Source organism: Aegilops tauschii, chromosome 4, assembly GCF_002575655.3.
Source record: "Aegilops tauschii subsp. strangulata cultivar AL8/78 chromosome 4, Aet v6.0, whole genome shotgun sequence".
In the NCBI taxonomy this organism is placed as follows: domain Eukaryota; kingdom Viridiplantae; phylum Streptophyta; class Magnoliopsida; order Poales; family Poaceae; genus Aegilops; species Aegilops tauschii.
In genome coordinates, this window is record NC_053038.3 from 330,985,380 (window position 1) to 331,129,558 (window position 144,179).

Consider the following 144,179-nt stretch of genomic DNA (forward strand, 5'->3'; position numbering starts at 1 on the left):
ATCTAGATCCACATTCCCACCAATCACTTTCTCCTCTATGTGAGGGGAAACCTTTGGATCTAGATCTTGGAGTTCTTTGTGTTCTCTTCTTCGTTCTTCCTCTCATTTTCCTCCCTAGCATTAGTTGCTTCGGTGGGATTTGGGAGAGAAGGACTTGGGCACTCCGTGTGCCCTTGCCATTGCATTTGGTGCATCGGTTTGAGTTCTCCACGGTGGTACGTGTAAGTTACAAGTTGAGAAGCTTATTACTCTTGGGTGCTTGGTACCCTTGAGCTTGCTCCTCTTGGGTGCTTGGGCGCCCTAGACGGTTGGTGCTGTTCGGAGCTCAATCATTGTGGTGTAAAGCTCCAGGCAAGCGTCGGGGTCTCCAATTAGGTTGTGGATATCGCCCCGAGCAATTTGACGGGTACCGGTGACCGCCCCCAAGGGTTGCCAAAGTGTACGGGTTCGGTGACCGCCCCCAAGGGTTGCCATTTGTACGGGTTCGGTGACCGCCCTCAAGGGTGCCTTAGTGGAATCACGACATCTTGCATTGTGCGAGGGCATGAGGAGATTACGGTGGCCCCAGTGGCTTCCTGGGGAGCATTGTGCCTCCACACCCCTACAAACGGATATTAGCATCCGCAAGGGTGTGAACTTTGGGATACATCGTCGTCTCCGCGTGCCTCGGTTATCTCTTACCCGAGCCCTTTACTTATGCACTTTACTTTGTGATAGCCATATTGTTTCTTGTCATATATCTTGCTATCACTTAGTTGTTTATCTTGCTTAGCATAAGTTGTTGGTGCACATAGGTGAGCCTAGTTGTTGTAGGTTTTGTGCTTGTCAAATTAACCGCTAGGTTTATTCCGCATTTGTTCAAGCCTAAACCGTAATTATTTTAAAGCGCCTATTCACCCCCCTCTAGGCGACATCCACGATCTTTCAATCTCTGCACCTATTGTTCAACCACCTGATTGGAATCTACCCTTTGAAATTATGTGTGATGCTAGTGATTATGTTGTTTGTGCTGTTCTAGGACAATGAGTTGATAAGAAATTCAACGTCATCGATTATGCTAGTAAAACTCTGGATAGTGCTGTAACATCCCAATTTTCAATTTGGATGTTAATCATTAGGTCGTCATATGCGACCATGATTTGTGCATTTTGAATTTGATTTATTTGGACATTTTGATCCTAGAGACCTTAAGCAACTAAAGGACCATATGAGAGAGTTGGAGGTTTTCACAAAAAACCATTTTTGAATTTTCAAAATTGGCAAATTGGATCAAAGTGTTTTATTCAAAAGTATTTGTTCCAATTATTTCAATTATGAGAGAAGATAATTTGACTTCTTCAAAAACAGCCGAGAAATACTGGAAATTTAATTTTGAATAAAAATATATTTTATTTGATTTTTATTTGCAATTTTATTCGCTAGATTTTTTTTAAATTACGGAAAAATATGCATTTTTTAAAATTGCATTTAGCCCAGAAAAAATGTTCACTTTGTCCTAAATATTAGGAGAGGACGGTGAAAATTATTTCAGGAAGTTTAGGATTTTTATTTGGATTTTTCTTTGCGGCGAAATTATTTAAAAAATCTTCCCGACCAAACTGGGCCGAAGGCCCAGCCGGCCCAGCACCTCGGCCGCGACCGACTCCGGCCGGGAGTCCGGCCGCCGCACGCCCCGCCGCCGCGGAGTCCGGCTCTAACCCGCGCCAACCCGCCTGGCCCCCTGCCCAAGCCACCGCCCGACCCCTCCTTTAAAAGGTGAGGCCCCAGCCCCCTCTCCTCCCATCGAGCCGCGCCGCCCGCCGCCTTAGCTGCCGCCGACACCGAGCTGCCCGCGCCGCCGCCGCTCGCCGCCTCACCGAGTCGCTGCCACACCACCCCGATCCACCGGAGCCGCCGCTGCCGATCCGATCCGCTGCCGGTTTTCTCGCGAACCGGTATAACCGCCGGAAACCCACCCCGTTTTTTTTCAGTTTCGATTTTTCCTTTGGATCGATTTATTTTATTAGGTTAGTTTAATTGGCGAACGTTCGTTCATTTAGATCTGTTAGTGAACGTTTTCGTTCGTTAGTTTCTGTTAGCGAACGTTCGTTCGTTAGATTTTTCTTTTTCAGTTTATTTTCGGCCAGGGACCTATCCGTAATTATTTTCATCGTAGCTTAGTCCCTGATCTTTAACCCCTGACTACTTTTTGCTCGTTTGTACAAATCCAACGAAACCAATGCCAAACTCTTCGTCTTGATCCCCTCTGTTCAGATAATCAACTTGAACATGTTTTTGAAACTTTAAAATTTGGTTTCAAACAGATTTGAATTTGAACTTCTTTTGACCGTAGATTGAGTTTCGTAACTCTGATTTGATCGATTTTTTTTGCAAATCGAAGTTCTTCACTTGATCTTTCTGTTTAGATCCTTATTTTGGTTTGACCTTTGCATCTTATGCTTGAGTTCTTATGTATGCTATTGTTTGTTTATGATAGAGTTTCCGGAGTGGGAAGCGTGCTACTATGAATCTCTAGTGTTTTCCGATCGTCAGCAAGGCAAGTAACACTTTGATCATATCCCTTTATTACCTAGTTTTTATGCATTAGTTTCAACCCTCAAACGTTGCATGTGTAGGATTGGTAACATGTGGGTGTGGTTAAGTAGTTGATGAGGTAGGAACCTATTGTCCTTTATCAACCTTGGGAATATACGTTATGCTCACACTACTTTGCTATGCCCGTAGACGTGGATTGGTATGTGAGATTCATGAAAGATGTGAGAGTTATATTAACTAACGGAAAATTAAGGTGGCTACTTTAATACACATCTGGGTGGATTGGTTGTGGGCACCTGGGGAATCCAGTGTTGTCCTAGGAGATCCCGGGGTACCCGTGTGATCATCCTATGGAATGCCACCCAGGCTCAAAGGGATCATAAGATTATTCATACTAGAAACTTCCGTGTGTAGCCACAAGCCATTACGGGCTCGGGCATAGTTGAGTAAGTTGTGGGAAACCTTTCCATGATGGGCTAGCAGATGTAGGGGATTGTAGGTGTACCGGCCTACCTATCGGTTAAGGGGACCTCTTCGGAAAGATTGTGTCTCGATCATCCATTTCTCGAACATAGTGCAGTGCGAGAAATACAACGGAGGAGATCGAGTCTTGTGGGGTAAAGTACGCAAACCTCTGCAGAGTGTATAAACTAATCATGGTTAGCCGTGTCCCCGATTATGGACATCTTGAGTATCTGGTACTTGAATTATTGTTTGATCTCATCACTTACTTAATAAATTTGTTTGGTTATTAATACTATTTTGGGATTGAGTTGGGGGTACCTTCTCATTAATGTCATAAACTTGGTAGTTAAATAAAATATATTCATTTGTTGTAGGAAAAAAATGGCTTTAAGCAAATGTTAACCTTAGAGCCTCCACCAGCCATATATGCATGTAGTGATAGTTAGTGTTTCATTATTACTCTATAGTGTTATCTTGCCAGCATATTCCATATGCTAACCTACATGGATGCAACGTATCATGTTGCAAAAATTTCAGACGAAGAGTAAGGTGCGCTAGGTCGTTGTCATGCACTCAGTTTTGCTGTGGAGTTGGATGGACTCATTTATCTTCGATGCTTCCCCAGTTATCTTATTTAGATGGCCTTCAGAAATATTATTGTAATAAGTAATCTTTTTGACACACTCGATGTAATAAGTGTGTGATTGAACTCTGTTTTAAATCCTTGAGTACTGTGTGTCAGCAATACCGATCCAGGGATGACACTTAAGCACAGAGACTACGGTCCATTTGGATCGGGTCGCTACAAGATGGTATCAGAGCACACGTTGACTGTAGGATGCGACCACTAGGAAAAGCCACATGATACTTTTCTCTACTCATTTCTAACTCTTCTCCATTTCTACTCTATAGATGGCGGACCCAAGGAACAAGTTCACACAACCGGATGATGACACCCCTTTTGGACGACACTTGAAGGAGGTCACTAGGTACCTGAATATCGGCATACCAAGGTTCACCTGAACCTTCACCGCCACTTTAACAGAAGAGGAGCACTGGACAATTCAAGTTCGTGTTCCAGGAAGGACTTTTGCACCAATTGCCGAGCCCATCGAGTTTTCCTTTGATGCACCAACCTGGAGTTTATGAAAGAGCATGGCCACCCACATCGCCATTGGACGCATAGGAGAGGTGTACAACAAGGATCTTAAGGATACCATCTACCAGATATGTGGGTGCCGAGATGAGCAATGGGAGATGATTCGCACCAGGAAGGATAAATCTATTGCAGCTTACATACAGGAGTTGAACCAGCACATTTGTTGTTATGAGAACCAGATGTGCGCTAACATGATAGACACGAAGAAGGTGATGACCTGGAATATGGAGCTGGAAAGAGGAACTCAAGGCTACACGTGATGGATATGAAGAGGAAATTGCTGTACTATTGGAGCAGAATGAAGACTTGAAGAGGAAGCCAGGAATATTCATGTGGGAGCCCGAACCTGGAGCGGACATTCGTTCTGAAGACTACATCATACTAGACGACACAGACTCCGACCCCGGCAGCGATGATGATTATGAAGACGAAGCTGGAGCAAATATTATGGAGTCTTCCACCGATCAAAATTTCTAGTCGACCACCATATTACCATTAGAGTTCTTCCATGTATATAGTAACCGTTCGCGAGATTTTGTAATAGTAGCTTAGATCGATTGTATGAATCTTGTTTGAAATTGAGTGGTGTGGAATGAATATGTTTGTTTCATGTGCATATGGGTAGTGAACTATCTCTGTCACTACAAAAAAAAGACACATCCGTGACATTTTGGGCCGAACGAAATTTTTTCTGTCATACATATGACACTTCTATGACGATAACTGTGACAAAACCCGGTATCATCATAGATGTGGTGGGCTCCTACTTCTATGATAAAAAATCATGACAGAAAATGGGCTTTTCGTCCTGGGCGGGCCGGAGACGCAGCTGCATGACATTCTTTGGGCCGTCCATGACGGAAAAAAACCGTGGTAGAAGCGAGGGCGAGGAAAATTCCGGGGAGTTCCCGGTTACGGTGGGAGGTCGGGGGCCGAGCGATGCGCGTTTCTCTCGTACACGTACGCGCGTGTGTGCGAGGCGTTGGCTCTAACTGAACCTGAGCGAGGCGTTGGGCTCTAACTGAACCCGAGCGATTGCACTGCAGGCTACGCGTTACTGAACCCGAGCGATCGATCGATGGCTGTTAACTGAACCCGATCGAGCGATTCCTTCGCTACTGCTGCTAACTGAAGCCGATCGATTGGATGAACAGTGAGCGTTGCGCGGGGGGGGGGGGGGGTCGATGAACAGTGAGCAGTGGCGTTGCCTCTGGATGAACAGGACCCCGTGGTGTGGAGGGCTAGATGAACAGTAGACGGTGGAGGGGTGCCCGTGGAGGGGTGGTTGAACAGGACCCCGTGGTGTGGAGGGCTAGATGAACAGTAGACGGTGGAGGGGTGCCCATGGAGGGGTGGTTGAATAGTAGCCGGTGGAGTAGCGCGCGGTGGAGGCTGGATGAACAGGAGCCCGTGGAGGCTGGAGGAGGTCGACGGTAGCCCGTGGAGGCTGGAGGAGGTCGATGGTGGAGATGAACAGTATCCCGTGGAGTCCAGTTTTGCGGTACGCCACACCCCTCCCGATGAACAGGACCCCCGTTTCGACCGTAGGAGGTCCGTTTCGTCCGTTTTGTGGTACGCCACACCCCTCCCGATCAACAGGACCCCCGTTTCGACCGTAGGAGGTCCGTTTCGTCCATTTTGCGGTACGCCACACCCCGACCAACAGGACCCCCGTTTCGACCGTAGGAGGTATGTTTCCTCCGTTTTGCGGTACGCCACACCCCTCCTGATCAACAGGACCCCCGTTTCGACCGTAGGAGGTCCGCTTCCTCCGTTTTGCGGTACGCCAGACCCCTCCCGATGAACAGGATCCCGTTTCGAACATGGCCGGTCGAACACAAGGCCGTTTCCTCCGTTCTGCGGTACGCCAGGCCTCGTTTCCATCGGCTGTTCCGTCCAAGCCCTCCCAATGAACACGATTACGCATTCCGTTCCGACCCAGCCGGTTGGCTCCCCATGAACACGACGACGACGCTGTTTCTCCGTTCCGACCCAGCCATGTACATGAGCCCTGGCCGTACGTATGCGCGAGTAGGCGTTCGAGACCCCGCCCGTATGTATGTACGTGGCCGTGTTTACTTTCTTGCACCCTGGCCACTGTACATACGTGTACATGCTACGTGCGCGCCTCTGCTACGACACGTACGCGCCTCTACTACGACACGTGCGCGCCTCTACATCGACCAGTATATATGTACGTACACGTTCGCGTCCAGAATGACAACGCTACGTATGCTTCGACTAGGTGGGTCCCGACTGTCAGGCACTTCCTTGCGTGCGAAGATGTAGCTGGTGGGTCCCAGCAGTCAAGGGGGCGAATCGTTTTGTTTTTTTTTTGCCCGGACGCACTTCCTTGCGTGCGAAGATGTAGCTGGTGGGTCCCAGCAGTCAGGGGGGTGAATCATTTTTTTTTTGCCCGGACGCACTTCCTTGCGTGCGAAGGTGTAGCTGGTGGGTCCCAGCAGTCAGGGGGAAAACGTTTTTCTCGCGAAATACGGTGGCCCGTCCGGTGGGTCCCTGCTGTCAGGTGGAGGAATCATTATTTTCCGCGTAATAAGGAGGCACTTCCTTGCTGCCGCCGTGGACCCAGCTGTCAGCCTCTCCACGCACAGTCCACGTCCGATGGAAGTCGTTCCTTGACCACGTTGACCACGCCGCGCCGAGAGCACCAGGGCGGTGGACGACGGCGAGTCCTAGGAAGGGGACGACGCGGAGCCGGTGAAGACACGGCAGTGGATGCCCAAGCGGAGAGGAGTATGAGGGTTCACTCGTTCGGCATACATGCATGTGTGTGTTAGAAGCAAATGAGGCACGAGGAGAAGGATAGAGAGAGAGGGATGCATGTAGGAGGTGGTACGAGAGGCATACTATATCGAGGGGGAGGAGTGTGCAAGTACGAGAACGATGAAAAGAGTGGTGGGAGTGAGGCATGGATGGTGACAAGAGAAGAGGGGAAGCTTGTGTTTGTGCTAGGCACACCTGGCTAGAGAGGCATGTCGATCGATGTGTGCCGTGAAGAAGGAGCTGGGGGCCTACACACACCATGGGTGAACGACCTAAAGTGGAAAGACGAATTTGCGCGATGGACCTAGAGAATGCTGAGGGAGGGTGAGAGGGATGCGGGCGTGTGCATGCACAAGAGAAAGTTAGCGCTAGCTACAAAGATAAGAGGGTTGTGTGGGTGTAAAAGACGAATAGATCATATATACTTCATTATAAAAAGCAAATTCGGATATTTGAAGAATTTATCATAGTGTTTCAAACCGACGCATGTGTGAATATATATAACGGTGATACACATGGTGTGGTTATGAACATGTTATACTATATTTAATATATTTTATCTCTACTCTTATAAAAAACGGAGTTGTTGATGATGGTGTGCCTGCCATCCTACATTATAGGCCATCCGATTTATATCTGGCGGATAGCAAGGAAACTATGATGGTTGAAGCTGGCAACAATCATGATTGTAGATTCTTATTGAAATAGAGAAACGAATTCAAATTTATTTCGAATTGCAGCGGTAGTATAGACATTTGGAATGCACTAAAATGTTGGTATGAGTAGGTTACATGCATTATACAGCAAGCGAAAAAATTTAATCGGACATAACATGGATTCATACTCCCTCCTTCCATCTATATAGGGCGTAATGAGATTTTTAAGACCACCTTTGACTATTGACAAGATTAATAGTACATGACATGCACAATGTGAAAATTATATCATTGAAAGAACCTTTCACAGACGAATTTATCGGTGTGCTTTGTGTAAGTTGCATGTCATATATCATTGCTCTAATATGTGGTCAAAGTTAGCATCGAAAAACGCATTAGGCCCTATATAGATGGAACGAGGGAGTAGCTTTGAATAGCATTTGTATAGTAAAATGGGGCAAGACTCTCTCTTTGTGTGGTGTGAATAGTTTTATTTTTTTCTTTTTGGTTGAGGGAAGTGCGAATTGATTTGGTACGTACAAGTACAATATTACTACACGTTAGGCTTGTCCCTAAAATTCAACCCGCTTCTTGTTATATCCCGAAAATTCAGATATCGTGCTCCCAAAACTGGCGCCTTCACAACCCGTGCCTTGCTATCCCGAAATTACAACGCGCGCGAAAACTCCCTCCAGCTGCCAAATCCCGACACACGAAATCCCCCTTCTAACCCTGAGCCGAAGGGCCGCTAGTTCAAATCAGTGGGGGGTACTTTTGTAACACACCCTACCTTTTGGACGAGCGCGTCCCTAAGTCATGCTTCACCCCCTCCCATCGCCCCCTTTCGCCATTCGAAATCCCAGGCCGCCATAACCTCTCCGCTCCAGCCGCGAAACCCCACCCTCCTCCGTCCGCCACGTCACCGCTGCCCAGCCGGAGCCTCTTCCCCGATGACGTCGTCCACCGCAACAGCTCGACCTCCCTCCTCCACCTCCCCGGATGAGGATCCGTCGTCCATCTCGCCGTCCCGCCGGTTCAGCCGCCCCGTCCTCCACCTCCAAGGAGCTGCTCCGACGATCGCCTCGTCTATCGCGGCTGCTCCATCCCCACAGCGCCGCCTTAACCTGTTCCACCGGAACCGCAGCATCCTCACTGACTCCTCGGACGAAGCCGAGGCCTACTCGGCGCCACCAAAGAGGTTGTACACTCATCGCATCGCACCTTCTCCTTAACTCGACCTCCCGGCGCCGACGGTGCTCCATCCCGCACCCCCATGGAGCGGCTACCTTGAAGCCGGTGCCGCGGGCGACATCTCCACGGCGGCTTTCCCCCAGTGGGAAGCCCCTTCGGCGGCGGCGGCCATACGAGCCGGATCTGCTGCTGTTGCTCCGGCTCTCTCTCGCTCGCTCGCGCTGCTGCTGCTGCTCCGGCTCTCGCTCGATCGTTGGCTCGCCCAGCTGCTGCTGCTGCTCTCATCCTCGCTCGTGCTGCTGCTCTGCTCCGATTAAGCCACACTTCAGTCGACTGAATCGACTTTTGGGTCAGTCGATTTTCAGGGGTTGGGGGGCTCGCCGGAGTTAAGGAAGAACCACCCGCAGCGGGGACGGGGGCTCACCAGAGAGGTACCCCACTATCTATCTTAGGGTTCAGGGTGGGGGTGGGGGCCTAGAGGGCTGGCCGGGGCGAGTTGTTTCGGGGCGGCGAGGCGGCGCTGGGGCCGGCGGTTCGGCCGGTGGTGGCTGGCGGCTCAGGGGGGTGCATGTTGAAGATAAACTGCAGGCCTTCCCTAAACTACATGTCAAGTGTCTCTCTGCTACCATTGCGTTCAGTTTCGACAGTAGCATTCAGATTCCACAGTAAATTTCAGTTTTGACAGTTAAGTTCAGAGTCAACAGTTTTTACCTCATCTGTTGTAGTCAGGTGGTTTTTGGTGATGTTAATTTTACATCCATTTTACATCATCTATTGGAGATGCTATTAGAATCCCACTTGAGATTGACGATGTCTGTCTTGTGCTGCTTCAGCCTTGATGTCTTACGGCTCACCAGAGCTGCTCCAACGACAAAATGATCCATCACAACAGAGCAGTGCCCTAGACGCCGTCTACAGATTCCTCAGATCTTCCTCCACACCTCCGACAGCCACCTCTGCCTCAACTGATTCAGCGACCAACCCAATGATGCTGAGGTTGACACGGCTACAGCAAAGAGGTTGTACACTTGTTGCATCACTTATTACTATACATTCACGTCGATCCATTAGGGCTATTTTGGTTCAACGGAAAAATGTCGATCCACTGGTTGTTACCATCACTCTAAATTTCTGCATGCTCTCCTTACATAATCTCACCATATTTTTTCGTATGCATGTCAGATATTGTACACAGTCATGCTGAACATGTAGAGAAAAAGAGAAGAGTTTTGCGCGGCAATACAATGTCATGCAGACATCACTCCATGGTGGGTTCAATGGCAAACCCTCCCACCCCTCTCCAGATTGTAATCCAGAGGAAGATACCTATTCTGAGGCGGATTCAGACGCCGCTGACCACTCCTATTTACCCCCCAAGGTGTTTGCACTACCTTGGCATGATGATGTTAGTCATATCATGCATATGTTGCCTTGCAGTGCCTACTTTTGACATCATATATGTCATCTGCTTAGTTTAGACATGTTCTGTAATGCCACCTGTTTAGTTTCTATATCATATATGGGAATTATGCAGTCTCATGTCTTTTAACCAGCCATAATATATGTGAAATGTGCAATGCCATCCTGTTTAACCAGGCATCATATATTTGAATGATATCTTGCCCATCCTTTTCTTCATTACATTTCCATTTGTCGACAATGTTTGTACATTAAACTACTCTTCCTGTGAATCAGCCATTTGGGTGGGAGATGGAAAAATCTGGAGTGAAAACAAGGCCTTCAGAGCAGACAGTGCTACCTGTCGAAGCAGATCTCTTGTTGGGTCCCGATAGCTCCTCAAAGATGGATTCAGGGACAGATGACCAGTCCTATTCCCCCACTGAGGTGTATGCTCTAACTTGGCACGGTTATACTGCTCATATCATGCATACGGTGTCTTGCATTGCATAGTTTAGACATCATATACACAATATTCAACACCATGTTCTTAGTTCAGACATCATATCGAATGCCCTCTGTTTAGCATATAAATCACATATGTGAATTAAATGATGCGATCCTGATTACTTAGATATGTCATGCGATCCTGTTTAGTTATTCATCATATCTTTGAATTATGTTATGCTATGCCATCCAGTTTAGATAGACATCATATATGTGAAATTATGTCATGCTATCCGTTTTAGTTAAACAATATACATGTCAACTATTTCATGCCCTCTTTTTTCCACACTATCTATTGCATCTGTCTCTCATACAATGTCTGTACATTCAACTATGTTTCCTGTTTATCAGCCATTTGAATTGGAGCGGGTGATGCCAGTATGTAGCGGACTAAAAACACGGTCTTCAAATAAAACAGTGCTACCTCTTGGTGGAGATAGCACCCCGGTTGTACATGCACAAGAACCAGCCCTACCACACATAACCCAAACTCTCGCAGATTGTACCCCTACTGCGATGGACAGAGAACCAGCTTCACCCAATCTAACCCCAACCCCAGCCGATAGTAACCCAGTTCCTGTTGACACAACACCATCTCCACCACAGAGCTCCCAAACAAGAGCAGTTAGTAAGGCAGCTCCAGTGCCCAAAGGGCCAGTACTATCACGGAGAACCCCAACTCCACTAGTTAGTACGCCTATTCCTGTGGAGGAAGCACAACCAGCTAGTCGTAGTTTAGCATCTATCGCATTTGATGTTGTTAAATCGTATGTGCGTATCTTCCCATCTTGGAAATATTATATTGAAGATGAAGGAAAATGCCAGTTGCAGGTGTTTGTCCAGGTGTTATGTGTAAGTAATGTTATTCATGGAAATTACTTTGCTTCGTCCCATACATCCTACCTCCATGATGGTTATAATACAGCAAATTTTCCCATTTTTCTCTATAGAGTAGGACCGATTTGGAAACTCAGGATGAGGTAACCTGTGCTAATACCTCCGCTATCTTCAAGAATGCTTGGTGGCAGTATCGGAATTACCTGAAGAAAACGTACTTCACCGGCAAAGAAACTCATCAAATTCCCTTACGTTCTCCTGAGACACAATTACTGGACGATGACTGGGAACGCCTTGTTCTGTACTGGTCCCGAACCAAGAATCTGGTAAGGTCTATGAGCTCATTTTCTATTTTGAAGTATTATATTCTTGCGTTTTACTGTACTCTGTTCATGTAGAACAAGTGCCTAAACCTGAAGAACAACTGTTCTAATTTAAGATTCCATTGCTATCATAGTTCAAAAAAGTGCTAGGCGTTAATTGTGCGTTTTGCCACCTCCTTGCGCTTTACTGACCAAAGCGCATGCTTATGCGCAGTTATGCACAGATTATGCGTAGTTATCCGCAATGCGTTTTGCCAACGCCTAGAGCCTAGGCGCGCTTAAGCGCTCGCTTAGGCGCGCCTTTTTTAACTATGATTGCTTTGCTCTTGTATCACTGTATTTTCTCTACAAACTTATTTTTAAATTGAAGGATCCAATCGAAACTCCAATGGCACAGCAGGTATGTTCACGCATGTTTCTTTAACAGGTTTGCTCTTATCAATAGCTCTGTTGATTTCAATTTCAATTGTGTATACAGTTGACGTTCATATCATGCACATTACTATCATCACAACAGAGCCAATAGTGTTGTTGTACATGTAGACCCGTGGTACCCATCTAAAATCTTGTTGTGCCGTGTAGTTTCCCACGATTTGTATTCTTTCACTGCTGCTTTGTCTTGAACTGATATGATTTGAACCGTGTCTCTATTTTGATTTGGCAAGACAATGCAGTGACCATAGGACATAGATATATGTTTGTTTGATGCTTTTATTATGTACTAGTACTTGGCAATAGAAGACTTGGTAGTTTAATCCTGTCCACCTTACTAATGAACTGGTTCAACGAAATGAGTTTCATATACTAGTACATGCTAAACTTGTTATGTGTCTGCTTGTCTCTTCTTTTAGAATGCTGACAGAATATTGGGGAAGAGTGCCTTATTAAGAAATGGTAAAGGAAGTAACGCAGATAAGGTTCAGGATAGTGACACATCCTTGTTGGTCTCCAACAAAGCTGATAAAACAGCTAAGGAAGACTATCTTGAAGACAGCGAGACAACCCCAAAGTCCTGTCTTGGTTTAGTGTTCGAGTTACTGGCCACTATCGCTTGCACAAGCTATTCAAACTCACTGTCTGAATCAGTTCAATTTCTTGAGTCTCAACTACAAGCTGAAAGACATCGATCAGCTGTGCTGCGACAAGAAGCGGAAGGACTGCGAAAGTCCCTGGAGCATTCAGATGCATACTTTTTGGTGCAACAGCAAGCGTTGGAGGATTTTAGCGCCAAACAGGACAAAGCTAATCAGCTTGCTAAGCTTATTGCGAGCATGGTGGATACCCAGGATAACGTTTCCTGAGCTCTTCTGAAGTTGTTTCAGTTATGCTCTTGTTTTGCTGCCGGGTTTATTTGCACTGGTGGCCAATTTTGACGGCCAGTGTATGTAATGTGCTGCTTTGTTCCCTATATTTGCACTGGTGGCGAACTTTGATGCCTAGTGGATGTAATATGTGTAATAGCGGTAATAGGCTAGCGTTAATTGCTTGCTTATTTATTTCCTTATTGTCTTGTTTAGTTGTTTGCTTGTAGTCGCTGCAGTTCTTTTTCTGTTTTTTTCTAGTGGCCACAATAGCCTATTTTTGGTAACTAGGCCAAAATAATCATGGCAACACATGGACTGTTGTAACCATGGGCCTCCTGGAGGCCGTATGATCCATGGGCCTTCGTCCGGCCGTAGGATCCATCGGCCTTCTATACGGGCCTTAGGGTCCATGGGCCTTCTACGGGCCGTACGATCCATGGGCCTTCTACGGGCCGTACTATCCATGGGCCTCATACGGGCCGTAGGATCCATGGGCCTTCTACGGGGTGTATCATCATTTCACCAATCATGGGCCGTACTATTCGTGGACCATAACGGGCCATTAATAGGCCGTATTTGATAACTCTATGAAAACAGCCCAACGGGTTTTTTTGACATGAAAACGGCCCAACGTATTAACGGTCCGCAAACGGGCCGACTGTAACGACGGGCTGAATTTGGCCCACAAGCAGAAAATGACAGTAACGGGCCGTATGTAACCGAATGCTGCAAATGAGCCCAAGAATCAATGGGCCTTGAGAAGGCCGAAAGATAACTTGGGCTGGAAACGGCCCAATGGAATAATGGGCCGTTAATGGGTATAAAGTGATACACTGTTCATTACGGGCCAGTTTCACCACGGGCCGTTAATGGGCCAAGAGTTACAAAGGTCTATGGGCCGAAAGAAGTCATGGGCCACACATGGGCCGGAAGTTAAAACGGGCTGAATCATATTGGACGGCCCAGATGACGCTACTGGGCCTAATTCGGATAGGGCGTAACGGGCCCTGGGTTAGCGGGCTGTAAATGGGCTATATGCGAACAGTCGGTTAACAGGCTTTCCGTGGGCCAACCCGCCACCTTTTGACCAAGTCAAACGGGCCGGCCTTTTCACAGGAATGGGCCTCTGTTGGGCTGTGCCACGTGTCGCCGTATCATAGGCGCCTTCGGTCCAATGAGCGGATGACATCTGTCCCAACGGTGAGCCGACACGTGTTTCCTCCAGCCAATGATGATTTTACACGTGGAAAATCCCCATTGGTCGGGGCTGTTAACGGGTTATCGGATCCAAAACCCGACCCGATAGCTTAACGACGTTCCGTTACGGTGGATGCCACGTGTCGGTCACCCTTGACGAAAGCACTTCTGTGACGCGCGATTTATCGTCATGGAAGTGGACACTTCCGTGATGATAATTTTGGCAATGTCGTGGAACACTTCTACGACAGCACAGGTATGACTATCTTGATTCTGTCATAAATTTGTCATGGATGTACATGCATGACAGAAAACGCGACCTACTGTGACAAACACGTATCATCACGGAAGTGTATTTTTTTGTAGTGTTTAGACCTTACTCTATTCTGTTCTGACCCCTCGAAACCTATCAGATGCCTCCGAGACGTGACCCCGGATTCGTCTTCCCACCGGAGCTCACTTAGTTGATCCAACAACAGAATGCCTTGATCCAGTTGCTTGTCCAGAACCAAGGCAACAACAACAACCCACCACCACCCCCAGTTGACAACTTCGCCCGCTTTCTAAGGTTGAATCCTCCGGTGTTCTCTAGCAGCACCGAGCCGATTGTTGTTGATGACTGGCTCCGCAAGATTGGAAGGAAGCTGACCACCGCAGGTTGCACAGATGCTAAGAAGGTGCGCTTTGCCGCACATCAACTGGATGGACCCGCAGCCTCATGGTGGGAGAACTACACTGTCACTTTCCCCGTGGCCAATGTCACCTGGGATCAGTTTCAGCAAGCTTTCCGCACTGCACATGTCTCAGCTAGAGCCATGAGCATGAAGAAGCGTGAGTTCCGCAACTTACGCCAGGGAAATTGTAATGTGGCGCAGTACGTGGAGGAGTTCAGCGAGTTAGCACGCTATGCCCTAGATGATGTCGCCATAGATGCTGCGAAGCAGCAGAAGTTTCTTGAGGGACTGAATGGTGAGCTGAGTATGCAGTTGATGGTCACAACACTCACCAACTACCAGGAGCTGGTAGACAGGGCCCTCATGATTGAAGGCAAGCAGCAACAGATAGAGAGCCGCAAGCGGAAGTATGGACAGGGGAAGTACAACTCTGGAGCTCAGCAGAAGCCTCGGTATTCCCTGCACTCGCGAGGGCACACTCATCATACCCATGGAGGACATATCCATGGAGGACATTCTCATCCTGGAGGAAGTGGACACAACCACAGTGGGCCTAAGAATGGAAATGGGAATGGAAGTAACAACAGTCAGAGCCGTTCCAACCCAGCAACCCCCGCCAAGAAGGATCTGAGTCACGTTACCTGTTTCAAGTGCGGGAAGACTGGACACTACGCCAATGATTGTTCTGAGACAAAGAGTGGTAATGGCAATGGAAGCACTGGAAAGAAACCAAACCCTTTCACCAGAGGTCAGGTGAATCACGTCAACGTGGAGGAAGTTGAATTGCAGCCTGACGCAGTTATTGGTAACTTTTTGATTAAGTCATTTATAGCTATTGTCCTTTTTGAAACTGGTGCATCACATTCATACATATCAAGGGGATTCGTGGATAAGTTTAAGTTGCCCACCGTAGCCCTTAAGACACCTATGTTAGTAAGCTCACCAGGAGCGGAATATATGGCTAGCCGAGGATGTTTTCAGTTGCCATTGACCATAGGTAGGCATGTTTTCCCCTCAGACCTCTTTATTTTGGAATCACAAGGATGGGATGTGATACTAGGCATGGATTGGCTATCGAAGTATGGAGGAAACATCGATTGCTCTAGTAAGTCAATTCTTCTCACCACCCAGAAGGGAAAAGGATCAAGTATGTGTCTAGGCATGCGCCAAGGAGGACCCAAGTAAACTCACTCTCGGGAGTAGTTCAAGAGGAAGTGCCAGTTGTGAAGGATTATCCCGATGTATTCCCGGAGGAATTACCAGGCATGCCACCAGATCGAGATATAGAGTTTTTGATCGAGTTGTTGCCAGGCACCGGACCCATATCGAAGAGACCGTATCGGATGCCCGCAAATGGTCTGGAGGAAATTAAGAAGCAGATTAAGGAGTTATTGGAGAAAGGTTATATTTGACCAAGTTCATCACCGTTGGGAGCCCCAGTGCTCTTAGTTGAGAAGAAGGATGGATCCTTGAGAATGGTTGTTGATTATCGTGCATTGAATGAGGTAACAATCAAGAACAAATATCCTCTACCGATGATCAACGATTTGTTTGACCAGCTGCAGGGAGCTAAAGTATTCTCCAAGATCGATCTTCGATCAGGATATCACCAGCTGAAGATCTGAGAATAGGATATACCCAAGACAGCTTTTACCACAAGGTATGGGCTATATGAGTACACGGTCATGTCTTTTGGTTTGACTAACACCCCTGCCTACTTTATGAGTATGATGAATAAGGTGTTCATGGAATTCTTGGATAAGTTTGTTGTGGTGTTCATTGATGATATATTGGTGTACTCGAAGAATGAAGAGGAACACAAGGAACATTTGCGCTTGGTTCTCGAGAAGCTCAGGGAACATCAGCTATATGCCAAGTTCAGCAAATGTGAGTTTTGGTTGAAGAAAGTCGGATTTCTCGGACATGTTATATCTAGAGAAGGTATAGCAGTAGACCCTTCAAAGGTTCAGTCTGTCACTGAGTGGTTGGCACCCACTTCAGTTGGAGAGATACGCAGTTTCCTTGGACTCGCAAGATATTATCGGAGATTCATTGAGAATTTTTCCAAGATCGCGAAGCCCATGACGGAGTTATTGAAGAAGGACACCAAGTTTAAATGGACCGAGGAGTGTGAGGCCAGTTTTCAGGAGTTGAAGAAACGTTTAGTTACAGCCCCAGTGCTAATTCTTCCGGATATATGCAAGGATTTCCAAGTATATTGCGACGCTTCTCGCCAGGGACTTGGAGGCATACTTATGCAAGACGGAAGAGTTGTTTCATATGCCTCACGTGAGATTCGACCTCATGAGTTGAATTATGCCACACATGACTTGGAGTTAGCAGCCGTAGTGCATGCGGTCAAGACCTGGAGATATTTTCTCATTGGAAACCGTTGTGATGTATACACAGGTCATAAGAGTTTAAAGTACATTTTCACGCAGAAGGAGTTGAATCTCAGGCAGAGGAGATGGTTGGAGCTCATAAAGGATTATGACATGAAGCTGCATTATCATCCAGGAAAGGCCAATGACGCTTTGAGCCGCAAAAGTTATGTCAATACTCTCGTAACCGGAGGATTACCTCAGGGGTTAGCCGACGATCTCAGAGAACTTCGCTTGGAGATAGTTCTGAGAGGTTTCGTTGCAGCGTTGGAAGTTCAGTCCACGTTGTTGGGAAAGATTCAAGAAGCTCAGAAGACTGATAAGGAGATTTCGAAGAGAAAGGAGAAGATGAGTAAAGGAAAGGCCAAAGGATTTCATGAGGATGAACACAAAACTTTATGGTTTGAGGATCGTATTTATGTGCCCAATGACCCAGAGATCAGGAAGTTAATTCTTCGGGAAGCTCATGATTCGCCATACTCGATTCACCCAGGAAACACCAAGATGTATTTGGATTTGAAGGAACATTTCTGGTGGACAGGTATGAAGAAGGATATTGCCGAGTATGTAGCAGTATGTGAAGTATGTCAGAGAGTTAAGGTAGAGCATCAGAAACCAGACGGATTACTTCAGCCTTTGCCGATACCTGAATGGAAGTGGGATAAGCTTGGCATGGATTTCATCACCGCATTACCCAAGACATGATCAGGCTATGACTCCATCTAGGTAGTAGTTGATCGCTTGACCAAAGTCGCTCACTTTATCCGCGTGAAGACCACCTATACGAGCGCGAAGTTGGCCAATATATATATGACCAGGATCGTATGTCTGCATGGAGCATTTCATCCGGGAAAAGCCACCTCTTTCACCACAAACAATGTCTTCCGAGGACCACCGTATCAGATAGAGGAACACAGTTTACCTCGAAGTTTTGGAATCAGTTACACCAGACTTTGGGTACCAGGCTAGAGTTTAGTACAGTCTTTCATCCGCAGACAGATGGACAGACCGAGAGAGTCAATCAGATTCTGGAGGGCATGTTGAGAGCTTGTGCGCTAGATTATGGATCTAGTTGGGATGATATTTTTCCTTACACTGAATTCTCGTACAACAACAACTACCAAGCTAGTTTGAAGATGGCCCCTTTCGAAGCTTTGTATGGAAGGAGGTGCAGGACACCATTGATGTGGGATGAAGTTGATTCGCGATAGACTGAAGGTACCTCAGTCCAGGCAGAAGAGCTATGCCGACACTAAACGCAAGGAGGTAGCCTATGAAGTCGAATACAGAGCATATCTCCGTGTGTCACCACTTCGAGGAGTTAAATGATTTGGAGTCAAAGGAAAGTTAGCACCAAGATTTGTAGGACCATACCGAGTTTTGGAACGTATGGGAGAAGTTGCCTATAAGTTGGAGTTACCCGAAGGTTTGTCTGGAGTTCATGATGTGTTTCAAGTTTCCCAATTGAAGAAGTGCCATGCAGAGAAGGCCAATATTCCTATGAGAGATACAGTGCCCCTGGAAGCCATTCAGTTGGAGAGTAACCTGACCTATGAGGAGAAACCGTCAAGATTCTCGAGTTTGCCAATCGAGTTACACGCAGCAAGGACATCAAGTTTTGTAAAGTTCAGTGGAGCCACTATACCAAGGAGGAAGCCACCTGGGAGCGAGAAGAAGACCTCCAGAAAGACCACCCACACCTTTTTGCTAGCCAACCCAAATCTCCAGGGCGAGATTCATCCTAAAGGGGGTAGGTTTGTAACATCCCAATTTTCAATTTGGATGTTAATCATTAGGTCATCATATGCAACCATGATTTGCGCATTTTGAATTTGATTTATTTGGACATTTTGATCCTAGAGACCTTAAGCAACTCAAGGACCATATGAGAGAGTTGGAGGTTTTCACAAAAAACCATTTTTGAATTTTCAAAATTGGCAAATTGGATCAAAGTGTTTTATTCAAAATTATTTTTCCAATTATTTCAATTATGAGAGAAGATAATATGACTTCTTCAAAAAGAGCTGAGAAATACTGGAAATTTAATTTTGAATAAAATATATTTTATTTTATTTTTATTTGCAATTTTATTCGGTGGAATTTTATTCAATTAGGGAAAATATGCATTTTTTAAAATTGCATTTAGCATAGAAAAAATGTTCACTTTGTCCTAAATATTAGGAGAGGACGGTGAAAATTATTTCCGGAATTTTATGATTTTTATTTGGATTTTTCTTTGCAGCAAAATTATATATAAAAAAAGAATCTTGCGGATCGAACTGGGCCGAAGGCCCAGCCGGCCCAGCGCCTCGCCCGCGACCGACTCCGGCCGCCGCACGCCCCGTCGCCGCGGAGGCAGGCTCGGACCCACGCCACCGCCGCCTGGCCCCTGCCCAAGCCACCGCCCGACACCACCTTAAAGGCGAGGCCCAGACCCCCTCTCCTCCCATCGAGCCACGCCGCCCGCCGCCTTAGCCGCCGCCGACGCCGAGCCGCCGCCGCTGCACGCTGCCCGCGCCGCTCCGCCGCCGCTGCCTGCGCCGCCGACGCCGCCTCGCCGAGCCGCTGCCGCACCACCCCGATCCACCGGAGCCGCCGCCGCCGATCAGATCCGCCGCCGGTTTTCTCGCAAACCGGTATAACCGCCAAAAACCCACCCCGATTTTTTTTCCAGTTTCGGTTTTTCCTTTATATCGATTTATTTTATTAGGTTAGTTTAATTAGCGAACAATCGTTCGTTTAGATCTATTAGTGAATGTTTTCGTTCGTTAGTTTCTGTTAGCGAACGTTCGTTCGTTAGATTTGTCTTTTTCAGTTTATTTTCGGCCAGGGACCTATCCGAAATTATTTTCATCGCAAATTAGTCCCTGATCTTTAAACCCTCACTACTTTTTGCTCGTTTGTCCAAATCCAACGAAACCAACACCAAATTCTTCGTCTTGATCCCCTCTATTCAGATAATCGACTTGAACATGTTTTTGAAACTTTAAAATTTGGTTTCAAACATATTTAAATTTGAACTTCTTTTGACCGTAGTTTGAGTTTTGTAACTCCATTTGATCGATTTTTTTTGCAAATCGAAGTTCTTCACTTGATCTTTCTGTTTAGATCTTTTATTTTGGTTTTACCTTTGCATCTTATGCTTGAGTGCTTATGTATGCTATTGTTTGTTTATGATAGAGTTTCCGGAGTGCGAAGTGTGATACTACAAATCTCTAGGGTTTTCCGATCGTCAGCAAGGCAAGTAACACTTTGATCATGTCCCTTTATTACCCATTTTTTATGCATTAGTTTCAACCCTCAAACATTGCATGAGTAGGACTGGTAACATGTGGGTGTGGTTAAGTAGCTGATGAGGTAGGAACCTATTGTCCTTTATCAACCCTGGGAATATACGTTATGCTCATACTGCTTTGCTATGCTCGTAGACGTGGATTGGTATGTGAGATTCATGAAAGATGTGAGAGTTATATTAACTAGGGGAAACTTAAGGTGGCTACTTTAATACACATCTGGGTGGATTTGTTGTGGGCACCTGGGGAATCCAGTATTGTCCTAGGAGATCCCGGGTGTGATCATCCTATGGAATGCCACCCAGGCTCAAAGGGGTCATAAGATTATTCATGCTAGAAACTTCCGTGTGCAGCCACAAGCCATTATGGGCTCTGGCATAGTTGAGTAAGTTGTGGGAAACCTTTCCATGATGGGCTAGCAGATGTAGTGGATTGTAGGTGTACCGACCTATCTATCGGTTAAGGGGACCTCTTCGGAAAGATTGTGTCTCGATCATCCGTTCTCAAACATCGTGCAAAGCGAGAAATACAATGGAGGAGATCGAGTCTTGTGGGGAAAAGTGCGCAAACATCTGCAGAGTGTATAAACTAATCATGGTTAGCCGTGTACCATGTTATGGACATCTTGAGTATCTGGTACTTGAATTATTGTTTGATCTCATCACTTACTTAATAAATTTGTTGGGTTATTAATACTATTTTGGGATTGAGTTGGGGGTACCTTCTCAATAATGTCATAAACTTGGTAGTTAAATAAAATCTATTCCTTTGTTGTAGGAAAAAATTGGCTTTATGCAAATGTTAACCTTAGAGCCTCCACCAGCCATATATGCATGTAGTGCTAGTTATTGTTTCATCATTGCTCTATAGTGTTATCTTGCCACCATATTCCATGTGCTGACCTACACGGCTGCAACGTATCGTGTTGCCGAATTTTCAGACGAAGAGTAAGGTGCGCTAGGACGTTGTCATGCACTCAGTTTTGCCGTGGAGTTGAATGGACTCATTTATCTGTGATGCTTCCATAGTTATCTTATTTAGATGGCCTTCAGCCATATTATTGTAATAAGTACTCTTTTTGAGACACCCGATGTAATAAGTGTGTGATTGAACTCTGTTATAAATCCTCGAGTACTATGTGTGTCAGCAATACTGATCCAGGGATGCCACTTAAGCACAGAGACTACGGTCCATTTGGATCGGGTTGCTACAAGAGCTCAAAGAAATTATGCTACCACTGAAAAGGAATTCTTAGTAGTTGTGTTTGCTTGTGATAAATTCAGATCATACATTATTGATTCCAAAGTGATTGTTCACACCAATCATGCTGCTATTAAATACCTTATGGAAAAGAAAGATGCTAAACCAAGACTCATTACGTGGGTTCTTTTGCTACAAGAATTTGATCTACATATCATCGATAGGAAAGGAGCTGAGAACACAGTAGCTAACAACTTATCTAGGTTAGAAAATACTCTAGATGACCCATTACCTATTGATGATAGTTTTCCTGATGAACAACTAGCTGTCATAAATGCTTCTCATAGTGCTCCTTGGTATGTAGACTGTGCTAATTATATTGTTGCTAAATTATACCACCTAGTTTCACATACCAACAAAAGAAAAGTTTTTTCTTTGATTTATGACATTACTTTTGGGATGACCCACACCTTTTTAAAGAAGGAGTAGATGGTATTATTAGACGTTGTATACCTGAGCATGAACAGGAACAGATCCTACAAAAGTGTCACTCTGAGGCTTACGGAGTACACCATGCGAGAGGCAGAACTGCACATAAGGTATTACAATCTGGTTTTTATTGACCTACTCTTTTTAAAGATGCACCTAAGTTTGGCCTATCTTGTGTTGAGTGTCAGAGAATTGGTAACATTAGTAGAAGTCAGGAAATTACTATGGATTGTTCACTCGCTATTTGATTGCTTGTATCTGCGTTGGTATATATTTCCCCGAAGAGGAGAGGATGATGCAGCACAACAACGGTACGTATTCCCTTAGGTATGAAACCAAGGTTATCAATCTAGTAGGAGAACCAAGCAACACTATGTAAACGGTACCTGCACACAAATAACAAATACTTGCAACCCAACATGTAAGAGGGGTTGTCAATCCCTCCTCGGTATTGAGATAGGTTAAATTCTATGATATCGGATAAATAAATCTAGTGAAAACACAAAATAAATAAATAAAAAGTGCAACAAGGTATTTTTGGGTTCTTGGAATAATAGATCTAAAAACAATATGATAGAAAATACACCCAGGGCCCATAGATTTCACTAGAGGCTTCTGTTGAGAAAATAGCATACAGTAGGTAAACAAATTACTGTTGGGCAATTGATAGAAGAGCAAATAATTATGACGATATCCAAAGCAATGATCATGTATATAGGCATCACGTCCAAGATTAGCAGACCGACTCTTGCCTACATCTACTACTATTACTCCACGCATCGACCGCTATCCAGCATGTATCTAGTGTATTAAGTTCATGGAGAAACGGAGGTATGCAATAAGAACGATGACATGATGTAGACAAGATCTATTCATGTAGGAATATACCCCATCTGTTTATGCTTAATAGCAACGATACATGCGTCCCTCGCTACCCCTTCTATCACTAGGTGAGGACACCGCAAGATCGAACCCATCACAAAGCACCTCTTCCCATTGCAAGAAAAATCAATCTAGATGTCCTAAGTAAACCAAAGTTTCGGAGAAGGAATACGAGGCTATAATAATCATGCATATAAGAGATCAAAGAAGACTCAAATAATATTCATGGATAGAACTGATCTTAAAATCGCAATTCATATGATCGCGACAAACACACTGTTAAAAGTCATTACATCAAATAGACCTCCAAGAACATCGAGGAGAACATTGTATTGAGAATGAAATAGTGATAAGAAGCCATCTAGCTACTGCCTATGGACCTGTAGGTCTGTGGTAAACTACTCACGCATCATTGGACGAGCACCAATGAGGATGATGAACCCCTCCGTGATCGTGTTCCCCTCCAGCAAGGTGCCAGAAAAGGGCTCTAGATTGGATCTCGTGGTTCTGGAATATTTGCAAATTTATAGAGCTGAGAGGCGGTGGAAAGGATCTCCGAGGGCCCCACCATCCACCAGGGCGTGTCAGGGGCCTCTAGCGCGCCCAGTTGGGTGGTGGACCCCACAGAACTCCCCTCTGGCACTTCCTTGGCACCCAAGTTGTCTTCTGGGCAGAAAAAATATCCAAAAAGTTTTGCTGCGTTTGGACTCCATTTAATATGGATATTCTATGAAGTAAGAAACAAGCAAAAAACAGCAACTAGCACTGGCCACTATGTTAATAGGTTAGTCCCAAAAATTATATAAAATAAATGTAAAACATCCAAGAATGATAATATAACAACATGGAACAATCAAAAATTATAGATACGTTGGAGACGTATCAGCATCACCAAGCTTAATTCCTGCTCGTCCTCGAGTAGGTAAATGAGAAAAACAGAATTTTTGATGTGGAATGCTGCCTAACATGTTTATCACATATTCCTTTCTTTTGTAGCATGGACATTTGGACTTTTAGATGGTTCAAAGCAATAGTCTATATTTGACATGAAGACTTCAATACTCAAGCACATCAACGCGCAACCATGTATTTCAAAATATCAACACTAAATAAAGTTATCCCTAGCTCATCATGCTCAACCATTGATCCATTCATGAAACACACTCGAATATTAGCTACATCCAATGCACAAGTATGATCATAGTGCTCTCTAGTTGGTGCTTTATAAGAGAAGATGGAGACGCAAATAAAAATAAAAATTGCATATACTAAATAGATAGGCCCTTCGCAGAGGGAAGCAGAGATTTGTAGAGGTGCCAGAGCTCAAAGCTTAAATTGAGAGATAAAATATTTTGAGAGGCATGCTTTTCCCGTCAGCGAAAATGACCCAGTAATTCCCAATACTTTCCATGCTAGATACATCATTGGTGGTTCCCAAACATAAAATAAAGTTTATTCCTTTTTCCACCATTCTTTCATAATCCATGGCTAGCCGTATCTACGGGTGCCTTCCATACCAACACTTTACAAAGAATTTATTATTTGACAACATAAATTAAATTTCTTTTTCATTTCGGGAGTGGGCATCCCTATTACCGCCACACTCTCGTGCAATGACAAGTGAATAAACACTCATCTTGAGAATAACACATCTAGCATGGAAAAATATTGGCCACCCCTTCCGCTTCATGAGCGGTACATGCACACAAAAAGGAAATTCATTTTGAAATAAGAGATGGCACATACAAATTTACTAAGAACGACACGAAATACCGCATATAGGTAGGTATGGTGGACTCATATGGCATAACTGGGTTTAAGGATTTTGGATGCACAAGTACTATTCCCACTTAGTGCAAGGAAAGGCTAGCAAAAAGATTGAGAAGCAACCAACCAAGAAACAAATTTTTTCATAAACGAGCATTAAGCATAACTAACACCAAATAATGCACCATAAGTAGGATGTAATTTCATTGCATAACTATTGGCTTTCGTGCTTGCATAGGGAATCACAAACCATAACACCAATATTCTTACTAAAGCATAATTACTCACCAACATGACTCACATATTACTATCATCATATCTCAAAACTATTACAAAGAATCAAGTTTATTATGTCCAATGATCTTCATGAAAGATTTTATTATGTCCCTCTTGAATATTTATCACTTTGGGACCAATTTCATATATTACCATTGCGTATAACAAGCTCTCAAACGAATTCAAGTGAAGAACATGAGCAAAAAAATTATCGTCTCTCAAAATAATATAAGTGAAGCATGAGAGAATTTCCTAATTTTTTTTACTAAATCTCAAATTAATCTAAGTGAAGCATGAGAGTATTTCTTCAAAAATTAAAGCACCACCGTGCTCAAAAAGATATAAGTGAAGCACTAGAGCAATTCCAACAAATCATAGCATCATTACGGCTGATCTCTTTATCCCTTATTGTAATCTATCTCCGGTAACCCTAACCATACCGGTGCCCATATAAACCGAGGGTTGTAGTCTTTAGAGAGATATTCATAACCTCAACACCTTGCTACTCTCTAAACCATACTATACATGCAATATAATCAAGCAGGACATAGGGTGTTACCTCTTCGAGAGGGCCAAACCTGGGTAAACACTGTGTCCATCATCCCTTGTGACCCATCAATCCTAGATCCATAGCTCGGGACCCCCTACCCTGAGGTCTGCCGGTTTTGACACCGACATTGGTGCTTTCATTGAGAATTCCGCTGTGGGTCGCCCGAAGGATCGCTGGCTCGCCTGATCATAGGAGGAGAAATTGGATCAGGGTACTTCTTTGTCCCCGGTCAACTCTTCGCGTTTGGCAGCATAGTGCTGCACGCCGACCCGACTAGTCGTTCGGATCAGATTGACAACTTCACTCCTGAACACCAAATCCGATTCGGTAATGTGGAATATGTTGCAGACACGTGGGGCGATCCGGACTTAGCCGGATTCACTACCCCCTTTGTCACCCTCGCAGGACTCGCAATGCTCGCTTTGGAGTCCCCCTCCGATCCGATCTAGAAATCGGCCCCCGCCCTCCGAACAGCTTTGAGCCAGGAGGGCTCCGCCTCAAGCGGGGACCAGACTCCGCCTTCGGTCGGATCCGTCATGTCTGCGGAGGGCCTATCCTCGGCCTCTGAGACAGAATTAGGAGGTGGAGGCCAAGAGTCAATCTCGGCCAAACCTTTCCGTCGCAACGCTCCTCTGGCCTTGAGCCCTTACGACGATCCGACAACCGATGGCCAGGGGTCACCCCCGTCCCGAAGCATCTTGATCTTGAATCCCAGCGTGGAAACCACACACAAAAATCAAGGCCTGTCCTCAGTCCCCGGTGACAATCCGGACCCTCTCAAGGATGCGGAACCGTACCCCGAGTCTAGCTCGGCCTGTGGAAACCAAGGACCGGACAGGGCAATGACTACCCCCCACCCCGTTACAATGGAATTTGGCGTAGAGACCTCAAATTCGGTGACCCTCGCTATGTTAAACGAGGTGCTAGACCGAATCTAGAAAATGACCATCCAAGAGGACCTGCCCTCCGCTCACAACCCTCAACTCTTCGAGGTGTACCACAGGGAATTTTACGTCCCACCCACCACCTACTTGGTAGCCACTGTTGATGATTTAACCGATATGCTGGATTATAATTCGGAAAACGCCGAATACATGGACGAGGATAGCGGAGGCACGGCTAATACCAATGTTGCCCCCCCCCCCGTCACCGGCCGCTGGTCGGCCACGTCCACCTATTGTATTCACATGGTGGACACCCCCAAGGATGGCGACGACATTCCCAATCAGGACCAAGACAAGCCTAGAGATGAGCCACCCAAGCGCCGAAGACAGCGCCGTCGATCAAAGCCACGTCGAAGCCATGCGAGCAACATGGAGACTGCGGAGAATGACACCGTGAATAATATGGATGACCTCGCCGGAGCCGCAGCTAACGAACATCATCAGGATGACCCCGCAGGGCAGGAGGACCCATTCAACCCAGGAAACACCAATGACTCCGAAGACAACAACTACCTCCCGTCCTCCGAGGAGGAGGCCAGCCTCAAGGATGATGATTTCATCATCCCTAAAGTCCTTCTAGAGCAGAAGCGGTTCAAACGGAGGCTTCTAGCCACCGCCCGCAGTTTGAAGAAACAAAAACGTAGAATCAAGGCCGAACGGGACACCCTCAACGATCCATGGACTAAAGTCCTAGCCGCCGAAGAAGGGTACAACCGCGAATAGCCAATTAGAAGTTAGCCCAAGCGAAGATTGCTTCCACAATTCGATGATGAGGCAATAGAGCCCACACGTCCAACATACACACGCACCGAATAGCCCCCTAGAGGGCGGGACAGAGAAGCTAACAAGGTCGAGCACGCCGCCGACCCACCTCGCTGTCACGACAAGGATCAAGTGCGGCCAACCTATGAGTACGACCTCCGCCATGACCTAGACGCTCGAGGAGGCTATACCAGGTCCATCTACGGACCAAGAGAAGATCCGCCCACTCAACGGGAAGGATATTACGATTGGTCGAACTGAAACGATAGAATCCGGGAGCAGCAGCGGACTCAGATGTCCGAAGACGGCCGATGCAATGTAGCTCGAGTTCGGGGTGCCGCACACCCCCTTTGCTTCACAGAGAGGGTAATGCAACACCAATTTGCAGATGGCTTCAAGCCTGTGAACATCGAACCATACGACAGAACCACAAATCCGACCGTATGGATAGAGGATTTCCTCCTCCACATTCACATAGCATGAGGAGATGACCTCCACGCCATCAAATATCTGCCACTAAAGCTTAAAGGTGCGGCTTGACACTGGTTGAATAGCCTTCCCGAAGACTCTATAGGCTGTTGGGAAGAGCTTGAGGACGCTTTTCGAGCGAACTTTTAGGGCACAGATGTCCGGCCTCCGGACGCTGACGACCTAAATCGCATCACACAACAGCATGGAGAATCTGCCCGACAATTTTGGAACTGATTCCTGACAAAGAAAAACCAGATTGTCGACTATCCGGATGCCGAAGCCCTGTCCGCTTTCAAGCAGAGTGTCAAGGACGAATGCCTCATAAGATAGCTCGGCCAGGACAAACCAAGAACTATGGCAGTGTTGGGGAACGCAGTATTTCAAAAAAATTCCTATGATCACGTAAGATCTACCTAGGAGATGCATAGCAACGAGATGGGAGAGTGTGTCCACGTATCCTCGTAGACCGAAAGTGGAAGCATTTATCAACGTGGTTGATGTAGTCGAACGTCTTCATGATCCAATCGATCCAAGTACCGAACGTACGACACCTCCGTGTTCAGCACACGTTCAGCACGATGACATCCCTCGAGCGCTTGATCTAGTTGAGGATGAGGGAGAGTTTTGTCAGCCCGACGGTGTGGCGACGGTGATGATGAAGTTACGGGCACAGGGCTTCGCCTAAGCACTACGACGATATGACTGAAGTGTGTAACTGTGGAGGGGGAACCGCACACGGCTAAGAGAAGACTTTGTGTGCCTTTGGGGTGCCCGCTCCCCCGTATATAAAGGAGGGGAGGAGGAGGCCGGCGGCCTTGGAGGGGCGCGCCATAGGGGAGTCCAACTAGGATTCCCAATCCTAGTTGGAGTCCCCTTCCTTTCTAAGAGAGGGAGAGAGGGAAGGAGGAGGAAGGGGAGAAAGAAAGAGGGGGGCGCCGCCCCCTCCCTAGTCCAATTCGGACTTGCCATTAGGGGGGGGGCGCAGCTCCCCCTTTTGGCCCTTCTCTCCTTTCCACTAAAGCCCATTAAGGCCCAATACTTCCGGGGGGGGGGGGTTCCGGTAACCTCCCGGTACTACGAAAAATACCTGAATCATTCCAGAAATTCCGGTGTCCGAATTTAACCTTCCAATATATCAATCCTTACCTCTCGACCATTTCGAGACTCCTCGTCATGTCCGTGATCTCATCCGGGACTCCGAACAAACTTTGGACATCAAATCACATAACTCATAATACAAATCGTCATCGAACGTTAAGCGTGCGGACCCTACGGGTTCGAGAACTATGTAGACATGACTGAGACACATCTCAGGTCAATAACCAATAGCGGAACCTGAATGCTCATATTGGCTCTTACATATTCTACGAAGACCTTTATCGGTCAAACTGCATAACAACATACGTTATTTCCTTTATCATCGGTATGTTACTTGCCCGAGATTCGATCATCGGTATCATCATACCTAGTTCAATCTCGTTACCGGCAAGTCTCTTTACTCATTCCGTAATGCATCATTTCGTAACTAACTCATTAGTCACATTACTTGCAAGGCTTATAGTGATGTGCATTACCGAGAGGGCCCAGAGATACCTCTCCGATACATGGACACTACTAGAATCAGCTTCTTTGCCGTCTGCCATGGAAGACGGCAAAGGCATACATCCCGGATAGCAAACACCTTTGCCGTCAGCTAGCGGACGGCAAACTGTCCGTCTGAACACGTGCTAGCAAAGGCCTTCTTTGTCGTCCGCTTCTTAGAAACGGACGAAAAGGATTGTGCCATCCGCCATCCGAGGCCAGCAGACGGCAAAGATAACGGACGACGGTGGGGTGGGGTGAGAGCCGTTAGGGGGTTAACGGCGCTCTTTGCCGTCCGCTGACAGACGACAAAGAGCTCAGCTCGGCCAGCACTGAGAAGCTGCCACGTGTCCAGCTATGCCGTCCGCCAGCCGACGGCAAAGAGGTTTGAATATTTGCCGTCTGCTGGCGGACGATATAGCTGGCCCTGTTTGCCAGTCCTATTTGGTCACTTTGTCGTCCACCAACAGACGGCAAAGTGACCAAATAGGCAGCCAGTGTTCCCAGTTTATACAGGTAGCTGCCATGTGTCCTCTTTGCTGTCTGCTAGCGGACGGCAAAGAGCTTTGCTGTCGGCTAGCAGACGGCAAAGAGGCGATATATCCCCTGTTTTTATTTGAATCCATTTAATTTCATAGGAATTCACACACAGATATACATATTTTTTTCACAGGCACAGCAGACATATGATGTATCCAACACATAGCTCCATCCATGACAACATACATACATAAGAAACACAGTTCCATCCATACATATTACAGTAATATCACAATGTTCATCCAATACATTGTTCCATGCATCCATATAACAAGTTCCACATTTTTCATCGATACAAACTAAAAGAAGAACAGGGAAACAAGCACTCCATCCATGCAAGCTTCCATATAGTGAATTTAATCTACAAAATGGGAAACAAGAAAGTTCGAAGAAGAAGACTAGAACCAGAAGAAGAAGAAGAAAATGAAGAAGAAGAAGTAAGCATACTTAGGTATAATGGAGCTAACCTAGCTAATTATGCATTTTTGAGTGAACTAAGCATATTATACCATTTTTGATATAAAGCAGCTTAGTATAGGTCATTATTGAGCTAACCTAGGTAACTAAGCATATTAGAGCTAACTTAGAGCTAACTTCATTTCGAAGAAGAAGAAGAAGAAAACTAGCAGAAGAAGAAGAGCTTCTTCTTCTTCTTCTTCCTCTTCTTCTAGTTTTCTTCTTCTTCTCCTTCTTCTTCTTCTTCTTCTTCTTCTTCTTTTCTTCCTATTCCTTCTTTTCTTCCTCTTCCTTGATTTTCTTCATCTTATTGTGTCATTTGTGGACTAAATAGGCTAAATTATGTCATAAATGGACTAAATAGGCTAAATAAGAAGAAAAATGCCAATTTTTAGCTTACCTAGCTAATTATGCCATTTTTGACCTAACTAAGCTTTTTGTGTCATTTTAGAGGACAACAAGCTAAGTATATGACATTTATGAGGTTAGCAAGGTTATTATGCCATTTACGAATAAAAACAAGTAAGAGGAGGAAAAGAACAAGAAGAATAAGTTCTTCTCCTTCTTCTTCTTCTTCTTCTTCTTCTTCTTCTTTTCTTCCTATTCCTTCTTTTCTTCCTCTTCCTTGATTTTCTTCATCTTATTATGTCATTTGTGGACTAAATAGGCTCAATTATGTCATAAATGGACTAAATAGGCTAAATGAGAAGAAAAATTCCATTTTTGAGCTTACCTAGCTAATTATGCCATTTTTGACCTAACTAAGCTTATTTTGTCATTTTAGAGGACAACAAGCTAAGTATATGACATTTATGAGGTTAGCAAGGTTATATGCCATTTACGAATAAAAACAAGTAAGAGGAGGACAAGAAGAAGAAGAAGAAGAAGAACTTCTTCTTCTTCTTTTCTTCCTATGGGAGGCACAGACGAAATTCTGCATCGGATCCGGAGCAGAGCATATGGGAAAACGAACCCAATCTACACATACTCGGGCTGTCCATGGATAACGTTGGACAATTCAAAAGAATCACGATTATAAATATGCAAATGCATGCATATTTATAGATGTAACCCTTTCGAACGGGAGACGCATAGTGGTTACGCATACTGATGATTGACACCTATAGCTAGCAAGTTTCATCGGCACGAAGACCGGAACAGAGCAAATGAAGGGGGGAGGAGATGTCATTTGTGCTCACCAACGAACGCAGGGGCGGAGCTCGTCGAACGCACGGGGAGGTCGTCAAACACCACACCCTCGCAGCGATGAAATAACTGCACATTTAAATATGCTACCTCTTGAGCACTGCGTTGGTTTTCTCTTGAAGAGGAAAGGGTGATGCAGCAAAGTAGCATAAGTATTTCCCTCAGTTTTTGAGAACCAAGGTATCAATCCAGTAGGAGGATACACGCAAGTCGCCTTATACTTGCACAACAAATAACAACCTTGCAACCAACGCGATAAAGGGGTTGTCAATCCCTTCACGGCCACTTGCAAAAGTGAGATCTGATAGAGATAATAAGATAAATATTTTTGGTATTTTTATGATATAGATTGAAAGTAAAGATTGCAAAATAAAAATAGATTGGAAACTTATATGATGGTTAATAGACCCGGGGGCCATAGGTTTCACTAGTGGCTTCTCTCAAGATAGCATAAGTATTACGGTGGGTGAACAAATTACTGTCGAGCAATTGATAGAAAAGTGAATAGTTATGAGAATATCTAGGCATGATCATGTATATAGGCATCACGTCCGCGACAAGTAGACCGAAACGATTCTGCATCTACTACTATTACTCCACACATTAACCGCTATCCAGCATGCATCTAGAGTATTAATTTCATAAGAACAGAGTAACACATTAGGTAAGATGACATGATGTAGAGGGATAAACTCAAGCAATATGATATAAACCCCATCTTTTCATCCTCGATGGCAACAATATAATACGTGCCTTGCTGCCCCTGCTGTCACTGGGAAAGGACACCGCAAGATTGAACCCAAAGCTAAGCACTTCTCCCATTGCAAGAAAGATCAATCTAGTAGGCCAAACCAAACTGATAATTCGAAGAGACTTGATAACCAATCATACATAAAAGAATTCAGAGGAGATTCAAATAATGTTCATAGATAAACTTGATCATAAACCCATAATTCATCGGATCTCGACAAACACACCGCAAAAAGAGTTACATCGAATAGATCTCCAAGAAGATCAAGGAGAACTTTGTATTGAGATCCAAAGAGAGAGAAGAAGCCATCTAGCTAATAACCATGGACCCGAAGGTCTGTGGTAAACTACCCACACATCATCGGAGAGGCTATGATGTTGATGTAGAAGCCCTCCGTGATCGATTCCCCCTCCGGCGGAGCGCCGGAAAAGGCCCGAAGATGGGATCTCACGGGTACAAAAGGTTGCGGCGGTGGAAATAGGGTTCCGTGGGTGCTCTCGGATGCTTTCGGGGTATATGGGTATATATAGGAGGAAGAAGTAGGTCAGTGGAGCTGCAAGGGGGCCACGAGGGTGGGGGGCGCGCTCAGGGGGGCAGGCGTGCCTCCCTGCCTCGTGGCCTCCTCGTTTCTTTCTTGACGTCCACTCCAAGTCCTCTGGATCACGTTTGTTCCAAAAATCACTCTCCCGAAGGTTTCATTCCGTTTGGATTCCGTTTGATATTCCTTCTCTGCAAAACACTGAAATAGGCAAAAAAAGCAATTTGCACTGGGCCTTCGGTTAGTAGGTTAGTCCCAAAAATAATATAAAAGTGTATAATAAAGCCCATTAAACATCCAAAACAGATAATATAATAGCATGGAACAATCAAAAATTATAGATACGTTGGAGACGTATCAAGCATCCCCAAGCTTAATTCCTGCTCGTCCTCGAGTAGGTAAATGATAAAAACAGAATTTTTGATGTGGAATGCTACCTAACATAATCTCTCAATGTAATTTCCTTTATTGTGGCATGAATGTTCAGATCCGAGAGATTCAAGGAAAAAGTTTAATATCGACATAAAAATAATAATACTTCAAGCATACTAACTAAGCAATTATGTCTTCTCAAAATAACATGGTCAAAGAAAGTTCATCCCTACAAAATCATATAGTTTGGTCATGCTCCATTTTCGTCACACAAGAATGCTCTCATCATGCACAACCCCGATGACAAGCCAAGCAATTGTTTCATACTTTAGTACTCTCAAACTTTTTTCAACTTTCACGCAATACATGAGCATGAGCCATGGATATAGCACTATGGGTGGAATAGAGTATGATGATGGGGGTTATGTGGAGAAGACAAAAAGGAGAAAGTCTCACATTGACGCGACTAATCAATGGGCTAGGGAGATGCCCATCAATTGATGTCAATGCTAGGACTAGGGATTGCCATGCAACGGATGCACTAGAGATATAAATGTATGAAAGCCCAACAAAAGAAACTAAGTGGGTGTACATCCAACTTGCTTGCTCACGAAGACCTAGGGCATTTGAGGAAGCCCATTGTTGGAATATACAAGCCAAGTTCTATAAAGAAAAATTCCCACTAGTATATGAAAGTGACAAAACAAGAGACTCTCTAGCATAAAGATCATGGTGCTACTTTGAAGCACAAGTGTGAAAAAAAGATAGTAACATTGCCCTTTTTTATTTCTTTTCTCTTTTTTTGGGCCTTTCTCTTTTCTTATTTGGCCTTTCTATTTTTTTGGGGGACAATGCTCTATTAATGATGATCATCACACTTCTATTTATTTACAACTCAATGATTACAACTCGATACTAGAACAAAATATGACTCTATATGAATGCCTCCGGCGGTGTACCGGGATGGGCAATGAATCAAGAGTGACATGTATGGTAAATTATGCATGGTGGCTTTGCCACAAATACGATGTCAACTACATGATCATGCAAGGCAATATGACAATGATGAAGCATGTCATAATAAATGAAATGGTGGAAAAGTTGCATGGCAATATATCTCGGAATGGCTATGGAAATGCCATAATAGGTAGGTATGGTGGATGTTTTGAGGAAGATATAGGAAGGTTTATGTGTGATAGAGCGTATCATATCACGGGGTTTGGATGCACCGGTGAAGTTTGCACCAACTCTCAAGGTGAGAAAGGGCGATGCACAGTACCGAAGAGGCTAGCAATGATGGAAAGGTGAGAGTGCGTATAATCCATGGACTCAACATTAGTCATAAAGAACTCACATACTTATTGCAAAAATCTACAAGTCATCAAAAACCAAGCATTACACGCATGCTCCTAGGGGGATATATTGGTAGGAAAAGACCATCGCTCGTCCCCGACCACCACTCATGAGGATGACAATCAAAGAACACCTCATGCTTCAAATTTGTTACACAACGTTTACCATACGTGCATGCTATGGGACTTGCAAACTTCAACACAAGTATTTCTCAAATTCACAACTACTCAACTAGCATGACTCTAATATTACCATCTTCATATCTCAAAACAATCATCAAGTATGAAACTTCTCATAGTATTCAATGCACTTTTTATAAAAGTTTTTATTATACCGATCTTGGATGCCTATCATATTAGGACTAATTTTATAGCCAAAGCAAACTACCATGCTGTTCTAAAAGACTCTCAAAATAATATAAGTGAAGCATGAGAGATCAATAATTTCTATAAAATAAAAACACCACCGTGCTCTAAAAGATATAAGTGAAGCACTAGAGCAAAATTATCTAGGTCAAAAGATATAAGTGAAGCACATAGATTATTCTAATAAATTCTGATTCATGTGTGTCTATCCCAAAAGGTGTGTACAGAAAGGATGATTGTGGTAAACTAAAAGCAAAGACTCAAATCATACAAGACGCTCCAAGCAAAACACATATCATGTGGTGAATAAAAATATAGCCTCAAGTAAAGTTACCGATAGACGAGACAAAAGAGGGGATGCCTTCCGGGGCATCCCCAAGCTTAGGCTTTTGGTTGTCCTTTAATTTTACCTTGGGGAGCCTTGGGCATCCCCAAGCTTAGGCTCTTGCCACTCCTTATTCCATAATCCATCAAATCTTTACCCAAAACTTGAAAACTTCACAACACAAAACTCAATAGAAAATCTCATGAGCTCCGTTAGTATAAGAAAGCAAATCACCATCATAAGGTACTGTAATGAACTCATTATTTATTTACATTGGTGTTAAACCTACTGTATTCCAACTTCTCTATGGTTCATACCCTCCGATACTACTCATAGATTCATCAAAATAAGCAAACAACACACGAAAAACAGAATCTGTCAAAAACAGAACAGTCTGTAGTAATCTGGATCAAACGTATACATCTTTAACTCCAAAAATTCTGAAATAAATTGCTGGACGTGAGGAATTTGTCTATTAATTATCTGCAAAAGTAATCAACTAAATATCACTCTCCGGTAAAAAGTTGGAGCTAATCTCGTGAGCGCTAAAGTTTCTGTTTTTACAGCAAGATGATAAAGACTTCACCCAAGTCTTCCCAAAGGTTCTACTTGGAACAAACACTAATTAAAACATAAAACCACATCTAAACAGAATCTAGATGAATTATTTATTACTAAACAGAACCAAAAATCAAGAAACAAAAATAAAATTGGGTTGCCTCCCAACAAGCGCTATCGTTTAACGCCCCTAGCTAGGCATAAAGGCAAGAATAGATCTAGGTATTACCATCTTTGGTATGCAATCCATAAATGGCTCTCATAATAGATTCATAAGGTAATTTAATTTTCTTTCTAGGAATGTGTTCCATGCCTTTCCTTACGGAAATTGGAATCTAATATTTCCTTCTTTCATATCAATACTTGCTCCAATCGTTCTAAGGAAAGGTCTACCAAGAATAATAGGACATGAGGGGTTGCAGTCTATATCAAGAACAATGAAATCTACGGGCACATAATTCCTATTTGCAACAATAAGAACATCATTAATTCTTCCCATAGGTTTCTTAATGGTGGAATCCGCAAGGTGCAAGTTTAAAGAACAATCATCAAATTCACGGAAATCTAACACATCACACAAAGTTTTTGGAATCGTGGAAACACTAGCACCCAAATCACATAAAGCATAGCATTCATGATCTTTAATTTTAATTTTAATAGTAGGTTCCCACTCATCATAAAGTTTTCTAGGGATAGAAACTTCTAATTCAAATTTTTCTTCATAAGATTGCATTAAAGCATCAACGATATGTTTGCTAAAAGCTTTATTTTGACTATAAGCATGAGGAGAATTTAACACGGATTGCAACAAGGAAATACAATTTATTAAAGAACAATTATCATAATTAAATTCCTTGAAATCCAAAATAGTGGGTTCATTGCTATGTAAAGTTTTGACCTCTTCAATCCCACTTTTATCAATTTTTGCATCAAGATCTAAAAACTCCGAATCATTGGGACGCCTTTTAACTAAAGTTGACTCATCTCCAGTCCCATCATTATCAAGATTCATATTGCAAAACAAATATTTAATAGGGGACACATCAATTACTTTTATATCTTCATCCCTATTATTATTGAAACTAGAAGAACACGCTTTTACAAAGCAATCTTTCTTAGCACGCATCCTAGCGGTTCTTTCTTTGCACTCATCAATGGAAATTGTCATAGATTTGAGAGACTCATTGATATCATGCTTAGGAGGAATAGATCTAAGTTTCAAAGAATCAACATCAAGAGAAATTCTATCCACGCTCCTAGCCAACTCATCGATCTTAGGCAATTTTTCTTCAAGCAAAGCATTAAAATTCTTTTGAGAAATCAAAAATTCTTTAACACTAGTTTCAAAATCAGAGGGCATATTATTAAAATTTCCATAAGAGTTTTTGTAGTAATTACCATAATTATTAGAGGAATTACTAGGATACGGCTAGGATTAAAGTTTCCTCTATAAGCGTTGTTACCAAAATTGTTCCTACCAACAAAATTAACATCCATAGATTCATTATTATTCTCAATCAAAGTGGACAAAGGCATATCATTAGGAGCAATAGGAGCACTCTTAGTAGCAAACAATTTCATAAGTTCATCCATCTTTCCACTCAAAACATTAATCTCTTCTATCGCATGAACGTTTTTACTAGTGTATCTTTCGGTGTGCCATTGAGAATGATTAACCATAATATTATCTAGGAGTTTAGTAGCTTATCCTAAAGTGATTTCCATAAAAGTGCCTCCCGTGGCCGAATCTAAAAGATTCCTAGAAGCAAAGTTCAATCCGGCATAAATTTTTTGTATAATCATCCATAAATCCAAACCATGTGTAGGGCAATTACGTATCATTAATTTCATCCTCTCCCAAGATTGTGCAACATGCTCATGATCAAGTTGCTTAAAATTCATAATATCGTTTCTAAGAGAGGTGATCTTAGCGGGAGGAAAATACTTAGAGATAAAAGCATATTTGCACTTATTCCAAGAATCAATACTATTTTTAGGCAAAGACGAAAACCAAGTTGTAGCGCGATCTCTAAGCGAAAACGAAAATAGCTTCAATTCAACAATATTGTTATCCACGTCTTTCTTCCTTTGCATATCACACAAATCAACAAAGTTGTTTAGATGATTAGTGGCATCTTCACTAGGAAGGCCAGAGAATTGATCTTTCATGACAAGATTCAACAAGGCAGCATTAATTTCACAAGATTTAGCATCGGTAAGAGGAGCAATCAGAGTACTAAGAAAATCATTGTTGTTGGTATTGGAAAAGTCACACAATTTAGTATTGTCTTGAGCCATCGTGACAAACGATCCAACACACAAGCACACAAGAAACAAGCGAAAAGAGACGAACGGAAAAAGAGGGCGAATAAAATGGCAAGGGTGAAGTGGGGGAGAGGAAAACAAGAGGCAAATGACAAATAATGTAATGCGAAGGATAAGAGTTGTGATGGGTACTTGGTATGTCTTGACTTGACTTGGCAACTGCGCCAGAAATGGCTAGTTGCTGGTAGATCGAATCTTGACGTGACTTGGCGTAAGCCTCCCCAGCAACGGCGCCAGAAATCCTTCTTGCTACCTCTTGAGCACTGCGTTGGTTTTCCCTTGAAGAGGAAAGGGTGATGCCGCAAAGCAGCGTAAGTATTTCCCTCAGTTTTTGAGAACCAAGGTATCAATCCAATAGGAGGTTACATGCAAGTCGCCTTATACCTGCACAACAAATAAGAACCTTGCAACCAACGTGATAAAGGGGTTGTCAATCCCTTCACGGCCACTTGAAAAAGTGAGATCTGATAGAGATAATAAGATGAATATTTTTGGTATTTTTATGATATAGATTGAAAGTAAAGATTGCAAAATAAAAATAGACTGGAAACTTATATGATGGATAATAGACCCGGGGGCCATAGGTTTCACTAGTGCCTTCTCTCAAGATAGCATAAGTATTACGGTGGGTGAACAAATTACTGTTGAGCAATTGATAGAAAAGTGCATAGTATTAGAATATCTAGGCATGATCTTGTATATAGGCATCACGTCCGCGACAAGTAGACCGAAACGATTCTGCATCTACTACTATTACTCCACACATCGACCGCTATCCAGCATGCATCTAGAGTATTAAGTTCATAAGAACAGAGTAACGCATTAGGGAAGATGACATGATGTAGAGGGATAAACTCAAGCAATATGATATAAACCTCATTTTTTATCCTCGATGGCAACAATACAATACGTGCCTTGCTGCCCCTGCTGTCACTGGGAAAGGACACCGCAATATTGAACCCAAAGCTAAGCACTTCTCCCATTGCAAGAAAGATCAATCTAGTAGGCCAAACCAAACAGATAATTTGAAGAGACTTGCAAATATAACCAATCATACATAAAAGAATTCAGAGGAGATTCAAACATTGTTCATAGATAAACTTGATCATAAACCCACAATTCATCGGATCTCGACAAACACACCGCAAAAAGAGTTACATCGAATAGATCTCCAAGAAGATCGAGGAGAACTTTGTATTGAGATCCAAAGAGATAGAAGAAGCCATCTAGCTAATAACTATGGACCCGAAGGTCTGTGGTAAACTACTCACACATCATCGGAGAGGCTATGGTGTTGATGTAGAAGCCCTCCGTGATCGATTTCCCCTCCGGTGGAGCGCCAGAAAAGGCCCCAAGATGGGATCTCACGGCTACAGAAGGTTGCGGCGGTGGAACTAGGGTTTCGTGGGCGCTCTCGGATGTTTTCGGGGTATATGGGTATATATAGGAGGAAGAAGTAGGTCAGCGGAGCTGCGAGGGGCCCACGAGGGTGGGGTGCACGCCCAGGGGGCAGGCGCGCCTCCCTGCGTCGTGGCCTCCTCGGTTCTTTCTTGACGTCCACTCCAAGTCCTCTGGATCACGTTTGTTCCAAAAATCACTCTCCCGAAGGTTTCATTCCGTTTGGATTCCGTTTGATATTCCTTTTATACGAAACACTCAAATAGGCAAAAAAACAGCAATTTGCACTGGGCCTTCGGTTAGTAGGTTAGTCCAAAAAATAATATAAAAGTGTATAATAAAGCCCATTAAACATCCAAAACAGATAATATAATAGCATGGAACAATCAAAAATTATAGATACGTTGGAGACGTATCAAGCATCCCCAAGCTTAATTCCTGCTCGTCCTCGAGTAGGCAAATGATAAAAACAGAATTTTTGATGTGGAATGCTACCTAACATAATTTCTCAATGTAATTTCCTTTATTGTGGCATGAATGTTCAGATCCGAGAGATTCAAGGAAAAAGTTTAATATCGACATAATAATAATACTTCAAGCATACACAGGAGAGAGGGGGAGATGGCTCGACCCATTAAGTGGGCCTTCTTTGCCATGTGCTAGCAGACGGAAAAGAGGGCGACCGTTAGGGCTGGCCCACGTCTCCTCTTTGCCGTCTGTAACATTGCCGTCTGCTAGCAGACGGCAAAGTAGTCACCTCTTTGCCGTCCGCTAGCACACGGCAAAGAATCTGACCTAGCCACACCGTTCCCTGTGGGGCCCACCTGGCTCTTTGCCGTCTGCCGTCGAGCTCTTTGCTGTCAGCTGGCTGACAGCAAAGAAGCAGCTGACGGCAAATAGCTTTTTTGCCATCTGCACTTCCTTTGCCGTCAGCTGGCTGACGGCAAATAGCCTTTTTGCCATCTGCACTTTCTTTGCCGTCCGCTTCCACAAAGCGGACGACAGAGAGCCTCTTTGCCGTCAGCTGGTAGACGGCAAAGAGGTGGCAGACGGCAAAATGCCAGATTCCAGTAGTGGGAGTGATAAATCCTAATCTCGATCTATGCCAACCCAACAAACACCTTCGGAGACACCTGTAGAGCATCTTTATAATCACCCAGTTACGTTGTGGCGTTTGATAGCACACAAGGTGTTCCTCCGGTATTCGAGAGTTGCATAATCTCATAGTCAGAGGAACATGTATAAGTCATGAAGAAAGCAATAGCAATAAAACTAAATGATCATTATGGTAAGCTAACGGATGGGTCTTGTCCATCACATCATTAGAATGATGTGATCCCGTTCATCAAATGACAACACATGTCCATGGCTAGGAAACTTAACCATCTTTCATTAACGAGCTAGTCAAGTAGAGGCATACTAGGGACACTCTGTTTGTCTATGTATTCACACATGTACTAAGTTTCCGGTTAATACAATTCTAGCATGAATAATAAACTTTTATCATTATATAAGGAAATATAAATAACAACTTTATTATTGCCTCTAGGGCATATTTCCTTCAGTCTCCCACTTGCACTAGAGTCAATAATCTAGATTACATAGTAATGATTCTAACACCCATGGAGTCTTGGTGCTGATCATGTTTTGCTCGTGGAAGAGGCTTAGTCAACGGTCTGCAACATTCAGATCCATATGTATTTTGCAAACTTCTATGTCTCCCTCCTTGGCTAGATCACGGATGGATTTGAAGCATCTCTTGATGTGCTTGGTTCTCTTGTGAAATCTGGATTCCTTCGCCAAGGCTATTGCTCCAGTATTGTCATAAAATATTTTCATTGGACCAGATGCACTAGGTATTACACCTAGATCGGATATGAACTCCTTCATTTGCTGCTTCCGAAGCAGCTGTGTACTACGCTTCACACGTAGATCCCGCCACGACGCTATGCTTGGAACTGCACCATCTAACAGATCCACCATTCAATATAAATATGTATCCGGTTTGTGACTTAGAGTCATCCAGATCAGTGTCAAAGCTTGCATCGACGTGACCATTTACGACGAGCTCTTTGTCACCACCATAAATGAGAAACATATCCTTAGTCCTTTTCAGGTATTTCAAGATGTTCTTGACCGTTGTCCAGTGATCCACTCCTGGATTACTTTGGTACCTCCCTGCTAAACTAATAGGAAGGCACACATCAGGTATGGTACACAACATTGCATACATGATAAAACCTATGGCTGAGGCATAGGGAATGACTTTCATTTTGTCTATCTTCTGCAGTGGTCGGGCATTGAGTCTGACTCAACTTCACACCTTGTAACACATGCAAGAACCCTTTCTTTGACTGATCCATTTTGAACTTCTTCAAAACTTTATCAAGGTAAGTTCTTTGTGAAAGTCCAATTAAGCGTGTTGATCTATATCTATAGATCTTGATGCCCAATATATAAGCAGCTTCACCGAGGTCTTTCATTGAAAAATTCTTCTTCAAGTATCCTTTTATGCTATCCAGAAATTTTGTATTATTTCCAATCAACAATATGTCATCCACATATAATATTAGAAATGCTACAGAGCTCCCACTCACTTTCTTGTAAATACAGGCTTCTCCAAAAGTTTTTATAAAACCATATGCTTTGATCACACTATCAAAGCGTATATTCCAACTCCGAGAGGCTTGCACCAGTCCATAAATGGATCGCTGGAGCTTGCACACTTTGTTAGCACCTTTAGGATTGACAAAACCTTCTGGTTGCATCATATACAACTCTTCTTTAAGATATCCATTAAGGAATGCAGTTTTGACATCCATTTGCCAAATTTCATAATCATAAAATGCGGCAATTGCTAACATGATTCAGACAGACTTAAGCATCGCTACGGTTGAGAAGGTCTCATCATAGTCAACTCCTTGAACTTGTCGAAAACCTTTCGCAACAAGTCGAGCTTTGTAGACAGTAACATTACCGTTAGTGTCAGTCTTCTTCTTGAAGATCAATTTCTTCTCTATGGCTTGCCGATCATCGGGCAAGTAAACCAAAGTCCACACCTTGTTCTCATACATGGATCCAATCTCAGATTTAATGGCCTCAAGCCATTTCACGGAATCTGTGCTCATCATCGCTTCCTCATAGTTCGTAGGTTCGTCATGGTCAAGTAACATGACCTCCATAACAGGATTACCGTACCACTCTGGTGCGGGCCTTACTCTGGTTGACCTACGTGGTTCGGTAGTAACTTGCTCTGAAGTTTCATGATCATCATCATTAGCTTCCTCACTAATTGGTGTAGGAATCACTCGAATTGATTTCTGTGATGAACTACTTTCCAGTTTGGGAGAAGGTACAATTACCTCATCAAGTTCTACTTTCCTCCCACTCACTTCTTTCGAGAGAAACTCCTTCTCTAGAAAGGATCCATTCTTAGCAACGAATATCTTGCCTTCGGATCTGTGATAGAAGGTGTACCCAACAGTCTCCTTTGGGTATCCTATGAAGACACATTTCTCCGATTAGGGTTCGAGCTTATCAGGTTGAAGCTTTTTCACAAAAGCATCGAAGCCCCAAACTTTAAGAAACCACAACTTCGATTTCTTGCCAAACCACAGTTCATATGATGTTGTCTTAGCGGATTTAGCTGGTGCCCTATTTAACGTGAATGCAGTCGTCTCTAAAGCATAACCCCAAAACAATAGCGGTAAATCAGTAAGAGACATCATAGATCGCACCATATCTAATAAAGTGCGGTTACGATGTTCGGACACACCATTATCTCTGGTGTTCCAGGTGGCGTGAGTTGCAAAACTATTCCGCATTGTTTCAAATGAAGACCAAACTCATAACTCAAATATTCAACTCCATGATCAGATCGTAGAAACTTTATTTTCTTGTTACGATGATTTTCTACTTCACTCTGAATTTTTTTGAACTTTTCAAATGTTTCAGACTTATGTTTCATCAAGTAGATATACCCATATATGCTCAAATCATCTGTGAAGGTCGGAAAATAACGATACCCGTCGCGAGCCTCAACACTCATCGGACCGCATACATCAGTATGCATTATTTCCAATAAGTCAGCTGCTCGCTCCATTGTTCCGGAGAACGGAGTCTTAGTCATCTTGCCCATGAGGCATGGTTCGCAAGAATCAAGTAATTCATAATCAAGTGATTCCAAAAGCCCATCAACATGGAGTTTCTTCATGCGCTTTACACCAATATGACCTAAACGGCAATGCCAAAAATAAGTTGCACTATCATTATTAACCTTGCATCTTTTGGCTTCAATATTATGAATATGTGTATCACTATAATCGAGATTCAACAAAAATAGACCACTCATCAATGGTGCATGACCATAAAAGATATTACTCATATAAATAGAACAACCATTATTCTCTGATTTAAATGAATAACCGTCTCGCATCAAAGAAGATCCAGATATAATGTTCATGCTTAACGCTAGCACCAAATAACAATTATTCAGGTATAAAACTAATCCCGAATGTAGATGTAGAGTTAGCGTGACGACGACGATCACATCGACTTTGGAACCATTTCCCACGCGCATCATCACCTCGTCCTTAGGCAATCTACGTTTAATCCGTAGCCCCTGTTTCGAGTTGCAAATATGTGCAACAGAACCAGTATCAAATACCCCGGCGCTACTACGAGCATTAGTAAGGTACACATACATAACATGTATATCAAATATACCTTTCACTTTGCCATCCTTCTTATCCGCCAAAAACTTGGGGCAGTTCCGCTTCCAGTGACCAGTCCCTTTGCAGTAGAAGCACTCAGTCTTAGGCTTAGGTCCAGACTTGGGCTTCTTCACTTAAGCAGCAACTTGCTTGCCGTTCTTATTGAAGTCCCCCTTCTTCCCTTTGCCCTTTTTCTTGAAACTAGTGGTCTTGTTAACCATCAACACTTGATGCTCCTTCTTGATTTCTACCTCCGCAGCCTTTAGCATTGCGAAGAGGTCGGGAATAGTCTTTTCCATCCCTTGCATATTATAGTTCATCATGAAGCCTTTATAGCTTGGTAGTGATTGAAGAACTCTGTCAATGACACTATCATCAGGAAGATTAACTCCCAGCTGAGTCAACTGGTTGTGGTACCCAGACATTCTAAGTATGTGTTCACTGACAGAACTATTCTCCTCCATTTTGCAGCTATAGAACTTGTTGGAGACTTCATATCTCTCAAGTCGGGCATTTGCTTGAAATATTAACTTCAACTCCTGGAACATTTCATATGCTCCATGACGTTCAAAACATCTTTGAAGTCCCGATTCTAAGCCGTAAAGCATGGCACACTGAACTATCGAGTAGTCATCAGTTTTGCTCTTCCAGACTTTCATAATGTCCGCAGTTGCTCCTGCAGCGGGTCTTGCACCTAGCGGTGCTTCCAGGATGTAATTCTTCTATGCAGCAATGAGGATAATCCTCAAGTTACGGACCCAGTCCGTGTAGTTGCTACCATCATCTTTCAACTTAGCTTTCTCTAGGAACGCATTAAAATTCAAAGGAACGGTAGCACGGGCCATTGATCAACAACAACATAGACATACAAGATACTATCAGGTACTAAGTTCATGATAAATTAAATTAATCATATTACTTGAGAACTCCCACTTAGATAGACATCCCTCTAGTCATCTAAATGATCACGTGATCCATATCAACTAAACCATGTCCGATCATCACGTGAGATGCAGTAGTTTTCAATGGTGAACATCACTATGTTGATCATATCTACTATATGATTCACGTTCGACCTTCCGGTCTTAGTGTTCCGAGGCCATATCTGCATATGCTAGGCTCGTAAAGTTTAACCAGAGTATTCCACACATGCAAAACTGGCTTGCACCTGTTGTATGTGAATGTAGAGCTTATCACACCCGATCATCACGTGGTGTCTCGGTACGATGAACTGTAGCAACGGTGCATACTCAGGGAGAACACGTATACCTTGAAATTTAGCAAGGGATCATCTCATAATGCTACAGCCGTACTAAGCAAAATAAGATGCATAAAGGATGAACATCACATGCAATCAAAATATGTGACATGATATGGCCATCATCATCTTGTGCCTTTCATCTCCATCTCCAAAGCACCGTCATGATCTCCATCGTCACCAGCTTGACACCTTGATCTCCATCATAGCATCGTTGTCGTCTCACCAACTATTGCTTCTACGACTATCACTACCGCTTAGTGATAAAGTAAAGAAATTACATGGCGATTGCATTTCATACAATAAAGCAAAAACCATATGGCTCCTGCCAGTTACCGATAACTTTTACAAAACATGATCATCTCATACAACAATTTATATCTCATCACGTCTTGACCATATCACATCACTACATGCCCTGCAAAAACAAGTTAGACGTCCTCTACTTTGTTGTTGCAAGTTTTAGGTGGCTGCTACGGGCTTCTAGCAAGAACCGTTCTTACCTACGCATCAAACCCACAACGATTTTTTGTCAATTGTGCTCTTTCAACCTTCGACAAGGACCGGCCGTAGTCAAACTCGATTCAACTAAAGTTGGAGAAACAGATACCCACTAGCCACCTGTGTACGAAGCACGCCGGTACAACCAGTCTCATTAACGCGGTCATGTAATGTCGGTCCGGGCCGCTTCATCCAACAATACCGTCGAATCAAGGTAAGACATTGGTGGTATGCAGTATGACTATTATCGCCCACAACTCATTGTGTTCTACTTGTGCATATAACATCTACGCATAGACCTCGCTCGGATGCCACTGTTGGGGAACGTAGTATTTCAAAAAAAATCCTACGATCACGCAAGATCTATCTGGGAGATGCATAGCAATGAGACGGGAGAGAGTATCCACGTACCCTCGTAGACCGAAAGCGGAAGCGTTTAGTAACGCGGTTGATGTAGTCGAATATCTTCACGATCCAACCGATCCAGGTATGGAACGTACGGCACCTCCGTGTTCAGCACATGTTCAGCACGATGACGTCCCTCGAGCTCTTGATCCAGTTGAGGACGAGGGAGAGTTTTGTCAGCACGATGGTGTGGCGATGGTGATGATGAAGTTACCGGCGCAGGGCTTCGCCTAAGCACTACGATGATATGACCGAGGTGTGTAACTGTGGAGGGGGGCACCGCACACGGCTAAGAGAAGGCTTTGTGTGCCTTTGGGGTGCCCCCTCCCCCGTATATAAAGGAGGGGAGGAGGAGGCCGGCGGCCTAGGAGGGGCGCACCATATGGGAGTCCAACTAGGATTCCCAATCCTAGTTGGAGTCCCATTCCTTTCCAAGAGAGGGAGAGAGGGAAGGAAGAGGAAGGGAAGAAGGAAAGAGGGGGGCGCCGCCCCTCCCTAGTCCAATTCAGACTTGCCATGGGGGGGGGGGTGACCTCCCCTTGTGGCCCTTCTCTCCTTTCCACTAAAGCCCATTAAGGCCCAATACTTCCACGGGGGGTTCTGGTAACCTCCCCGTACTCCAAAAAATACCCAAATCATTCCGGAACATTCCGGTGTTTGAATATAACCTTCCATTATATCAATCTTGACCTCTCGACCATTTCGAGACTCCTCGTCATGTCCGTGATCTCATCCGGGACTCCGAACAAACTTCGGTCCTCAAATCACCTTACTCATAATACAAATCGTCATCGAACGTTAAGCGTGCGGACCCTACGGGTTCAAGAACTATGTAGACATGACCGGGACAAATCTCCGATCAATAACTAATAGCAGAGCCTGGATGCTCATATTGGCTCCTACATATTCTCCGAAGATCTTTATCGGTCAAACCGCATAACAACATACGTTATTCCCTTTGTCATCGGTATGTTACTTGCTCGAGATTCGATCGTCGGTATCATCATACCTAGTTCAATCTTGTTGCCGGCAAGTCTCTTTACTCGTTCCGTAATGGATCATTCCGTAACTAACTCATTAGTCACATTGCTTGCAAGGCTTATAGTGATGTGCATTACCGAGAGGGCCCAGAGATACCTCTCCGATACACGGAGTGACAAATCCTAATCTCGATCTATGCCAACACAACAAACACCTTCGGAGACACCTGTAGAGCATCTTTATAATCACCCAATTACGTTGTGACGTTTGATAGCACACAAGGTGTTCCACCGGTATTCGAGAGTTGCATAATCTCATAGTCAGAGGAACATGTATAAGTCATGAAGAAAGCAATAGCAATAAAACTAAATGATCATTATGGTAAGCTAACGGATGGGTCTTGTCCATCACATCATTCTCTAATGATGTGATCCCGTTCATCAAATGACAACACATGTCCATGGCTAGGAAACTTAACCATCTTTGACAGGCCAGGAGTTCCTTTTTCCACGCCGTTGGCTTCTCCACTTCCAGATATGCTCGCAACATTATGTGCGGGGAGGGGAATCGAAATCATTGATCATATCCCCCAAAAGGCGCGGCATGATCTCCACCTTAATGAGATGTGTCAGACGTGGCGTCGGCCTCGGGCCGCGCTTTGAGAAACACTAACTGCTCGGTGTTACGGCCAGACGCGACTCTTTGTTAAAAGAGAAAAAAGCTGTCAGATGAAGGCACTGTTTACACCTGAATAGTTTTTTGTTGTTGCCTTCATTGTTAAGTAAAACTGTCGTTTCAGATTCCGGACATCACTTGGCTCCGAACATGAACAAAGCACACTAAAGAACTCGCCTCGCAAGCCGAATACAATAGGGTGTGCGGATTCCGGATACAAGCCTTGGCATTGGAGGCAAGTTCGGGGGCTACTGAGGGAATTCTGGACTAAGGTGTCCTCGGGGCGCCGGCCCATTGATCATGGGCTGGACTGGTGAAGCCGCATAGCGACGGGAGATCTATGAAGCCGTGGTGTGTCCTTCAAGTTAAGGATAGACAAGATCTCTTTATCCCTTATTGTAATCTGTCTCCGGAAAAATAACCCTATGGGTGCCTATATAAACCAAGGGTTGTAGTCTTTAGAGAGATATTCATCACCTCACCACCTAAGGGTTTAGCTCATGCTGATCTTGAGGTAGATCTACACTATAAACCATACTATACATCCAATATAATCAAGCAGGACGTAGGGTGTTACCTGTCAGCGTTCTAGGAACGGGGGTCCCCAGACTTGCCTGCCTGCGGCCCGCGGCGTGGCTAAGCCAGCAGGCCGTACGGCCCATCTTCATCAACAAGGCACCCAAGGCCCTCCTTCTAGCGCCAAGCCTCGCGAGGCGGACAACGCAAGACCTCCTCAGGAGTGGCCTAGTGATGCAGGCTCACGAGGAGCGGAGATATCAAGGCGGGGAAAACCTCACGAGGCCCTCGTGACGTGAGCCGTGACGATCGACACCAGGCGGGCGCCAGCGCGCGTAGCGTCCTTGTTTCCTCTTTGGTGCTAAGGAGGCCAGCGCAGGCGAGGAGTACCGAGGCATCAGGTAAAGGTTGCTATATCGGTGCAACTAGACCAAGACCAGGAGGACGGCAAGACGGAGGTCATCGTGGAGCCCAAGACGGCGTCACCACCAGAGCCTTTCGCAGGCGAAGACCACTTTTGTCAGGATAGCTTGTACTAGCTGTCCCCCTTCAAATTTGCCCGTCGTTGTTGGCTCCCTTCCCCTCAATATTTGGGAAGAGGACCAGGGCCTATATAAGTAGAGCTAGCCACCACAATAGGGGCATCGAGCAGTTCATCCAGCTCTCACCCGCTAAGCCACCGAGCACAAGAACACCTCAACCTCAGGAGGTTGTTCTTCTCTCTATACTGTTCATCATTAGCCCAAGAGGCAATCTATCCACCACCACACTGGAGCAGGGTATTACACCACAACGGTGGCCTGAACCAGTATAAATCTCATGTCTCTTTGTGTTGCGAGTTCGTCGAGTTCGTCCGCGAGATCTTAGCTTGCTAGGGCGTAGATCAGTAGGAGGGAAATACTTCGCGCGCACCCCAGTGTTCGAACCTTAAGGGTTTGCCGGAACCCCACATCCGACATTTGGCGTGCTAGGTAGGGGTGCGCCAGAGCTCCTCTCCACTAATCTGCGCCCCGCGCCGCCGCACTTCGCCCCCAAGGCAGGTGCCCCGCCATCCACCCTGCGGCCGACACCAACAGCGGGGCGTCTGGGTACCGAGCCCTAGCCCCCGCCCTACGGCGAGTGCGGTGGCCGACCAAGTTCAAGCCAGAGATGCCGTCGCGTTACGTCGGCGCGGCAGACCCGACGCTGTTCCTGCTGGTGTACGAGGAGGCTGTCCTTGAAGCCGGAGGCGACGACAAGATCATGGCCAACTGGTTCCCCATGGCCCTCGCCGGCGAGCCGCGCGCCTGGCTGCTCAACCTCCCAGGATCCACGATGGCCTCCTGGGGGGAACTCCGCGACCTCTTCACCGCTTGCTACGCGGTGCCGGCGCACCACGCAGTTGCGGCCTGCTGGGCGGCTCTCAAGCACCACCTTGAGACCACCACGTCAAGCCGTTCCTCCGTCAGATTGGAGCCACATCCAAGCGCCCGGGGGCTCCGCCGGGTTGGGCCGCGCCAGAGGCCGACCTCACCTTCGGGTCAGAAGACCACCCCGACTCCACCGCCGGCTCCGGAATGCTCCCGATGCTTTGCACGCCCACCATCTGCAAGGTGGCCGTTACCAAGACCCTCATCGACGGCAGTGCTGGCCTCAACTTGCTCTCCGTAGAAGCCTTCAACCTTCTTCACGGGCCGCTTGAGCGGCTCGGCCTCAGCAAGCCCTTCTCGGGAGTGGGTGGTGGAGCTGCTCACTCTCTGGGGCAGATCCGCCTCCCTATCACCTTCGGCACACGCGACAACTACCGCACCGAGCTGGTGGACTTCGACATCGCCCGCATCGGTCTCCCGTACAACGCCATCCTCGGGTACCCGGCTCTCGCTTAGTTCATGGCGGCAACTCACCCGGCTTACAACCTCATGAAGATGCCAGGAAGCAAGGGCGTCCTCACCATCAAGGGGGACACTAAGGAGGCCGTGACGGCACTCAGGCTCGCCTTCAAGACCGCGGCAGCAGCACAGCCCGCCGGCGCCGGTACCCCCGAGGCCAAGGAGGCCGCGCCTACCAAGAAGAAGCAGTTGTTCACCCAAGACAAGGCGGAAACCAAGCAGGTGCCGGTCAACAAGGACGGGTCTTCAGGAGCCACCTTTACCATAGGAGCCGGCCTCGACCCGGGATAAGAAGAAGCCTTGGTGAGGTTCTTGCGCGCGAACAAGATCTTCGCGTGGGAGCCTAATCAGCTGGTAGGGGTCCCGAGGGAGGTGATCCAGCATCATCTAAGGGTGTGCCCCAATATACGCCCCGTGAAGCAGCGAGCAAGACGGCAGTCCACTGAAAAGCAAGCCTTCATCGTCCAAGAGACTCGCAAGCTGGAGGCGGCGGGTGCCATCCGAGAAGTTTGATATCCCGAATGGCTGGCGAACCCCGTCGTAGTGCCGAAGAAAGGCGGAAAGGAACGGATGTGCGTCAACTTCACCAACCTCAACAAAGCCTGCCCCCAAGATCCATTCCCACTCCCACGCATCGACCAGATTGTCGACTCCACCGCCGAGTGTGACCTGCTATGCTTCCTGGACGTGTTCTCAGGGTATCATCAGATCAAGATGGCGGTGGAAGATATGGAGAAGACAGCCTTCCTGACACCATGTGGGCTGTACTGCTACACCTGCATGCCCTTCGGACAGTGCAACGCGGGCGCGACCTTTCAGCGGTTGATGCACATCGCCCTGGGGCGGCAGCTCTGGAGAACCACAGAGGCCTACGTCGATGACATAGTGGTAAAGTCTCGCGAGGCGAGGACATTGATTCAAGACTTGGAGGAGACCTTCGAGAGCCTGCGCCAAGTGAACTTGAGGCTTAACCCGGAGAAGTGCGTGTTCGGCGTCCCCTCCGGCAAGCTGCTGGGTTTCCTCGTATCCCACAGAGGGATCGAGGCGAACCCAGAGAAGATCAAGGCCATCAAGGACATGAGCCCACCACAGACCCTCAAAGAGATGCAGAAGCTAGCAGGGCGGGTGACCGCGTTAGGGCGTTTCATCTCCAAATTGGGAGAGCGCGCCTTGCCCTTCTTCAAGCTCATGAAGAAGAAGGGCCCGTTTGAGTGGACCCCGGAGGCCGACCAGGCCTTCCAAGACCTCAAGAAATTCCTCACCAGCCCCCCGGTGATGGTGGCACCACGGCCTCTCGAGCCTCTGGTACTCTACCTTGCCGCCACCCCGTACTCCGTCAGCGCGGCGCTGGTGGCGGTTCGAGAGGAGCGCCAAGCCAAGGGCGCGCTGCGCCGAGCCGAAGCTGAAGTGGCGCAGGGTCAGTAAGGCGCAGCAAAGGCATCAGCGGCGGAAGACCAAGTTCAGCAGGGCAACATCGCAGAAGCTCCTGAGGACAGTCAGGTCTCAGGAACCCCTCCACCTCAGGATATGTCCCGATCTCCGCAGGGCACGAGCCTCGACAGTATGCCAGCCCTCGTTGAACACCCGGTGTACTTCGTCAGCACCGTACTGCGGGACGTGAGGGCACGCTACCCCATGCCCCAGAAACTCCTGCTCGCACTCTTGGTGGCATCACGGAAGCTGCGACACTACTTCCAGGGTCACCCCATCAAGGTCGTCTCAGCCTACCCATTGGAGAGGGTGCACACAGTGCCACGAAAACAGAATCTATCAAAAACACAACAGTCTTTAGTAATCTGGTCTTTAACCATACTTCTGTAACTGCAACAATTCTGAAACATTAGGACAACGTAGGAAATTTGTATATTAATATTGTGTAGAAATTTCAGAATTTCATGACGCTTATGCGATTTTTGACAATTCTTCAACTGGGCGCAAAAGTTTCCGTTTTTCAACAAGATTAATTTTCAACTATCACCCAACATGATCCCAAAGGCTTTACTTGGCACAAACACTAATTAAACACAAAAACACAATCATAACATTAGCATAATTGTGCAAACACTCAAGAACAGAAAGAAAAAGAGAAAAAATATTTTATTCATTGGTTGCCTCCCAACAAGCACTGTCGTTTTGTGCCCCTAGCTAGGCATAATGCCCTCGTGATTGATTCATATGGTGGCTTAATTCTTGTTCTAGGGTAGTGTTACGTACCCTTTCTTAGTGGAAATTGAAATTTAATATTACCCCCTTTCATATCAATCGCGACACCTATATTTCGTAAAAACGGTCTACCAAGTATGATGGGACAAGACGGATTGCAATCAATATCAAGAACAATAAAATCTATGGGCACATAGTTCCTATTTGCAAGAATAAGAACATCATTACTTCTTCCCAAAGGCTTTTTATAATTGAATCCTCCAAGTGCAAATTAAGAGAACATTCTTCAATATTGGTAAGACCAAGCACATCACATAGAGATTTTGGAATTGTGGAAACACTAGCACCTAAATCACATAAAGAAAAGCACTCATAAATTTTAATCTTGACTTTAATGGTAGGTTCCCATTCATCATATAATTTTCTAGGAATTGAAATCTCTGATTCCAGCTTTCCTTATAAACCTTTCATCATTGGGTGAATTTATCATGGATTGCAACAAAGAAATACATTCAATCAAATAGCTATTATCATAATTAAAGTCTTTGTAATCCAAAAGAGTGGGCACATCACTAGTTAAAGTATTGACCTCTCCAAACCCACTTTTATCAATTTTTTAAGCAAGATTTTCACCCTCCGAATTATGAGGACGCCTTCTAGGTAAAGTTGACTCTTCTCCAGTCCTCTTTTCGTCAAGTTTAATATTACTAAAAAAAGAATTAATAGAAGAAACACCAATCATCTTAAGATCTTCATCATTATTATGAAAGCAATCGGTAGAAAACACTCTTTCTAAAAATTCTCTTTTAGCTCTTAGCTTAGCGGTTCTTTACTTACTTTCATCCATTGAAACATATAAATATTTTGTTGATTCAGTGAAATCAACTTTAGGTGGGAAAAATTAATCTTGAGATTGTCTACATCATGGGAAATTCTATCAATGCTTCTAGACACATCATCAAGTTTACTCAATTTTTGTTCTATCATAGTATTGAAAACTTTTTGAGCATTGATAAATTCTTTAATGTTACTCCCAAGATCAGAGGGGTTCCTATTATCCTTGTAAGAGGAGTTACCATAGACATTGCCATAATTATTAGAGGAATTTCTAGGAAAAGGCCTAGGATTAAAATTACCTCTATAAGCATTGTTATTAAAGTTGTTTCGCGAGACAAAATTCTCATCTACGGGATCACTATTTTGTTCAATCAAAGTAGACAAAGGCACATCATTAAGATAAATAGGAGCATTTATACTAGCAGCCAATTTCATAAGAGCATCAACCTTTTCACTCAACGTACTAATTTCTTCACCGAATTAACCTTTTTACTAGTTGGTGCTCTTTCGGTATGCCATTGTGAATAATTTGCCATAATATTATCAACAATGTAGTGGCTTCACCAGAAGTAATTTCCATAAAAGTGCTACCCGCGGTGGAATCTAAAAGATTTCTAGAGACAAAATTCAATCCCGCATAACTTTTTAGTATGATCATCCAAAGATTTAAACCATGAGTAGGAAAATTTCCTAGCATCAATTTCATTCTTTCCCAAGATTGTGCCACATGTTCATGGTCAAGTTGCTAAAAATTCATGATTTGATTCTAAGGGAAATAACTTTCGCGGGCGGGAAATACTTAGTAACCAAAGCATCTTTGCATTTATCCCAAGAATCGATACTATTACGAGGCAAAGAAGAAAACCATATTTTTGCACGATCCCTCAAACAGAAAGGAAATAATTTTAACTACACAATATCATTGTCCACATATTTTTTCTTTTGCATACCACACAATTCTACGAAAGTGTTTAGATGGGATGCTGTATCCTCATTAGGAGTACCGGAAAATTGCTCTTTGATAACAAGATTCAACAAAGCGGCATTAATCACAAGACTCCGCACTAGCGGCGGGAGGAGCAATCAGAGTACTAATAAAATCATTATTACGAGTATTGGAAAAATCACATGATTTGATATTTTCTTGAGACATCGTGACTACGCAAACAAGATCACACGTAAACAAAAGATCGAATGGGAAAAAGGCGAACAAAAAGAAGGCATATATTTTTGTGCTTTTCGCAAAAACATTTTAGAAGTGGGGGACATGAAAACGAGAGGCAAATGGAAAATAATGTAAATTGTAAGGAGATCCGATTTGTGCTTGAAATTCTTCCTGATTACTTGTAACTGCGTTGGTATTTCCCCGAAGAGGAGAGGATAATGCAGCACAAAAACGATAAGTATTTCCCTTTGCTATGAAACCAAGGTTACCAATCTAGTAGGAGAACCAGGCAACACTATGTAAACGGTACCTGCACACAAATAACAAATACTTGCAACCTAACGCGTAAGAGGGGTTGTCAATCCCTCCTCGGTATTGAGATAGATTAAACTGTATGAGATTGGATAAATAGATCTAGCAAAAACACAAAATAAAATAAATAAATAAATAAAAAGTGCAGCAAGGTATTTTTGGGGTTTTGGAATAATAGATCTGAAAACAATATGATAGAAAAGAGACCATGGGGCCGTAGATTCACTAGTGGCTTCTCTTGAGAAAATAGCATACGGTGGGTAAACAAACTACTGTTGGGCAACTGACAGAAGATCAAATAACTATGAAGATATCCAAGGCAATGATCATATATATAGGCATCACGTCCAAGATTAGTACATCGACTCCTGCCTGCATCTACTGCTATTTCTCCTCACATCGAACGCTATCCATCATGCATATAGTGTATTAAGTTCATGGGGAAACGGAGTAATGCAATAAGAAATTAAATGTCATCCATTATGCTAGTAAAACTCTGGACAGTGCTCAAAGAAATTATGCTACCACTAAAAAGGAATTCTTTGCAGTTGTGTTTCCTTGTGATAAATTCAGATCTTAGATTGTCGATTCCAGAGTAATTGTTCACACCGATCATGCTGCTATTAATACATTGTGGAAAAGAAAGATGCTAAACCTAGACTCATTACGTGGGTTCGTTTGCTAGAAGAATTTGATCTACATATCTGATAGGAAAGGAGCTGAGAACGCAGTAGTCGAAAACTTTTCTAGGTTAGAAAATATTCTTGATGACCCATTACCTATTGATGATAGTTTTCCTGATGAACAACTAGCTATCATAAATGCTTCTCGTAGTACTCCTTGGTATGCAAACTATGCTTATTATATTGTTGCTAAATTTATACCACCTAGTTTCACATACCAGCAAAAGAAAAAGTTTTTCATTGATTTAATACATTACTTTTGGTTGAACCACACCTTTATAAACAAGGAGTAGATGGTATTATTAGACGTTGTATACCTGAGCATGAACAAGAACAAATCCTATGGAAGTGTCACTCTGAGGCTTACGGAGGACACCATGCGGGAGGCAGAACTGCACATAGGGTATTACAATCCGGTTTTTATTGGCCTACTCTTTTCAAAGAGCACGTAAGTTTGGCCTATCTTGTGATGAGTGTTAGAGAATTGGTAACATTAGTAGACGTCAGGAAAATCCTATGAATTATTCACTTGCTATTTGGTTGCTTGTATCTGCGTTGGTATATATTTTCCCGAAGAGGAGAGGATGATGCAGCACTGCAACAGTAAGTATTTCCTGAAGTTATGAAACCAAGGTGCTGGAAAAGGGCTCTAGATTGGATCTCGTGGTTCTGGAACTTGCGGCCGCTGGAATTGTGTTTCGTTGACTCCACTAGGGTTTCTGGAATATTTGGGAATTTATAGAGCTGAGAGGCAGTGGAAAGGTTCTCTGTGGGCCCCACCACCCATCTGGGCGCGCTAGGGGCCTCTAGCGCGCCCAGGTGGGTGGTGAGCCCCACGGGCCTCCCCTCTGGCACTTCCTTGGCTCCCAAGTTGTCTTCTGGGCAGAAAAAAATCTCCAAAAAGTTTCTCTTTGTTTAGACTCCGTTTAATATGGATATTCTACGAAGTAAGAAACAAGCAAAAAACAACAATTGGCACTGGACACTATGTCAATAGGTAAGACCCAGAAAATGATATAAAGTTGCTATAAACTGAATGTACAACATACAAGAATGATAATATAACAGCATGGAACAATCAAAAATTATAGATACGCTGGAGACGTATCATTATTGAACCATTTGATGTTTGGGGATTTGATTATATGGGATATTTTCCTTCCTCCAATGGACATACTCACATTTTAGTTGCTGTTGAATATGTTACTAAGTGGGTAGAAGCTATTCCAACTAGTAGTGCTGATCACAATACTTCTATTAAAATGCTTAAATAAGTTATTTTCCCGAGGTTTGGAGTCCCTAGATATTTGATGACAGACGGTTGTTCACACTTCATTCATGGTCCTTTCCGTAAACTTCTTGCTAGATATGACGTTAACCAGAGAATTGCATCCCCATATCACCCTCACTCTAGTGGTCAACTAGAATTAAGTAACAGGGAAATAAAATTAATTTTGCAAAAGACTGTCAATAGGTCTCGAAAGAATTGGTCCAAGAAACTTGACAATGCATTATGGTCTTATAGAACTGCTTACAAAAATCCTATGGGTATGTCACTTATGGATATCCCACAAGTATAGGGGATCACAATAGTTTTCATGGGTAGAGTATTCAACCCAAATTTATTGATTCGACACAAGGGAGCCAAAGATTATTTGCAAGTATTAGCAGTTGAGTTGTCAATTAAACCAGACCTGGAGACGAAATATCTGCAGCAAAGTGATCATTAGCACAATAATATGTTTGATAGCGATAGCAATAGTAGCAGCAGCAATAGTAACAGTAACAGCAGTAGCAATAATTTTGTAGCAGTTGTAACAGCAGAAATTTAGCAAGTGCAATATGTGGAAAAGTCGTAGGCATTGGATCGGTGAATTTGTTGGATGATATTCATCATATATCAATCATAACCTAGGGCGACATAGAACTAGATCCCATTCATAAATATAATGTAGGCATTTATTCCGTAAATAGTCATACGTGCTTATGGAAAAGAACTTGCATGACATCTTTTGTCCTACCCTCCCGTGGCAGCGGGGTCCATAAGGAAACTAAGGGATACTAAGGCCTCCTTTTAATAGAGAACCGGAACAAAGCATTAACACACAGTGAATACATGAACCCCTCAAACTACGGTCATCATCGGAAAGTATCCCAATTGTTGTCACCTTGGGGTTTAAGGATCATAACACATAATAGGTGAATATGACTTGCAAGATCGGATCTAGAAGATAGATATAATGGTAAAATCATAAACGGTTCAGATCTGAAATCATGGCACTCCGGCCCTAGTGACAAGCATTAAGCATAGCAAAGTCATAGTGGATACTAGGGATCAAGCCCTAACAAAACTAACTCGATTACATGATGAATCTCATCCAACCCACCACTGTCCAGCAGGCCTACGAAGAAATTACCGACTCCCGGCGGTGAGCATCATGAAATTGGTGATGGAGGATGGTTGGTGATGACAAGACCGAAGATCCCCCTCTCCGGAGCCCCGTACGGGCTCCAAATCTGGCCTCCCGATGAAGAATAGGAGGTGGTGACGGCTCCGTATCGTAAAACATGATGAAACTTCCTGTCCAATTGTTTTGGGAAACTAGGATTCTATAGCGTCAGAATTAGGGTCACCGGAGCCTCGTGGTCCCCACTACCCACCAGGGCGCGCCAAAGGGGGGTGGCGCACCCTGGTGCCTAGTGGGCAGCTACACCCCCCCTTCAGTGGGTCTTGGTTCCAGTATTTTTTATTTCATCCAGTATAATTCTCCAAAAAGTTTCGTCTAATGCCGAGAACTTTTCTTTATGCACAAAAACAACACCATGGTAGTTCTGCTGAAAACAACGTCAGTCCGGGTTAGTTTCATTCAAATCATGCAAATTAGAGTCCAAAACAAGAGCAAAAGTGTTAGGAAAAGTAGATACGATGGAGACGTATCAACTCCCCCAAGCTTAACCCTTTGCTTGTTCTCAAGCAATTCAGTTGACAAACTGAAAGTGATAAAGAAAAAAAATTTACGAACTCTTTTGTTCTTGTGTCCATATATATGCTAAAATAGCACCCAGGTTTTCAGAATAGATCATGAGTAACCATGCAAGCAATAACTCTTAGAAATTATATTCATGCATATCAATGGCACAATTAACTAGTGAGCAATAATAAAATATTTCAAATGCCAACACTTTGTCAAACAATCATGATATAATATGACAATAGTGGTATCTCACTAGCCCTTTCTGAGACCGCAAAACATAAATGCAGTGCACCTCCATAGTTCAAGCAGCGATTAAACATTGTAATTCATGGTAGAAGAGCTCCAAGTTCATGCAGTCATGATGCATTCAACATTAACTATACATAATGCATGAGGATGACAATAGTGCTCTGAGGAATGGCGCTTGTTTGAGAAGGTGATGACTCAACATAAAAATAAAATAACATGAAAGTAAATAGATAGGCCCTTCAGAGTGGGAAGTAGGGATTTGCAGCGGCGCTAGAGCTCGAAGCTTAATTCATAGATAAATAAAATTTTGGGCGGTATACCCTTCCTGTCAATGTTACGACCAAGAGTTATCAATATCTTCCATGCTAAAAAAATTAGTGGCGGTTCCCAAGTGGTAAAAGTAAGTTTACTCCCCCTCCACCAACAAACACAAGCCATGGCTAGCTGAATCCACGGGTGCCTTCCATACCAACAACAGTCCTGGGGGAGTTTTGTTTAATTATTTGCAATTTTTTATGGGACTGGGCATCCCGATTACTGGCCCCTCTCGTGCAAGGACGAGTGAATAAAAACTCATCATGAGAATAACCCGCTTAGAATGGAAGATATTGACCGCCCCCTATCGCTCCATGAGTGGTCCAGGCACACAAGACAGATGTGCATTTGAAATTTTAGAGGTGGCACATGCAAATTTACTTGGAGCGGCAGGGTAATACCTCATATAGGTAGATATAGTGGACTCATCTGGAATGACTTTGGTTTGAGGGTTTTGATGCACAAGCAGTATTCCCACTTAGTACAGGTGAAGGCTAGCAAATAGGTTGAGAAGCGGCCAGCTAGAGAGCGAAAACGGTCATGAGCATGCACTATGAATAGTTGACATTGAGTACTAGCATGAGTAGCATATAAACACCATGAACATAAATATCGTACAAGCTATGTTGGTTTTGATTCAACTACATGCGTGAGCTTGTGCCAAGTCAAGCCACTTGAAACATTCAGAGGAGGATACCATATCATCATACTACATCACAATCATTTTAATGCATGTGGGCACTCAAGATAAATCATTATCCACTCCTAGATACTTAAGAATGGCATGCACAACTATAATATCTAATTGTTGTTGCAAGCATGTTTAATCATAATATGTAGAATCACGGATACTGAGTTAAACATATTTACAAAAACAAGAACAAGTTGAGTTCATACCAGCCTTACCTTGCCTCGGTCACTTCATCATATATCGTCATTATTGCCTTTCACTTGCACGACCGAATGATGTGAAAATAATAATAGTGCAAGAGTGTCGTGGATCAAGCTGGAATCTGCAACATTTTATTCATAGGAGAAGACAAAATAGTATGGGATCTTTGTTAGATCAACAATAATGCATACGAGAGCCACTCGACATTTTCATCGTGGTCTTCTCCTTAGTGCGACTCAACAAAAGAAAAGAATTTCAAAGAAACACACACTAAAATATTTTTGGAGTTTTGGATTTTTCTTAAGGAAAGCAAATAAGAGAAAGAAAAATGAAAACGAGAAGAACTATTTACACGAGAAAGCTCCCAACAAACAAAAGAAGAAGTGAGAAATATTTTTGGGTTTCCTTTTAATACTACAACTAATTAAACTAGAAAGAAAAACCGAAAAGAAGCGAGAAATATTTTTGGATGTTCTCAATATTTTTAAACACACAAGGAGAAAGCGAGGAAATAAAACTATCATGGATAATACAATGAAAAAGTATGAACATCGACAACTGGAATGAAATGTGTGAACATGAATGTAATGTCGGTGGAAATACGTACTCCCCCAAGCTTAGGCTTTTGGCCTAGCTTGGTAATCACCATCCGTAGTAGCCTTCCGGTCCCATGTGAAAGTCTTGTGGCAGCGGCACCTGAGCGGCCCACTCCCGGGGCTCCTCCTCTACCGCTGCCTAGTTGTTCCGATAGGCAATAATGTCCGCTGGTAGGACGGTGTATCTGTTCCTGGAAATAGAATCAAACAAGGCAGGTGCAGGCAACAGGATAATATCACGGGTTTTCTCACTGAAAACCAAGTTGTAACGAATGCTGTTAAAAGAATCGGCAGCATCAGTAAATTGGTGAGCTAGCAACCCCTGGTGATCCAGATAAACTCGGGGCAAAGGATAGTCATGGTGGCGTATCTGAACATTAAAGTGACTTGCTAAGCGAGTGGCATAAATACCACCATGGATTTTGCCCTTAGTTCTATTAAGGTGCAGACAACATACAATAATAGCTCCTAGGTTAGAGGTGTGATCATTGTGAAGTGCACGGCGTAAAATAGCGAGGTCAGGAGCACTAAGTATAGTGCCCTTCTCCCTAGCAGTGGAACACTTTGTGATAAATAAAGAAAAGTAATGCACAGAAGGAAACTGCAGACTAGTGGCAGTGGCTTTCGACACGCCTGTTTCCTCACCAACTGTAAATGTGAGGAGGAAGTCCTCAAACTCTGCCAGTCCAGACTCTCTTAATTCCCCGTTAGAGGGAATTAAACATATCTCACAAAATTCAATGAGCGGTATCTGACGGGTTTCAGAATATAAATTAAACCGCACCGGAGGAGGTTCATGCCTATTGAAAAAAAATATTTTTTTACACAAAGGAGTTCGTGAGGGTGTGGTGTTGGTCAAACTCATCTGCGAGGAAGTTGGTTAGCCTGTCATTTCCAATGAATTGGGCAAACTCTTGATGGAACCCGACCTCGTCCATGAAGGCATTATGTGGCCATTCGCATGACCGCACCTCCGTTGTTCTCGGAGTGTTGAGGTCGTTGTCCGATGATTCCCCAATGACTCCCTGGGCACTCTTTTTGGAGGAATACTTCCGGAAGATATTCGTCTTTTTCTATGAACAAATTCTGAAATTTTTGGGTCACAAAATTTTGTCAACTAAACTTCACAAGATTGATAGCAACTACTCATATGGATGCCTAGAGGCTATATCAAGCATTCAAACTACTTAGAACTCAAAGAATTCAACATGCAAGCTCATTTATAGCAGCACCAAAGTAGCTAATTACTCAAAATATAATCTAGTAGAACAAAAACTAATTGGAGCAATGGAGGAGTCACATACCAACTAGCAATCCCCCAAAATAGTTTCGAAAATGGAGCTCCGGGCAAAGAGATTGAAATCCGCGGGTTTGGGAACAAGAACACTAGAGAGAGAGAGAGCTAGTGTGATTTTTTCTGGAGGTAGGTGGTGAGGTGAGCTAACGGGATAAGTGAGGGGGGCCTCGTGGGGCCCACCACCTACCAGATCGCGCCTGGGGTACCTGGCGCACCCTGCTGCCTAGTGGGAACCAGGGGCACCCCCCGTGCTGTTATTTGTATAAAAAATTCTTAAATATTCATAAAAAACATGTGTCAAAAATTCAGGTCATTCTGAGCACTTTCATTTTTTTCCAATCTTTTATTGCATGGGAAATTCAAAAATAAACATGGCATTTATTTTTACTTAGCTAAGAGTAACAAAAAAACAAAAGTAGGGACAGAAGGTTGTGCTTACTAAATTCATCGACCACATGGCTCTCGAAAATAATCCATTAATAAGGTTGATCAAGTCTTATTAACGATCACTTCCGATTAGCATGAACTCGAAGAACTTTCGTAAAACACTAAGTTACCTCAACGGGAATATGCATATCCCCAACAATAAGTATTTCATATTTCTTTTTGGCAGTAGGTAAAGGGAGTTGAAAACTTCCAATAGTAATTGTTGGAGATTTTTCAATAATATTAATACCATTCACCTGAAATTGTTTCTTCAGAAAATGCACAGTATGCTCATTACCATTGATATGAAAAGTGACTTTGCTTTTATTGCAACCAATAATAGCCCCTATAGTATTCAAAAAGGGTCTACCAAGTATACTCGACATGTTGTCATCCTCGGGCATCTCAAGTATAACAAAGTCTATTAAGATGGTAACATTTTCAACCACAACAGGCACATCCTCACAAATACTAATAGGTATGGCAATTGATTTGTCAGCCATTTGCAATGATATCTCAGTAGGTGTGAGTTTATTCAGATCATGTCTTTTACATAAAGAGAAGGCATAACACTAACACCAGCTCCTAAATCACATAAAGCAGTTTTGACATAATTTCTTTTAGTAGAGCATGGTATAGTTGATATTCCTAGATCTCCAAGTTTTTAGGTACTCCATCCTTAAAAGAATAACTAGCAAGTATTGTGGAGATCTCAGCTTCAGGTATTTTACTTAACATCTTCAGATTTAATAACTTTTTCTTCCATAGATTTCTTTGCCTCTTGCATATCTTCAGGACTGAGAAATAGAATACCTCTCTTCTTCGGACTTATCTTGTGCAGTGGTTTAGGAAGAGTCCAATCATTATTATTACTCAATATAGTATTCAATAGTTCTTTAGCTTGTTCCATAGTTCGTTCCCTGAAAACACAACCAGCACAACTATCTAGGTGGTCTCTAGAAGCATCGGTTAGTCCATTATAGAAGATATCAAGTATTTCATTTTTCATAGGAGTATGATCAGGCAAAGCATTAAGTAATTGAAGAAGCCTCCCCCAAGCTTGTGGGAGACTCTCTTCTTCAATTTGCACAAAGTTAAATATTTCCTATAAGGCACCTTGTTTCTTATGAGCAGGAAAATATTTTTAAGAGAAGTAATAAATCATATCCTGGGGACTATGCACACAACCAGGAGCAAGAGTATTGTACCATATCTTAGCATCACCCTTTAACGAGAAAGGAAACAACTTACGAATGTAATAGTAGTGAATTTTCTCATCATGGGCAAATAGGGTGGCTATCATTTAGTTTAGTAAGATGTGCCACAACAATTTCAGTTTCATGGCCATGGAAAGGATCATATTCATTCAAAGTAATTAACTATGGGCTGACAGAGAATTCATAATCCTTATCAGAAATAAAGGTAGGTGAAGTAGCAAACTTAGGATCACATTTCATTCTAGCATTCAAAGATTTTTCTTTCAACTTGCATAATAACTTCTTAAGATCATCTCTATCATTACAAGCAAGAATGTCTTTAGCTACCTCTCCATCCATAACATAACCCTCAGATATCTTAGGCAATTCATATCTAGGACAGCTAGGTCTAATAGGTGTTTCATAATTCTCAGTTTCAAAGACTTCACCAGTTTCAGTAATTTCAATATCTTTAGCTCTAGCAAGTTTTTCATCAAGAAATTCACCTAGTGGCACAGTCTTATCAAGCAAGGTACTAGCATCATCAATAGCATAATTCATAGCAGAAGTAGCATCATCAATAACTTGAGACATATCAGAATTAATAGCAGGTGGTGGTGTTGCAAGTCTATTCAAAACAGAACGTAAATTAAGTGCAGAGCTAGATGGCAATTCCTTACCTCCCCTCGTCTTAGAGGGAACGATCTTGGTTCTGGTATCTTTCAGATTCTTCATAGTGAACAATAGATATAAATCTCAAGTGACTCAACAAATATAACAATGCTCCCCGGCAATGGCACTAGAAAAAGTTCTTCATAACCCACAAGTATAGGGGATCACAACAGTTTTCGAGGGTATAGTATTCAACCCAAATTTATCGATTCGACACAAGGGGAGCCAAAAAATATTTTCAAGTATTAGCAGTTGAGTTGTCAATTAAACCACACATGGAGACTAAATATCTGCATCAAAGTGATCAGTAGCACAGTAATATGGTAGTTTGATAGCGATAGCAATAGTAGCAGCAACAATAGTAACAGTAACAACAGTAGCAGTAATTTTGTAGCAGTTGTAACATCAGATATTTAGCAAGAACAATATGTGAAAAGCTCGTAGGCATTGGATCGGTGATTTCGTTGGATGATATTCACCATATAACAGTCATAACCTAGGGTGATACAAAACTAGCTCCAATTCATAAATCTAATGTAGGCATGTATTCCATAAATAATCATACATGCTTATGGAAAAGAACTTGCATGGCATGTTTTGTCCTACCCTCCCGTGGCAGCGGGGTCCATACAGAAACTAAGGCATATTAAGGCCTCCTTTTAATAGAGAACTGGAACAAAGCATTAACACATGGTGAATACATGAACTCCACCAACTACGGTCATCACTGGAAAGTATCCTAATTATTGTCACCACTACAAAAAATTGCACTTACGTGATGATACGTGTTTGTGAGAGTAGGTCGCGTTTTTTGTCATGCATGTACATCCATGACAAATTTATGACAGAATCAAGATAGTCATACATGTGCTGTCGTTGAAGTGTTCCATGACATTACCAAAATTATCATCACGGAAGTGTCCACTTCCATGACGATAAATCGCGCATCATAGAAGTGCTTTCGTCAAGGGTGACCGACACATGGCATCCACCGTAACGGAACGCCGTTAAGCTATCGGGTCGGGTTTTGGATCCGATAACCCGTTAACAGCCCCGACCAATGGGGATTTTCCACGTGTAAACCCATTTATTCTTGGGCTCATTTGCAGCATTCGGTTACTTACGGCCCGTTACTGTCATTTTCTGCTTGTGGGCCAAATTCAGCCTGTCGTTACAGTCGGCCCGTTTGTGGACCGTTAGTCTGTTGGGCCATTTTCCTAGCATCACCAAATATGGCCTATTAACGGCCCGTTATGGTCAGCCCATAAAACGAACGATTTCCATTAAAGGCCCATCTACGGCCCATTAAAGGCCCGTACAAGACCCATAAATGAGTCGGCGGCCCATGGATCCTACGAGACGTAGAAGGCCCATGGATCCTACGAGACGTAGAAGGCCCATGGATCCTATGAGACGTAGAACGCTCATAGATCCTACGAGACGTAGAAGGCCCATGGATCCGACGGCCCGTGAAGGGCCATGGTCGGGCGAGTTGGCCCCCGTTTGAATGTATAGCATATTCAAAGAATTATCCTACTCAATACTATACAACAAAGAGATTAAGGCATAGAAAGGTAGAATAATCCTACACTATACAACAAAGAAATTACAGCCGATTATACCCACTCGGCATTATGGTTCGGCACAGGTGATAATAAAGCATACACAAACAGCAAATTACATACACTGGGCAAATACAGCTCATACATCATGGACGCGCATCAACTTAACTCCATTTGAACTATAATCTCTTCAGAAAATAGGATTGGCCGGATTCAGATAGCACAAATTTCAGTCTGCAAAATCTCCAATTCCTTCATGGTTACCTCAGTGTCTTGTTTCATTTTTTTGACTCCTACATCTAATACCTGCATGTCCAGTCTCAACTTGTTGATTATACGTTCACAATCATGTACACGTTGTCTTGCCACCTCTAGTTGATGCTCGAGAACATCAGCACATTCCAATTCCAATCCATAATCATTCGGTAACGGCCATGCCGCACTGCTCGCAGATCTTTGTGTTGATATCACTTCATCCTGAAATGTTGCTGTAAGTACACATGACTAGGGCAAAAATATAGTTACAACAGTGAAGCGAACAAGACACTATTTTGTACTACATGGCAAAACAGGACTAACAATAATGTTACACGTCACTTTCAAAAAAAAATGTTACACGTCATGAAGCATAAGCAGGTGATATTTTAAAAATTATAAAAAAGATAGTCTGTGCAGCCTGCATACAGAAATCCCTCTTAGCTCACCGGAGGAGCATGATGTTGGGGCCCAATCGAAAACACAGACAAGTTACAAATTTAGACAGCACGTTGCGTATAAGTAAGCAAGCAGTTGGCCATTCTGTGCCTCAATTAAAGTCTTAGGGAGCATAATGAACAGCAGAGGGTTTCATACAAACATATTACAGCAGGCAAAACTATGCAATCATTAGCGTAGTATAAACTAGATTGTGAGCCTCATGCAATAATAGTTTGTTAATAGACTTCAAGGCTTCAGGCACACTTCGGCAGAGTAAATAAATGGTAAGGCCTTTAATTATGTCAACTAATAGTGATACAAGTACCGAACATCAGGCATGATTATTTGGGCATCTCATTAATTGAGGACAAATAAAGCAATTCAAAAGAGAAAATTAACTATGCCTAAACAAGGAATTGAACTGTTGAGTTGCATACAGTGACTTACCTTAGCAGGTTGAAGAGGCTCAGCGCAGCTCCTACTTCTCTTGCAAGGCTCCTTCCTAACATCTTGTACTTGGAAATCCTCAATCTTATCTTCATTGCACCCCCTTTGCAAGGTGACACAAACTAGTTACTCGTCTCCTTGGAAGATAAATATGCATACTTTCCAGTCTGTGAACACAAATGGATGAGATTATAACAAAACAACACGACATAATGAAACATGCCGCATCTCTTGCACTTGCACACATTGAAATGAGCATTTACTATGTCTGCACTATGTGAAAACTAGGCATACCTTCGAAATGGATCTCCAGGTACTCTTGGAGAGCCTACTGTAGTGTACAGCCAAACCTTTATGTCACCTATGAGTTAGACAAGGCCACACTACAGCTGCCCTTAGTGTTTAAATCGTTGACAAGCTCTGTTAGAGTGTTAGGTCAAGAACAACAAGTAATCAAAGCAAACAGTCCTAGTATGGCTGGCTGATGCAAACAAGCAATTGAACAGATGTGTGAGCAAATCTTACATATCAAGAAAAGAAGCAAAGAAGGAGGCTTAAAGACCATCACTTGACTGACCAGATTTAAGGGGCATTTAAACATCATGTGCAACGTATGAACTAACATAAACATTGCATATTCCAGATTCTACAATGGAATGCACATGTATTAGGTTATGCCATGTATGATGATGCCTAAATGTACAGATAGCAGGCAGGAGTGATTCATCATTGCACGCACAATTGAATTGCAGGTTAAGGGCCAGTTCGATTCCGCCTTTTTAGGGCATATTGTCAAAATAAGCCATAAAAGATGTAAAGAAGTCATATTTGAGTTATGGGCTTGGGCTTAACTAATTTCGCTTTGGAGGGGGGGTGTTTCGGGTAGAACATCACTAAAAATTGAAGGGAAGGACTCTGTTGTCTGCCTATATTACACTCAAAATGCAACTGCTGACGCCCGTGTCACACCTGACCCTCAAGTAAAAACAAACACGCAAGCATTCATTGCCCTGCCCGCTTGCATCTCCTCACCCCTTTCCCTCTACCTCGATCCCCTACCTGCAGCACTAGGGTTCCTCCAGCGAGCCGTCGCCACTGGTCCCATCTGGCCTGGTCCTCAACGATGCTATGTCCAGCTAGGCTACATGGCCGGCGGGTAGGGGCAAATCCCCCTGGCTGCTCCTCCCTCTGGCGCCGCCCCTCATTCTCATGGTCTCCAGCAGCTGCTCCACTGTGGTTCGTCCAACGCACTACTCCGGCGGGCACTGCACAACTACGGCTGATGCCACACTGCGGCAGAAGGCATCTTATTCCCCCTCCCCTCCTCCCAGGCCATGGCCTTGAGGTGCTGTTGAAGGATGAGCTCATCCAACAAGGTGAGCATCTCCTCTGATTTTTTGCCAAATTTTCATTCTGATCCACTATACGATGAATTGCTATGAGCTGCTTCTGCTGCTGCTATATGATGCATTGCTATGAGCTGCTCCTGCTGCTGCTATATGATGAATTGCTATGAGCTGCTGCTGCTGTTTGATGAGTTGCTATGAGCTGTTGCTGTTGCTATATGATGAATTGCTATGAGCTGCTGCTGTTGCTATATGATGAGTTGCTACAAGCTGCTCCTGCTGCTGCTATATGATGAATTGCTATGAGCTGCTCCTGCTGCTGCTATATGATGAATTGCTATGAGCTGCTCCTGCTGCTATATGATGAATTGCTATGAGCTGCTGCTGGTATATGATGAATTGCAGACTGCTGCTGTATGATGAGTTGCTATGAGCTGCTGCTGCTATATGATGCTTTCAGGTGGTGCTGCTATACGATAATAACCAGCCACTTGGACCATCGAATTTCAATAAATAATTGTTCTTCATTTAAATGTGGGTCATGCGTTCTTCGTTTAAATTAGGCAATGGGATCTCTATGGAAAACATTGACCAAAGTAGATTGTGCCAAGTAGATGGTATCTTTGTATTTGCATTTTGAGCAAATAGTGATGGTCTGTTTTCCTATCATATTAATTATTGCACTGGGTTCAATTTGTGATGTTTGCAAGTCAAATTAATTTCCATATGGGCAGCAAAATGAAAAAAAATGCAATCTAGACTTTCCACTGATCATACCAAAGATAAGCTGAAAACGCAATGAAAAGAACTGATTGGCTTATTACATGAGCTTATATTCGCAGGTGCTTATTTTCTTAGGATAACTCGTAATAACTGTCCCTAAGAAACTTGGCTAATAGAACTGGCATACAAATAACATGTCACGATGATTGCAATGGAGGAGTGACGTACCATAGCACACTGTATAGGCTCACCGCTGCCTCTCCTTTTTTGCGATGTTCCATGAAATTGCCACATACATCTTGTACTTTTTCATTGTGTAACCCTATCTGCAAGTTGACACGGCTAATTTCAGACATCTCTACATGATACTACATTGCATATCCCTTGCGCATATTTAAACCACCAATTAACGATTGTGTGCGTACCATAAACTAGCCATGACTCTGTATGCTGGACTAGCAGGCACTCTAAGGGAGCCTAATGTAGTGCACTGGAATTCCTACATGCCACCTACGATTTTGTGTAATGTACTACCCTTGTTCCTAAATATATGTCTTTGTAGAGATTCCAGTATGGACCACATACAGATGTATACAGATGCATTTTCGAGTGTAGATTCACTCATTTTGCTCCGTATGTAGCCTATAGTGGAATCTCTAGAAAGACTTATATTTAGGAACGAAGGTACGAGGTAGTATCATGTATGACATCTACGTATCTAATTTAGCAGCCAGTAGTAGAAATCATTGTTTGCACAAAGGGATTACTGGTCGAAAATTCTAGCAAACACGCTGGCAGGCACAGAACAATACAAGAGAGAGAGACGCGCTTACAAGATCATAGCAATGCCTCAGTCCAGGATCTTGGTTGGCCAAGCTGTTAGATCCAGAAGAAACATCTTCCTTGTAGTTTTTGCCAGCTGCATAACAGGTAACAGCGACCGGTTAGTATATTTGAAGTACATCGGGCAGGTGATGCTGGACGGGTTTAAAGGTGACAAGTACCTAGGCCGTGGCGGGTGCTTGGCATCTCTCCAGACGATGGGAATCAGGTTAGAAACGTCGAGGGTGATGACGCTGCGCTGGCTGTCGGGGTCCGGTAAGGAGATCTAGAACCGTCGAGTAGGGTGTTTGTGGAGCGGCTCCGGTAGGGTGGACGACGGTGTGGGCGAAGCGGATCTGTGGCCGTGGACGAGGGCGTAGGTGAAGCTGCTCCGGTGGTTGGGTTAAGGATGGTGTCGACGGCGCGGATCTGCGGCCGTGGACGGGGCGTCAGAAGCTGCTCCGGTGGTTGGGTTAAGGATGGTGTCGACGATGCGGATCTGTGGCCGTGGACGGGGCTTCAGAAGCTGCTCCGGTGGTTGGGTTAAGAATGGTGTCGACGATGCGGATCTGCGGCCGTGGACGGGGCGTCAGAAGCTGCTCCGGTGGTTGGGTTAAGGGTGGTGTCGACGATGCGGATCTGCGGCCGTGGACGGGAGGTCAGAAGCTGCTCCGGTAGGTTGGATGAGGGTGCGAGGAAGCGGATCTGAGGCCGTGGACTTGTGAGTTGGCAAAGCGGCCCCGGTAGGGTTGAGAATGGTATAGGCGAAGCTACTCCGGTAGGGTTGACGATGGTGTCGGCGAAGCGGCTCCGGTAGGGTTGAGGAAGGTGTCGGCGAAGCGGCTCCGGTAGGGTTGAGGAAGGTGTCGGCGAAGAGGATCAGAGGCCGTTGACGGGGGCGTCGGTGGGGCGGCTCCGGGGGGTGTGGACGAAGCGTCTCCGGTGGGGAGTACGAATGAGCCGCTGCAGATGCGCGGCGGTTGACGAGAGTACCGGCGAAGCAGATCCGGCGCCGTGGACAAGGCCGGCACTGAATGGTCTTTGGTACAGTGGTGGATGAGCAGTCTACTTGTTTCTAGGGGAGGAGGGAGGGGTAGATGCGGCCGCAGAAGTAGATCCAGCGAGGTGGAAGCCGCTGGCAGTGAATGGGCTATGGTACGCTGGTCGATGAGCAGTCTAGGGTTTGGAGAGGGGAGGGGAGAAAGGGCGATGAAGTACGGACGGCGTGATGTAAGATGCTCGGGTGCTGTGGAGTTAGTCGTTTTTGCGGGAGGGGGAGAGGAAATGGGGGTGCTGTGTAGTGGGGGAACCGGAAGTTACCAAAGTAGCCCCGACCTATCATGTAGATGAGGGCGGTATTGTACCTGTTGGTCTCCATGCACCAAGGACAAAAGGGGGATTTCGCATGCTAAAGACTAAGGTGGCGGAAATTTTAGAAGGAGGCGGGAGATTTTGCCGCCCGCGGGATCGTTCGTATCCAGTTTCAACTAATTTTGAACCATGCTAGTGGGAAGGTCATGCTAGACTGTGTACACGGGGCACGCGTCAGCAGTTAATAACTGGTGTGAAGTCCACCCCAGAAAAAAAGACAATAACTCGGGATGATGCGCCGATAACTTGGACGTTCACACGGGCGCGGCCAATCGTACGGGTGTAGTGGCGCGTTCACAAAAAAGGGATCAAACGCTCAGCCTATGTATTTCTCGTGTAAATAGATAATTTAGTGCCATTGGTCATTGACGTGTTAGTGTAGAGGCACACAAAAAGAAATGGATATTGTAGTCAGCTACTTAAAAGTGTTACCTCATATGATTACATAGCCTCCATTTCATAAATTGCGTACCTGTTGAATTCATATATGAATATTACATATATTACTTCAAAATATAAACTTAAATCATCCAAGACTAATGAATTTGAATGCACGAGTAACAATGGTGCATATACATGATAGCTACATTGGTTGTTTGAAGAAACATCACTGTAACTTTGGCATGCACAACTGAAAAGGTTTATTTAAATAGAAAAAAAGTGATATGTGAGTGTCCAATCTTTATAGCGTTGAATCGATATTGTACCTTTGGCCACGATACGAAGTTGATATTGACTTATGTTCAAGTGATGCACGTCCACGATCGCTAGATAGTGATACGTGAATGAATTGTGCAATCTCTCTCACACGCATACATATCTCATTTCCCTGTGGGCATCGGAATCACACACGCGCACTTCATGCATTTCTCTCCCTCCGTCAGGGTTAAATTCGTCTTTCTACCCCGTCCTACAAGTCTCTCACACAGAAAGACACACACTCTCTATGTCTAACACGCCCACCCCTTTAATTCCGCCCACCCACAGCCACTAATGTCTCAAAGTATAATAATGTCTCACACACATATGCTATCTACCTATCCCTTAATATAGCTAGATATGTGTCACACAAACTCCTTCTCCCTACTAGCAAGATGCCCATGCGTTGCACAGAACATCAAGATGCATTTGTATGAGAAGTTTATCTTGTGGGAGAAAAGGATGAACGAGGGAATGCCTTATTTGCAAATGCGGAGAGGGGTGTGGGTATCTTTTTGCAAAATTGCCATAGTTTCCTTCATGTCCGTCGGATATAAATCGGATGGCCTATATTGCAGGATGGCAGGAACACCATCATCACCAACTCTGTTTTTTTATAAGAGTAGAGATATGTGAGTGTCACTGCCCCCCCCCACACACACCCACACTTCCCAACACCGAAGGAGTAGGGTGACACCTCGATCTTGATACTAATCTATCGACTGGCTTCTCTCTCAAACATACACACACACACACACACTACCCGGCACCGAAGGAGTAGGGTGGCACATCGATCTTGATAATAATCTATCTACTCCTCTTTCAAACACACACACACACGCACACACACTCGCTAGTTGTGCCTCTGTGCCTACCGTGCACACTCTCGATACGTCTTTCTCTCCCTCCCCCCAACAATGACAGCAGAAGGGTGACAACTCAATCTGATCATAATCTATCAATTGGTTCCTCTCTCAAACATTGTGTCTCGGTGCCTCGCTCGGTAGCCCCCTCGATATGTAGAATTCTCGCGCGCGCACAGCTGTAGTGACGATGACGCTGAACCCAGTGTGCCTTGTTTTTACCGGCCTCATGTGATAGTTTTCACCCTGTTTTCTGTTAATTAACAAGGCAACCTTTTCTTTGTTACTACTAGTGAATCTGAAATCATTCGGGACAGACATAAAATATATCACTTCAACCCAATTATCGCAGCAACTATTTTAAAAGAAATTAGCTAGCTGCCCGTGCGTTGCACGAAACATCGAGATGCATTTGTATGAGTAGTTTATCTTGTGAGAAAAAAGGTTGAATGAGGGAAGGCCTTATTTGCGAACGTGGAGAGACGTGTGGGTATATTTTTGCAAAATTGCCATAGTTTCTTTCCTATCCGTTAGATATAAATCTGACGGCCTATATTGCAGGATGGCACGCACACCATCATCACCAACTCTGTTTTCTACTCCCTCCGTCCGAAAATACTTGTCACCAAAATGGATAAAAAGAGATGTATCTAAAACTAAAATACGTCTAGATACATTTCCTTTTATCCATTTTGATGACAAGTATTTCCGGACGGAGGGAGTATTTGTCTTTTTAGAGATTTCAACAAGTGACTATGACCGGACCTTACCAACATACTCAAAAAAGTAGTCCATAATTTTGATGTTACCCTCTTTTCTTGGCGGTGCAGTGCCATCTGGATACCTCATAAATAAATCAAGGACAAATCTGACCCCTTCCTAAAAAGACATATGGAGCAAAATGAGTGAATCTACACTCTAAAATATGTCTACATACACATCCGTATGTGGTAGTCCATTTGAAATCTGAAAAAGGCAAATATTTAGGAACTCATGGAGTATATATAAGAGTAGACATGGAGATATATCTCCAGCATGGTCTACAACAAAAATGTGCTGGGCTTGTTAGCGCCGGATGCTCGCAACGCGATGACATGAGTTTGAATTCTGTCTTTTAACTTTATATTTTATATTATATATTACTCTACTTATTTAATATATACTTCTTTCACTATTGTACTGACAGTGGAACCCACAGAGTACTTAGAATACAAGATTAAGGATGGACTTGTTTCTTTTTAACTTTCTGTACGAAGCTGTAGCCACCCTGCAAGTCACGTGTACACTGTACATGCAATTAACTTTTTATAGAGGGACAATCATACAGGCAATTAAGTCAAATGGATTGGATGTCACTCTATTATTTCCAGCATAAAGAGCATCTCCAACGGCAGCCGGCAAATTTCCTCCCGCTTCCTTAAGCGGAGGACGACATCAAACGCCAGCGGCATACATTTTTACAACTCTAACCAACCAGATGAAATTCGTGCAAACACGGACTGATTTCGTATAAGCATGAAGGATTTCGTATAAAAAAGCCGGATCTTCATATAAACATGATGGATTTCATTACATTTACATGAACTAAGAGGTGCCAATCCGGCTCTCTTGTATAATTAATACTCCCTCCGTCCGAAAATACTTGTCCTAGAAATGGATGTATCTAGACTTATTTTAGTTCTAAATGGCCGCCCGCGGATCCCTTTGTCTTTCTCATGTCCGTCAGACACTTGCGGGGTCGACGAAGGTCCTCGGAAGAGACGAAGCAGCAAAGAAACCACCTGAATCCGCGGTCGTCGCCTCGGCGGTGGCCTTCATGGGTCCCAAGTGGCGGCGGCCTCCCGTGTTCTACTTCTCCTCGATGATGGCGGCGGACACGGAGAAGCTGGCCACCGACTCGTCGCTCTCCATGCACCCGGCTTCTGTCTCTGCCTGCATGGCGCTGCCACAGGCACGGGAGGCGTTCCCACAGACACGGGAGGCGCGGCCACCGCAGACACTGGTGGCGCGGTACGACGCGGCAGCGACGGCGCCCGTACCGGCGTGCTAGCCGCCGTGCCGGCGTGGAGCAACTCGCCACTCCTCATCGAGCTGAACTGGAGCGGCGAGTTGCTGAACCACGCGCCTGCTTGGGGCGGCAACTGCCTCCGTCGGGCCAAGCGAGGTTGGTGAAGCACCGAGCGGCCTCGCCCGTATCCGGAGGGCTCGGCGGGCCACCCAACCGGGTAATATGCCAGAGAACGGCTCATCGAAAGCCATCGAAAGAGTGGAGAAAATGGTGAAGGAGGAGATGGGGGAGCGGGGGGGGGGGTGCGGTTCTTGCCCGCTGTCTGTCTGGCCTCGTGTAAATAGGGGGCGGACGGTAGGAGCTTGGCCGGTGTCTGGCCTCGTTTAAACTGAGGGCGGACGGGAGGAACTCGGCCGGTGTTGCGTTTAATTCCGGCCGCTCATGAACGGACGTGTGGTAGGAGTAGGATTCTCGGTTTGCATGCGGGTTTAACGGAGGGGTTTAATGGAGGCGTCGGGCGTGCAGCGGGCGGCGCAGTACTATTCGATTTGACAGTAGTAATGAGCCGTCAAATCACAAAGGCCCTCGCCTCTCGTGAAACCGACATAGCTAGACTGCCCCGCCCTCTAGCCTTTTAAAAAATGTATATACTCCACTTTTGTACAGTAGTAGTATCGATGGATTGCGCCATGGAGCAAAACTTGAAATTAAAAAAAAGGTGGTACATATAGAGAGCGCTCGTCGCCAAATTATGCATATAGTACTATTAAAAAGGCTTGTCACAATAATGGTGTCCAGCACAAGTGCACAACCCACCCCTCAAATAAAACTAAGCACCCTGGAATTCTTTGACAGAACTAAGCACCCTGAAATTCTTTGACAACTAAACTGCTGGCTATATGATGTTGGCCATATATATTGTACGTATATAATGTGAAGAAACGAGTGGTAGTACTATACCAACTAAAAGATGAAATGTAAGAAATACTAGTATGTACGTACTAAAGAGTTAAAGTAACAAGAAGAAACATAACATAGTTCTGCTGGGGGCTCAGCACAACACACCCCTCAAATTAAATTAAGCACACCTGAAATTGAACTTTGCAACTATTCCGGTAGACACTGCATTAGAACCACCATGAGCAACGACACTGCCACCTTACTCGGAGTCCTCGTCCACGTCCACGTCCTCGACTTCGTCCTTGTCCCCCTTCCTCTTGGCCGATACTTCTTTGCTTGAACCGCACACTTGGCTGTTGCTCTTCATCCAACCCTTGTAGATATTGAAGCAAAGGTAGCCATCCATTGCAGCGTAGTGGATGTGGTCTATATCTAGTACATTCCCCTGCCATGCATGACGATGAAACGTGTATGGAGGTTTCTCCAGTTTACCGTACGAAGGATGAACCATGGCTCCTGCCAGGGTCAACATTGAAGGCTGATGAGAGGACACCAGCCAATTCTTCTGGAGGTCGAAGGTGTTGCCTACAACGAGGCCTATCCGACGCAGGACTTCTTTGTCGTTACCAAGGTCTACAGTAATGAATTTGACTAGGTTGCTCTCGAGGAAGTCCTTAAAATCCTGGCGCTCAACGTCGGCATGGCATATGTGGTAGACCAAGCATAAGTCATGCACACAAACCTGGATCACGGCAGGCTTCTTCCTCTCTTCGTCCTTTAGATCCTTCTCTCGTCCCAGGACTGTGGTGTACTCAACATCTAGCCCAGCGACCCACTCATCATCTGAGTCTTCGAACATGCGTCTGAAGCGAGAAAGGCATCCTTTCACCATCGCGGAAGAACGGGTGTAGATGACGTCGAACTCATCACCGGTGATGCTTCTAACCTTGTACTCACCGCCGATCGGGGAGATTTGGGACGCCATGGATTTGGGAGGAGGGTTAGGATTAGTGGAACTGCCGTAATGTGAATGGACGGGACGACTAGGAGCGAACCGCCGTAGTATTGAAGGACGTGCGGGGACGAGTAGGAGCGAACTGCCAGCGTGCAAACGGCAGGGTAGTGGCTTTCCATTCTCCCATGATACGGGCTTCCGAGAGCCCTTGGATCTGAGATCGAACGGTTGCATGGCGTGATTCTAGACCTATGGGTGAATATCCAATCCTGGAGGGTTATTCTGCAAATTTTCAGCAACTTAGCATGCGACCGTTTGATCTCAGATCCAAGGGCTGCCTGCAGCCCGTATCGTGGTCGCGCCTACCACGACCGTTGCGTCGCTCGTGCGGTCGCGCCCTTGGAGATTTAACACGGTGCGTTAGGCTATCTGATGTTGGCATGTCATACATAGTCATCACTTAGTCACTCATACTACAACAAGATTTTGGCTATAAGGTTGGCTATAAGTGTATTTTTTTTTACTTCTCTCTATCTCTTTCTTCGTACTCCCTCCGTCCCATAATACAAGAACGTTTTTGACACTAGTGTAGTGCCAAAAACGTTCTTATATTATGGGACACAGGGAGTACTAGTATTTATTGCATTGCCAAGGAGTGACCTCTTCCAATGAAATGGTGTTGCTAAGTTTGCTTCATTTAATTAGCTATAGACTCAAAATTGTCTTATCACCTAGGTACACGCGCTTAGCACCGTTTCTTTCTTGGGTCACCAAACTAGTCTCTCTTCTTGATTAACTTGCCACATCAGACTTTATGCCTATGTGGCAAGCTTAAGCACCTGTAGGAGCAAGTAAGTACAATAGTGCGCTTTACATGGCATTTTCGCATATGTGGAGGAAAGAGAGGCAAGGAAAAAGTGGAGAAGTGGGCTCTCATGCAAGAGCCAGCCTCTACTACATGGTGGAGCATTGGGAGAGGCACCTGTATGGAGGTGGTCAGGAATCGGGAGACTCACGCCGGTCGTAGCGCCGCAGTTAAAATGATAATGGCAAGTCAAATCATGGGGCCCCACCTGTCCAGCAGTAACTCGCTGTCAAATCACACAGCCCTACGTTTGCAGCAGCCTACTCTCGCGTCTTCTCGCGTCCCGGTCGAACCGACTAGGCGGAACTGCCCCGCCTACCGCGCAGGAAAAGCCCGCGCCGTATACTCCCTCCGTCTAGGTGACCAAGGTGGAGAGGAAAACGAGAGAACTTAATGTTTAGTATTTGCTAAGGCTGGTTGTAATGGTACTAGCCTTAGCAATTTGATGAGGTGTCATAGAATTAAATGAAGAAAGAGAGAGAGTTGAGTACTATGTGTCACACATGGCAATAAATAAAGTACTGCATGATACTAATATATGATACATGGCACAGGAGTACTAAGTATTATTAATACAGTTTTGCTAGAACTCATCTAGATGATATATTATTTGGTCTCATTCATCTTTTATAGCCATTTGCCGATACGGCTTTAATGCAGTTCCCGAAATGCAGTTCCCGATACGGCTTTAATGCAGACGAGCGAGGGAGTACCGGTTCCCGAAATGTTGAATGGCCAATGCATCCTCCTTCAATTAATACATGAGGGAAGTAATGGGAGGAGGTCCGGGAAAAGAGGCTGCACGATGTGAATGCAACGCAGTTTGCCCTCATTGCCCTCATATAAAGGCGCCCCTCTATTCCAATGCATCTACCACATCGTACGCACCTAAGCATTTGCCTAAGCACCTACACTAAGCGCAAAAGAGCTCACTCCAGACCCATGGCGGCGATGCGCGTGAGCGGCCAGCGGCTGCGCCAGATGGTCCACGACACCAGCCTGCGGCATGGCGCCGACGATCATCTCCAGACGGTGTTGGAGGCCGGCTGGTGGATGGCCGCCGTCGACGCCAACTACGACTCTCAGTTGGAACAGATGATCGTTGCCACCAGCAACAAGTTCACCGTCCTCAAGAAGCTCGCGGAGAGCATCGGATGGCCTATATTGCAGGATGGCAGGAACACCATCATCACGAACTCTGTTTTTTATAAGAGTAGGGATATGTAAGTGTCACTGCCCCCCACCCGCCCCCCCCCCCCCCGACACACACACCCACACCCACACAACCACACACACACTTCCCAACACCGAAGGAGTAGGGTGACACCTCGATGTTGATACTAATCTATCGACTGGCTTCTCTCTCAAACACACACACACACTACCCGACACCGAAGGAGTAGGGCGGCACCTCGATCTTGATAGTAATCTATCTACTCCTCTTTCAAACACACACACTCGCTAGTTGTGCCTCTGTGCCTACCGCCCACACTCTCGATACGCCTTTCTCTCCCTCCCCCTCCCCCCACCCCAACAATGACAGCAGATGGGTGACAACTCAATCTGATCGTAATCTGTCAATTGGTTTCTCTCTCGGACATTGTGTCTCTGTGCCTCGCTCAGTAGCCCCCTCGATATGTAGACTTCTCGTGCGCACACAGCTGTAGTGACGATGACGCTAAACCCAGTGTGCCTCATTTTTACCGGCCTCATGTGATAGTTTTCACCCTGTTTTCTGTTAATTAACAAGGCAACCTTTTCTTTGTTACTACTAGTGAATCCGAAATCATTCGGGGCAGACATAAAATATATCACTTCAACCCAATTAGCGCAGCAACTATTTTAAAAGAAACTAGCTAGATGCCCGTGCGTTGCACAGAAAATCAAGATGCATTTGTATGAGTAGTTTATCTTGTGAGAGAAAAGGATGAACGAGGGAAGGCCGTATTTGCAAACGTGGAGAGGGGTGTGGGTAATTTTTTGCAAAATTACCATAGTTTTCTTCCTATCCGTTAGATATAAACCTGACGACCTATATTGCAGGATGGCACGCACACCATCATCACCAACTCTGTTTTCTACTCCCTCCGTTCCTAAATATTTGTCTTTTTAGAGATTTCAACAAGTGGCTACATATGGAGCAAAATGAGTGAATCTACACTCTAAAATATGTCTACATACACATCCGTATGTGGTAGTCCATTTGAAATCTGAAAAAGACAAATATTTAGGAACGGATGGAGTATAAGATTAGACATGGAGATATATCAGCAACATGGTCTACAACAAAAATGTGCTGGACTGGTTAGCGCCGGAAGCTCGCAATGCGATGACATGACTTCGAATTCTGTCTTTAACTTTAGATTTTCATATTATATATATTACTTATTTAATATATACTTCTTTTTCTACTGTACTGACAGTGGAACCCACAGAGTACTTAGAATACAAGATTAAGGATGGACTTGTTTCTTTTTAACTTTCTGTACGAAGCTGTAGCCACCCTGCAAGTCACGTGTACACTGTACATGCAATTAACTTTTTATAGAGGGACAATCATACACGCAATTAACTCAAATGGATTGGATGTCACTCTATTATTTCCAGCATAAGAGCATCTCCAAAGGCAGTCGGCAAATTTCCTCCCGTTTCCTTCTGTGGAGGACGACATCAAGCGCCAGCGGCATACATTTTCACAACTCTAACCAACCAGATGAAATTCGTGCAAACACGGACTGATTTCATATAAGCATGAAGGATTTTGTATAAAAAGCCGGATCTTCATATAAACATGATGGATTTCATTACATTTACATGAACTAAGCGGTGCCAATCCGGCTATCTTGGTATAATTAATACTCCCTCCGTCCGGAAATACTTGTCCTAGGAATGGATGTATCTAGACTTATTTTAGTTATAGATACATACAATTTATCCATTCTTAGAACGAAAATTTCCCACCAGCTGGAGAGGGAGTACATAATTTAAATGGCCGCCCGCGGATCCCTTTGTCTTCCTCATGTCCGGCAGACACTTTGCGGAGTCAACGAAGGTCCTCGGAAGAGATGAAGAAGCAAAGAAACCACCTGAATGCGCAGTCGTCGCCTCGGCGGTGGTCTTCATGGGACCCAAGTGGCGGGACCTCCCGCGTTCTACTTCTCCTCGATGATGGCGGCGGACACGGAGAAGCTGGCCACCGACTCGTCGCTGTCCACGCACCCGGCTTCTGTCTCTGCCTGCATGGCACTGCCGCAGGCATGGGAGGCGCGCCCACAGACACGGGAGGCGCGGTATGACGCGGCAGCGACGACGCCCGTACTGGTGTGCTCGCAGCCGTGTCGGCGTGGAGCAACTCGCCACTCCTCATCGAGCTGAACTGGAGCGGCGAGTTGCTAAACCACGCGCCTGCTTGGGGCGGCAACTGGCTCCGTCGGGCCAAGCGAGGTTGGTGAAGCACCGAGCGGCCTCGCCCGTATCCGGAGGGCTCGGCGGGCCACCCAGCCGGGTAATATGCCGGAGAACGGCTCCTCGGAAGCCATCGGAAGAGTGGAGAAATTGGTGAAGGCGAATATGGGGAAGTGGTGGAGGGGTGCGATTCTTGCCCACTGTCTGTCTGGCCTCGTGTAAATAGAGGTTGGACGGTAGGAGCTTGGCCGGCGTCTGGCCTCGTTTAAACTGAGGGCGGACGGGAGGAGCTCGGCCGGTGTTGCATTTAATTCCGGCCCGCTCATGAACGGACATGTGGCCGGAGTAGGTTTCTCGGTTTGCATGCGGGTTTAACGGAGGGGTTTGATGGAGGCGAGGAGGCGTGTTCAGCCGGGCGTGTAGCGGGCGGTGCAGTACTACTATTCGATTTGACAGCAGGCGGCGCAGTTCCCGATACGGCTTTAATGCAGACGAGCGAGGGAGTAGCGGTTCCCGAAATGTTGAACGGCCAATGCATCCTCCTTCAATTAATGCATCAGGGAAGTAATGGGAGGAGGACCAGGAAAAGAGGCTGCATGGTGTGAATGCAACGCGGTTTGCCCTCATATAAAGGCACCCTCAATTCCAATGCATCTCCACATTTTACGCACCTAAGCATTTGCCCAAGCACCTACACTAAGCGCAAAAGAGCTCACTCCAGACCCATGGCGGCGATGCGCGCGAGCAGCCAGCGGCTGTGCCAGATGGTCCATGACGTCGGCCTGCGGCATGGCGCCGTGGATCGTCTCCAGACGGTGTTGGAGACCGGCTGGTGGATGGCCGCCGTCGACGCCAACTACGACTCTCAGTTGGACCAGATGATCGTTGCCACCACCAACAAGTTCACCATCCTCAAGAAGCTCGTGGACGACATCACCGTACTCCTCCAGCCCGCGCGCTCGGGCTCCTCATTGCCTGCCACCCTAATCGGCCTCCATGGCCGGAACCTCTTTCAAGCACTGGTGGCCCTGCGACTGCCCGCCGACGCCACGAAGAATGTCCACCTGGAGGTCGCGGTCGCCGCGAGGCGCCTCGCCCTGCAAGAATTCGTCGACCTACACATCCACGTGTACGAGCAAATCGTGTACATAGGTATCTACAAGGCCAGTGAGGACGCTACGACGTTGGCCTTCGTCAACCGGCTGGAAGCCTTGGATGCCTTTGCTGAGAAGCACCTCAACCTCGCCACAAAAGCCGCCGCTCCTTAGCCGCCGGTCGGTGGCCCGACGCACTAAGTTGAGGAGGAGGAGGTCGTACGTTCGTGGATCCATCTTTCTTCTTGCCTTCTGTAACCACCACTGCGATCGCATCATCGTGGCCTTAATTCTTATTGTGTTGCTGCATTCTTGTTCCAGTCAATACCGACATGTGAGATCCCTTTGCTTAATTATATGCATTACTATAACTAGTACACCATCCGTCAATTTATAAGTTGTGCTTACCTTTTCCATCAACTTCGTGCAACGCGCGGGCATCTTGCTAGAAACACTAGAATATGTCTATATAATCCGTATATGATAGTCCATTTGAAATCTCAAAAAAGACAAATATTTAGGTACGGAGGGAGTAATATATTAGGGGTATATCAAAACAATAGTGATTTCTTTCAAGTTTGTGAACAAATACTACTATTCTACTACTTTGGATCCGTCGCAACGCACGGGCACATTGCTGGTAAAAGGAAAAGGCCTGCCGCGTTCGCGTCGCACCCCCACACGCCCGGGAATCGAGAGTACAACACGGCCCGTCCGGCACGACACATAGCTTAGGGAAGGCGTGTTGCCTAGCATTTTCACTTTCATGTGGGACCGCCGTTGAGCAAACCGACACCCCGCCCGCCGCCGGGTTGGAAAACAGAAACGAGGGGAAGATCTAGCTGTACCACGGAAGCCAAGAAATTTGGTGTCAGACAGGGCTCGTTGATAGAGTAGGAGCATTCCGTACTAGTACTACTCCTACTAGTACCAAGTTTGTACTCCTAATACTATGTTACTAGTACTACCACTATACAACTAGTAGGTACATGCACGGCACAACATCGTAGGAACAAAAAACGGGAAGATCTTGTTTTCGGTGATTTATCTTTTTTTCAATCAACGTAGTATGAATAATATGATGTGGGGGGCACCCATGAAGCTTATGTGGCTTGGTTGCATGGCTACGGAAGGTTAGAGAAAAATAAATAGATAATGTGTTTAGAGTGCAGTCCACTAAATAGATATACTTTGGATCCATTGCAACAGACCGGCACATCTATATCTATACCCCCTATATAGTGTGTGAAAAACTTTGAAAGTTGGTCGTTGGATGAAGCCAATCCGACGATACAAAGATGGCAAATCCAAGCACTACTGGTCATTGGATATCATCCACCAGATTCTGCCACATGTATAATCTAGAAGACTCCATGGTTGAACTTAATTCATGACTAACTTTGCCACAACTAAGCTTAGGCAAAGTTATTAGTTCTTCAAAATGAGAGCCACAAGTTGGCAAGCCTACGGGAATCTTGCCACATTTTTTGTGTGTATCTCATGTGGGGCCTTAGTGTGGCTTACCTAAGGTGTGGCTTGAACCAAACACTCACCTAAGTTAATCAAACTTGCCTAACCTTACATTCCACCAGATTTTGCCACATGTTAGAATCCAGAAAGCTCCACATGTAGAAGCATAATGCACAAACCACCAAAATCTCATGCGTGCAATGCACGTGTACCTTACTAGTACTAGTTGGTAGTAGTAAGAAACAAATTCCAGTTTTGGCACGAGCTCGTACTGTGGGAGCACCACAAAGCCTGCCGCAGGAGTTACATTTCCCTCACGGGGCCCACGGGACCGAACTTCAATGGCTTAGTGCCCGGCCTATGAGTCAATGACATGCGGACCTTAAATGCGGCTGGCCCACATGTCATTCTCATGGTGGTGGCGTGGTTCGCGACTCACTCGTTCGAGATGAACCGGCCGGTGGTGGCGTGGCCATGGCGAGGGTGCCACAGCTAGGCGTCGAGGCGTTACGAGGCGTAGATGGCCACACCGGCGGGTACTACCTATAGTACATAAGTACTCCAGCTGAGGATTGATGACTGGGACGAAATGTGCCACAGCCGCTGGATGAAAATTCTATGGTGCGGGAGTACGGATCGGAGCACAGCAGCGGAGCAGGCAAACCGCATCCAATTGGGTGTGTCTATGGTAGAAAGTTGATGGTCGCCGCAGTTCAGCTGGCCCGCATGTCATGCACACAAAGGCAGAGGAGCGGTGGGGCCGAGAGGAATGAGGGGCACGTCGGGGGGATGAGGATCCCCTGACGCGAACAATCCTACCATTCTGTCACTGACATGTGGGACCCATAAGCGTGGGTCCCACCTGTCAGCGAAGGAAAGGTAGGGCAAGGCAGTGATAGCCACTTCAGAGGATCCATGTCCACGTCGGGGGACGTCGCGCCGTGGGTTGGAGCGGCGTCGTGGGAATCGCGTGTGGGTGTGGCAGTGGTAGAAACAAGAAACGTGATGGTCTTCGTGGTTCAACTTCCATGGACAAGTTGTCATGTCTGCTGACACATGTATATCAAAACTAGAGTGTTTATATTTCAAGCACGTGAACAAGTATTATTCTACTACTTTGGATCCATTGCAACGCACGGGCCAGCACATTGGTAGTAGTAGTGTCCATATCTATCTCTAGAGGCCTTCCCTCGTTCATCCTTTTCTCTCACAAGATAAACTACTCATACAAATGCATCTTGATGTTCCGTGGAACGCACGAGGATGTTTCCTTGGGGGTCTCTCCAGCGCGGCGTGGCCGTAGTTGCAAGTTGACGCCCCTTGAGATGCCGACGTTGAGGGGCACTCGGATTTCCTCCGATGAGCAGGTAAGATGAGTTTGATCACGTAGTAAATGCATTCTAAAGACTACTTCCGTGTCCATTTCCTAATTCTCCCCCTGCCCACTGTTTCACAGGTTAAGTGGAGATTGGCTTGCATATGTACGGGAGGGTACCAACATCAATTTGCACAACATTTACAATGGTGACACCGTTCCCGTAGAACCTTTGTCCAACATTGGGATCACCCATGCAATGGGCCACCGCATGAATTGGTACGATGGAACCACGGTGAGATTGAATAAGATAGCACGAACCTTGCACATGGCGGTCAAAGGCGGACCATGTTATCTGCGGCCGATTTGTTGCCGTACGAGTAGGAAGACGCTGTGCTCCTTTCTAACCGCATCTTCGCGGTGACAAACCAGGGGACTTATTTTGTATGGGACACATCCTACGATATACTCCCTCTCTCCCAGTTTATTTGTTTTGAATCTTTTCGTTTTATAAGTTTCAAATTCAAATTTAGAGCTCCCCATCACATGTTGAGATTACAATGTCCATTAAATCGTTGCGTGCATGTATAGTAAAGAAACAAATCTCGAGTTTGGCACGAGTTCGTGCTGCGGGAGCACCACAAACCCTGGCGCAGGAGTTACATTTCCCTCTCAGGGTCGTCGGGACTGAGCTTCAGTGCCTTACTACACCTACCTTTGAGTCAATAACATGTGGACCTGATAGGTGACTGGTCCACATGTAATGCTCCCGTAGGCAGAGGGGCAGTGGGGCCAAGAGGGGTGAGCCGCAGGTCGGGGGACGTGTGGTTTCATGGGTTCGAGCGGCGTCGTGGGAATCGCGGGTGGCTGTGGTAGAAACTTGATGCTCGCCGCATTTTAGGTGGCCCACATGTCATGCACACAAAGGCAGAGGGGTGGTGCGGCCGAGAGGGGTGAGGCGCACGTCGGGGGGCGTGGTGCCGTGGGTTGGAGAGGCGTCGTGGGAATCGCAAGATGAAACGTGATGGTCGCCGTAGTTGAACTTCCATGGACAAGCTGTCATGTCTACGGACACATGCATTGCATACATATCACTAGAAGGAGTAGTAGAGAAAGCTAGGCGGATAAATAGCTCCTTATAGTCAAGCAGACCCATGCTACCACTTGTTCCAAAGACATGCAAACCATCGAAATAGTCCATATATATCAATATACATAGAGAGGGAATATTATTTTACAAGAGAGGAAATAGTTCATCCATCCATAATGCCCTGCTGCTGGTGCAGCATCTTCTTCTTCTTCTTCTTCTTCTTCTTCTTCTTCTTCCTGTGCTCATTTTCTGTGGGAGACGGCTTCGCAATAAGCTCTTTGGACCTTGCAACTATCTCAAAACTCATACGGGCATCGAGGGCAGCATATTTTATCCGCTCATACGTCAAGGGATAATTCTCCCATCCAGACGACCTTAATGCCACCGTCTCATCACCCTTCTGAAGATTTGTACCGAGCACAAAATTTGCTACGTCGAATAGGGATGGTGTCTGTTTATCACAATCTTCTACAGGAATTTTGATTCTGGTTTGTAGGTCAGCGAGGCTTTTCAAATCAAGGTTGTACGGCTCCAACTTCTGTTTGTCCCCTTCGATGGCTGCCCCACAGAAGTATACGTCCTCCCGAGACAAGAAATCGTGAAGCTCACCTGGTATGGAGGGCGAGTGTATGATGTGGTACACCAAAACATCATCTTCAGGCACAGCTGAAGGACGGCGGCGCGTTGGATCTTCCCAGGGGCACGCTCCGTGTACTCTGCGTCGAGACCGATGACCCTCGTCTCTACCTTTTCGAGGGAGTTGGATACATTGTTGATCCACTGCCAAACAACCCTTGGGTGGACGGTGACGGTGGCAACTATGCGCATCGAGCCTTCGACGAGGACATGTTGGACGCTAAAAACCTGCATCTCGATCTCTTTCGCCGTTTGGAACCGCTGGAACGGAGGGCTATGGTTTGGAGAATTAGGATTAGATGGCTAGTCTAACTGAAGTAGTAGATGATTATTTAAAGAGGTTAAAACAATGTGAACGCAGTGGGGTTTGGATGCAAATGAAGACGAAGGGGAGGTGAAGAAGCCGAGGAGAATCGGTTCCTGATGGAGAAGTAAATGAGAGAAGTGGCGTGCAGGCAGTTGATTAGACGGCTAAGTAGACTAAATGGAAAGGCTATGCGGGTAGACTGATGAGTCGTACCTGTTCGTGTACGTGCCCATCCTTCCTGATAGGTGGGACCTATGCAAACAGATAAAAAAATGTGTCATAGTTTTTTTTGAGCGCGTGAGTGGGAGACACAACATTCTCTGGTTAAGGAATACTCCCTCCGTTTAGGTCAGTATAAGTCACCTTATGAAAATCAGGTTTTCCCAAAACCTTTAGGCGTGGAGCATTAACTTCCTGCTCGATCCCCTCCCAGCCTCGTTAGCCAGCGTTCTCTTCCTCTGCTGCCGCGTTCTACCTTTCCATTTTTCCTCTTCTCAAGTGTGGAACGATCTGCATGCCGTCCTTGATGCACCAGAACGACCACTGCATGCATCGCGGCAGGGCGTTGATTGGGCATGCACGAGAATTTGGTTCTACTCGCAATATGGATGATACCTGAACGATGAAGTGAACAGGCATGCTAGCACGGGAGACCTATTTCCGCTATACAATACTGGAGTACTCATGTTCCTACTACTACTACTAGTAGTAGTAGTAGTAGTACAACTGTGGTACACTTGATGGTCAAAATACTATTCATCCGGTCCTCACAGTGAAGTGACAACACCCTGTGCCTGACACTAGTCCAGGCGGCGTGTTCGGGTTACCAAAGTCAGCCTCACCCTATGCACTGTGCAGTCTGTCACCGCCGCTGTACAACACATTGGCGCCTCGCCTCATCTCCCTCTCCGCTCCCATAGCACCACTCCATCTCCATCTCCTTCTCCGTCTCTGTCTCCGTCTCCATCTCACTGTGCCCCCGTGTACCGTCGCCTCACTCGCCTCCCCCAGTACCACTATTCCCTCGCTAGCCGCTCCAGCACCGACATCCTTCTCCCCCGTAAATCAAGCCCCCTTCCAAACTCCACCATGGCCGAACACGAACCGCGCGGCATCCATATGAGCCTCGATTGGAGCAATCTCCCCAGTGACATCCTCGACCTCTGTTGTTCGTGTATGGATATGTTGAGCGTCCTGCGGCTAGCTGCATGCTCGAGGGACATGCACACGGCCATCGCCGAAGCGAGGCCTAAGCTTTTCAAGACACCCTGCTTGCTGCTATCTGGTCTTGCGTGATTGGCTCACCATGATACGGAGGCGTGCATTATGCCCCTTGACTTCAATCCGATCTCCATTAGCCGAAACTTCTTTGCAGGTATGTAGTGGGTCGCCGTACATCATTTCCCTCGACATCGATCCGATCACCATCGCCTGAAACTTCTTGGCAGGTATGTACTGGGTCGGCATGAACTCCCACTAGATGGCTCCCTTCAGAGAAGACGGTAAAAAGTTGGTGCTCGTGAACTTCCAGACCTCCCATGAGATTATCCTTCCTCCGTTGGATTATATAGAGTATTACCATCGCGGTCCAAGTCATCTAGATTACTATGTCAGTTGGACGGACCTTGTTTTGCAGAAGATTGTAATCTGCCAAGTGCCCACACGACATGCGAATTACGCAGACTTCAAGCTAATTGCCTTGTTAGACCGCGGACTCGCCTATCTTTACGCCGGTGCCTTCTTTAGCTGGAGACAACTCGGCTCGCAGTGGATCATCGTCAAAGCTGATACACACTTCTGTGATGATATTGAACACAATGGCATCATCGACGCGATCGACAAAGCAGATGGAACCACGTATTGCTGGGACGGCGCGTGTAAGTTGTTTCCGTCTCATGTTAATGTTGACGCCATGACACTGTTTGAACTTTTTGTGATGATTGGCATATCCCTGTTTGAGCAGAATTTGAGTAGAACTATGGCAATGTATTAGAGACGTCGTAAATCAGCTATATTTGGAATGAGTTAATTCATGCGATTGTGACCATGTCATTACAGCCAATTTGTACCCTGAATAATTAAACGGTTAGGAATATATGGATATTATCCTTATTTTACAGTAATCTATATACTACTACTAAATATGAGTGTGTATCAATGGCCATGTTAGTTTCCTCATTTTCATGATGTAGAAACATGCACCACACTGTTCGTTTCATCTAACCATACATTAGGGAAGTAAATGTGCATATGGAGAACTCTATATTTGGAAGTAGTGAAATCCTGCAATGCTTACCATGTGTACATACCTATATTCGCCCTTCAGCAATCAATGGCTAGAATAATATCCTCACAAAAAATTTGCCCACAGAACACGAGTATATAACAATGCATGGTCTGTTAGTTACCTTGAAGAATTTGTTTGTGAGGACAGAACATGATTACTCCCTCCATTCATAAATATTTGTCTTTCTAGAGATTTTAACAAGTGACTACATACGGAGCAAAATGAGTGAATCTACACTCTAAAATATGTCTACATACATCCGTATGTTGTGTCTATTTGAAATGCCTACAAAGACAAATATTTGGGAACGGAGGGAGTACATAACATGCATGACATGGTAGTTTCCTGTGAAGAATCGATTGCGAGATAACATGAGTATAACCATGCATGGCACTTCTATATTTTCGAACCCAGTATACATTTCCCTGTATTTTCCTCCCAGTTCCAACAGGGACATATCAATGCTGTTTCTTGCATTATCCTACTCATACTCTGAACAATGCTGATCTTACATTAACAATGCCTGTCCTTTTTGATATGATGTAGTGTCCCTACAGTTACTGCCCTTTGTAATCACACCACCTTTGCCAAAAACAGGGAACCACAACTGGTTCCTCGCTCGATTAGACGACGGCAAAAGACTGATGATCATTCGGACACATGAGTCGTAAAAGTTATATTGCAAAAACCCCACTGTATACAAGCACCGTGTAATACGTGAGTATCTGGACAGTGGCTGTTACGTCTATGAGCAGGATACCAGCTTGTTGGGGCCTTTAGGATTTTTAGTGGAGGCGGGTAAACAACCTTGGTTCACACTCTCTGTTTCTCGGACTCAATTATCCGATTAACGAGGAGATCACCGTTGGCAAGGACCTTGATGGCAGAGTGGCTCTATTTGCTATGGAAAACTGTGTCTACACGGCGAGCCCTAGGAGTTCGGGAGCAAACTCCCCTGATTGTCAACGATACAGCCTGCAGCCAAAAGAAGGTGAGAATGACAAAGGCATCCGGATTAACTTTGATCCTTGGATGTCTCAATTACGACAGGAAGTGATGTGGTTCAAGCCTTCAGGTTGATAGGTAATTGGGCTGTTGCATCGAAAGGGTGGAGTACTGGTGTCTCCGGATCACTGGTCGCTGAAGCGCGGCTACAAATTATGATGGTGTTGGATCATCCCTTCCAATGACTTTGTTGTCTTTGCTGTTGGTTATGGATGGGTAGTTCTTTCTTTTGTTATGCATATTCCTTGTCATTTGGTCATCCTCGTCTATGTCACTCTTACTATGTAATAGTTGCTTCTGTTTAGAATGTCATTCTCGTCTGGATCACGAGAGTCTGAGCGCTGCAGATGGGTGCGTTTTGGTGGTGTAGCAAGACTTCTTATGAACTATCATGTCTTGCTGTTTATGTCAGTAGTAGTCACTAGTCAGTGTTCGAATGTTGTATATATCGTTGTTTCGAACTGTTTATTGTCTCGAACTACTGGTGGGCTAAATGAGGGCATCACCATTCTCCAGTGTTCAGAGTATATCTCCTTTTTTCAAGTTATATAATTTGAGGTCAGTGTCTTTTCGATGATGTACACTTGTTTGGGCCAGTGAGGTGTCGTTGAATATGGGCCGAGTAGTAACGCAATGCCAAACAGGTCAATTATGACTCTCAGGCCGGGCTCTCAAAAGATCCTGAAAAAAAAAGGCCGGGCGCTCCAAAAAAGAAAGAATAAGGACTCTTAGGCTGACATGTGGGCGCCACCGGTGTTTTCGTGCGCATGCGCGCCGAGAGCATATTGGCGCGTGCTCGAAATTCATGCTACCTTTTCATCCCCAGTCTCCCGCCCCTCCCCCACCTCTGGAATCTCGATTCCAACTCCAGTTCCCCCAAATCCCCCTCCTGTACTCCCTGTACTCAAGCGCACTATCATGTCGCCGGTCAACGCGGATCTCCGAGCCGGAGATCCTGAGGTCCGTCCTGCCTTCGGTCGCTGCGTGCTGTCGCTCAACAGTGGCATGGCGGCGCTTGACGACTAGTTTGCCGGCAAAGTGCTGATGGTAACCATCAACGGCGACCGGCCTCCCGTCTCGCCGGACGACCTTGTCAAAGCTCTTAGCATTGTGCACGGCATCCAGATAAGTGACTTGCTCGTCGAAGTCTGTCCGCCACCGGCTGATTTCTTCGTCAGGTTCCGGACAACTTTCGACAACAGTTGTGTGTTCGAATCTTCTCGGCGATTGTTCTGCGATGGCGCGCTGGTGAGCTTTGATCGGTGGCACCCAGGATGGGGCTCGGTGCCCTCTGAGCTTGAGTTTTTAACAAAGCTTACCTTCCACGGCATGCCTCGACGTGCTTGGAACAGCGAGTCCATGAACGAGCTTATCAACGACCTTGGAGGTGATCTCGTAAGTATGTTTGTTCCTCTAGGCAGCTGGGCTCTGACGGTAATGGCATGGATGAAGAAGCCGTCCACCATATCGAAGGTGATTGGTGTTGAGATACCGGTGCAGGAACCGGGGTTGTACTATTCGTCGCCACCAAGGCCGCCGCAGACCACGTTAGGGATGTACCTGTATCAAGTGTTCGTGCATGTCGAAGAAGTGGTCAATCCATCAATTGAAGTCCTACCGCCGCCGATGGTGCCAGGGTCCATCAACGACGTCCATTACAGGAGTCAACGTCAGACTTTCCCCGTGTTGCTCGGAACGATGGATGGCACAGGGCCTACTCCATCGCGCGGCGGAGGCCACTGCTTCTTTGGGAGAAGAGGCAGGGCTGGCTGCCTGGATGTGCTCTAATTTGAGGTAACAACTGAATCTTGTCAGATACTAGTTAAATCGAGCTATGGGTGAGAAGCACTGATATGCCAGTACATTTGATTGTGACCTGTTCTAATTTTGTACCTGAACTTTTTTTAGAAAGGGTTGTACGTCAACTTGATGTGTTGGCAGAACTTATTGTGTTGTCTGTCTATTTTCTTTGCACAACTTTCAAGATATTTCCCCGTCATTGATAAAGACGATGAACCGTTATGTACGACTTCGTTGGTTTCAACATAGTCCTTCCCGTAGCGATCCACTGCTTCCATCCTGATTGTGCCGCCTGCGTGAAATTTTTGTATGCAAGTTCAGTGTGCTATGATGTTCTATATGATTGTGTCAACTATCTAAGTTTTTACTGAGCATCAGCAATGCATATGGCTGAAAGATGTATTTACGAGCATCGACCGATGGGGCTCTCTCTCTATCTATCTCTCTCTCACACACACACACACACACACACACGCACACGCACAAGTGGGACCCGTTGATCGACAGCTTTTAATTAGGTTCCACTGTAATCTAAATTTTTCTTAAGGTATTAATTGAGCTCAGTGACTTCAAAAAGTTGTACAAAAGCCTTGTTTGGGCCTTTCCGGCGTCGCTGAATGTGGGCTGAGTAACCATGTCAGGTTGTACTGTACTACACAGGCCTTTTTTTCAACATCAGCAATGCAACTGGGCCGACAGTTGTACACAATATCCGGGTCAACTTGTTATTCTCCGCCCCGCTGGGCTGCAAACTTTCCTAGGAGGTATGGATTAGGCTTAACAAGAAAATGGACTTTAAGAAATAATAAATGGATGTAATTATAATAACTGGACAGTTACTATGCACCAAACACGTAATTAGTTTGAAAAATATATTATTTTTGGAATTTGAAAATTTTAATTTGATTACTTGTTGCGCGCGCAATATTTCGTTGGAATTTAACGTAATACAACTTAATTTTGAAATTATATTTAACCTGACTAGAAATTTCGGATAAAAATATTTCGGATCCCATCAAAATGTGGGAATTTTTTTTGAATTCTGTTTTGAGCGGTTGTTTGAAATTTTTAATCATTGTCCTAGCTAGAAGTTGGGCTGTACTTTTAACAAACTGTAAATGGGCTGTAGTAAATTCCATTTGAATTAAAAAATGGGCTGTACATTCTTACAAATCGCAAATGGGCTATATGTTTTCTGCCAAATCCGAGCCGTGGGCCTACTAAGTTGACGCGTAGCAAGGGCTTTGTCAACTTAGTCAATATAAACGATTCTAGCTGCAGTGATCGTACGATGTCCATCCAACGGCCATAGTGCTTCTTCAACCTCTGGTCTTCTTGCTCCAGCCGCCCAAAGCAGCACCGGTCGTGTCGCGTGCTCCTGCCTCCCGTGACCGACTGTGATGCTGCGGAGGCCTCACCTCCCCATACTACTCCCACCGCTGGCCAGGCCATCCCTCTACTCACCCACACCCCCTATTATTCTGCGGCGACGGCAGCCTCACACCGCAGCTGAACCAGTGAACCCTCGTACTCCTCTCCGCGCGGGCTTCCACTGTTGCGTCTTCCCTGGCTCCGCGTCGTCCCCTTCCTAGGCCTCGCCGTCGTCCAGACCACCGCCTTGGTGCTCTCGACGCGGCGTGGTCAACGACCGACTTCCATCGGAAGAGTACTGTACGTGGAGAGGCTGACAGCTGGGTCCAGGCGGCCGCAAGGAAGTGCCTCCTTATTACGTGCAAAATAATTATTCCTCCAACTGACAGCAGGGACCCACCATACGGGCCACCTTATTTCACGAAAAAAATGTTTCCCCTGACTGCTGGGACCCACCGGATGGGCCAGCGTATTTCGCGAAAAAATGTTCCCCCCGCTGTCAGCTCGGACCCACCGGAAGTGCCTCCTTATTACGCACAAAAAATGAATACTCCCCCTGCTAGCTGGGACCCACCATGGTGGGAGGCTGACTTGTGGGCCTACTAAGTTGACTCGGACGGGGGCCTTCGTCAACTTTAGTCAATATGAACGATTCTAACTCCAATGACCGTACGATGTCCATCCAACGGCCGTAGTGCTTCTTCAACCACTGGTCTTCTTGCTCCAGCCGCCCAAAGCAGCGCCGGTCGTGCCGCATGCTCCTGCCTCCCGTGGCCGGCTGTGCTGCCACGGAGGCCTCACCGCCCCCTAGTATTCCCACCGCTGGCCAGGCCCTGCGGCGACGGCAGCCTCACACCGCAGCCGAACCAGTGAACCCTCGTACTCCTCTCCGCGCGGGCTTCCACTGCCGCGTCTTCCCCGGCTCCCCGTCGTCCCCTTCCTAGGCCTCGCCGTCGTCCACCGCCCTGGTGCTCTCGGCGCGGCGTGGTCAACGTGGTCCAGGAACGACTTCCATCAGACGTGGACTGTACGTGGAGAGGCTGACAGTTGGGTCCACGGCCGCAGCAAGGAAGTGCCTCCTTATTACGCGGAAAATAATGATTCCTCCACCTGACAGCGGGGACCCACCGGACGGGCCACCGTATTTCGTGAAAAAACGTCTCTCCATGACTGCGGGACCCACCAGCTACATCTTCGCACGCAAGGAAGTGCGTCCGGGCAAAAAAACGATTCGCCCCCTGACTGCTGGGACCCACCAGCTACATCTTCGCAGGCAAGGAAGAGCCTGACAGTCGGGACCCACCTGGTCGAAGCGTACGTAGCATTGTCATTCTGGTCGCGGACGTGTAAGTACATACTGTTCGATGTAGTGGCGCGGACGTGTTGTAGTAGAGGCGCGCACGTAGTATGTACACGTACGTACAACGGCCAGTGTGCAAGAAAGAAAATACGACCACGTACGTACATACGGGCAGGGTCTCGAACGCCTACTCGCGCATACGTACGGCCAGGGCTCGTGTACATGGCTGGGTCGGAACGGAGAAACAGCGTCGTCGTCGTGTTCATGGGGAGCCAACCGGCTGGGTCGGAACGGAATGCGTCGTCGTGTTCATCGCGAGGGCTTGGACGGAATAGCCGATGGAAACGAGGCCCGGCGTACCGCAGAACGGAGGAAACGGCCTTGTGTTTGACCGGCCACGTTTGAAACAGGATCCTGTTCATCGGGAGGGGTCTGGCGTACCGCAAAACGGAGGAAACGGACCTCCTATGGTCGAAACGGGGGTCCTGTTGATCGGGAGGGGTGTGGCGTACCGCAAAACGGAGGAAACGGACTTGTGTTGGAGCGCTACGGTCGAAACGGGGGTCCTGTTCATCGGGAGGGCTGTGGCGTACCGCAAAACGGGACTCCACGGGACACTGTTCATCTCCACCGTCGACCCCCTCCAGCCTGCACGGCCTACTGTTCATCCACCGTCGACCTCCTCCAGCCTCCACCTGCGACTATTCATCCACGGGCTCCTGTTCATCCAGCCTCCACCACGCGCTACTCCACTGGCTACTGTTCAACCAGCCCTCTCCACAGGCTCCTGTTCAACCACCCCTCCACGGGCTACTGTTCATCCAGCCCTCCACCCTCTACTGTTCATTCTGCCCTCCACGGGGTGGTCCTGTTCATCCTGCCCTCCACGGGGTCCTGTTCATCCAGCCCCAACCGGCTCGATCGATCGGGGTCCTGTTCATCCAGCCCCAACCGGCTCGATCGATCGGGGTCCTATTCATCCAGAGGCAACACCACGGGGTCCTGTTCATCCACCCCCACCGGGAACTGTTCATCCAAACCCCCCAGCAACGCTCACTGTTCATCCAGAGGCAGCATCGATCGGCTTCGGTTAGCAGCAGTAGCGAAGGAATCGCTCGATTGGGTTCAGTTAACAGCCATCGATCGATCACTCGGGTTCAGTAACGCGTAGCCTGCAGTGCAATCGCTCGGGTTCAGTTAGAGCCCAACGCCTTGCTCGGGTTCAGTTAGAGCCAACGCCTCGCACACACGCGCGTACGTGTACGAGAGAAACGTGCATCGCTCGGCCCCCGACCTCCCACCGTAACCGGGAACTCCCCGAAATTTTCCTCGCCCTCGCTTCTACAACGGTTTTTCCGTTATGGACGGCCCAAAGAATGTCATGCAGCTGCGTCTCCGGCCCGCCCAGGACGAAAAGCCCATTTTCTGTCATGATTTTTTATCATAGAAGTAGGAGCCCACCACATCTATGATGATACCGGGTTTTGTCACAATTATCGTCATAGAAGTGTCATATGTATGACAGAAAAAAATTCGTTCGGCCCAAAATGCCACGGATGTGTCTTTTTTTGTAGTGCACCTTGCGGTTTACGGATCATAACACGTAATAGGTGCATATAACTTGCAAGATTGGATCAAGAATATAGATATAGTAGTGAAAACATAAACAGTTCAGATCTGAAATCATGGCACACGGGCCTTAGTGACAAGCATTAAGCATAGCAAAGTCATAGCAACATCAATCTCAGAACATAGTGGATACTAGGGATCAAGCCCTACCAAAATTAACTCAATTACGTGTTGAATCTCATCCAACCCACCACCGTCCAACAAGCCTACGAAGGAATTACTGACTCCTGGCGGTGAACATCATGAAATTGGTGATGGAGGATGGTTGGTGATGACGAAGACCGAAGATCCCCCTCAGAGGGGGGTGGCGCGCCCTGGTGCCTAGTGGGTAGCCGCTCCCCCCTCAAGTGGGTCTTGATTTCGGTATGTTTTATTTATTCCAAAATAGTTTTCCAAAAAGTTTAGTCCAATTCCGAGAACTTTCATTTCTGCACAAAAACGACACCATGGTAGTTCTGCTGAAAACAACGTCAGTGCGAGTCAGTTTCATTCAAATCATACAAATTAAAGTCCAAAACAAGAGCAAAAGCATTAGGAAAAGTAGATACGATGGAGACGTATCACTTACCTCTCGAACTAGAACATAAAGCTTATTGGGCAATTAAAGAACTCAACTATGATTTTAAACTTGCCGGTGAAAAGAGGTTATTTGACATTAGCTCACTTGATGAGTGAAGAGCCCAAGCATATGAAAACGCTAAATTGTTTAAAGAAAAAGTTAAAATATGGCATGACAAAAGAATACAAAAGTGAGAATTTAATGTAGGTGACCGAGTCTTGCTACACAATTTTCGTTTAAGATCATTTGTAGGAAAACTTCTCTCCAAATGGGAAGGGCCTTACAATATCGAAGAAATTTATCATTCCGGCACGATCAAGATCAACAAGGCCGAAGGCACTAACCCGAAGGTGGTGAATGGATAAAGAAGGAAACATTGTATTTCAAGTATGCCTATAAATGTTGAGACTAACATTATTCATTCCATGACAACGGAGGAGTACATAAAGGAAATCTTCCAGAGTGCTCCAGAACCTTGAAAAGGAATAGGTATGTGATACGGGTAAGTAAACCGACTCCAAAAGTTCCCTAAAGGCAATTTTACTCCGTTTTGGAATATTTAAAAAATGAAAACAATAAGTAGTCCGGAAAGCGCACGAGCAGGTGATAAGCTGGGGGGCGCCCTACCCCCCTGGGCGCACCTCCCGAGCTTGTGGCTACCTCGTGTGCCCTCCGGATTCTGGTTTCTACCAGATTACTTGCTTTGCATGGTAAAAATTCATAATATAAACTCCCAAAGGTTTTGACCAACGTATCACGACAATATCCTCTGTTCTTGTTTGGAGCTATTTTTCTGACAAGTCTAGATCGCCATGAAGTATCCAAGTTCATCCAAGGACAAGTTCAATGATGAGGTCATCAGCCCTTACCTCCCGAAAGTGAGTAAACACCCTCAAACCATTGAGATGCGTGAGGGGGTGCTTCACATCTGGTATGTTCAAGGACCAAAGAAGTCCGGAAGCATGGAGACCAGGCTCGAAGCGGTGGAGCAGGACATATTCAGGTGCCAAGGGATGGTGAAACGCGGACTCAACGCCAAAAACTCCATGATCATGGAATTCACCCATGATCACAAGATGGACAACAAAGATATTGGAGAGGCCATCTTCAAGCTCCACGAGCGGATTGAGCGCCTTCAAGCGTGGATCTACAACTTAAAAAACCAAAACTGTGAGTACGAATACAGATTTAAAAGGATGAGTTTGGCTGCAGATTTGAGGATTCCGGAGACTCGTTCATCCTTCTATGATGGTGAGCCTATACCTTGGAAGTCGAAGGACAAGCCTCCTACATCATCAACTTCATCATCACCACCCCTCGAAGAAGGAGACTTGAGTACACGGGTATCGGCACTCCGCTTGGCTTGTGCCAAGCTTGGGGGAGGGGCCCCGATAGCATATCACCATCACATCTTTATCTTTGTCGTTTATCTTAGTTCGATCCTTTTGGTTAAATCTTGATCTAGTAGAATAAAAGTTTTAGTATGATCTAGTCTTTAAGTTTTGCTCCGTGATCTACCTATGTAATCGAGTATAAGAGTTATATAATAAAGATTAGTTTTGATTTGAGGGCTTTGCTTTCTTGATTCAATCATAGAGATGGAAAAGAATAAAATAAATAAACACATTATATAGTAATCTTATGGAGAGTAATGACTTCACATGTAAGAAGTATAATGCATGAAATTTGTTGAAGGTTGACAAACATAATATTGGTCATTGTTGCAATTAATGAGGAGTAATAAGGAAAGAGCGGTTTCACATATAAATACACTATGCTGTGTTGGAAATATGCCCTAGAGGCAATAATAAAATGGTTATTATTGTATTTCCTTGTTCATGATAATTGTCTGTTGTTCATGCTATAATTGTATTCACTGGAAACCGTAATACATGTGTGAATACATAGACCACAACATGTCCCTAGTAAGCCTGTAGTTGACTAGCTCGTTGATCAATAGATGGTTATGGTTTCCTGACCATGGACATTGGATGTCATTGATAACGGGGTCACATCATTAGGAGAATGATGTGATGGACAAGACCCAATCCTAAGCATAGCACAAGATCGTGTAGTTCGTTTGCCAGAGCTTTTCTAATGTCAATTATCATTTCCTTAGACCATGAGATTGTGCAACTCCCGGATACCGTAGGAATGCTTTGGGTGTACCAAACGTCACAACATAACTGGGTGGCTATAAAGGTGCACTACAGGTATCTCCGAAAGTGTCTGTTGGGTTGGCACGAATCGAGACTGGGATTTGTCACTCCGTATGACGGAGAGGTATCTCTGGGCCCACTCGGTAATGCATCATCATAATGAGTTCAATGTGACCAAGTGTTTGGTCACGGGATCATGCATTACGGTACGAGTAAAGTGACTTGCCGGTAACGAGATTGAACAAGGTATTGGGATACCGACGATCGAATCTCGGGCAAGTAACGTACCGATTGACAAAGGGAATTGTATACGGGATTGATTGAATCCTCGACATCGTGGTTCATCCGATGAGATCATCGTGGAACATGTGGGAGCCAACATGGGTATCCAGATCCCGCTGTAGGTTATTGACCGGAGAGTCATCTCGGTCATGTCTGCATGTCTCTCGAACCCGTAGGGTCTACACACTTAAGGTTCGGTGACGCTAGGGTTGTAGAGATATTAGTATGCGGAAATCCGAAAGTCGTTCGGAGTCCCGGATGAGATCTCGGACGTCACGAGGAGTTCTGGAATGGTCCGGAGGTAAAGATTTATATATGGGAAGTCCTATTTTGGCCACCGGAAAATGTTCGGGATTTTTCGGTATTGTACCGGGAAGGTTCTAGAAGGTTCCGAAGTGGGGCCCACCTGCATGGGGGGCCCACATGAACGTGGGTAGTGGGGGCAAGGCCCCACACCCCTGGTCAAGGCGCACCAAGATCCCACCTTAGAAGGAATAAGATCATATCCCGAAGGGATAAGATCAAGATCCCTAAAAAGGGGGGATAACAATCGGTGGGGAAGGGAAATGATGGGATTTCTTTCCCCCACCTTTGCCAACGCCCCAATGGACTTGGAGGGCAAGAAACCAGCCCCCTCCACCCCTATATATAGTGGGGAGGCGCATGGGAGCAGCACCCCAAGCCCTGGCGCCTCCCTCCCTCCCGTGACACCTCTTCCTCCCCGCTTGCGCTTGGCGAAGCCCTGCCGGGATCCCGCTACTTCCACCACCACGCCGTCGTGCTGCTGGATCTCCATCAACTTCTCCTCCCCCCTTGCTAGATCAAGAAGGAGGAGACGTCCCCGCTCCGTACGTGTGTTGAACGCGGAGGTGTCGTCCGTTCGGCGCTAGGATCATCGGTGATTTGGATCACGACGAGTACGACTCCATCAACCCCGTTCTCTTGAACGCTTCCGCGCGCGATCTACAAGGGTATGTAGATGCACTCCCCTCTCTCTCGTTGCTAGATAACTCCATAGATTGATCTTGGTGATACGTAGAAAATTTTAAATTTCTGCTACGTTCCCCAACATGCTGGACATCCTTTATGATTGTGAGCACTCACTAAAATATTATATGCTAATAAGTTGATATTAGAAAAGGAAGAGAACATAATGTGTTATGTTTCCTTATATCCTAATAGAAGTTATAATGTCTTGGATCCTCCAACATGTTGAGCTTGCTTTATATCCCTTGCTAGCCAAAAATTCCGCACTAAGTAGAGATACTAGTTGGGCATACAAAAAACATCAACCTAGTTTCATGTCGTGAGAGTCCACTATATCTACCTATGGATTGAGTAATATCCTTCAAGTAAGTTGTTATCGGTGCAAGCAATAAAAATTGCTCTCTAAATATGTATGATATTTTAGTGTGAGGAAAATAAGCTTTATACGAACTTGTGATGGGGAAGAAATAAAAGCAACGGACTGCATAATAGAGTTCTCTATCACAAGAGGCAATATAAGGTGACGTTCTTTTGCATTAAGATTTCGTGCATCCAAATAAAAAAGTGCATGACAACCTCTGCTTCCATCTGCGAAGGGCCTATCTTTTATTTTAATATCTACCTTCATACAAGTGTCATGGTGATCTTCGCCCTTCCTTTTACTTTTCTCTTTTTGGCAAGCTCTATGTGTTGGAGAAAGATCCAAACGTACATATCCACTAGGATGTAGGTGATCATAAGTTATTATTGTTGACATTACCCTTGAGGTAAATGGTTGGGAGGAGAAACTATAAGCCCCTATGTTTCTATGTGTCTGATTGAAGCTTTTACCTCATAAGTATCACGTGAGTGTTAGCACTTATGAAAGACTAAATGATGGTTGAGTATATGAACTTGCTAAATAAAAGCTTTTACATTGACTCTTTCTGACAGTATGACAAATTGTAATCGCATCAATGATTGAGACCATAGTTTGTTAGTTTTCAATGAAGTTTTTGTTCATATTTTACCTTGTGAACTGACTATCACTCTAGGATAATATGTTATATGACAATATATTGTTGTTCTAAATATGATCATGATGCCCTCATGTCCCTATTTTGTTTTATCGACACCTCTATCTTTAAACATGTGGTCATGATTATCGATTTCGGATTTCACTTGAAGACAAGCGAGGTCTTAACTTGGGGGAGTTGATAAGTCTATTTTGCATCATGCTTTTATGTTGATATCTACTGTATTATGGGCATTTATTACACTTCAGGATAAAATTCTTATGCCTTTTCTCCCTTATTTTACAAGATTTACGTGAAGAGGGAGAATTCCGGCTGCTGGAGTTATGGACCGAAAAGGAGCAAATCTGAGATGCCTATTCAGCACAACTCCAAATGTTGCGAAACTTTATGGAGAATTGTTATGGAATATATATAAAATATTGGGCGAAGAAAGAACGGAAGGGGACCCAGCAGGTGGCTACAATCCTGGGTGGCGCGCCCTACCCCCCAATGCGCGCCCCTGAGCTTGTGGGCCCCCTGGCCAGGCCCCGATGTCCATCTTCTGCTATATGCAGGGTTTTGACCTAGAAAAAATCATAAGAAGGCTTTCGGGACGAAGCGCCGCCGTCACAAGGCGAAACCTGGGTAGAAGCAATCTAGGGATCCGGCGGAGCTATTCTGCCGGGGAAACTTCCCTCCGTTAGGGGGAAACCGAAGCCAGCGTCATCACCAATGTTCCTGTCATCATGGGAGTACTAATGTTCGTCAACATATTCACCAGCACCATCTCCTCTCAAACCCTAGTTCATCTCTTGTATTCAATCTTTGCCTCAAAACCTCATATTGGTACCCGTGGGTTGCTAGTAGTGTTGATTACTCCTTGTAGTTGATGCTAGTTGGTTTATTTGGTGGAAGAAAATATATTCAGATCCTTAATGATATTTATTACCCCTCTAATCTTGAACATGAACATGCTTTGTGATTAGTTACTATTGTTCCTGGGGACATGGGAGAAGTCTTGTTATAAGTAATCATGTGAATTTGGTATTCGTTTGATATTTTGATGAGATGTATATTGTCTTTCCTCTAGTGGTGTTATGTGAACATCGACTACATGACACTTCACCATGATTTGGGCCTAGGGTAAGGCATTGGGAAGTAGCAAGTAGATGATGGGTTGCTAGAGTGATAGAAGCTTAAACCCTAGTTTATGTGTTGCTTCGTAAGGGGCTGATTTGGATCACATGTTTCATGCTATGGTTGGATTTATCTTAATTCTCTTGCATAGTTGCGGATGTTGCGAGACGGGTTAATCATAAGTGGGAGGCTTGTCCAAGTAAGGATAGCACCCAAGCACCGGTCCGCCCACATACCAAACAATCAAAGTAGCGAAAACTAACTTGACGATAATTCCCATGTGTCCCTGCGAGCGCTTTGCCTTATATAAAAGTTCTTCCACGCTTGTCCTTTGCTATAAAAAGGATTGGCCTACCTTGCTACACCTTTGTTAGGCTTGTTACTTGTTACTCTTTAAAAATTACCTTGCTATCAAATTACTCATTACCAATAATTTCAGTGCTTGCAGAAAACACCTTGTTGAAAACCACTTGTGCTTTCCTTCTGCTCCTCGTTGGGTTTGACACTCTTACTTATCGAAAGGATTATGATTGATCCTCTATAATTGTGGGTCATTGATAACCCACAAGTATAGGGGATCGCAATAGTGTTCAAGGGTAGAGTATTCAACCCAAATTTATTGATTCGACACAAGGGTAGCCAAAGAATATTCGCGAGTATTAGCAGTTGAGTTGTCAATTCAACCACACCTGAAAGACTTCATACCTGCAGCAAGGTGATCAGTAGCAAAGTAGTATGATAGTTTGATAGTAACGGTAACAGTAGCAGTAGTAATACTAGCAGAAACAGTAGCAATTTTGTAGTGATTGTAACAGTAGGAACAACGAAAGTATCTTAGCAAAGATCAATATGCGAAAAGCTCGTAGGCATTGGATCAGCGACGGATAATTGTGTTGGATAATATTCATCATGTAGCAGTCATAACCTAGGGCAACACTGTTGGGGAACGTAGCATGCAATTTCAAAAAAATTCCTACGATCACGCAAGATCTATCTAGGAGATGCATAGCAACGAGACGGGGAGAGTGTGTCCATGCACCCTCGAAGACAGAAAGCCGAAGCGTTAGGTTAACGCGGTTGATGTGGTCGAACGTCTTCAGGATCCAACCGATCCTAGTACCGAACGTACGACACCTCCGTGTTCAGCACACATTCAGCTCGATGACGTCCCTCGAACTCTTGATTCAGCAGAGGGTCGAGGGAGAGTTCCATCAGCATGATGGCGTGGTGACGGTGATGGTGATGTGATCAGCGTAGGGCTTCGCCTAAGCACTACGACGCTATGACCGGAGGAGTAAACTGTGGAGGGGGCACCACACACGACTAAGAGAACAATTGATGTGCCTTTGGGGTGCCCCCCGCCCCCGTATATATAGGACAGGAGGAGGAGGAGGCCGGCAAGGGGCGCGCGCCATGGGGGGAGTCCTACTAGGAGTAGGATTCGCCCCCCCCCCTTTTCCTTTCTTTCACCGGAAGGAAAAGGAAGGAGAGGGAGAGGGAGAGGAAAGGGGGGTCGCGCCCCCTACTCCTTGTCCTATTCGGACTCCCAAGGAGGGCGCGCGTGCCACCCCCCCTCCCGCGGGCTTCCCTCTCTCCCTTAGGCCCATGTAGGCCCAACACTTCCTCGGGGGGTTCCGGTAACCCCTCGGCACTCCGGTAAAATACCCGAATCACTCGGAACCATTCTGATGTCCGAATACTACCTTCCAATATATGAATCTTTACCTCTTGACCATTTCGAGACTCCTCGTCATGTCCGTGATCTCATCCGGGACTCCGAACAAACTTTGGTCACGGAAACACATAACTCATAATACAAATCGTCATCGAACGTTAAGCGTTCGGACCCTACGGGTTCGAGAACTATGTAGACATGACTGAGACACATCTCCGGTCAATAACCAATAGCACAACCTGGATGATCATATTGGTTCCTACATATTCTAAGAATATCTTTATCGGTCAAATCACATAACAACATACGTCATTCCCTTTGTCATCGGTATGTTACTTGCCCGAGATTTGATCGTCGGTATCATCATACCTCGTTCAATCTCGTTACCGGCAAGTCTCTTTACTCGTTCTGTAATGCATCATCCCGCAACTAACTCATTACTCACATTGCTTGCAAGGCTTATAGTGACGTGCATTACCGAGAGGGCCCAGAGATACCTCTCCGATACACGGAGTGAGAAATCCTAATCTTGATCTATGCCAACCCAACAAACACCTTTGAGCCACCTGTAGAGCATCTTTATAATCACCCTGTTACATTGTGACGCTTGATAGAACACAAGGTGTTCCTCGGTATTCGGGAGTAGCATAATCTCATAGTTAGAGGAATATGTATAAGTCATTAAGAAAGCAATAGCAATAAAACTTAACGATCATTATGCTAAGCTAACGGGTGGGTCTTGTCCATCACATCATTCTCTAATGATGTGATCCCATTCATAAAATGACAACACATATCTATGGTCAGGAAACTTAACCATCTTTGATTAACTATCTAGTCAAGTAGAGGCATACTAGGGACACTCTGTTTGTCTATGTATTTACACATATACTAAGTTTCCGGTTAATACAATTCTAGCATGAATAATAAACATTTATCATGATATAAGGAAATATAAATAACAACTTTATTATTGCCTCTAGGGCATATTTCCTTCAGTCTCCCACTTGCACTAGAGTCAATAATCTAGATTACATAGTAATGATTCTAACACCCACGGAGTCTTGATGTTGATCATGTTTTTCTCGTGGAAGAGGCTTAGTCAACGGGTCTGCAACATTCAGATTGTATGTATTTTGCAAATCTCCATGTCTTCCTCCTTGACTTGATCGCGGATGGAATTGAAGCGTATCTTGATGTTTTTGGTTCTCTTGTGAAATCTGGATTCCTTCGCCAAGGCTATTGCTCCAGTATTGTCACAAAAGATTTTCATTGGACCCGATGCACTAGGTATTACACCTAGATTGGATATAAACTCCTTCATCCAGACTCCTTCATTTGCTGCTTCTGAAGCAGCTATGTACTCCGCTTCACACGTAGATCCCGCCACGATGCTCTGCTTGGAACTGCACCAACTCACAGCTCCACCATTCAATATAAATGTGTATCCGGTTTGTGACTTAGAGTCATCTGAATCAGTGTCAAAGCTTGCATCTATGTAACCATTTACGACAAGCTCTTTGTCACCTCCATAAATGAGAAACATATCCTTAGTCCTTTTCAGGTATTTCAGGATGTTCTTTACCGTTATCCAGTGATCCACTCCTAGATTACTTTGGTACCTCCCTGCTAAACTTATAGCAAGGTACACATCAGGTCCAGTACACAGCATTGCATACATGATAGAACCTATGGCGGAGGCATAGGGAATGGCTTTCATTTTCTCTCTATCTTCTACAGTGGTCGGGCATTGAGTCTGACTCAACTTCATACCTTGTAACACAAGCAAGAACCCTTTCTTTGACTGATCCATTTTTGACTTCTTCAAAACTTTATCAAGGTATGTGCTTTGTGAAAGTCCAATTAAGCGTCTTGATCTATCTCTATAGATCTTGATGCCAAATATATAAGCAGCTTCACCGAGGTCTTTCATTGAAAAATTCTTTTTCAAGTATCCTTTTATGCTATCCGGAAATTCTATATTATTTCCAATCAATAATATGTCATCCACATATAATATCAGAAATGCTATAGAGCTCCTACTCACTTTCTTGTAAATACAGGCTTCTCCAAAAGTCTGTATAAAACCATATGCTTTGATCAGACTTTGTTAGCACCTTTAGGATCGGCAAAACCTTCTGGTTGCATCGTATACAACTCTTCTTTAAGAAATCCATTAAGGAATGCAGTTTTGACATCCATTTGCCAAATTTCATAATCATCATATGCGGCAATTGATAACATGATTCGGACAGACTTATGCATCGCTACGGGTGAGAAGGTCTCATCATAGTCAACCCCTTGAACTTGTCGAAAACCTTTCGCAACAAGTCGATCTTTGTAGACAGTAATACTACCGTCAGTGTTAGTCTTCTTCTTGAAGATCCATTTATTCTCTACGGCTTGCCGATCATCGAGTAAGTCAACCAAAGTCCACACTTTGTTCTCATACATGGATCTGATGTCGCTTGAATCTACATCGGTATTTCCCTAAAGAGGAAGGGATGATGCAGCACAGCGGTGGTAGGTATTTCCCTCAGAAATGTAACCAAGGTTATCGAACCAGTAGGAGAACCAAGAAACACAATGTAACCAGCCCCCTGCACACAAATAACAACACCTCGCAACCCGACATGTTAAAGGGGTTGTCAATCCCTTTCGGGGTATGGCGCCAGAAATTGCGTGTTGACGGGAGAAAGTTGTAATAGATTGAAATAATAGATCGCAAATAAAATAAAGTGCTGCAAAGTATTTTTGTATTTTTGGTTTAATAGATCTGAATCAAAAGTGCAAATAATATAGATCGCAAAGCAAATATATGAGAAAGAAGACCCGGGGGCCGTAGGTTTCACTAGTGGCTTCTCTCGAGTAAGATAGCAAACGGTGGGTAAACAAATTACTGTTGGGCAATTGATAGAACCTCAAATAATTATGATGATATCCAGGCAATGATCATTACATAGGCATCACGTCCAAGATTAGTAGACCGACTCCTGCCTGCATCTACTACTATTACTCCACACATCGACCGCTATCCAGCATGCATCTAGTGTATTAAGTTCATGGAAAAATGGAGTAATGCAATAAGAACGATGACATGATGTAGACAAGATACATATATCTATGGCGGTAGATATAGGTCTCATCTTTTTATCCTTAGTAGCAACGATACATACATGTCGATTCCCTTTCTGTCACTGGGATCAAGCACCATAAGATCGAACCCACTACTAGGCACCTCTTCCCATTGCAAGATAAATAGATCAAGTTGGCAAAAAAACTCAAATATCGGAGAAGAAATACGAGGCTATAAGAGATCATGCATATAAGAGATCAAAGAAACTCAAATAACTTTCATAGATATAAAAAGATATGACTGATCATAAACTCAAAGTTCATCAGATCCCAACAAACACACCGCAAAAAGAGTTACATCATATGGATCTCCAAGAGACCATTGTATTGAGAATTCAGCGAGATAAAGCCATCTAGCTACTAACTACAGACCCGAAGGTCTACAAGGAACTACTCACGCATCATCGGAGAGGCACCAATGGAGGTGGTGAACCCCATCCGAGATGGTGTCTAGATTGGATCTAGTGGTTCTGGACTCTGCGGCGGCTGGATGAATATTTCGTCGACGCTTTTAGGGTTCTGGTATTTTTGGGGTATTTATAGAGCAAAGAGGCGGTTCGGGGGCACCCGAGATGGGCACAACCCACCAGGGCGCGCCCTGGTGGGTTGTGCCCCCATCGGGGCACCCCCAGGTACAACCAGGGCCCATTGCCTTCCTTCTGGCCCATAAAAAACCATCGTGGAGTTTCGTGGCATTTGGACTTCGTCTGATATTGATTTCCTGCGATGTAAAAAACATGGAAAAACAACAACTAGCACTTGGCACTATGTCAATAGGTTAGTACCAAAAAATGATATAAAATGATTATAAAACATCCAAGATTGATAATAAAACAACATGGAACAATTAAAAATTATAGATACGTTGGAGACGTATCAGGATCCCATCTCAGATTTCATGGCCTCAAGCCATTTCGCGGAATCTGGGCTCATCATCGCTTCCTCATAGTTCGTAGGTTCGTCATGGTCTAGTAACATGACTTCCAGAACAGGATTACCGTACCACTCTGGTGGGGACCGTACTCTGGTTGACCTACGTGGTTCGGTAGTAACTTGATCTGAAGCTTCATGATCATCATCATTAGCTTCCTCACTAATTGGTGTAGGAATCATTGGAACTGATTTTTGTGATGAACTACTTTGCAATTCGGGAGAAGGTACAATTACCACATCAAGCTCTACTTTCCTCCCACTCACTTCTTTCGAGAGAAACTCCTTCTCTAGAAAGGATCCATTCTTAGCAACGGATATCTTGCCTTCGGATCTGTGATAGAAGGTGTACCCAACAGTTTCCTTTGGGTATCCTATGAAGACACATATCTCCATTTGGGTTCGAGCTTATCAGGTTGAAGCCTTTTCATATAAGCATCGCAGCCCCAAACTTTACGAAATGACAGTTTAGGTTTCTTGCCAAACCACAGTTCATATGGTGTCGTCTCAACGGATTTACATGGTGCCCTATTTAACGTGAATGCAGCCGTCTCTAAAGCATAACCCCAAAATGATAGCGGTAAATCGGTAAGAGACATCATAGATCGCACCATATCTAATAAAGTACGGTTACGACGTTCAGACACACCATTACGCTGTGGTGTTCCAGGTGGCGTGAGTTGCGAAACTATTCCACATTGTTTCAAATGAAGACCAAACTCATAATTCAAATATTCTCCTCCACGATCAGATCGTAGAAACATTATTTTCTTGTTACGATGATTTCCCACTTCACTCGGAAATTCTTTGAACTTTTCAAATGTTTCAAACTTACGTTTCATTAAGTAGATATACCCATATCTGCTCAAATCATCTGTCAAGGTCAGAAAATAACGATACCTGCCGCGAGCCTCAACACTCATCGGACCGCATACATCAGTATGTATTATTTCCAATAAGTCAGTGGCTCGCTCCATTGTTCCGGAGAACGGAGTCTTACTCATCTTGCCCATGAGGCATGGTGCGCAAGCATCAAATGATTCATAATCAAGTGATTCCAAAAGCCCATCAGCATGGAGTTTCTTCATGTGCTTTACACCAATATGACCTAAACGGCGGTGCCACAAATAAGTTGCACTATCATTATTAACTTTGCATCTTTCGGCTTCAATATAATGAATATGTGTATCACCACGATCGAGATTCAACAAAAATAGACCACTCATCAAGGGTGCATGACCATAAAAGATATTACTCATATAAATAGAAGAACCATTATTCTCTTATTTAAATGAATAACCGTCTCGCATCAAACAAGTTTCAGATATAATGTTCATGCTCAACGCTGGCACCAAATAACAATTATTCATGTCTAAAACAAACCCCGAAGGTAGATGTAGAGGTAGCATGCCGACGGTGATCACATCGACCTTGGAACCATTTCCGGCGCGCATCGCCACCTTGTCCTTAGCCAATCTTCATTTAATCCGTAGCCCCTATTTTGAGTTGCAAATATGAGCAACAGAACCAGTATCAAATACCCAGGCGCTACTACGAGCATTAGTAAGGTACACATCAATAACATGTATATCAAATATACCTTTCACTTTGCCATCCTTCTTATCCGCCAAATACTTGGGGCAGTTCCGCTTCCAGCGACTAGTCCCTTTGCAGTAGAAGCACTCAATTTCAGGCTTAGGTCCAAATTTAGGCTTCTTCCCTTGAGTAGCAACTTGCTTGCTATTCTTCTTGAAGTTCCCCTTCTTCCCTCTGCCCTTTTTCTTGAAACTAGTGGTCTTGTAAACCATCAACACGTGATGCTCCTTCTTGATTTCTACCTCCGCAGCCTTAAGCATCGCGAAGAGCTCAGGAATCGTCTTTCCATCCCTTGCATGTTATAGTTTGTCACGAAGCCTTTATAGCTTCGTGGCAGTGATTGAAGAACTCTGTCAATGACACTATCATCAGGAAGATTAACTCCCAGCCGAGTCAAGTGCTTATGGTACCCAGACATTCTGAGTATGTGTTCACTGACAGAACTATTCTCCTCCATCTTGCAGCTATAGAACTTGTTGGAGACTTCATATCTCTCAACTCGGGCATTTGCTTGAAATATTAACATCAATTCCTGGAACATCTAATATGCTCCATGACGTTCAAAACGTCTTTGAAGTCCCGATTCTAAGCGGTAAAGCATGGCACACTATCCTATCGAGTAGTCATCAGCTTTAGCTTGCCAGACGTTCATAACGTCCGTAGTTGCTCCTGCAGCAGGTCTTGCATCTAGCGGTGCTTCCAGGACGTAATTCTTCTGTGCGGCAATGAGGATAATCCTCAAGTTACGGATCCAGTCTGTGTAGTTGCTACCATCATCTTTGAACTTAGCTTTCTCTAGGAACGCATTAAAATTCAAGGGAACGGTAGCATGGGCCATTGATCTACAACAACATAGATATGCAAAATCTATCAGGACTAAGTTCATGATAAATTAAAGTTCAATTAATCATATTACTTAAGAACTCCCACTTAGATAGACATCCCTCTAGTCATCTAAATGATAACGTGATCCATATCAACTAAACCATGTCTGATCATCACGTGAGATGGAGTAGTTTTCAATGGTGAACATCTTTATGTTGATCATATCTACTATATGATTCACGTTCGACCTTTCGGTCTCAGTGTTCCGAGGCCATATCTGCATATGCTAGGCTCGTCAAGTTTTACCCGAGTATTCTCCACGTGCAAAACTGGCTTGCACCCGTTGTATGTGAACATAGAGCTTATCACACCCGATCATCACGTGGTGTCTCGGCACGAAGAACTGTAGCAACGGTGCATACTCAAGGAGAACACCTATACCTTGAAATTTAGTGAGGGATCATCTTATAATGCTACCGCCATACTAAGCAAAATAAGATGCATAAAAGTTAAATATCACATGCAATTAAAATATGTGATATGATATGGTCATCATGATCTTATGCCTTTGATCTCCATCTCCAAAGCACCGTCATGATCTCCATCATCACCAGCTCGACACCTTGATCTCCATCGTAGCGTCATTTTCGTCTCGCCAACTATTGCTTCTATGACTATCGCTACCGCTTAGTGATAAAGTAAAGCAATTACATGGCGATTGCATTTCATACAATAAAGTGACAACAATAAGGCTCCTGCCAGTTGCCGATAACTTTTACAAAACATGATCATCTCATACAACAATTTATATCTCATCACGTCTTGACCATATCACATCACAACATGCCCTGCAAAAACAAGTTAGACGTCCTCTACTTTGTTGTTGCAAGTTTTACGTGGCTGCTACGGGATTCAAGCAAGAACCGTTCTACCTACGCATCAAAACCACAATGATTTTTTGTCAAGTGTGCTGTTTTAACCTTCAACAAGGACCGGCCGTAGTCAAATTCGATTCAACTAAAGTTGGAGAAACAGACACCCGCCAGCCACCTGTGCGCAAAGCACATCGGTAGAACCGGTCTCATGAACGTGGTCATGTAATGTTGGTCCGGGCCGCTTCATCCAAAAATACTTCCGAATCAAAATAAGACATTGGTGGTAAGAAGTATGACTATTTTCGCCCACAACACTTTGTGTCCTACTCGTGCATATAACATCTCCGCATAGACCTGGCTCGGATGCCACTGTTGGGGAACGTAGCATGCAATTTCAAAAAAATTCCTACGATCACACAAGACCTATCTAGGAGATGCATAGCAATGAGACAGGGACTTGGATGAACAGGACCCCGTGGTAGTAGAGGCCATTGCCGCTGGTTGAACAGTACCCCGATCGATCGAGCCAGTGGATGAACAGGACCCCGTGGAGGGCTGGATGAACAGGACGACCCCGTGGAGGGCTGGATGAACAGTAGCCGGTGGAGGGCTAGATGAACAGTAGCCCGTGGAGGGGTGGTTGAACAGGACTCCGTGGAGAGGGTTGGTTGAACAGTAGCCGGTGGAGGAGCGCTCGCTGGAGGCTGGATGAACAGGAGCCCGTGGATGAACAGTCGCAGGTGGAGGCTGGAGGAGGTCGACAGTGGATGAACAGGAGCCCGTGGAGGCTGGAGGAGGTCGACGATGGAGATGAACAATATCCCGTGGAGTCCCGTTTTGCGATACGCCAGACCCCTCCCGATGAACAGGACCCCCGTTTCGACCGTAGCGCTCCAACGCAAGTCTGTTTCCCCTGTTTTGTGGTACGCCACACCCCTCCCGATCAACAGGACCCCGTTTCGACCGTACGAGGCCCGTTTCCTCCGTTTTGCGGTACGCCAGACCCCTCCCGATGAACAGGATCCCGTTTCGACCGTGGCCGGTCGAACACAACGTCGTTTCCTCCGTTCTGCGGTACGCCAGACCTCATTTCCATCGGCTGTTCTGTCCAAGCCGGTTGGCTCCCGATGAACAGCACGAGTTCCGCTGCCTCACGATGAACACGACGCATTCCGTTGCCTCCCCATGAACACGACGACGACGTAGTTTCTCCGTTCCGACCTAGCCATGTACACGAGCCCTGGTCGTACGTATGCGCGAGTAGGCGTTCGAGACCCCGCCCGTATGTACGTACGTGGCCCTATTTTCTTTCTTGCACTCTGGCCGCTGTACGTACGTGTACATGCTACGTGCGCGCCTCTACTACGACACGTGCCCTTCCTTACACGGCCACGGTTCATCGCTGCAGCCTGCAGATAGACCGATCGTATGTACGTACACGTTCGCGACCAGAATGACAACGCTACGTACGCTTCGACCAGGTGGGTCCAGACTGTCAGGCACTTCCTTCCGTGCGAAGATGTAGCTAGTGGGTCCCAACAGTCAGGGGTCGAATATATTTTTTGCCTGTAATATGGATGCACTTCCTTGCGTGTGAAGATATAGCTGGTGGGTCCCAGCAGTCAGGGGGGAAACGTTTTTTCGCGAAATACGGTGGCCCGTCCGGTGGGTCCCTGCTGTCAGGTGGATGAATCATTATTTCCCGCATAATAAGGAGGCACTTCCTTGCTGCGGCCGTGGACCCAGCTGTCAGCCTCTCCACGTACAGTACTCTTCCGATGGAAGTCGTTCATTGACCACATTGACCACGCTGCGCTGAGAGCACCAGGGCGGTGGACGACGGCGAGGCCTAGGAAGGGGACGATGCAGAGCCGGGGAACACGCGGCAGTGGATGCCCACGCGAAGGGGAGTACGTGGGTTGACTGCTTCGGATGCGGTGTGAGGCTGTCGTCGCCGGAGAATAACAGGAGGTGTGGTGAGTATAGAGCGATGGCATGGCCAACGGTGGCAGCACAGCCGGACACGGGAGGCAGGAGCAAGTGGCACGACCGACGCTTGTTTGGGCAGCTGGATCAAGGAGACCAGAGGTTGAAGAATCACTACGGTCGTTGGATGGACATCGTACAGTCACTGGAGCTAGAATCGTTCATATTGACTAAGTTGACAAAGCCATCCGTCCCATTCATCTTAGTAGGCCCACAAATCAGCCTCCCACTATGGTGGGTCCCAGCTAGTAGGGGTGTTCATTTTTTGTGTGTAATGCGAAGATATAGCTGGTGGGTCCAACCTGTCAGCGGGGGAACGTTTTTTTTTCATGAAATACAGAGGCCCTTCCATTGGGTCCCAGCTGTCAGGTGAAGGAATCATTATTTTGCGCGCAATAAGGAGGCATTTCCTTGCACGTGTCTATGGACCCAGCTGTGAGCCTCTCCAGGTACAGTCCACTTCCGATGCATGTTGTTCATTGACCACGTTGACCATGTCGCGCCGAGAGCACAAGGTCGGTGGACGACGGTGAGGCCGAGGAAGGGAAACGACATGGAGCTAGGGAAAACTCGGCAGTTGTTTCCCACGCGGAGGGGAGTGCGAGGGTTTACTGGTTCGCCTGCCGTCGCCGAAGAATAACAACAGGAGTGGGTGAGTAGAGGGATGGCTAGGCCAGCGATGGGAGAACGATGGGGCAGTGAGGCCTACATGGCAGCATAGCCAGCCGCGGGAGGAGGGAGCAGGCAGTCCCGCCGCTGCTTGTTTGAGCGGCTGGAGCAGGCAGAGCAGAGATTGAAGAAGCACGACGGCCGTTGGATGGACATCCAACAGTCACTGCTCAAGTGTCTTAACTAAGTTGACATGGCGTTGCGTGTGCGTCAACCTTATTTTTTAGGAAAGCATACGCGTCAACCTATAGTAGGCGCACAAGTCAGCCTCAAATCTGTGGAAAACAGCATACAACCCATCTGCCATTATTTCTAATAATTTACAGCCCATTTGCCAATTCTTAAGAATTTTTTTGGAGCCCATCCTTTTTTTAGCGTATGGAGCCCAGCTTCTTTTTGTTAGCATTACACCCCATATTGTGGCCACGGTTAAAAATTATACGAAATTTTGCATATTTTGGTGCGGTCAACTGTTTTAATCCTGAAATATCGAGTCACATTCAAACTATTTTGAAAAATAATTTATATAAATAAAAAATCCAAATAATTGTCCACGCATAAAAATCAATGGAATTTAAAATCATGTAATTAAAAAATTGAAACTAATTCCCGGTTTGATGTGTTTTAAAAATGTACAGCCCATTTCTGGGCAAACTGAATGAAACTCTCTTCGTCTTGAAAGATTTGTAGCCCAGCAGGGCTGATGAAGCAAGTAGGCCTCGTTTGGGTATTTCTTTTAAAAAATAGAACTGGGCTAGCCATTTTTAGCAAGAAAAAAACACAACTGGGCTCATGATGTGGTAAACATAAATAAAACCCTGGCTAGATGGGCCACAGCCCCCGGATAGCCCCGTTGTTACCCTGATCCGTCGCTGAAACTAGTATAAATAACAACTGCTTGTTCCTAAAAAAAAGTAAATAACAACTGCGCGACCTGCTGGGTCCCTGGTGTCAGCCGCTCATTGTGTAATTCTCTCGTTTATTGACTACGTTGACAATGGCGTGAGCCCCAGATGTCCAACCATTAGGAGGAACCATTTTTTTGGGCTTATAATAACGAGGCACTTGCTTGCGTACTGCCATGACACTAGTGGGTCCCTACTATCATCCTCTCCCCGTACAGTCATATCCTTGTTCCTCTCGGTTGTTGATGGCGTTGACAACGCAAGAGGGCGGCGCACCGCGCACGGCGAGCGAACCAAGGCCTCGGACGATGGCGAGGCCTCGGACAGAACGAACATGAGCCATGGAAGATGCATCAGTCCAGTCACAGTGGGAGGGGAGTACGAGGGTTGACTGGTTCGGGTGCAGGTACGTGTTGGGGCTGACGTCGCTGGAGAATAACAGGACGTGCGGGGGAATAGAGGGAGGGACTGGCCAACATTGGAGTGTATGGTAGGGCGGCGGAGGCGCAGCCAGCCATGGGAGGCGGGAGCAGGCGGAGCCGACGGGGTGGTTTGGTTTGGGCGGCTGGAGAAAGAAGACCAGAGATAGAAGATACACGACAGATGTTGGATGTCAATCCAACGGTTGGTAGGCAGAATCGTTTGTTGACTAGCTAGTAAGTCGACACCACCTTAGATAAGCTATTTCCTCGGGTCCCAAATGTCAGAATCCAAATCTGTCATGGTCATGCAGACTTTCCTATGAAAATTTATAGCCCATTTGGTGTGCTAGTTCAAAATAAGTTTGTGTGTGCTGGTGGGGGCTAATCACTTGGCTTCTGTAATGCACAGTGAGCCCAAGCAGCCGGCGAGAGTGATGTTATTTCCCTTGGTTGGGATTTGTTACAATATTTCACTCTAAATTAAACGAATGACAAGCCATTTGCCTTGTTTCAAAGAAAATATGACAGTCACAGCCGAGTTGAAAAAGGCAACAACATCTAACTCCAGCACTGTTTTCGGCAGTCGCAGTCAAATGGATCAGTCAGGTCCATAGAATAAACATCCCGGGTCATAAAATTTACTGCATTATGACCACAATATGTTGTAAATAGAAGCCCGACACGTTCAGAAGCTCTTTTGCCCACCTGAAACTCCTTTTTTTGCCCTTCGACATACCCATCCGTCAAAACCATGCTGCTGATAAACTTAAGCCTGATGGACAATAGTAACCTCGCATTCAGCAGGAAGAATGTGACAAAATCTAGTGTTTGCCTGGTTGGCTACATATCGTTCTAGCGTTATTGTCTTCAATGAATGTCATGAGAAGTGAGAAAATCCCGGTGCTTACGAATCCACCGATTGGTTATAACTTTCTTACCCCGTCCTGTTGCCTAAATAGACATGAAGATTGAAAATAGTTAAGGTCTAAAAAAAGTGTGTGGAAAGAGCAACAGCTCAACGGTTAATTCTAGTACACTATATGCGGGCTTCCAATGTGCGTGAAATTATCACCTTTATATACAACTTCTCCAGACATGGAAAGCATTGCAGCAAGCCAATAATCTTGTTCAGATCAAAACTATTCATTTGGATATATAAGATCTTGACAGAATCCAGCACCATTGATAGGCTATCCATGGAGAAACTCTTCATTGAGCATAGAACATAATATTAGTACAAAATGTGTATTCCGAGATGATATATAACTTATGCGCAGAAATTTAAAATGCAGCTTATGGTTACAAGTGTAGATGATAATATAAAGTACCTGAAGAACTGTGGAGCCAAACACCATCTTCAAATGAGCACAGAGATCATGTATTACACCCAAGTTCTCCAGTTTAGGTGCAGAGAGGAAGGTTATTTGCGACGGTGAATAACTAGAATCAAGGATCAACCTTTGAAGCGAAGGTGCATCTTGGATGATGAGCTGCCTTCCGTCAAAAGAAATTCCAATTCTTACAAGGTTAGGCGACTTTATTTGGAGACAACCGATTCTAACAGTGAAAACAAGCACCAAGCACTCCAGGGCAGAGCAACTGGTGTGGATGATGCTGTGCAATGAGGCCTCCGATATACGAACCCGCACAAGTGAAAGTTTCTAGAGAAATGGGAGTCGAAGGTTTAGTGCCAGATTGTCTGGTAGGTCGCACCGCGCAAAGGTGGCGGTGTGGAGAGAAGAGGAAAACCGCGAGATGGACATCGGTGCTGAGGGCACAGGTAGATGGCGTTCGGTATCTGGTAGGTGATTTCCAGGGGAATAGTAGAACTCAAGCAGCTGTAGTTCCGTGAATTCAGGGGATTTCAGCCAGGCGTCCACCGTGCAGGGCATGGTATGCTTGCTCAGTTAGCATGACGGGATGCAGAGGCTTTGAACGGAGCCCTCGTGGGAGGAGATGATGGCTCTGGGGATTTCAAAATCATTGAAGAGAGATAGCTGATGACAGTCGAGATTAAGGGCACGGCGCGCCATAGAGTGCGCCACCAAATTGAGAGGACTTGGGTGCGGCACCAATCCTTGGTGGGGAGAAGCGAGATGATCTCCCGAAGGATGGCGTCCGGGAGATCGCTGATGTGGTCCACCCAAGATTCTACGGGTTCCTAGGATCCGGTGGGGGCGGGGTCGCCGCTTCTCCCCGCGCTGCCGGGAGCGGGATCTACAACAGGCGTCGCCGCTGGCGGGAGCCTCATCTTCTTGACGCTGGGGTCAGCCGACTCCATTTTCCACGAGGGCGTTGCGTCGCGTTCACGGATTTTAGCAGAGTAACAAATGACGAGCCTAGTTGTAGTGCGAGTGAAGAAGAAGGGGAGCTCGGGTTTTTCTGTAGTAGTGAGGTAGAAGGGGGCTGGGGTTTTCTGTAGGAGTGAGGTGAGGAATTTGGGGGTACGAGTGGAGCGAGCTGACGTGAGGTGGGTGGGAGTGAGGAGGAAGAAGAGCACCCAGGTTTTTTGGGGGGCGCTGTGCTGGGTGCGGGTAGCGCCTCTCATTAAGTAAATATATGGGCTTTTGAATTGATTTTATTATTTACTAGGGTGGATGGGCTGTTTTGTCTTGGGCCCAGAGAAAGAATTACTACTAGTACTGTGGAGACACTCTACAACTACCAGAAAAACAATTACTACAGGTACAGTGGATACACTACCACTTCTGGCTCCTCCTAGGTCATCGAAACGTCTCCCTCTACGGAATGCCATTTTACTTTTGTTCACTGACATGCGGGCCATGCCGCGTGCGGGCCCAAATGCCATCCACCAAATTAGAAGGCAGTATGCAGGCGGAGAGTCACCCCGGTCGTAGCGCGGCAGTAACGAGCCGTCGTATCACAAAACCCCACCTCCCCGCAGTCTAAGTTTGACGGACGAAGAAACCATCATTACACTCTTCGCTGAATCCCCTTCTCCCTCACCGTCTTCATGAAAGCCAACACTCGCATCTGCCACTGTTCTTCTCTCCCAACGAAGGGAAGGTAAGCGGATCCGTGATATTGGTATATTTTCGTTAAGAGAAAAAAAGAAACTTTTGCAAAGCAGTAACCAATCCTCACTATCTTTTTTGCTTCATTGTCATTGCAATTCTGTTTTCCTTTCAGTGGACTCCTAGTATTCGTCAGTTTCATGATGAACAAAGGAGAACCAGGCAAAGATCTGCCGATTTTGGAGCAGACGCGGGAAGCTTATCCCCACGAGACAGAGAGCTCCAAGAAGATGGAGGCAGCCACCGAGCCGACCCCAGATATGCTCAGGACCAGTACTGAGATGGTCAACGCCCCGTTTGAGGTTACAACCCTCGTGGCACTGCAGGAGCAGTTTCCCCCCTTCGAGGATGTGCCCCGCCCCCCAACCCCGCTGAGCTGCCCAAGGTGATTTTCTTCTTTGCCGATCTCGATTGTGGTTTTTCATCTAAGTATGTAGTGATGAACAATGCAAAATTTTATTAGCTTCGATGCCATGCTATACATAGTGGTTTAAATAACTTGTGTTTCTTATACTGGAAAGTAATTCAGAATTTGTTTCTGTTTCAATTAGAGCCCTAATGCAGACAAGGATTGTGTGGTTGTACATGTCACTCGCTATGAGGCGGATGACCTGAATATACGCACTGGGAAAACAGAGTTCTTAGGCTGTTGGATCCTGGAAGCCATTTGCGCTTATACCGATGTCGAGTTGTATTCCGGCCTCACTGTTGTCAGGCGTGTTGTCCAGGGTGTACTGAAGCACAAGAATTTCAAAGCTACTCCTTCGTTTGTGAGGCATAATGTTCTTGTCAAGCTTACGCAGGAAGATGACGTGGCATGCCTCCACAAACAAGTTTATGAGTGGCAAGGCCACAAGGTTATCTTCATGAAGGTTCACAGGATTGAGCTACTGCCGGACGTCCTCGATGATGTTCATGGTAAGGTTCGTCTTGTGTCCAGCCCAAATTAGATCGAGACATGAAATAGTTGCCCCAACTAGTGTTTAATACTAGTTTGGATTGTGTCTACTTATCAAACCTTGCCTATTATCGAGACCTCTGGGGCTAGTACTCTATTTGAATATGTCTATTGGAACTGCTGCTACTTTTGTGTGCCCGTGAATCATGTGAGAACCATCGTAATTGTTGCCGAAACAGATGCGTCCTCACTAGTTTTTTCATGAATATGGCATGGTAAGACGTAAGTTGTCACGGTTTGGCATACGAGCAGTGTGTGTTTGATGAAATAGAGTACTCGTTCGATAAATGTGCGTCGACGTATACATAAGTACTTGCAAACACTGTTGGTGCTACCCCACTTGTAAACAGTTGTGCAAAACACGGCGCACTGGCTCAGCTCGCTTCAACACTAGGCTATCGACCAGATAACAATCAATAATCTTCTGTCTGACATATAAGCAATTATGTATCTTGTTACAGTGGTTCATGCAGTTAACTGAGGCCACAATGTAAATTCCAAACGTTCACACGCTAGTCCAGCGTTCATGTGGAACACTCACATTAAACTCGGCTTCATAAAAAACTTGAAAAGCATAAGTTAAGCAATTTTATATATCTCAATGATTCAAAGAACATAACAAACATATAACTAGTTCACAGCAAAAGACAAAGTTGTGAGAAGGTTTACAAATCAGGAAAAATCAAGCAAGGCTTCTCTGAGCAAAGGGCCTCCCTAGGCAGGCTTAAATTTCCTGGAGTTCACCCTGGTTTTTCCTAGAGTTCACTCTGGAATGCTGAACTGAACCATGTAGTGTACTGACCAGCTGAAATTCTTGTGCATTCCACTAAATTTAAGCACCACTATTTGCAGAAATAAGAGGACCACAATGCCTCTTGTCCGCGCACCTGTCCCAAAAACCTCCGTGCAACCGTGGCAGCTAGTCCTCGGTCCATGGATGAACTGGAAGAAAGTGCATTCTGGACTAGGATGTAGTTGTTTTCGCTCGTCCCTGCACTGCAATCAGGAAGTAAAACATACGAATCAGCTTCTTTTAGATTGTGTTGGTCATTCTACCTAGTTAGAACCAATGTAGGAATACCTGGAACACTAGTGGTTAGAGGACGACAGCTAGGAATAGCCATCTCCTTTTCTGCAGTTGTACTAAAACTGAGGTGTGTACTTTTGATTGCGCAGATAGAAACGATATGGAGACAGACATCCCTGTTTGCGCAAATACGAAATAAGGTTATTTAAACAATGACAGATATTTGCAGTGGTGTATGATTAACAGCAGCATCTATTGTGTTATAATTGGCACTAGACTCACAGTATGAAAGTTCCCTTAAGTAAGTAGCATCACATCACATCAACACTGCCACTAAATTAACATGCAGAACAATAGCATTAGTATTACTGTCATGAGAGTAGCACATGGTCAGTAAATGTGCAATCAAATTTGTGCAGTTCCATTGGGATGAAGCAATGTTAGCGGTGTGAGATTTAAGTGTAACTGCAACAACACAATTCATGGGAAATAAAGCAAGACGGAAGCACTTCATAAAATGATGGTGGCATTGCTTCAATTTATCGACGGCACTAGACCATTACTTATAGTGACATCAGGTGGCATTGCTTAATGCTTCATGTGATTTTACATTAATGGTAGCGATATGGGCGTAGGGACAGCAGGGGCATAAAGTGGTGAGGCAGATGTGGTTGCCGAGAGCGGCAAACACTCAGGCAGCATGTCTGCATTTGTCCCATTTTTTATCTCCTCGGCGACATTTTCCTATGTGAGCACAGGAAATCTAGACCTGCTCATTCTCATTTGCGTTTTCCCCCAACACCCCTCACTTTCTTTCCTTTTTCAACCAAGAGACAGGTCCACTTCCCCCCACCCTTCGCCATCCACCATGCTTTCTTGGCCTTTTCAACCAATAGACCGGTTGGGTAGCCAGTATCTACTACTTTCCCCCGTTTCCTCTTAGAACCAAGTCCTAGATTCATGCTATAGCTTTCCCACTTTTTTCCCTGTTTGAACCAACTCTTAGATTTGACTGTATGAACTACCTTTACCTCTAATAATAGTAAAAGTCTAGGTGGCTTTGGAACAGCCGACGGAAGTAGAAAAAGATCCACACGCAGCCACGTGGGGAGCTGGGGCAGTAGAGCAAGGCAGGTTTCGAAGGAATATATACCTGAGAATCGTCGGCATGTGGAAAAGACGGTGTCGGGAGGCCGCATCTTGGCCACAATACCTCAGGGAGGAAGAAGGGGTCGGAGGCCCTCCCGAGCCGGTGCTCTCTCGAAGAGAACAGCACGGCCGCCAATCGGGACGCGCGGGCAGCCGTTGGTCTCCTCCCTCACCGCCGACGACAGCATGAATGATGCACCTACACCCCTGCCCCGGTCGAGGTGGTCCGGCCGGATTTGTCACCAGTCGTGAGCAAAAGAGAGTGTGGCCACCTATGTCTTGCTTAGATCTGGAGAGCATGAGAGAGTGAAAGAGAGGAACCCTAGTAAAGCAAGCGCTAAGGCTCCTGCTTATATATATATAGTGGAGTGATTTTGTTGTACCACCTTCAAAAAAATGCGCTCCTACGTGTACCCGCGAGTGGGTGTGAGAGAACTAGTGCGTGCGTGCACCGCTTCTTTTCATGAGAGTACAATATACTATGCCCAAAGAATGTTTGCCACAAGATTAATAGTATAAGTGTGTGACGTGTGAGCTAAAATAAAAGGTGTGCGACGTCTTTTGTTTTTTAGAAGTTCTGAGGGTAGGGTGTGAAGAGCACATATGTGTGTGATGTCTACCTGCAGATAGACGGTCGGTGCGAGAGGACTCGGGAGAGTCGTGACTCGTGAGGGTGCGTGTGTGCGTGAGAGAGAGGGGCCACGTATCAATGCCATGCATGTGTCCGTAAATTATTATCCGACAAACGTTCGCCACAAGCCGTTTCCTGACGAACGCCGTAAGAACCGTTAGATCGGCATCCGACAATGTCAGTTTTGCCATGTCATTTAACAGAGCAACCACTCCTCCTACACACAAATCTTCCACGTGAGTGTTAGCAACTGCCGTATGCTCCTCACTCGTTCCAAAAGGCAGTGCATATAGCTTTATTGAAAATTCGAACATCGCAAACTTTTACCGAGTTTTCGTGTACCAAAAGGCACATATAGAATACCCAGTATATATCATTTCATTCATCTTCGAGAGGTAACTATAAAGATGGGGGAGGAGTCTACAAGGAAAGACCGTCGTATCACCTGCAGCATTTTCAACCATCCTTTGGTGTGGAGGAATATCATAGGAGCTCTATGTGATATGATTTTTATAGGATTTTTTCCTTTAGAGCCAATTGGTTCATAGGAATAGATTCATATACTCCACATGTCAAAGGAAATAAACATGATATCATTTTTATAGCTTTAGACCCACTTGGTTCATATGAATGGATTCCTATACTCCCATAATTTCAAAGGAAAATTAACATTAGCGTATATTCAATAGAAAAGTTCCTATGGTGTGAACCAAATGACATCACTTTTCCAATCCCTAATCATGGGAATTGAGATACATGTCATCTCTTTCCCTACAACTTCCATGTATACATCTTCTATTCCTAAATAGCTAGTACAACCCACTAGTAGCTTTTTTCGTAGACATGCAACTATGTCACAAGAGCACGTCATGCATACAAGTCATAAATCACATTGTTTTTTCTACTCTATGCATGCAAGCACCACATCATGAATTCGTGCATGTTACTCATAAGTTATTTCTTGCATTAAATTTTACATTGACATTGTATGTGCGGGTCACGTGCACACATATGTAGTTCACATTCACATTTTTGTTAGAACTGTCATTCTTTTAACTGCAATTCATTTTTTCTCTTTGTACTCCCTCCGTCTAGGAGTGTAAGTCATCTTCCGAAAACCAAATAATCCCAAAACTCTTTGGCATGGTACATTAACTCCCTCCTCGTTTCTTGTTTCGTGACATATCAACCAATAAGAGATGTGGGTCGTGCATGCTTTCCCAAAACACAAGCACTTCTCCTTTGTTCTAGAATCTTCTGTATCATAATTGCCCAAACTTTTTTTTCTAAATGAATTGCCATTATTTGTTTTTGACTTTATGCTTTACAATGCACAATCCCATGAATCTTAACCTTTTTATAAAACTAACAGATTTTGAATGAGATTAACTATAAGAACTAAACGAACATCTACATCATGCATATATGACTCAAAGCTTTACATGCTATAGTGTGTATTTATTCATAATTTGGTTTCCAAATCTCATGCATTCAATGCATGTGTACCTTACTAGTTTTAGGTAGAGTAGCAAATTTCACGCGGCCGCGGGTATATCAAAATGCAGGGCCCATGCATCATTGCCTTTCGGTCGAACCTACATCCACAAATTTTTGTACGTATATCTCCACTGGTCCCCAAACCCAAAATGCTGCCTCGTTCCCGTAAAACCAAGCGGCCCACACATATTAAGGCATCGACTCGAACTCTATCCCTCTCCCGTGTACTACGACGTGGCCCCGCACGCCCTAGTACTCTTACAAACCCTACCACCGCACGCATCATCAGTTTTCTTCAAGAGGACGAGGGAGAAGCGGATTTGTATTGGAGACGCTTTAAAAAAATGGATTTTTAGTGGAGGCCCCTACCCTAGGGTGCCCTAGGTAGCTGCCGCACGCATCATTGGTTTGCTCTTTTCTTTATGCTCTTGTGCCCTAGAGTGAAAGGATGATTGCTTCGTCCGTCCAGCTTAATGCGAGAAAGGTGGGGCTTTGTGATTTGACCCCTCATCGCTCATTTACTACTACTGCGGCGCTAGGACCGGGGTGCCTCCAAGTCCAACCGCTGCTCCAAACTGTAATTTGGTGCATCGCATGTGGAACAAGACGGTGGATGAGCCACATGTCGGCCAAAGGGGTCCTGTTAAGTGTGTCACCATTTCATGTGCGGACTGACCCTGCTTGAGGCCTCATTCGGTTTGGAGGATTTTCGTAGGAATAACGTAGGAACAAGGATTCCGGAGGAAAATTTCCTATATATGCATTCGGTTTATAGGAAATGCGTATAGGAATTTCGTAGGAATACTACTCATTTCCTGTGTTTTTGGAGGAAACTACACATCCACTCAAAGCTCATTTTGCGCGTAGGAACGAGGCAAGTCAATTCCTTAGGATGGCAAGTGCCATCCTATCAAATTCCTATACTACTCCTAGTTCCTACATTCTGATTTCCTCCAAACCGAATGAGCCCTGAGTTGCTACGCCAACACGACAGGAATAGCCTACCACTTGGTTTTGCTCCTTGGTGAATCCCGACTATATTGATCTAACTAGCAATGTGCCCGTGCGTTGCAACGGATCCAAAATAGAATAATACATGTTCACAAACTTGAAAGAAAAACACTATAGTTTGGTGTATATATCACTAAAAATATACTCGTATTAGGTTTCACTCAAAATATATTCCTTGTGGCTGTTTTGATGAGGTGGGGGAGGGTTGTGGTTGGTTTCAAGATACTAAGGGGTTTCTGCAAATCGGAGCAGAGGAGTGGGGTCTTGTTGCAAAAATCCCATGACTTACAACATAATCGTTAGATGCAAATCTAATGGTCAGAAATGACGGATGGCAGACACACCATCATCACCAACTGAGTCTTTTATAGGAGTAGAGAAAAGATACATACTGTACTACCCTCTCCATCTCGGTTTATAGGGCGCGCACGTAGCTCTCGGTCATCCATTTGACTAACTAAATATGAGTTACTATGTCACAAAAATTATATCATTCGATTCTTAAGTGGATGTAGTTTCTAAACATATACTGTCCATCACATATATAGCCAGTTAAATTCTCAACCTAGAACGACGTGCATGCCCTGTAAACCGATACTGAGGAACTAGTAAAAATGAGGTGATTTTACCGAGCGATGGGCGGGGGAGCATGGCCTGTCATGCGATCCCACGTGTCATGATGTACCAAGGCGATGCGTGTGTCCCTCTTGAGGCAGAACAATGGCAGAAGCAATACTACGTGGTTTTCTTGAAGGAGATGATGGCGAAGCGAAGTTTGAAATAATGGTTGCTTCGTCCATCTTGGAAGGTGCGGCATTGTGATTTGACGTCTCATTGCTCATTACTACTACTAGGGCGGTACGACTAGGGTGCGTCCCGCCTGCTGTTCTGCACTGTTATTTGGTGCATGACACGTCGACCCGGTTGCTATATGTCCCACATGTCGGCGAGAGGAAGTACATAATTCATGAAAGTGATTTTTGCTACTTCGCGCGATCCATCGATACAAACCCAGACTAAAAAAAAGGCGAGCACTGGTCTTTTCCCGTGCGGCAGGCAGGGGAGTTTGGCATAGTCTGTTCGAGGTAACGAGGCAGGAAGGGAAACAAGCAAATAAAGGTTGAGCGACTTAGTTTTGGGAAAAGCTGATTTTACGGAGTACGTACCCACTATGGAGGTAGTATACTACTTACTACTCCCTCCTTTCCGGTTTATAGGGCTCGTCTAAAAAAATCGTTTTTCCATTTTATAAGTCTCAATTCTACTACTAGTAGTAGTACCATCACATGTTGGATTTCGAGGTGCGTTAAATCACCCGATGCAAGCATTGTCAAGAGAAAACTCACCAATGCATGTAGAAGTTCATGGAAATTTAGTGGTCATGCATGCATTCGTTCTAATTAATGCCTCGTTAAACATAACTTCTTGAGAAAAACGAGCGTACATTACTTGTGCAAACTACGAAATTAATTCCACCACTCATCATCTACCTTGGTTGGAGAAATTTTGAAATTGAGCCATAAACTGGAAAGGAGGGAGTAGTAACATAGCCTAGGGTAGCTTGCTGCACCACGGACTCCAAGGAAATTGATGTAGTAGTACTACACCTATATACTACTCCAATGAAATTGAGCCATAAACTGGAAAGGATATGGTACTACTAAAAGACATATATTCCAAACAATATGATAATCTGTCTAACCAAGGTAGGGACGAGGAGTAAACGGAGGGAGTAGTAAAATTTTCTCCTCGTCCTGCGAGCCACCGTGCGTGTGGGCGAGGGAGCGGGCGTAGGCGTAGTAAGCAAGCTTCACCTCGTCCTGCAGCCACCGCGCCCGTGGGCGGGGGAGACGGCGTAGTAGCAAGCTTCTCCTCGTTCTGCGAGTTGACGGGACACATCAAAAGTAATACTTACGTACATAGCATCTTGAGTGTACAGAACCTTGCCTCTAAGGTAGGCCCCATATGACGCGTCAAGTCGCAATTTGTTTGTTCACCCGTGGTAAACGATCCTCCATCAATTAGACAACTAGTACATGTGTCAAATTACCACGTGGGCTGCCTTTTCGTACATAAATGAGCTCCACCGTGTACCTGCGCGGGTGTGGCTGGGAAAGAGACGGGAGTACGTGCGCCGTGCGTGCACCTCTTCTCTTCGTGCATGTCCCCCACCTACGTGGGTGTGTGTGTGAGAGATACAAACCTAGACATAATGCGCCGTCCATCCCCATGCCTCCGCCCAGTTCGACCACCAGTCACCACCACGCCCCACTCCTCCTCACCTTATCTCTCATCTTTCTCGAGATATCATTTTTTGATGAAATTCTCGAGATACCATATTTCTGATAAAATTCTCGAGATATCATTAGTTTTTACACATGGGATTACTCCTGCATGGGTCAATCACAACAGGTGTTTTGTAAAAAATCCATCTTGATGTTCCGTGCAATACACGGGCATCTTGCTAGTCCATGAAAACAACACATGGCAAAATTTTACGGCGAGCGAGGGATTTGAATCTGCTGGGAGGGGTTGTTTGGCTTTTGCCCGGGGTAGCCAAAATATTGGCGACCCTTTTGTCCACGTTGGAGATGGCTCGGGTGCTCGTGCATCCTCCAGCGCGCACGTTGGAGATGAGCTCACACGAGCTGTGCTTTTTTTGTCCCACCACGCCGCCCAAGCCGGCCACAGACCGACCGGCGACCCGCATATAACGCCATCCAACCGTAGCCGCGCATATTCTGACAGCAACTCAACTAACCGGACGAAATTCATGCAAACACGGCGATATTTCTCATAAACAATGACGGAATTCATATAAAATACCGGATTTTGATACAAACATGACGGATTTCATTACATTCAAATCAACTAAGCGGTGCTAGTTCTGGACAGCACATGTATATAATACCTGGCCTAAATAGTCGCCCGCCGATCCATTTCTGTTCCTCATGTCCGGCAGCACGATCACCGGACAGGCGGGAGCCCCGGAGGTATATGCTTCAGCGCAAAGGACGGCTCGCTTCCCCGATGCCCAACTGATATGGTTGGCTGATGCCCAAGATGATGGTGGAAGGGGGCTTCTCCGCTTCCGTGGAGCCCATGCGGGGTCGACGAAGGTCCTCGCAACAAAGGATCCGGCAAGACACCTGTTGTGTACGCCGGCATCGCCACCGCGGTGGCCTTCATGGGACCCAAGCGGCGACGGCCTCCCGTGTTCTACTTCTCCTCGATGATGGCGGCGGACGCGGAGGCGCTGGCCACCGACTCGTCGCTCTCCGCGCACTCGGCTTCTGTCTCTGCTTGCATGGCGCGGCCGCCGGCATGGGAGTCTCGGCCACAGAAACGGGAGACGCGGTTGAAGACACGGGAGGCGCGGTACAAGGCGGCGGCGTGGACGGCAGCGACGACGCCCGTGCGTCGCTCCTCGTCGAGCTGGCCTGGAGCGGCGAGTTGCTGAACCATGCGCCGGCTTGGGGCGGCAACTGGCTCCGTCGGGCGAGGGGAGGGAGGTGGATCAGCGAGCTGCATAGCTCGTATCCGGCGGGCTCGACGGGCCACCCAGCCGGCTTGGATGCGGGATAACTACTCTTCGTAAGCCATTGTAAGCATGGACAAAATGGTGAAGGAGGAGATAGGGGAGCGGTGGAGGGGTGCGATTCTTGGCCAACGTTTGGCCTCGTTTAAATAGGAGATTAAATAAATGGCGGACGGGAGGATCTCGGTCGGCGTTGCGTTTAATGCCGGCCCGGTCATGAACGGACGTGTGTCCAGAGTGGGTTTGTCAGCTTCCACGCGGGTTTCATGGAGGCGTATGAATGCGGCAAGGAGGCGTGTTCAGCCAGGCATGCATCGAGTGGCGCCCTCGACTCTGACGTACGACACCACGCCGTTCTTCCACTGACGTGTGGGCTCTTTGGGTACATGGCCTGCATGTCCGTGACCCAACGCAGGCAGCGCACGGCAGAGGAACTTTTGGTGGGCCAGGGCGGTCAGAAGCGGGTATTTCTTAAACCGATGATTGTTCATTGAGTGTGACGTCATCTATTTCATCTAGATAAGCCTACTATATAATGTAAGAGAATTTTAAAATTTTCATATATACATTGATAGCCCGTTCGATACGTTGTGATTCATAAAGGCCGCTGCAAACATCAATGTTCTGCTTCTCACAGATAAGATTGATTAAACCTTGCAAAAAAGGATTAGATTGATTAATACCCGTAACAATCCATGTCCTTAACAAAGGATGCATGCACGTGTAGGTTGAGCGTGTGTCTTACGTCGTGTGCGGTATGCATGCAGGTGTGCGAGTGTTGCGTGCGTGCATGTGTACGTTTCAGAGTTGCATGCATGTGTGCGTACGTGCGTATGTTCATGAGTGCATGTGTACGTGTCAGTGTTGCATGCGTGCGTGTGTTCATTGTGTGTACGTGTCAGTGTTGCACACCTGCATCCGTGCGTCTGTTCGTGCGAGTGTTGCGTGTGTGCATGTGTACGTGCGGGGTGAGGCTACACGTCAGCCGACTAACTTTTTCATCTCTGGTCAGTAGATTTTCCAGCCGTTGGGTACGAAATCAAGGGCGTGCAGTTTATCTTCAACCTCCAACCCCTGAGCCGCCAGCCGCCGTCGGCCGAAACGACGGCCACCGCCGCCCGCGCCCGTCCCGAAACCACTCCCCACCGCCGGTCCGCCGCTGCCCAGGCCATCCCTCTAGCCCCCCCCCCCCCCCCGCCGAGCTTTTTCTCCGGCGATCCCCACACCACCGCCCAATCACCGCGCCCCCCACCGCCGGCGACTGCCAACCAGAGATCTCACGACTTCGAATCCCCACCGACCACTAATTTATTACCATTTTTGTCCTTCATATACGCGCTGACGGGTGGGCCCTATGGTAATGTGCGCTGCTGAATGTGGACCACTTGACTGGTCAATTGATCGTGTCATCAACAAATTATGGAGCTGTATGGTGAGCCAGTGACCGTATGATCACCCTAAAATGTATTTTATTAACACAGTACAGACTCAAACTACCATTTCTTTCTTTCATATACGCGCTCACAGGTGGGCCCCACGGTTACACGCCCCGATGGTGCAACACTAGTTGCGCCACGTGGAACGTTTGACTGGTCAATTGATTGTGTCATCAACAAAATACGGAATTGTACGGGTGAGCCAATGACCGTATAATCTCGACTTGTATTTTTTAACACGGTACAGACGCAAGCGCTCATATATGGGCGCAAGCACTCACCACTATAAGCGCACCCATGCAGACCCTACCCCTATGAGCACCTTCGAGAGAGTGAGCCAGCATATGATCTTGAGATTTTACGAAGTCACCATAGGTGCCTCGTAGTCGAGTGGAACGTCTCCTCCCACTGAACGCACATCACCGGAAAAATACTGAAATTAACCCAGGATAAATGCGAGCACCAGGACTTTAACCCTGGTGGGCTCGAGAAACCACTGTCCTCCTAACCATCCAACCACAGGTTGGCTAGCACCACAAAATGTATGTGCTGACCGTGATGAGCTTATTCTGAAGTACAGTGACCATATCGTGCTTTCACTTCAAATACAATGACCGTAAGTGTCGTCAACAAAATACGGAGCACGCATCAAATACAATGTCCGTCAGTGTCATCAACAAAATACGGAGACGTATCATGAGCTAGATACCATATGATCACCACGAGAATATATACGGTGACTGTAATGAGCATCTTCTGAAGTCCACCGACCGTATAGTGCTTTCGCTCGAAATACAGTGACCGTCACGCGTGAATGTGTCATGGGCATGCATACTTTTAGAGGGCCGAGAGATAGTTTGTGTGCGTACGTGAAACTGGTGTAGAAAGAGGGGGTGTCCGGTGGAGACAAGGAGAGATATTCCCTTCGTTTCTCTTTCCCGTGACTAATATTTTAGGAGAAAATATAAACATTCACAATGCAGAACAAATATTTTTGGATGCACCATGCAATTAACTTTCATGTATAACATTGTACTATTGTATATGCTTATTTTCTTAGTGGCTGATTGCGTGTGTGGTGTGGTGGGCGCATCATTTCTAGTTGGGGTGGGCACATCATTTCTAGTTGTGGTGGGTCAACATGAGGACTCATGGGTCGGTTCCATCCTGCGCCACATAGGTTGGACCGAGACGCATTATACAAAGACCCATCTGGAGGACTCGGCGTACAACATGAAGCTACCAGAGTCGTGGAGGACTCTATCCCCGTCGGTGATGAGCCGACTATATATGATTTGTAACCCTAGGCCTCGAGTATGTTATAGAAGCCTCGGGGCTAGTTCATCGATTGTATACACACACGCACAATGCCTGGTATTCACGTGTACTTTGTACACACCCCTATCACTAATATACAGTACCAGGAGTAGGCTTTTTCCTCAACTGCAAGGGTCCAAACTTGGGTAAAACTTTGCCTCGTATTACCATCGAGCCTAACAGTCAGGGATATCCTACCGAATGATCTGATGGAATCATATCTGCCAACTACTTAGAGAGAGGTGTGTCTGGGGGGGCAATGTGTGCGAGAGAGGCCTAAAGATAATGTGCGTGCGGGAGACACGTAGGCACATATATGTGCGTATAGAGGGCTAGTAGAGACCGTGCGTGTGTATATATGCACGTGAGAGAAATAGTGTTTTCCAACTGAGATTAGTGAAAAGAGTGGTACATAGTAGTCAGAGAGAGAGAGAGAGAGAGAGAGAGAGAGAGAGAGAGAGAGAGAGAGAGAGAGAGAGAGAGAGAGAGAGAGAGAGATACAGAGGGAGTGTGTGCGTGAGACACCCCGACACCCCGGGAGAGATTTTGAGCATGTGTGAAAGAGAAATGCTGATGTATATAAAGTGTGTGCACTTATGTGTTACATAGGGAGATATATAACACGTTTGTGAGAACGGGCCGAGGCATAGTGCATCTACCTGTAAAAGGCGGTTCTACGCATTAAATTAAAATATAAATGGCATTATTATTTTTTGATGAGATCATGAATTTTGCAATTTGTGTATGAACGAAAATCGGTCTATCAGACACCCATACTTTATTGAATTCTAACATGTGCATGTGTTTATTTCATATTATCGATCCATAGAGTGAGAGCGGTTTGAAATACAGGCAATGCATTGCTTTTGCAATTCATATATAAACATTAATTAGTGTACTCCATGTTGTTAGTGTTAAGCACTTTATACATTTGTCACTTACATGGATACATTCCAAATTGCTAGCTACGAAATAGAATACATGTTGAATCAACATAAATGGCGAAGATTCGAATTCGTAGGAAGCGCATTCATCTATTTGAACCCGAGATAATGGCATTTGTAAATCAGATCTAAAAGGGGGCATCAATCTTTGTTGTGCGTTTGAACATGCTATATATTGATACGCATGTCTAACTATTTTTTTTGCAACCAAGGAGATTATATCTGGAACCATGCATGAACTGAGGTAAGTTGCATATTTTTTTAATATATACTCGTGTACAATGTATATTCAAATGTACCCCCTCCATTCCAAAATAATCGTAGTTTTAGGATTTTCAAGAGTAAAGATTTCTGAAGTTTGACAAATCCTGAAAGTTCAATTCAAAAGAACCGAAAACGTTAATGCTTCTGCTCCCAAATATTGAACGAAACGCCAAATAAGCCTCTGGTCACCCGAAACCGCGCGAGACTAATGTTTGGTGGTAGGAAATTACTGTCCTGACTCTGGCACGTGTAGCCTATCAGCCCGATGTCCAAAGGTCTAAACCGGGGTAGGTTTGTAAATTCACCAAGTCGCCAGTCTCAACCGCCTCTGAGAAGCATTCATACACCGTGGGCGCCTAAACACCCATGCGCTCGGCCGAAACCTATCCCGACCATCATTTGAGACACCTGAGATTACAGTCCTACCCCCAACCCGCAGTATGTCCGAAATTTTAGATGGGGCAAATTTTGTAACTTTCCCCAAATTTCAAACAAGCGCGTCCCAAACCGAAACATTGTTCACCCTTAGTTCCCCCCTCCCTCCGTTTCCCCATTCATACTCCGTGGGCGCCAAAACGCCCTCTCCACCAGCCGCGAAACCGCAGCCTCCTCCATCCTCCCCCCATCGCGCCCAATCCACTTCCGCCCTCCTCCATCACGCCGGAGCCGGTACCCCGACGTCATCGTCCGATGCAACCGCAACCGCAACGCCCTCAAGGACTTAGCTGCTGAAGCCGAGGCAGAGCTGCCTCCACGACGCCAACGCCGACGTGCACCATACCAGAACCACTTCGACCACGCCGTCCTGCGCCTCACAGCTGCCGCTCCACTGTCGCAATTGTCCACCGCAACAAAGTTGTTCCCGCTACACCGTCGTTCGCCGCCTCGGATATGGTTCCCTGCCGCCGACAGACGGCCCCCGCACCACACTCAACAACTTGGCCATGGGTTTGTCCAAGGCTCCACTGTCCTCCACAACTTCTCGTTTCCAGCGAAGCACAAGAAGATCATTGGAAAAACAGAAGGAGGACACAGCACTGCCAGCAGAAAGAGGTACTCCTCTTCCCTTATTCGTGCAAATCTTACGTCTCTGGTCACACCGTATTCATCCCACGAAAGAAACAAGTTGAGCGCTTTTGTACTGCATCTTCTTCGTGATACTAAATGCACAAGGTTTCCTCCTATTTACTATTTCACCTTTGCTAGAGGTCAGTAGCCCGCCTGGATTTCAATTCAGGGTCAGTCGAATCGCAATCAAAAGAAGCAGCACCCGCTTAGGCGCGCTGAGCACCTAGTCCACCTATTCGCCGGGGAAGCGGCGCATCGGTGTCTATCATAGGGGTGTGGGGCGCAGGAGCTACTTGCGCTCGATCTGGAGGTCAGCGGGACTTGAAGGATGGCCGGGGGCGGTGCCAAGCACGGCAGTGCGGTGAGGTCGAGGGGAGGGCGGAGGCAGGGGATTGGGCCGGTGGTCGCTGGCGTTTCGAGGAAGAACGTAACACTGACTGGCTGGAGATAGATGAAGGCGATCTGCCCGTTCTTTGTACATCAGACGATGCAGAAAAAATGGACTGACCTATTTGTTTTCAGTCGACTCTTATTTTCATTGGACCACACCTTATGGTGTGCTGGAGGAGCATCTGCATTTCCCAGCCATCCCTGTGCTCATATTTCAAAATCCTTGAATCTAGTAATTTCGTGTCCATGCATGTTGTAGATCTATCATATGTCTCCCGTCATTTATTTCTCCCCGACCTACTATCTGCTACCTTTACACTGTACTACTTGTGCACACACTTCACCCATACTCACACTATTGTTTTTTATGCATGGGTATTTCACACTCTGACGCAGTGTTGATGAATACAAAAAAGAAAAGACAGAAGTCGCTCTAGTGTAATTCAAAGATAAGCACTAAGCGTCCTAGCGCTCTAAAAGGTGCAGTGCCAGCAGATGGAGATAGTAAACGTAGCTCTGCAGTTGATGATCTCGATTGACACACACAACCATCCCAGGTGCTTGCTTTAACTTCGTGCTGTCAAATGTGGTTGCATGTTGCATATGGTGTCTAGCTTGTATTGCTTCCAATTTGGTTAAATTGCATCAACTTACTTTACACATTATACCTTTGATAATGACATGCCTTCCTGTTTTTGATACATACTGCATATCTCTATTAACCATGTCCGTACATCAAACTAATGCTCTTTTGTATCCCTCATCAATCACTTGTGACGATACAGTCACCCCAGTGGGTTACTGTGAGACGCGCTACTTGTTTAAAGACTGCAGTGTCATCCTCCCCACATGATTCTCAAGAAACAGCAAGGCTAAATGAAGATAGTCAACGCAGCTCTCTAGTTGATGACCGCAATTCCCCCACACCACCATCGCAGGTGCTTGCTCTTACTTGGCAGTGTGATATGTGGTTGCATGTTGCATATAGTGTCTACCTTGTAATGCTTCTAATTAGGGTAAATTGCATCTGCTTAGTTAACACAATATACCTGTGAATATGACATGTGTGTTCCTGTTTTTGTTACATATTACGTCTTTCTATTAACCATGTTCTTAATCAAACTACTTTTCTTGTGTATCCCTCATCAATCACTTCTGACGAGACACCTTCAAGTTGACAGTGTAATATTGGTTGCATCTTGCATATCATTTCAAACATGTATTGCCTCTAATTTGTTGAAGTGCCACTTATAATGAGACACATCTAACTTGGTAGAGTGATTTTGGTTGGATCTTTCATATGGTGTCCAGATCGCATTGCTTCCAATTTGTTGAAATGCCTTCTGCTGTTGTATGGTTGGAATTTATTTTGTTGTGATACAACATGTATGATGCTGCCAAAGGTTGCAGTAATTACGACGCTATTTTTGTATAGTGTAGGTTTATCTTATAATGTATTCGGCCGAAAGCTTCGTAGGAGCCCAACATGCCAACATTCGTCGGGCCCATTCCAATTGGGCTAAAAAGATTCTGGGCCGAAATTTGCAAGTAGCCCACTAAAAATATGTGGGCCTAAATCAGCATAAGCTTTCATATTTTTCTGGTAGGCCCATGCCCATAGTGGGCCTTTAACAGGCCTAAATATAATTTGGGCCCTCGGTAATAATAGGCCGTTTACATGTGTAAATATCTCGAGCCCATAAAAAACATGGGCCTTTAGTAGGCCGAAAGTAAGATTGGGCCCTGATTGTGCCAAATAACCCACTGGTCCTAGCAGGCCGAAATGGTGGCCCATTTACAATGCGGATCGTCCATAGGCCGAAATTCAGATGGGACGTAAATGCGCCGACCTACTACACGTGCATTTAACAGGCCGGAAGTTTGGTCGGGCTTGATTAGTGTCATTTTTATATGGGTCGTTAGTAGGCCCGATGTGGCGTTGGGCCACATACGGCCCATGGATTTTGTCCGACGTTAACAGGCTGAAAGTGGCCCAAATCAATAGTGGGCCTCTAACAGGCCAAATGTCAGACATGGCCGAATATGACCCATATCTTTCAAGGTCGTTTATGGGCCGAAAGTTTCAATGGCCTATAAATCGGCCCAAATGAAGCAGGACCTTAAACAGGCTGGAAACACACTGGGCCGTAATTCGGCCCAAATTCTTAGCGGATTGTTAATGGGCCAAAAGTGACCATGGGCCGCAATGATGACAAGTTTAGGACGGGCCGTTGATGGGCCGATTTAATACTAGCCGTACGGGCCTTAACTGAGAATGTTGGGCCTTTAGCTGGGCCGGCCCATTATGGTCTGCAAAATCTTGTGGGCCTTTAGCTGGGCCGGCCCATTATGGCCCTTTAAATCTTGTGGGCCTTTAGTTGGGCTGGCCAATTTAATCTTTATGGGCCACTTTTGGGCCTGTCCATGTGTCAACGTATCATAGGCGCATCTCGCCCATTGGATGAGTGACACCTGTGCCAACGCGGAGCTGACACGTGGTTCCATCAGCCAATGAGAATTTTACACGTGGAAAATCGGCAGGTCGTTGCTGTTAGCAGGTTATCGGATCCAAAACCAGACCCGATAGATTAACGGTGTCCCGTTACGGTGGATGCCATGTGTCGGTCACCCTTGAGGAAAGCACTTCTATGACGCGCGATTTATCGTCATGGAAGTGGACACTTCCGTGTTGATAATTTTGGTAATGTCATGGAACACTTCCACGACAGCACAAGTATGACTATCTTGATTCTGTCATAAAATTGTCATGGATGTACATGCATGAAATAAAACGTGACCTACTGTGACAAACACGTATCATCACGGAACTGCCTTTTTTTGTAGTGCATATAGGTAGGTGCGATGAACACACATGGAACAACTTTGGGTTTAAGGAAGTGGATGCACAAGCAGTATCCCCCCTTAGTACAAGTGAAGGCTAGCAAATAGATTGAGGAGCGACCAGCTAGAGAGCAACCACGGTCATAAATATGCATTAAGGTTAATCAACGTTGAATGCAAGCATGAGCAGGATATAAATCACCATGAACATAAATATCGTGGAGGCTATGTTGGTTTTGATTCAACTACATGCTTGAACATGTGCCAAGTCAAGCCACTTGAATCATTCAGAGAGGGATACCATCCTATCATAGTACATCATAACCATTTTAAATGCATGTTGACACGCAAGATAAACCATTATTCACTCCTAGCTAATTAAGCATGGCATGAGTAACTATGATCTCCAATTGTCATTGCAAACATGTTTCATTCATAATAGGATGAATCAAGAATGATGAGCTAAACATATTTACAAAAACAAAATAGGTCAAGTTCATACCAGCTTTTCTCCACCTCAATCATTTCATCAAATTTCATCATTATTGCCTTTCACTTGCACGACGGACGATGTGAATAATAATAAGAGTGCATGTGCCGTCGACTAAGCTGGAATCCGCAAACATTTTTTTCAAAGGAGAAGACAAGGTAATATGGGCTCTTTGTTAGATCAATAATAATGCATATGAGAGCCACTCAACATTTTCATCGTGGTCTTCTCCTTATGACCCAAAGAAAGGAAAACAATTTCAAAGAAACACACTGAAATATTTTTGGAGTTTTTTTTCTCTCCAGAAGAAAGCAAATTAACGCAAGAAAAATAAAAATGTTGAAAACTATTTACACGGGAAAGCTCCCAACTAGTAAAAGAAGAATGAGAATTTTTTTGGGTTTTCTTTTAATACAACCAACTACTAAACAAAATAAAATTTAAAGAAAAACTAAAAAGAAGCGAGAAATATTTTTGGATTTTGTCAAAGTTTTCAAGACAAAGAAAAAGAAACTAACATGGATTATACAATGAAAAAGAAGAAAGCAAGAAAAAGAAACTAACATGGATTATACAATGAAAAAGATGAACACCGACAACTGAAATGAATGTGTGATGCATGAATGTAATGTCGGTGAGAGATAGGTACTCCCCCAAGCTTAGGCTTTTGGCCTAAGGTGGTCTATTGCCACGGCTCATAGTAACCCTCTCCTGGATACTACGGAGGGTCCTAAGGGTTCCACTGGTTGGCAAGCTCCTGGGCTCCCACTGATAAACATGCTCCAGATATGGCTCAGGTGATGGTGCTGGCTCAGGTGCTGGGGTTGTGTTAGATCCCACTATCTGTAGATGTCATTGTGCATAATAGTGCACCTGCCTGAATAAATATCATACAAAGACAGTGCAGGCAAAGTAATAATCTCACAAGTACCCTGACTGGATACTAAGTTGTATAGGAGTCGCTTTTGCTTATTGTTAATAAAGTGATGCGCTACCATACTAGCATAGTCAAAATATTTAGTGGCTAGCCGCATCTCCTCCTCCTCATCATGCCTAATAGCAATCTCAAAATGTTTAGCGAGGCGGGAGGCATAAACACCACCGTAAATAGCACCCTTCGGCCGGTTTGTGTGTAACCGTCGAGAAACCATAGGGCCCAAACTAAAAGTATCAGCATATAAAGCATGGCATAAAATGGCAAGGTCAGGTGAACTGAGAATTCCACTCCCCCACGACCAGTCAAACATCTCTCGGAAAATAATGCATAGTAATGTAAAATAGGAAAATGTAAACTAGCCACTCTCGCTTCCGACACTCGTCTCTCTCCCCCCACAGTAGTTTCGGAGATGAAATCCTCCATGTCTCTAGGACGTGGCTCACTGATACGGCCCTCATAAGGTACTTTGCAAACATTGCAAAAATCATATAATGTCATTTCCTTAGGCATATCATACAAGTGAAATTCTACCATGGGTGGTTCCTTCCTAGGATAAATGTTAAAGTTTTGCACGAAGGTATTAGTGAGTAGGAGGTATTGGTCGCACTTATCTTGGAGGAAGGGGACGATGCTGGCATTGTTCACGAAATAATAGAAATCATCATAAATTCCTGCCTCCTTAAAAAATGTGTCACTTGGCCACTCACACGGCAGAACCTCCGCCACACGAGGAAGATTGTACTTGGGCTTCTCCTCCAGAGTTTCCTCCAAATTATGACTTGATGAGCCCCTTAACCATCTCCTCGTGATCTTTCTTTTCTTGATGAACAATTCCCAAAACAGTTTTAGAAATGGAGCTCCAAGAAAGGAGATCTACAATGGCAACAAGATGAGAAGAACCCGGGTTTGAGCAAGGTTGTGATTTATTCTGGAGGAAGACGAAGTGGATGGGTGGCTGGAATAAGTGAGGGGGCCTACATGGGCCCCACAAGCTTCCTAGTTGCGCCTTGTGAGCTTGTGGCTCAAAGGTGCACCCCCCCTTGGGGTGTGCTTAGTGCCAAAAAAATTCAAATGTTGCAGAAAAAATCATATAAAATTTTCAGCGCATTTGGATAACTTCTATTTTCTGGTCATTTTTTACTGCACGGATAAGTCAAAAAATAGTGTAGTAATAGCATTTCTACTTTATTAATTCTAAATAACAGAGAGTAAACAGTGGGTACGGAAAGTTGTGTTTACTAAATTCATCCATCACATGCGTGTCAAAAGGAATCCATTAATAAGGTTGATCAAGTCTTATTAACAAACTTCTTCTGAATGAAATGAAACCGGAGAATCTTCGTATAACACTAAGTTACCTCAACGGGGATATGCATGTCCCCAACAATAAGAATTTCATATTTCTTTTTGACAGTGGGAATAGGGAATTCAAAACCTCCAATAGTAATAATTGAAATTGTTCCAATAGAGTCGATGATATTCACTTAAGGTTGTTTCTTCGGAAAGTGCACCGTATGCTCATTACCATTAACATGAAAAGTGACATCGCCTTTTTTGCAATCAATAACAGCCCCTCCAGTATTCAAAAAGGGTCTACCAAGGATGATCGACATACTGTCGTCCTCGGGTATATCAACAATAATAAAGTCCGTTAAGATAGTAACATTTTCAACTACGACAGGCACATCCTGACAAATATTGATGGGTATAGCAGTTGATTTATCATCCATTTGCAAACATATTTCAGTGTGTGTCAACTTATTCAAATCGAGTCTACGATACAAAGAGAAAGGCATAACACTAACACCGACTCCTAAATCACACAAAGCAGTTTTAACATAATTTCTTTTAATGGAGCATGGTCTAGTTGGTATTCCTGGGTCTCCTAGTTTCTTTGGTATTCCACCTTTAAATGTGTAATTAGCAAGCATGGTGGAAATTTAAACTTCTGGTATCTTTCTTTCATTTGTAACCATACCTTTCATATACTTAGCATAAGGAGACATTTTCAAAATATCAGTCAAACACAAAAGCAAAATGACAGGTCTAAGCATTTCAACAAAGCGCTCAAATTCATCATCATCCTTATTCTTTTAAGCTTTAGGAAGAAAGGATATGGGTTTCTGAACCCAAGGTTCCCTTTCTTTACCATGTTTCCTAGCAATGAAGTCTCTCTTATCATATCTTTTATTCTTAGGTTGTGGGTTATCAAGATCAACAGCAGGTTCTATCTCCACATCATTATCATTACTAGGTTGAGCATCAACATGAACATCATCATTATCATTATTAGTAGGTTCATGTTCATCTCTAGATTGTGTTTCAGCATCAGAAATAGAAATGTCATTTGGATTTTCAGGTGTGTCTACAATAGATTCACTAGATGCATGCAAAGTCCTATCATATTTCTTTTTCTTTTGAGATGGTCTAGGTGCATCAGTATTAATTCTTTGAGAGTCTTGTTCAATTATTTTAGGATGGCCTTCAGGATATAAAGGTTCCTGAGTCATTTTACCACCCCTAGTCATGACTCTAACAGCATGATCATTCACCTTTTTGTTCATCTCATTAAGCAAATCATTTTGTGCCTTGAGAACTTGTTCTACTTGAGTTTTTATCATAGAAGTATGTTTACTAACGACCTTGAGATCATTAATAGTTCTAAACATATAGTCACTCAAGCGTTCAATCATATAAGCATTTTGTTGCAATTTTTTACTAACATATGCATTGAAATTTTCTTGTTTAACAATGAAGTTATCAAATTCATCCAAGCATTGACTAGAGATTTCGTATAAGGAATATCACCTTCATGAAAACTATAGAGAGAATTTGCCTCTACTACCTGTGTTGGGGTATTAAGACCATGTATTTCTTTGATAGGTGGTAAAGTTTTAACAACTTCAGCTTTAATACCTTTTTTCTTTCATAGATTTCTTTGCCTCTTGCATGTCTTTAGGAATGAGAAATAGAATACCCCTATTCTTCGGAGTTGGCTTGTGTGGTGGTTCAGGAGAGTCCAATCATTATCATTACTCAATATATTATTCAATAGTTCTTCAGCTTGTTCAAGAATTCGTTCCATGAAAACACAAGCAGCACAACTATCTAGGTGGTCCCTAGAAGCATCGGTTAGTCCATTATAAAAGATATCAAGTATTTCAATTTTCTCTAGACGATGATAAGGCAAAGCATTAAGTAGTTGGAGAAGCCTCCCCCTTGCTTGTGGGAGACTCTCTTCTTCAATTTGCATAAATTTAAATATTTCATGTAAAGCAGCGTGTTTCTTATGAGCGGGAAAATATTTTTCAGAGAAGTAATATATCATATCATGGGGATTACACACACAACCAGGAGCAAGAGAATTATACCATGTCTTAGCATCACCCTTCAATGAGAAAGGAAACAACTTAAGAATATAGTAGAGCGAATTTTTTCCTCATGAGCAAATAGGGTGGCTATATCATTTAGTTTAGCAAGATGTGCTACAACAATTTCAGATTCATAACCATGGAAAGGATCAGATTCAACCAAAGTAATTAACTCAGGATCGACAGAGAATTCATAATCCTTATCAGTAACAAAGACAGGTGAAGTAGCAAACTTAGGATCATATTTCATTCTAGCATTCAAAGATTTTATTTCAACTTGACAAGCAATTTCTTAAGATCATCTCTATCCTTACAAGCAAGAAAGTCCCTAGCTACCTCTCCATCCATAACATAACACTCAAGTATATCAGGCAATTAATATCTAGGAGAGCTAGGTCTAATAGGCCTTTCAAAGTTTCCAGTTTCAGTAATTTCATCAGTTTCAGCATTCTCAATATCTTTAGCTCTAGCAAGTTGTTCATCAAGAAATTCACCCCAGTGGCACAGTCTTATCAAGCAAAGTACTAGCATCATCATAAGCATAATTCATAGCAGAAGTAGCATTATCAATTACTTGCGACATATCAAATTAATAGCAAGTGTAGGTGTCGCAAGTTTACTCAAAACAGAAGGTGAATCAAGTGCAGAGTGTGATGGCAGTTCCTTACGTCCCCTCATCTTGGAGGGAAAAAATCTTGGTTCTGGTATCTTTAAGATTCTTCATAGTGATCAATAGATATAAATCCCAAGTGACTCAGCAAATAGGGCTATGCTCCCTGGCAACGACGCTAGAAAAAAGTCTTGATAACCCACAAGTATAAGGGATCGCAACAGTTTTCGAGGGTAGAGTATTCAACCCAAATTTATTGATTCGACACAAGGGGAGCCAAATAATATTCGCGAATATTAGCAGTTGAGTTATCAATTCAACCAAGCCTGAAAGAGTTAATATCTATAGCAAGGTGATCAGTTGCAAAGTAGTATGATAGTCTGATAGTAACGATAGCAGTAGCAATAGTAACAGTAGCAGTTCTGTAGTGATTGTAACAGTAGTAACAATGAAAGTAACTTAGCAAAGATCAATATGCAAAAAGCTCGTAGGCATTGGATCAATGATGGATAATTGTGTTGGATAATATTCATCATGTAGCAGTCATAACCTAGGGCGACACGGAACTAGGTCCAATTCATCAATGTAATGCAGGCATGTATTCCGTATATGGTCATACGTGCTTATGGAAAAGAACTTGCATGACATCTTTTGTCCTACCCTCCCGTGGCAGCAGGGTCCATAAGGAAACCAAGGGATATTAAGGCCTCCTTTTAATAAAAAACCGGAACAAAGCATTAGCACTTAGTGAATACATGAACTCCTAAAACTACGGTAATCACCGGAAAGAATCTCAATTATTGTCACCTTGGGGTATGCGGATCATAACTCGTAATAGGTGTCTACAACTTGCAAGGTAGGATCAAGCACACACATATATTCATGAAAACATAATAGGTTCGAATTTGAAATCATGGCACTCAGGCCCTAGTGACAAGCATTAAGCATAGCAAAGTCATAGCAACATCAATCTCAGAACATAGTGGATACTAGGCATCAAGCCCTAACAAAACTAACTCGATTAAAGATCCAACCCATCACTGTTCAGCAAGCCTACGAAGATATTACTCACTCCCAGCGGTGAGCATCTTGAAATTGGTGATGGAGGAAGGTTGATGATGACGACAACGTCGAATTCTACCCTCCGGAGCCCCGAACGGACACCAGATTAGCCCTCCCGATGAAGAACGGGAGGTGGCGGCGGCTCCGTATTGCAAAACATGATGAATCCTTCTCTCTGATTTTTTTCTCCGTGAATAGGTATATATGGAGTTGGAGTTAGGGTTGCCTGAGCTCCAGGGGCCCCACAAGCCTGGGAGGCTCGCCCTGGGGGGTAGGCGCGCCCCCAGAGCTTGTGGCTCCTGGGTGTCCCCCCTCTGGTATCTTTTCGGCCCGTATTTTTTATATATTCCACAAAAGTTCTCCGTAAATTTTTCAGGTCAATTCAAGAACTTTGATTTCTACACAAAAATAACACCATGGCAATTCTGCTGAAAACAGCGTCAGTCCGGGTTAGTTCCATTCAAATCATGCAAATTAGAGTCCAAAACAAGGGCAAAAGAGTTTGGAAAAGTAGATACGATGGATACATCATCACAGGTCTCAATACCTAGGAAACTATATGATGACCGAGAACCCACAATTAAAGTTAAAAAAATTATGAGTGCAATGCTTTATGAGTGTAAATTCATTCATGATATATCACTTTTAGCTCATAGGGTTCAGAATAGTATCAAAAAACCTAAGCTGTTGGCTTGGATTGGTTCTCTGTTGTAAATCATGTAGGCATAGGTAGACCTTTTTTCTTTAATAGCCTTTGTACATAGTTGTTTATGTCTGTACAGTTTTCTCTATTTCAATAAAGGGCTGTGGGGCTTTGCCTCACAGTAAATATTCAAAAAAAATACCAAAATCTCTATGTGATGTGCTAGGTTTTACTAATATGGATGAATGTTCTCTTAATTTGCACTCGGCGGATTCTACTGTCAAGAAACCTTTGTGTAGAATAAATGATGTCCTTATCCTTGCAAATAGGAATTATTTACCTGTTGATTT